At 46.8% G+C, this 142077-nt stretch overlaps 5 protein-coding genes across 23 annotated transcripts in view; all 5 read right to left on the bottom strand.

The window, feature by feature from the left end:
- Window positions 1-4445, bottom strand: part of DNAAF3 (dynein axonemal assembly factor 3) — a 16459-nt gene extending 12014 nt beyond the window's left edge. For 4 of the 7 annotated variants that reach the window (XM_028703311.2, XM_028703309.2, XM_028703313.2 and 1 more), the window contains exons 1-2: window positions 4055-4325; window positions 1082-1165 (exon numbers count right to left, since the gene is read on the bottom strand). In XM_028703311.2, coding sequence (XP_028559144.2) covers window positions 1082-1141 — 60 coding nt within the window. In that variant the 5' untranslated portion in view covers window positions 1142-1165; window positions 4055-4325. The other 3 variants (XM_028703312.2, XM_028703315.2, XM_028703310.2) reach the window with 2 other exon arrangements.
- A 3608-nt stretch (window positions 4446-8053) lies between these two features.
- Window positions 8054-40729, bottom strand: SYT5 (synaptotagmin 5). Its single transcript, XM_028702586.2, has 9 exons — window positions 40415-40729; window positions 21045-21203; window positions 19740-19921; window positions 18771-18890; window positions 18507-18674; window positions 17300-17467; window positions 16287-16404; window positions 14565-14698; window positions 8054-13541 (listed from the first exon to the last, which is right to left on the bottom strand). The coding sequence occupies exons 2-9, from the start codon at window positions 21193-21195 to the stop codon at window positions 13332-13334; spliced, it is 1251 nt and encodes a 416-aa protein (XP_028558419.1). The 5' UTR covers window positions 21196-21203; window positions 40415-40729; the 3' UTR covers window positions 8054-13331.
- A 4989-nt stretch (window positions 40730-45718) lies between these two features.
- Window positions 45719-77826, bottom strand: PTPRH (protein tyrosine phosphatase receptor type H). Of its 2 annotated transcripts, XM_077917101.1 has the most exons (19): window positions 77109-77826; window positions 71779-71815; window positions 70072-70122; window positions 67523-67735; window positions 66112-66360; window positions 64131-64382; window positions 62855-63133; window positions 61520-61795; window positions 59720-59983; window positions 57954-58035; window positions 55708-55755; window positions 55438-55528; window positions 54551-54641; window positions 53825-53901; window positions 52560-52694; window positions 51391-51513; window positions 49515-49675; window positions 49019-49154; window positions 45719-48385 (listed from the first exon to the last, which is right to left on the bottom strand). In XM_077917101.1, exons 1-19 carry the CDS (start codon window positions 77157-77159, stop codon window positions 48248-48250), a joined length of 2754 nt encoding a protein of 917 aa, XP_077773227.1. In that variant the 5' UTR covers window positions 77160-77826; the 3' UTR covers window positions 45719-48247. The 2 variants fall into 2 exon arrangements, with proteins under 2 accessions (XP_077773227.1, XP_077773228.1); XM_077917102.1 differs by lacking the exon at window positions 55708-55755.
- Window positions 77827-79575: 1749 nt separating this feature from the next.
- Window positions 79576-84817, bottom strand: TMEM86B (transmembrane protein 86B). Of its 2 annotated transcripts, none has more exons than XM_028705173.2 (3): window positions 84697-84817; window positions 82459-82706; window positions 79576-80105 (listed from the first exon to the last, which is right to left on the bottom strand). In XM_028705173.2, exons 1-3 carry the CDS (start codon window positions 84726-84728, stop codon window positions 79705-79707), a joined length of 681 nt encoding a protein of 226 aa, XP_028561006.2. In that variant the 5' UTR covers window positions 84729-84817; the 3' UTR covers window positions 79576-79704. The 2 variants fall into 2 exon arrangements, with proteins under 2 accessions (XP_028561006.2, XP_028561005.2); XM_028705172.2 differs by having other exon boundaries at window positions 82459-82711; window positions 84697-84815.
- Window positions 84818-89166: 4349 nt separating this feature from the next.
- Window positions 89167-141681, bottom strand: PPP6R1 (protein phosphatase 6 regulatory subunit 1). 11 transcript variants are annotated; one of them, XM_028702046.2, is made up of 24 exons: window positions 141529-141681; window positions 118328-118560; window positions 116571-116757; window positions 114890-115027; window positions 113967-114032; window positions 112383-112495; window positions 111538-111651; window positions 110797-110962; window positions 110183-110335; window positions 109437-109580; window positions 108892-108956; window positions 107951-108066; window positions 105989-106074; window positions 105379-105468; window positions 104623-104720; window positions 103403-103426; window positions 102469-102526; window positions 102223-102371; window positions 98357-98508; window positions 97473-97647; window positions 96230-96312; window positions 94246-94342; window positions 92208-92354; window positions 89167-91858 (listed from the first exon to the last, which is right to left on the bottom strand). In XM_028702046.2, exons 2-24 carry the CDS (start codon window positions 118552-118554, stop codon window positions 91855-91857), a joined length of 2652 nt encoding a protein of 883 aa, XP_028557879.2. In that variant the 5' UTR covers window positions 118555-118560; window positions 141529-141681; the 3' UTR covers window positions 89167-91854. The 11 variants fall into 11 exon arrangements, with proteins under 11 accessions (XP_028557879.2, XP_028557875.2, XP_028557877.2 ...); XM_028702042.2 differs by having other exon boundaries at window positions 92208-92333; XM_028702044.2 differs by having other exon boundaries at window positions 92208-92330.
- Window positions 141682-142077: the final 396 nt, after the last annotated feature.

The following is a 142077-nucleotide window of genomic DNA, read 5'->3' as shown; positions in this document are numbered from 1 at the left end:
GGTCCATTTATATATATGTTTATTTCTACCCAATTCTATGAAGGGCTTTCAGATGTCGGACCTATCCTAGTATAGTTCATATGCGCAAAGTTTAATTGAAAATGACTGTGGGAACCAATCCTGTCGGGAAATCAGGGTATGAAGATAACGATGGGCTTTTTGGTCGTTAGGCAAGCTCTGCCCCCCCCCCAGCCTTCATTGCCCCTTTGATAAGTGACATGGTTCTGAATGCTTCAGGGACGCTGTTTGTTTTTCCATTTTTAAAGGACTTCCTACACTAAACCTCTGCTGATAAGAAACAAAGCTCTGTGGGTTCATGACTGGTGCAAGGGCCAACCAACCAGAGCTGCGCAAATTCAGCTTCAGCTGCAAAAAAGAAAAATGGCTTTTTCCTGAACTTGATCCAGTGAACAAGATGATACGTGTGTCTGAAATGTGGCAATTGCACTTCTCAGAGCAGGCTCATCACTAGAATTATGCATGTCTGAAGGCACCCGAAGCAGAAGAACAAAGCTGCAAGCTATGAGGAGAGACCCTAGAAAAGTCACAGAAAGTCCAGCTAGAGTATTTTTGTCTGCCTGAACATTTTCAAATGTAACTTTACATCCAGAAATAGAGAAACTCAGCTTTTTAAAACGTTCAGATAGAAGCTGCCATTCTCAGGAGCTCAGATTCTGCACCAAATTACAACAGAATCACAGAAGGGACACCTTGGATATATTTCAGCACCGGCTGAAAGTTTTCTGTTTAAACCAAATCTCCCCAGCAGGGAAATAATACGCCTTTTGGGTAGCTGCACAGAACTGCTGTTGAAAGCCCCCAAGCAGCCGGGAAGGTGTCACTGGATTGAGAGATGCTTCTACTCTCAGAAGGCACCTGAGTCTCAATATTGAGCCTATAACAAAACAGGGTGCATTTGATCAGCTGAAGCAGTTTCAAACTCCTCACACAACCTGTGAAATGAGAAGATCCCATTTCACAATAAAGCAGGCAAACTAAAAATAAAAATGTTGCTTAAAAAACAAAAAAAGCAGGCAAGCAAAGTTGCAGGGGTTATATTTGTGGAAGAAGTGGTACCTACATGTGGCCTGTAGGTCAAGTGCTGGAGAAAAGCCCCACCAAGCTGTGGTGCCAAAACCATTGCCGCTTCCTGCTGCTGTCATGGCTGCATAGAAAGCACAAGGAAGACATAGTAAGACACACATACACACACTATTTAAGACCATCAGGATTCAGGGGGATCCTACCAGGCCTTGCTTACTCTCTCTGCTGCTCTCTCACTTTCTTTCTCAAATCCTCATACATACTTTGTCCTCCACACCCCTTCTCTTCACATATCACTGCTGCAGTTTAATTTGGAGTGATAAAGATGCCAAAGTGTGGCAGGCTAAGAGGCTAATAGACCAGGAAGTCCCTTGGATCAAATCTTGCCTTTGCCATGGCATCAACAAAATGGCATTAGGCCAGCCCCAACGCCTCCATTAATAATACTGGCCTACTTTAAGATTACGTTATGGATTACAAGAAGTATGTGCAGCACTTTGAACAATCAAAGCACTATATTGTTACCTACGCTGCCTTACAGGGCATAATGCTAATGTCATCAAACATTAAAAGCCACGCCCCCCCCAGCCAGCCGATTGGCTGGCTGGGAGGCGTGGATGGTCGGGATTCCCCTGCTCTCGCGGGGGCTGAAACCAGCCCCCGCTCACGTGGGGAGGGCGTGATGCCCGCAACCCCACCTCTTGGGGCAGGCCCAGAAGTGGCTATATCTCATACATTCTTCTGCCCCTGCAAAATAGCCTGACCTGCTCAAAGGATGACCTTTGGAATTTTATTTCTGTCTCTTAACACCTTGGGGCCATGACAAATGTTCCAAAATGAGCGCTAAGCCTACTTTCAAAAGGCTCCCCTCTATTCCTCACCTGCTTGCCCTCCCTATATTTCACAGGATTGAGCCATGTGCTCCCAAATCTAAGCAATTCACTCCAGATGATGCATTACTGGCACAAGAAGACATACAAGAGCAGGGGGTACAGATCCGTCCTTAAGGCTACTTGGTGAGGAGCAGGGAAAAGGTAGGAAGGAATCTTAATCAAATGGAGAAGGAACTGCGCCAGGAAGCATCAAGATTAGCAGGAGGGACCGGCCTGTGATGCTGCGGAGCATTATGCCACTCAAGTAGGGTTCAGGATACTCCATGATCTGGAAGAAGGTATCAAACTCCATATGCCAGGTCCAATCCCCATCATGACTTCTGGTAAAGAAGGGATTATCCTTTCACTTTCTAACCAACTCTTTATTTGGTTCAATCCAGCAAATAAGGAAGGGGCTTAGCTAACTGAATAGGCACAATCATGGTCCAAACTGAACTCTGGCTTCCAGCATGGCATCTGGTACGTTTTATGTCCTTCTGATCTCTGCCTTTTTGTGCTTTAACCTTTGATTTTATGTAGAAGAAGTTGAGAAGATTTTTCTTGATTTAGTACTTCAGAAATTTATGTATAAATAAAAGTTAAACAAAAAACAAATCAATTCCCACACTCTCAGCTTTTGTGTTTCAAATAATGCAAGCTTCAAGGGCTAAGCTAAGGCAAGGGTGGATTACTATTGCCAAGGATCACAGATTTCGCACATGTCTGGTAAGACTCTTAATTTTTATTTAAACACCACAACTTTCTGTTCTGCATCACAAACTGTTCTTTAAACTAAGAAGCAGCTACTATGGCAGTGAGGCCATAACTGTTCAAAGATGGATGTGGAGAAGAAGCCCACTGGGCACACATGATTGTGCTGTACTGCCTTTAAAAAGTCCTGAAAGGCCCCAAATGGCCAATGAAGGGGCATATTCATAGGTCAACCCTCATTTGCAAAGCTCCTACTGAGTGATCATGCATATATTCCACAAGCCCCATTCCTGCTCCCTCTATATGACTGCACTAATTTGGACTTGAAGCAAGTTCACTTAACTCAGCATGAATGTCAACAGCTCAAATAAGCCAGCCTGCTGTGGGCTTTATTAGGTACAAACAAGGTTTGCCTGTAACAACCTAATAAACACAACTAAATTATTTATTCAGCTGAATAACTGAATAACTTTTGCATGGTTTAACCTGTTCAAGACGATCTTACAGAATTCAGCTCTCTCTTGGCAGAATCTTTATTTGGGATATGTATTTTAAAAAAAAAAACAAAACCCCACAGGGAATGAGCTATTGCAATTAAAAAACCACACATAAATGGATTGATAGATATTTCTCCAGAGTATAAGAATAAGAGACAATCCCTGCCTACATTCTTCTCTTCTCTACTGCTGTTACTAAAAAGGTATTCAGTACCCATGTGAGACTAGGTGGGGAACCATAGCTCAGTGGTATGGTTCTGAGCTTTGCATGCAAAAGGTCCCAGGTTCAATCCCCAACATTTCTAAGTAGAGCTGGGGGAAAAGGTAAGGTAAAGGGACCCCTGACCATTAGGTCCAATCGTGGCCAAGTCTGAGGTTGCGGCGCTCATCTCGCTTTATTGGCTGATGGAGCCGGCGTACAGCTTCCAGGTCATGTGGCCAGCATGACTAAGCCGCTTCTGGCGAACCAGAGCAGCGCACGGAAACGCTGTTCACCTCCCCGCCAGAGCAGTACCTATTTATCTACTTGCACTGTGTGCTTTCAAACTTCTAGGTTGGCAGGAGCAGGGACCGAGTAACGGGGGCTCACCCCGTGGCGGGGATTCGAACTGCCGACCTTCTGATCGGCAAGTCCTAGGCTCTGTGGTTTAACCCACAGCGCCACGAGCTGGGGGAAACTTCTGCCTAAAACCCTGGAAATCCAGTTGCAAATCATGAAGACTAGACAGACACCTGCAGCTCTCCTGCTGTTTTGTTGGAACCCCAACTCCCCTCAGCCTCGGCCAGCGAGACCAAAGGTCAGAGGCGATGGGAGTCCAGCAACATTTTTATTTGGGGGCGCACTGGTTTTCCCTTCTCCTTTTTCGTATAGGGATGCATCCAGTAACTCTTTAAGCTCGCGATGACTATTGCTGCCAATCTCCAACTTACTTCACACGCAAATCCTCCTCCGCCACCGCTGGGCTTGTAGCTAAACCTCGCTCGGCCCTCGCAACCTCACTTCCCGCAAACGCAACACAAACACACCCAGGGTAGCCCGATTCCCTTCGGTTCCATAAGGTTGAATTCAACCCTCTTCCCGTACATTTTTAAACTTCCCTTCCCAAAAACGGAGCCGCCGCCGCCCCGCTTGGTCTCAGCCTTCCTCCCAGCCACCCCGCTCTAGAAATGCCTCCCTCTTTCCTTCGCAGCCCCGGGGAAACTACCCCGCTTTACCTGCCCTCGAGAGGTCCCGCCCCCACTCCTCCTCGTGTTGCCGTGACGGACAAGGCCCCCGTTCAATCGGTCGTGCTGCGACCCGGCTGGCAGCCAATGAGTGCGCGAGGGAGGGGAGGTGGCGGAGGAGACCCCGGGGCGGCAGGAGACGCTGTCTCCGTGGCAACGGGGCCTGCAGCGACGCGGGCAAAATGCCAGGCCTGCATTTTCCTGGGTTTAAGTGGAAAAACCTGCCCTGGTCTGCCTCTGCGGCTTTAACGTTATTACCCACTTGAAGTTCCTGAGTCATTATGGTTCCTGGCTTAAGTCTTAAGTATAAAACTCCCGGGAGTGGGTTGCATATAGCAAAAGCAAATGTCTTGCAAATCAAGCTGCTGATGGCACATTGGCACAGGAGCGTGCTAGGCTGCAAAAGCGACCCTCAGTACAAAAACAGAGGTTTAAAATATTTATTTTAGAAGATGCTATGCCGTAACAATGCCGTTGGAAACAAATACAGCACACATCAATCCTGAAATGGAACATATGTAGGATATAAACAACAATATATGGATATTGAACCATTGCTGATAATTCAACTATTTCACTGTCCTGATGGCGACAATCTGTATTAGTGGCAATAAATACTTTTTTCAAATTTTATAAGCCTCAGAAGTACAGCAATCCACTGCCTTTCCCCATGAACCTCCCAATCCCTATTCTCCAGCTCTTTGTCTTCCACTGCCATTGGCGGCACCAGTGGCTGTTCTCCATTTTGTCCACTATTGTCTATTATCACATTCCACTAGAAGCCTCATAAACATTTATTGGGTAACATATCCAGGACTGGCAAATATCCAGAAGCTGAAGCTTCTTTCATCACAGTATCTTCAAGCTAGGAAGAGCTTCACTTGTTGGAAGCGTCCGGGCAGGAATTGAGCAAATGTCCAGGAAAATCCTGACGTATGGCAGCCCATGTTGTTTTTGCCGTTTCTCCAAAAAAATAGCTCAAATACAATTTTGTCCAAAAATCTCAACAACTTTGGCCAAAAAAAAGGAAAAGACTTGGTGGGAGTCCAACAGTATCCAGAGAGAGCCACTCCACAGCAATGGGTTGGTCTAAACATTATCTTTGTACATTTGGCATTTTACCCATTTTATCCATCTGCCCCCACTCTCCCATCACTTGCCCATCATTTGATCCTCATGCATCCCATTTCCCCTCCTTTCCAATTCTGTTTTGTTCCTCCCTCTAATTGTCTCAAACAAATTAAATCTCCAGGAATGAAAGAGCCTTTTTATCCTTGTATCATAAAGCCCCTTTTTACTCTGGGATTGGGAGGGATTTGCTGAGGCCAAAAGATATTTAATGCAGCAGCCTGGGCGGTAGGGGGTCGGCAGGTCTGTCCCTTGGGTTCCTACGCAGGCTGTTCTGGCAGGTGGCTCTAACTTGCTTTGCATGTACTTTTACCTCAGGCTGGGATTACTGTTAAATTGGGAAGTCTCTGTGCACAATAAATAACTTGACAGATTAAGTGTTCTTGCAGCCACTTTGGAAACAAAGTCTGTTGTTGCTGTGTTCCTTCTGGCAAAAGATCCAAGTCTCAGGCCCAGCAAAAAGCAGGGATGCATTTAGTCCAGTGCAACACAGGAATAACTAATGAAACCAATGAAATTAGCATACCCTCCAACATTTCTCTGATGAAAATAAGGAAGTCCTAAGAAAAAGCGCAACATTCCAGGATCAAATCAGAAAGCTTCTGTAAATCCGGGGCTGTCCATGGAAAATAAGGACACTTGGAGGGTCTGAATGAACTATTCCCAGTGCTTTTTTCCGGGGGCAGGGGCACAGGGGTACACATACTGAAGGTCCTTGAGCTTGAAAGGGGGGAATGAGGCATCTGATCAAGACCTGCATTTTAAATTGAGCTTAAAAAATATATTTGCAAATGCTTGTATGTTTCATGCCAGGTGGCAGCTGTTTATCTTCCTGTTCAAGGGCATCCCTGATTTATTGCAGGAGACACGTTTCTCAAAGTTGTAAAAGGAAATTACAGGCTAGGAGCAAAAGGTCATACTGACCATACATATTACAGAATACAATCAAGCTGCAAAAACACTAATTAAGAGTTGGTAAATAGTAAGAATTATTGTGCCTCCCATCAGACTCGAGCCACATCTTCCTAAGGTTAAAGGGCAAGAGCTAATAGGAACAGCAGCTGGCTTGAAAGGGGGGGTGTAAATTTAAGGGGTTGCTTTTGGAAACTGTTTTTACTAACTTCCTTTCCTTCTAAAAAGCTATATATGTTAATGTATGAAATATATTGGCTTAAATATAAGTATGCAAAGGATTTAGAAAGTAAGAAATGTTAGATTCTTATGTTAGATTCTTATTTCATTGATGGCATGTGAGAAGGTGAACCCAAGATCTCTGTATAAGATAAAATTTAAAACCATGCGCCATCTGTTTTGGAGTGAATAGGGCAATAGGGTAATAGGGCAATAGGGCAAAAGGTGAAATGTTAATTAAGGTGCCTTGTCAAGGTAAATGTAAGATATATGGCTACTTGTCTGCCATTTATGGATAGAAGGAAATATAGCTCTTTGTCTCCCATAAAAGGTAATAGGAAATGGGTGTATCTTTTATGATTGGTTCTAGAAAACAGCCAATAGGAATTTCAACCAGGCTGATTGGACAGAGGCAGCCAAAGGAGGAGCAAGGGGGCTGGGCTGAGGAAATATAAGTGCTGGCCATCAGGGCTGGAGTGGGCAGAGCTTTTGGTAACCATATACCACTGTGCCTATCATTTATTTGTCTGACAAATAAATTATTATTTTAATTTCTCTATTGCTGCGTTGAATATTTCATTCCAGCTAAGCGTTAACCACAAGCAGGGTGCTACAATACCCCTAAACATTTTGTGAATCTAAGTTTGGCCTCATTGAGGGGCAGTATTTCAATATGAGTAGGAAAATGAGAGTACCCCTACATTTTTTTTAGAAAAGAAAAAAAGCACTGGCTATTCCTCTTCTAACCTACATCAGGAGCCAGCCAAGAGTGGTGGTGGTCTGCAGGACCATTAAGCCTAGGGTCTCAGGCTCAAAAGGGACTAGACACTTGTGCATTTTCTGGCATTGGATCAGTTTCACAACTTGTTTTTATGCACATCAGACCAGAATGTGACACACACCCTCAGCTAGAAAAGTATTTGTGTGTGTGTGTGTGTGTGTGTGTGTGTGTGTGTGTGCATGCGCATGTCTGTGCTTGCATGTGACTCGCTCTATTTTGGGTGTCTTATTTTATTTTTGGGTGATGTCATTTCAATTTGTGTTATAGCTAAGGGTCTCAAAAGCTGGAGGTGGCCCGGGCTTCTTTGATAGTTTTTAATTCACTTATTTACCTGTGCGTTTAGTCGTTCAGGCAAAGAACCACCTAAAGCACGCATAAATTTCAGTAGATCAAATTGAAATGAGAAGTGGCCACTTTCCCCTCAACTACCAGTCTATGACTCTCACCTGAGTTTAATAAGGAATAATAATGACCTCTTGGCTTTAATGGAATGAAATGGCCTCTTATACAGCCTTGAGAACGCCGGCAGTAAGGGCGCTGGTGCCAACCAGAAGCAATTCTTCACAAATCATTACACAGCGGGATTTTTTTGTATGTTTCTCAGTCGAGCACCCCTACCTCACTGCAGCCCAAAGCAAAGACAATGAGAAGCAACACATTTGAAATATAGAGATCTCTTCTTTATTAACAGACAAAGAGTACTGTTTGGTCAAATACATCAATATTAAAACAGGCTTCAAAAGGGGGAGTGGAGGTGACTTTCAGAGGACGGCACCACTTAAATGGGTGGTTTGGAGGACTGAAGGGGATATTAGAAACAACACACACCAAAGTTACAAAGCCTTCTGCACTTTACACAATCCCTTCAATCGTTACAAATTACACAACCCCTCAAAACTTGGAGGTGGCCTGTTTTCATAGATGGGCATGTTGACCTGGGCACAGACATGCTCGCTGATGCCAGATTGTTGAAGATGGATGTTAGCAGGGACTTAGGAAAAGGTTATGTTGTTAGTGGAATACAGTGGGTGAGACACACACAGCACAGAACTCACTAACAGATCGACACTGGCCTTCCTAAAAGGCCATTGCTTTGTCCACTCATCAGTTATCATGGACCATGAGGAAAATAATGGAAAATGAGATGGTAGTTCAGCAGCCTGAAATGAACACCTTCTAGCATGACATATTAAACAGTATATATCCCCTTGGCTCTGCAACTGCCATCTCTTGTTGTTGACGAACAACTGAAAATAAAAGAGATGTAGGAGCAGGGTTGAAATCAAGGTGAACCTGAGGAGATCAACAGAGCAGTAAATACATATTCTAAACCCAAGTGGGATGGCGATGGCGGTGCAATTCCATGAACACTGCAACTACAAAAACACATTGGCTACACAACAAAATGGCCACCATGCCCCTTGGCTGGGCAACTGACCTTGGCCTAGTCTTTTTATTGGTTGGTTTTCTTTCTTTTCTTTCTTTCTTTTTTTGGTTTCATGTTTTAACTCTCTCTCCAAAGCATGGAAGGAGATTGGTTTTTGCACGTCTGCAGGAAGGTACTAGTTAAAGAGAAATAAAATCTCACTGCTTACAAATCTGGCACTGGAGCAACAGTTCTGAGATTACCCTGGGTTGCACAAATAAGTGTTAATAGGTATTTCCTGTCTTGGATGAAATGAATGTGATGCGTTTAAAAGCAGGGCCTGAAGTGCTAATACTTTACAAGAGCCTTCTTTTTAAAGACTTCAATGTACAGTGGTACTTTGAGTTACAAATGCCTCAGGTTACAAACGCTTCAGGTTACAAACTCTGGTAACCTGGAAGAGTCACCTCCAGTTGAGAGCTTTGCTTGAGTTACAAATGCCTCAGGTTACAAACGCTTCAGGTTACAAACTCCGGTAACCTGGAAGAGTTACCGGTACCTCGAGTTGAGAGCCTTGCCCCAGGATGAGAACGGAAATTGTGTGCTGGCGGCACAGCGGCAGCAAGAGGCCCCATTAGCTAAAGCACACCTCTAGTTAAGAACAGTTTCAGGTTAAGAACGGACCTCCGGAATGAATTAGGTTTGTAACGAGAGGTACCACTGTATTTGGTTGTAAAAGGGTGCTTCTGGCCGACTTTTCAATATATTCATCTTGATCTGTTTGCAGGGAGATTACACAATGCTGGCTATTTAATAAACATTCATTCTGATTGTTTGCGAAGGGGTTAGACAATGTTGCATCAAGTGTTGTCCTATAGTTCCCAGTGCATTTTCATGTCACTTTCCTTACTGCAATAAATCCAATCGTTTGGGGAATCGGTTTTGTTCCACAAGACATCCCAATCAACTATAATTGTGAAACCTGAATTTACCAGCATGTGACCAAATTCTACCCCAAAACGGTGACAGTCTGGAACTGTCTGGAATATTTTCTCTAATCTTAGAGGGAAGTCAGATTCAAATTTCACACGCAGCTCTGGGTGGTGGTGAGCCCTACATGATTTGCATTAACAGTAGAGCTAATCAAATCAAATATCTTTAATACGGTCAATGACCAGCAAGAGCTAATCAAGTTTGTTTCTTTTGGAGTGCAGATGCACAACTCCCGATGTTTTACAATCAGATGAAAAGTAACGCGAACAGTGGCTTGGAGAGTTACAAAGAGAAAGTAACTGGGGAGCTCCTAAATTCCCAAAGAATTGTGTGGACATTTTTTAGATGGTGGGCAAAGAGTTAGCAAGCTGGCCTCCTGTGCCCTTTTCCAGTCACTCTGGCAAAGGTCCAAATGGCTTGTATGCTTCTCTAGAACACCCTGTTACTCAGGAAATAAGTAATTTTGTGGACTATGGCCTGTAGACATTTGTCACTGCTCAACAGGACAGTGGCTTTCTAAGGTGGCCCAGTATTGTTACAGTATAGATGATGATGCTCTTCTTCCTCCCCTTGACTGAACATGAAATTTGTACCAATCTACAATATAAGGGAGACAACGGTGGATGACTGGGGAAGGGCCTTAGGTCTTTGGTGAGGCATCAGCTTGCATGCAGAAGATCCCAGGTACAGATCCTGGCATCTCCACATAGATCTGGAAGAGATCGTGGTCTGGAATCCCAGAGAGCCACTGTCAGTCAGCGTAGACCGGAGGTCGCCAATGTGGTATCCCTCCAGATTTTGTGCACTACAACCCTCATCATCCCTGACCATTGCCCATGCTGGCTGGGGCTGATGGGAGTTGTAGTCCAAAACATCTGGAAGGCACCACATTGGTTAGCTCTGATGTAGACAATACTGAACTAGATGGTCCAATGAGTGATCTGACTTGGCATAAAGCAGTTCATATATTAATTGGACCTTCACAGCCAAGATGTGAGGATAAAACCAGCAGGATATCTCTCTACCTCAGAGATCTTTCAAAACATCTCTTCCCCAAACAAGAAGTGAGTGACTAAAATCCTTTCCCCTCCCATTCCCCTTTCTCCTGGTTGCTCTTATTTTAAAGCAGAGAGTTCAGAAACATAATACTGATTTGCTTCCCCATTTGAGGTACATTTACTTTGACTAATTAGAGTTCGTTCTTCTGTTGCCAAGATCAAGAAGTTAAAGTCAGCCATTTTGCCTCAATTATATATTTTTTAAAAGCATAGAGGAACTACAGAACTATAATTCTATAGTTTTATAGTATATAGTCAGACAAATGTGCTGAGAAATCAAGAATGCTACAGCCTTTGTCTTTCTGCTGACATCATCAGCAAAAGTATGCTTATAGATAAGTCTAATAAAATGCTTGGTAACTTAGCCTAAAAATGTGTTCCTTTGAAACCTGGACCTCATCTGCAAATTGTCATTAGAAACAGATTTAGAACTCTTTTTGCTATCTAAGCTCATTTGCTTGTGAGTTCAGTGGGCGGTTCAACACTGATGTTTACTTGCAGGCACAAAACCTTTGGTAAAAGGGTTGTAACTGAGACCAGAAATGATGCTTTGTCAAATATTTGGGGTGGGGTGCGAGGGAAATAGAGCCTCCAAATATCAAGATCAAAAGTTCTAGTCGGATGTTTTTCTTTTTTTCTTTTTTAATTCTTAGGCTTCTTTCTTTTTTATTGTGGACTTACTTGGCCTTTGACAGATGTTTTGGCCTAAGTATTTCAGTATTGCCTTCCCTTCTTATTCTGGCTCCATGCAACATGAAAGCATTAAAAAGAAGACCAAAGCACAGAGTCATGCCCAGAATTCAGATTTCAGATTTGGACAAAAGTATTTCAATTCAGAATTTCAAGCCATTGGCTTGCTGGCAATCCCATTTTTAAAATAAAAGTAAAAATCCAGCTATTAATGTACCTGCTAAACAGTTACCCAGCATATGATTAGGTCTTAAACAATAGTTTGTAGAATTGCAGAATATTTGTTATAAAACCAATTGATTTTGTATCATTGTCATAGCAAAGGTGTTGTAAACATGTTTCGATCCATGGGAAACCACTGTAAACCAGCTGTAAATCCTATAGATAAATGCTTTTTTTCTCATTTATAAAATGCATCAAACTGGTTGCTAACAAACAGTAAACCCGTTGCAGTTTTATAATAAACCAGTCTTAAGCTTGTAGCAAAAATGTAAACATGTTGTAACATAGCAAAATTATTTTAAGTTGGTTAGTAAATCACTAGTAAATCTGTAGTTAATCTGCTTTAAGTCTACATAAAGCCTATAGCAAATTTTCTCTAATACTCATATCAAACATTTCATAAATAAGTTGTAAAGCATGTGCTGTAAAACGGATACATGGTTCTGTCAAAACTGTTATAAAACTTCAAATTAAGTCAATATAAAGTAGAATAAGCTATATACGAACAGCTTAATACATTGGCTGATGCTTAAATCTCTGTTAACATCAACATCCATAAAACTGTTGTAATTTGGGAAGGGGACACCCTATAGTAAATATATGCTAGTAAACACATCCACAGTAGTTCTCCAATGACAGCTAATTTTTATATGTCAGATAAGTATGTGAACATTTTGTAATAAAATAATTAGGATATACTACAATATGTTTTATACATGAAGCCCACACACAGCATATTTGCAACCTTATCCCGATTAAGCTGTTTTAGGCAGTTTCAACTGCAAAGGAGGACCAAATTTTAAATATTTCATAACACAGTGGCCAGAAATGGAAAGCTATTTTAAGCATCATGTAGAGCCACGGTCAAGTTGCATTTTCAAACTATGTTTTAAAAGATTTCCAGTGTTTTCACCTAAGATCTAGCTTCCTAAATCAGTATTATAATGGAGAGTCCAAAAGTTAATATTATCAGAGAACAGAGTTTGCCGCAACTCTTTTGTAAATCTATTGTAAACACATTTATAGGCATTGTTTGCAATAGATTTACGTATGAGGTCTAGATTTTAAACATGGCACCAAAGTACAATACCCAAAATGTATATGAAATGGTGTCCTTTAAAGAATTCTGTAATGAACCTATAGTATACTCAGAGGTAAAAAAAAGATAAACAGTAGGTTTATTTGAGGCTGGTTTTCCCAAAGATGGCATGGTTAATGTAAAGATCGCTTTGTCAAAAAGTTAGCCTGCCTGGCACATAAGGTTCAGCTTTCAAGTGAGAAACCAACCCAAAAATATAAACCTGTGCAAATTGTGTTGTAAGCCTCATAGTAAACCTACAGTAAATCTCTAACCTGTCTTAAGCTGCTAGGTAATCTTCCTTCTTTTTTTCACACAGTGGATAAAAAACAGAGGGGTGGTTTTTTTTCGCTCTCTTGGAGATGTTTCTTTTTTTTTCAACAGGAAATGGCTCTGAGAGAAGAGACAGGCTCACAGGCTCTCCCCCCTCCCCACACACGTGCACATTTTCAGGGGTGCCTCAACCACACACTCCCATTCGCTCTGGACGGGAGAAGCAACTGTTGCCAGATCCTTCGGCCAACAAGGAAGGGGCATCAAGAGGTCTTTATGCCAACCACCACATCCACCTCTTCTTCAGGCTGCAGGGTGTGCCACTGGGCAATGGGTCTCCGAGGATTGGCCAGCATGTCGGACCAATGGCGCAGCTCGGCCCCCGTGGCGTTGCAGCCCACAAAGATCTTCCCGATGGCTTCGTTTTTGCCCAGTTTGTCATAATCCAGGACCGTCAGAACAACCTGGACTTTCTGTGAAAGGGGGGGAAACAGGCACGATCAGCAGCAGAAGAGCAATAGGCGAGCTTAACCCTCTCCCTTCCCTCCATTTCCCACCTACAACTCTTCCCATTGTTTACTCTCTCACACAGCTTGGCTTCCAGATGTATCTTTGCCAAATTGCTAGGGGAAAGCCCTTGGGGAATGGAAGTGAACAGTTTGTCAGTTTATAGTGGCTGGTGGGTAAAGGATTAAGCATTCTCTGCTGAAAACTGCACCCTCTCCCCACTGCTTTGCCAAAACAATTGGGTCCTTATTATCAGAAGGAAACTTGGCAAGATTTAAGTATTTTTGACCTGGGGCGAGGTTGGGCCATCTAATTTTAATGAGGCTATGTCTTTCCACCTCCTTAAAGCCTGGAGCTTTTCAAAGGGTTGCAACTGAATTGGGGGGCGGTATCTAGAAAAGACTGGTACATAACCCAGAACTAGCAGATTCTATTGTGATTTGAGGACTGGGTTTCTTTCTCCTCACAGGAGCATATAAGGGATGCCGTGATTACCCCTTTTATCAATTATTCTTTTAAGAGTGAGATTGGCATAATTTGTAATAGCAAAGAAGTGTCCTGAATATGTCGAGGGTCTTTCCAAATGTTATCGTTAATCCACCCAGAGTGGGGGTGGGGGTGGGAGGATGTGCAAGTATTTTTACAGCCAGAAGGGTCAGAATGAAGAAGGATCCACAACAGCTCAGCACCCAGGCAATAATAATAGCAAGCCAGTTAGCTACCTGAACATGCAGTGGAGCAGAGACGGGAAACAGCAAACTAGTTTGCCCACCATGTCCTGACTTGGGCCCAAACAAATACACAAACTTAGATGCAAACTAACCAGACAGAAACCCCTATGCAAAATTCAGCACTTGTGCATAAGTGTAAAAAAGTAACTTTCTGGCAAGATGATTGCAAAAAATATTTGTCCACACATCTCTAGTTCAGAATTGGCTGCCTTTGGGTGAAATGGGGGTGGGGGGTGGAGAGAAGGGTGGGGGGGTTACCTGGATTTGTTCAAATGGCACCTCAAAACTGAACGACTCGTTGTAATAGGGATTCAGTGTGTTTTTCTTAATGGTTGTTTTCTTCTTCTTGATACGTTTCCCTCCTTGCATGAGATGGATTTTAACATAGGGGTCTGGGATAGGAGTAGAAAGATATTTCAGAATCACACAGGGGTTCCATTATGCAATGTATAATGGTGATCTATGTTCCCATCTCCCCCACCGCTAATGAATTGTGATTTTGATGTCTATTGAAGGGCCACAGCTAAGAGGTAGTAGAACATCTGTGCTTTGCATGCAGAAGGTCCATGGTTCAATTCCAGGCATCTCCAGGTATGGCTGGGAGAGAGCCCTGTTTGAAATCCTAGAGGGCGGCTGCTGGTGGTAATAAGAAGAAAAGTAACAGCCCATCTAGTCCAGCACTCTGTTCTCATAGGACTCAGCTATACAGCTGCAAATAAAATGTTTTAAGTGTGTTGTAAAGTGCAATATACAAATGTGACACTAGATGGCAACAGTGAGTTATAGGCAAATTCAATATATTTTTCAAAATGTTGAAAAAAAGCATTTTCACAGTATTTTTAATATGTGCCTAGATTCCATACTAAGTGGCCACCCAGATGCCCATGGGGTCATAATGATGATTATGCTTTTTATTATTTATATGCCACCCATCTGACTGGGTTGCCCCAGCCACTCTGGGTGGTTCCCAACAAAATATTAAAAACACAATAAAACATCCAACATTAAAAACTTCCCTATGCAGGGCTGCTTTTAGATGTCTTTTAAAAGTCATTTGGTCATATAGTTGTTTATCTCCTTGACATCTGACGGGAGGGCGTTCACGCCACAGCAGACAGTAAGACATACTGAGAAGGCCTAGTTTCCTGTAACTTCAATTCTCGCAATGAGGGAACCGCCAGAAGGCCCTCTGAGCTGAACCTCAGTGTCCGGGCTGAACGACGCTCCTTCAGGTATACTGGGCAGAGGTCATTTAGGCCTTTAAAGGTCAGCACCGACACTGAATCGTGCTTGGAAATGAACTGGGAGCCAATGCAGATTCTTCAGGACCAGTGCTATATGGTCTTGGCGGCCACTCCCAGTCACCAGTCAAGCTGCCGCATTTGGGATTAGTTGTAGTTTCCGAATCACCTTCAAAGATAACCCCACATAGAGTGCATTATAGTAGTCAAAGTGGGAGATAATCAGAGCATATACCACTCTGGCAAGACAATGCTCAGGCAGGCAGGGTCTCAGCTGTCGCACCATGTGGAGCTGGTAGACAGCCTCCCTGGACACAGAATTAACCTGCGTTTCCATGGACAGCTGTGAGTCCATAGCAACAACACTCTCCTCACCTGTGCCTTCCCAGCAACAGTGGAAGTTAAATATTGTCTGTCGAGGATAAGGTTATACTGAGCTGGGAGGGCCAATGCTCTAATTCGGTATACAACAACCACAACCACCAATTAGACCCACAAATATGAAAATATACTTGTAATGCACTACAAAGAAAAAACACATATTTAAAAAAGAGTAGCAAACCATAATACCACAGCACAACCGGTTATAGATCTGCTTCAGCCATTAAGTCTCTTCCACAAATGCCCCCATTAGTCATAGAAACATAGAATCATAGAGCTAAGTCTTTAGGAAAGGTTTTCAACTAAAAGAAACCCAGGCTATGTCCTGATTCAGCTTACCACAATGGCGAGTTCTTACCTGAAAGACCCCCCACGTCCATTTTTTTCAGGTTTTTCGCTTCTAGCACAATAACTGTCAGCTTCCCAGCCGTAGGGACATACCGGAGAGAAAAGCAGATGTCTCCCAGCTTCTCGTGCTACAGAGAGGAAAATAGGGCTAGTTTAGAGCGAGGATGGAAGCATCAAGAGCCAATCTCCATATTCAAGGGGTGGGTGGGTGATTAGTTGGCAACCTCCTCCCTGCCATCCACAGGATGCCAATTCTGTGGTCAGAACTCATGTGAGTCTCCTCCTCACAGCCCCAGATGTTGAATCATACAAACTCCACATGCCAGCGAGGTGTAGCGGTTGGAGCGTGGATAAATGAGAGCACAAACTCCACCACTGGCCTAAATTACCTCACAGGTTTGTTGCAAGCAAAAAAAAACCCGGAGAGTGCAGGAGAGCCATATGTGCTGCCTTGAACTCCTTGGTGGGATATTAATGTTGAATAAATTGGATATAAATGTAAATAAATACACAAGTAAAATCATCCCAGCTATCTGATGTCAGCTGTTTATGGAAAAGAAGAAGAAAAAGAAGAGTTTGGATTTGATATTCCGCTTTATCACTACCCTAAGGAGTATCAAAGTGGCTAACATTCTCCTTTCCCTTCCTTCCCCACAACAAACACTCTGTGAGGTGAATGGGGCTGGGAGACTTCAGAGAAGTGTGACTAGCCCAAGGTCACCCAGCAGCTGCATGTGGAGGAGCAGAGACGCGAACCCGGTTCACCAGATTACGAGTCTTACTCGCCCTTCACCCTAAGATCCCAGGGTGAATTGCAACAATTAAAACACAATGTTAAAAGCTGATTTAAAAAACTCACAATCACAGAAACGAGGTGGGTCCTACAAGTATCAAAAGCTGGGGTAATAAGCTGTGAGTTCAGAATTCACCGGAATAATATGTAAAGGGCCCCAACTGTGATGTTCAAACCCGCTTTCAGACTCAGGCACTTCTGAAAGAGGGTCTACCCTGATGGACCCCTACCTCTTCTTTCTCCGCTGACTGCAGGTCCCGCCACTCTTCAATGACATGGGCCAGATCCACCGTGTTCATGGGGATGCGTATCTCACCAATGGCATCGTGCTTGGAGAAGCGGTCAAAGTCATAGACGGCCATGACGAGGGTCTTGCCGCCCAGTTCCGAGTAGGGGACCTAAGGACCAAACACACAACGGGTTGATTAAATGGCAGACGTCATCGCAAGGGTGCAGAACCTCCCACCTGAGGGTCAAATGTAACTCTCTGGACCTATCAGGTTCTCAGAACTCACAGCAGGCCCTACCCCCTCTGCTCAGGCCACACCCCCTCACAGGTTCTGCTTTTTGAGTGTTTTGGCCTGGCTGGAAGGTGTCCTTCAACTGTGGTGATGCTTCTTCCTTCCCTGGACGGAGGATTCGAAGGGAGTTATTAATAATAATAATAATTTTTTTTATTTATACCCCGCCCTCCCCAGCCAAGGCCGGGCTCAGAGCGGCTAACAAGCAATAATAAAACAAGTTGAATGATTACAACTTAAAAACAAAATTAAAATACAACATTAAAATATTGAAACATTAAAATATTAAAATGTAGCCTCATCACAGGAGGAGAAAGGAAAAAAGAGAGGGGTGGGAATCAAATTGGTTCCAAGCCAAAGGCCAGGCGGAGCAACTCTGTCTTACAGGCCCTGCGGAAAGAAATCAGATCCTGCAGGGCCCTGGTCTCATGAGGCAGAGCGTTCCACCAGGCTGGAGCCAGAGTTGAAAAGGCCCTGGCTCTGTTTGAAGCCAATCTAACTTCCTTAGGGCCCAGGACCACTAGGGTGTTGCTATTTATGGACCTTGAGGCTCTCCGTGGGGCATACCGGCAGAGGCGGTCCTGTATTAGTGTCTGGGTAGGCATTGGCTACTGTCCTAAGAAAAAAACTGCATTTTGCCCTGCCCACTTTTGCTTCTGGTCCCGCCCACCACTGATATATGGCCCATGGTAGTTTGCCCTGAGGGGAATGTTGCGTCCCCCTGCCTCTGTGCTATTGGTCGATTCAGTGGTAAAACTGTGTGCGATAGGGTGGGGAGGGAGAAGAGGATCCGCAAAGTATGGGGAGAAGCCACTGGTAAAAAGGGAAGGCGATGGAGTAGATGGGGAAGAAATGCTCAGCCAAGCTCAGGAACTTTGGGCAAGATGGAAGAGGGAACATGCAGAGGACAACTTGCCTTAAACGTGAAGGACTCGTTGAATGTGGGGTTGAGGGTTTTGCGGTGCACTTTGGTCTCGTATTTCTTCTTCTTCTCTGGGAGCAGGAAGACTTTGACGTAAGGGTCCGAGGTGCCCCCGATGTCCAAGGCTGGCAGGTCAGCAGCTTGCAGAATGCCCACCACCAGCTAGGGAAAGGTTTAAGAGGAACAGAGGTAAGCTACCTTGCCTTGGATCAGACCACTGGCCTGTCCAACCCAGCTGGCAGCATTGACCACCCCTACCTGGGTGCTTTGGAAGTCATAATCAAGCGAGTACTGGAGTTTCCCCAGCTTCTCCTGGGGCTTTTCTTCCTTGGGCTCCTGCAGCAGAGATGGATCCAAATCTTCTATCTCAGGCTGGACCTGGGAGGGAGAGAGGGAAGGGTCAGAGCAGCCAACAGGGAAGTATTAGCATCAAAGACAGAGAGCAAGCCGCACCATATATCTAAAGTACTCCACGCTCTTTCCCACCCCACAAAAGAACCCTGGGAACTGTAGTTCCCCCTCACGCTGCTAATATTCTCACTGCCCTTAAGAAACTGCATGTGTATGGTGTGGATCTGCCCAGAAATGTTGATGTATGTAACACAGCACAATCTACAATTCTTAAAACGCGCATATTGATCAGGTATATAAAATGTATTTTGCAGGCACAGAAGCAAGTGCCTAATAAGGTAAAGGTAAAGGGACCCCTGACCATTAGGTCCAGTTCTGGCCGACTCTGGGGTTGCAGCGCTCATCTCTCTTTATTGGCTGAGGGAGCCAGCGTACAGCTTCCGAGTCATGTGGCCAGCATGACTAAGCTGCTTCTGGCGAACCAGAGCAGCGCACAGAAACGCCGTTTACCTTTCTGCCAGAGCGGTACCTATTTATCTACTTGCACTTTGACGTGCTTTCGAACTGCTAGGTTGGCAGGAGCAGGGACCGAGCAACGGGAGCTCACCCCATCACGGGGATTCGAACCGCCGACCTTCTGATTGGCAAGTCCTAGGCTCTGTGGTTTAACCCACAGCACCACCCGTGTCCTTCTATCAAGTGCCTAATAGGCAGTGCTAAATTGATAGCAGCTTTTGTGTAGTTCCCTAGTTAACAGTCAGTTTATGTATGGATTATGGATGCATGCATGCAAGTGTGCAAGTTCAGAAATATCTTAGGAAAGCGATGACTTCCCCTGGTGCCAAGAGAGGGAAGCAGCCGCCAGCCTTGACTCACCTTGTCGATGTAGCTCTTGCCCAGTTCCTTCACCTCCTTCATGTTGATCTGGGCCTTCACTTTATCTTTGCCTTTCTTGCCTTTCTTCCTCTTGCCACAGCATTTCTTACAGGCGCAGAAGCAGCAGCAGAGAAGCAGGAGGCCGGCCACTATGAGGATGGTGGCCAAAGCCCAGGGCGGGACTGCAGAGGGGCAGAGAAGGCGGGTGAGGTTCAACAGCCTTTCTCTCTTTTTGGATGTAATATATATACAGTGCATCTTCTAAGTTCTGAAAGCATGTGAGTTAATGCAAGAATCTTGACGACAGCCCACTAAATTATCATTCCCCACCCCCATGGCAGAAGGGGAAATAGTGGTTTGCCTTAATTACTGGAGGAGTTGAGATTTAATTGTGAAATCCTTTACTTCAGGGGTGGGGGAACTTTTTCAGCCTTCCCTTCTTGAGCAACTTCTGTAAGATATTCCACTATAGTTGCTTTTGGTCCTTGAATAAAAGAATCCTAATGTTCCCTGAGCTGAAATGGAACTTACTCCCTAATAAGCATGCTTAGGATATAAGCCCAAGCTTAGTAGTGAGGCCATTTCCCTAAATCCATCCATGAGCCTTCCAAGCTCTTCCTCCACATGACAGTATCCTCGCAGGCCCTTGCAAGCCTTCCTGCTTTTGTGTCACTGTCACGTTTGGGGGGACACCTCCCATTTCCCCCTTCAGGCCTAAGCTCTGGCTTCTTTCTCCAGAGTTACCTAATTCCACGGAGCTCTGCCTGAAGAAAAATCTCTTTGTCGATTACACATCTCAAAAGGTTCCGCTGATTAGGTTAGCGAAGAATAATACAGGCACCTGGACTGTTATAATGTTATAGCCACACGTGGAACAGATATAAAGTATAAAGCATCCATCTCTAGGCCATGGGGCGCTAATCAGGGCTATGTATACTTTGCATTAAAACTGTTAGCTAATATAACATCCACGCCACACCCTTTAGCTTCAGAGATTTGACCAATCCAAGCCCATATACTTTCAAGCAGAGCTTCACGAAGGGGTTAAACAAACTGGTATTTCAGTAGTACATTCTGCAAGCTTGCATTGCTCCACTTGTGTGGAATTAGAGGACACACAAAGTCTTTGCGCGTTCTCTGTGTGAAAATTAAAACCAAACCCTCATTTTAGGGCCAAGAAACGCCAGTGACTCAAATAGATTAGGCATTGTTTGTGTAATATCTCGATGCCCTTTCAAGCCCGTTTCGTCAGACCCATCCTCTGAGCCGAAATGTAAGCTCAGAAGGTGCTCAAGCTCCACCTACTTGGCAGGTCGCTCAGCTTGTTCATGAACTTGTCTTTCAAGTCAGAAAAAACGTTCTCTTTGGTGGGCATTTCGGTGGCATTGAGGGACGGCTCCATCTGGGACTCTGTCACCTCCGAGTCCACTTTGGCTGACCTCCGGGCTGCATTCATTGTGGAACCTGGAAGACGAGAGAGAGGGAGAAAAAGCTAATTTGTTAACTACTGACGATTGCTGCAAGTGTAATCAGTTAAAAACAACAACAACAACAAAAAAACCACCCTGTACAGTTTAACACCATTGACCCCATTCCCTAAGGTAGCGTTCCTTCCTCCCTTCTCAGATCCTTTATTTGTTTTCCCATCAAACCTTTGACTTGTCCCTTTATACCTTATACCTAGCTGTAAACAGGTCCAAGTTCTGGAGCTCTGCAATGCATCTGCAAGTCACAAAGTGGTTAGCTTGGTCTCAACTAGGGCCAGGGCCTTTTCAGTACTGGCCCCGACTTGGTGGAAAGCTCTGTCACAAGAGACTAGGGCCCTGTGGGACTTGACATCTTTCCGCAGGGCCTGCAAGACAGAGTTGTTCCGCCTGGCCTTTGGTTTGGACTCAGTCGGACTCTTAGGTTTCCCTCCCCTTATGGTTTTAATCTACGGGCTACTTTTAAAATGAGACTGCATTTTAAATTGCATTTTAACCTGTATTTTAAATTGTTTTTTGTCTTTCCCCCCATTATGTTTTTACTGTACAGTGGTACCTCGGGTTACATATGCTTCAGGTTACAGACGCTTCAGGTTACAGACTCTGCTAACCCAGAAATAGTACCTCGGGTTAAGAACTTTGCTTCAGGATGAGAATGGAAATCGTGCTCCAGCGGCAGCAGGAGGCCCCATTAGCTAAAGTGGTGCTTCAGGTTAAGAACAGTTTCAGGTTAAGAACAGACCTCTGGAACGAATTAAGTACTTAACCCGAGGTACCACTGTAATTTTACTGGTGTTAGCTGTCCTGAGCATGGCTCTGGCCGGAGTGGGTGGGGTATAAATAATAATAATAATAACTATTATTATTATTATTATTATTATTATTATTATTATTATTATTATTATTATTATTATCTCTTAATAGGCCGCACTACCATCACCTAAGATTGGGGTGGATGACCTTTTTCAGCCTGAGGTCCAGGTTCTCTTCTGGGCAACCTCCCAAGGCCCAGTGATGGGCACAGCCAGAGGCAAAAGCAGGAAGTGCAAGAAACATCACCTTTGTACTACTCATACATATACATTCACCCCTCCTTGCCCTCCACGTAGTCAAGCAAGAAGCATTATCTGAGAAGGACAAAGTAATAATCAAGCCTCAGGCTTAAAAAGGTACCACACCCCTGGGGTACAGAAATCCACATGTTCTGGAACCCCAGGGTTTCCCAGGATTTATCACAGAATCCTGCACACACAAAGGCTCCCCATATTGCTCCAGGCATTTGCACTGTATGGATAGACAGACGGATGCAAGCTGAAGTGGGGGAATCACTCGGCACAGTCCTGTTTTTGCTGCTCATGCGTTCTCCATAACTGTGAGAAGAACATCCAAAAAACATCCATGCAAAAACTTGCCTGTTTTATCCAGGCTTTTGGCCCTTAATTTGAAAGCTTTTCAAGTATTTGTGGCCTCTTTTAGTTGCGCAGGATCTGCAAGACCTATGCTTAATTTTTTTTAAAAAAGTTTGTATTGATTGTGTTTATTGTAATTGGCTTCAGTATTTCTTTTGCATCCTGGAAAGAAACTGGGAGCCAGCGCAGATCTTTAAGCTCTGGCAAGATGTGGTTGGCTCTACAAGTCTCTGTTAATAAGCTGGCTGCTGTATTCTGAGCTAGCTAGAGCTTCCAAATGATCTTTCAAGGCAGCCATCCAAGGCATTTGTCTTCTCTCTTGAATAAGCTTAGAAGTGTACAAGGTTATAATAATCCATTATTCATTTTTATTGTTTATTTTTCATTCATTTCCGTTTCCATCCATTCATAATTAGTTCATTCATTTGTTGCTTTTCCCAGTGATTTTGAAAGTAGATTCAGTCAGTCTCCTGCTGCCTATAACTTTAGTAACGGTGTCCAGGGGAGCAGTTGCATTCATCTGTTGCAGCAAAGAGTCTTGTTGCATCTGGAAGACGGACCCATTTATTCAAGTAGAAGCTTTTATGAACGAGAGTTGTGTCTGATGAAGTAGGCTGTCACTGTGAATGAAAGCTTAAAGGTAAAGGTACCCCTGCCCGTACGGGCCAGTCTTGACAGACTCTAGGGTTGTGCGCTCATCTCACTCTAGAGGCCGGGAGCCAGCGCTGTCCGCAGACACTTCTGGGTCATGTGGCCAGCATGACGAAGCCGCTTCTGGCGAGCCAGAGCAGCACACGGAAACACCGTTTACCTTCCTGCTAGTAAGCGGTCCCTATTTATCTACTTGCACTTTGACATGCTTTCGAACTGCTAGGTTGGCAGGCGCTGGGACCGAGCAACGGGAGCACACCCCGCCGCGGGGATTCGAACCGCCAACCATGCGATCGGCAAGCCCTAGGCGCTGAGGTTTTACCCACAGCGCCACCCGCGTCCCGAATGAAAGCTTACATCCTAATAAATATGTTCATCTTTAAGGCATCACAAGACTGTGCTGATTTGCTCCAGAAGAACTAAAATTACCACCCCTGTGTTACCAAACTCTTTGTTGTTTTATAACTTTGCCAAAACACAAAGGAAAACCCCCAGCTTTCCTGTGAGATAAACTGAAAAGGACTGCTTTGCTCCCTTTAGCAGAGCAAAGAGAAGGGCGAGAGGAGATGTAATGAGGATGATTTACAAATACATCAGGGGGATTAATACAGTGTTGAGATGGGGGGAACTAGGTAAAATGAGCACATGGATAAAACTATAAACGGTTTCACTCACTGGCTCTCTGGTTTTGTGGATCAGTTGCCCCAGGTTTGCCTATGCAGAATTGTGTTTTGATGTGAGATATTTGGGCAGGGGTGGGCGGGTGTGGAATGCATTAGGTCATTCTGAGCTAAAGTTTCTCAGAATGCGCTTTTTGGGGGTATAATCTCTGACACACCCCTCTCTTCTTTCTCACAGCCTTAGAAAAAGAAAGCCAAAGTACTGCAGAATTTTCTCTGAATATTCTCCATGATTTATTTTGTTATATTAATGTTTTTTGGTGAGTGGGTAGGTGGCTACCACTCCCAAGTGCACAATGCCCTGAGCTTTGCTAGTGCACTGTGGAGGGTGGAAAATGGTGGCTACATGGTTAGCACTTGCAATAGCAGCAAAAAGAAGAAGAAGAAGAAGAAGACTCTTGGCATGGAGTGGCGGGGAGGAGAAAAGCTGTGATATTGCCATGGCTAATTGTGAGCACCCATCTCTTCCTTCAATTTGAGAGGCCATCTGTGGCCAGCACTATGTGCAGCAGATTGTGGAAATTGACGTTATTGGTTTGTTTTTGTTCTTGATTTCATTATATGTTTTGTGTTTTTTATATTGCAATTTTTATGTTGTGAACCACCCTGAGATCTATGGATATAGGGGTGGTATACAAATCTTGATAATAACCATAATAATACTTTGTTTGAAAGCAGGAGCCTGGATCCTTGGGCTCTCATCCAACAGAACGGCAGTGTTGGGAAACCTTAGCCTGAGGGCTGCATTCTGGGAGGCAAAATGAAATATATATATTTGTACAGTTGGCTAGCTTCTGCACACACACCCCTTCCCACATCTCTACTCTCCAGCCAGGCAAGCATGAATCCTTATCCTATCAAGACACATCCCAGCCAGGCAAGCGGACTCGCGAGGAGAGTGCAAGCGAGGGCTGCTAAGGAGTGTGGCTTCAGAGTCCCGAGGGCCACACTGGAAGGTGTGGAGGGCCAGATCTGGCTTCCCCCTCCTTGCAAAAGGCTGTAGTGTATCTACATTGCAGAATGGGGGCGTGTTGCTTCTCCTTCACAGTCTTCTTTCTCTCAGCTTCTCTGTCACACACACACGCCCCTCACTCAAAAACAAAGATGTTCCCTTTGCTGAGAGCCATCTTGCCTCAATGAGGGTTTGGCGAGGGGAAGGAAGACGCAGCTGCCGGGGCGCACGGACTCCCGGGACAGGGAAGCCGCTGATTGGACGGGGGCATCTCCCCTGACGCTTGATGGACAGAAAGGCAACAGCTTGGCGAGGCGGGAGGGAGGGAGGGAGAGAGAGGGGGGCGGCAGCCCCTCGGGGACTTTCCTCGTAATCAGGCAGGCAAGCAGGCACGTAACGCAGGGACGCAGCGCTGGATTTCAGGACCTTGGATAGCAGCAGCGCCCCGCGGGCCTGGACAAGTGCGCTATTGATCGCCTTAGCAGAGAGCTGCCCCTCCTCCTCTTTTAAGACACTCCATGTAGAGAACCCAGGCGTCCTGAGTGCAGCCCTCCCTCCCTCCCACCCACCCCCACCCCAATCCCTGCTTTTACTACCTAGCCTTTCCAGGGGAGATCGGAGTCTGGCTCCCAGCCACTCTCCTCCCTTTTAACTCACTAGCCCTCCCGCCCCGCCTCCACCGTGCAAACCACTCAAAATGGCCTTCTCCCTAGATCCCTTTAGAGTGGTAATGATTTCCACTCTAAATAATTAAGGAGGACCGAAAAGAGCTGGGTGCGGAGGACGAGAGGGAGCCCGAGGGAGCGCCCGCCTCGGATTATCATCCCCAGCGCTTGGCCACCGTCTCTCCGCACATCAGACTGACAGGCCGTTTCTCTTGGTTGGACACTCCCGTTTATCTCCTGACAAATAGGCCGGAACGGCCTCGGGATTCGAAAGCAGCAGCCGCCACCCGAATAAATGAATAAAAGAGCACGGTTCAAGCCCAACTTGCTCCTGGAGGCAGCATTTGAACTCAAGACTCGCGGTCTGCTTTAAAAACAACATCATCAACTTCCCTCCCCCATTCTGCATGTGCCTGAAAGGAAAACATGAAAGAGGCACGGAGAGAGCTGTGATTTGACTCTTCGATTGGGGGTTTTAAGGGCGCTGTTCTGATAGCCATTCACGGGGAAATTTACTGGCCTGGTTATTATGCAGAAGCTATATGTGCTTATAGTGGTTATGAGAAAGAGCTGTGAACAAGAAAGCCTGCATTTCAGACTCCAGCTCAGCCACATAAATGGTGATCTGCTGTTAGTATTGATTGCGGATGCTGCTTCCCACCATTTTAATAATAATAATAATAATAATAATAATAATAATAATAATAATAAATACATCAAATGCTAGTCCTACTCAGAGTAGACCCCTTGAAGTTAATGACCTTGATTAACTTAGGAGTCTACTTTGAGTAGAACTGAATACAACCCATGCTGTACAAATCCTGGCTTATAGGCAGGGCTTAAAGCAGCTCCTGTTTCAGATATAATGTGTATCTGGCTTAGCAAACCTCAGGCGTGTTGCATAAAAATGTGGTGGAAAGAGCAGGGAAGGGGACCATGCAAACACAATGGTTATTCGTGGTCCAATAAACCATGGTTTATTTTACTCACTGAGATCCTTCCATCTGAACTGGGCTACTGTGTGCAGGAAGAGTTAATTACAGTTCAATGCACATGAAAGGATGGATGTTTGATAGAGAGGGGTGGATATTAGGGGGTTTTTTAAGGAAAAGAAAATGGGAGCTGCATTTAACTCTCCATAGATTCAAAAAGAAGAAGGGTTTTTAAATGTTATTACATAAATGACACTATTTATTTTTATAAGTGAAAGGGATCCAGTTATTTAAATACGCTGTGTGGGCTTGTTCTGACTGCCATGAGCAGTGATGTTCACAGTCTATCAGGCACAATTTTACTTTTAAATACTGTTTCGGTTTTGATGGAGAAACTGAACGGAAGGGAAACGGCGTCTGTGGAGCCAGGAAGACACAAAGAAATCGATGGACTGACAGATGTTCTATTTATTATTAGTAGAGAGCTCTGCGCTCTCTGCTCCTGCCCTTCCCATCTCCACCTCCTGTGTCCGCCTCGCATGACAGGCCCTGAAGTCTGTCACCCACCTGCCACACTCATTCTGCCTCCCCGCCTCTGATAGCTCACAGATGGGCTTGGCACGGCTTAGGCACTTCTCCACAGCCCAAATCCTCCAGACATTGTTTCAGAAGCAAGGATTTAACACCTTGCAGCTGCTGTGCGGAGAAAGGGATGCTTGAGTGCTGGAGATTATTCATGTCTTTACCAGGGGATGGTCTGGAGGCAAGCGATGCAGCTGCCTTGCTGTAGCTAAGCAGGTCTGGGCCTCACCTTTCCTCCATGGCAACACGGAAGCAAAGGGAGCATCGTAGTTCTTCCAGGGAATCTCTCATCCAGGCGCTGAACCGACCCAGACCTGCTAAGAAACTGCATCCTGCGTCTTCTGTGCTCCCAAACTAACACCCTCCAAGCATCCTGCCATTGCAGCTACACAGGAAGGTGTCTTCTACAGAGTCAGACTATTGATCTACCTGGCTCAGTACTGTCAACTCTGACTGGCAGCAGCTATCCAGGATTTCAGGGAGGGAGCCTCTCCCAGCCAGTGTGGTGTAGTGGTTAAGAGCAGTGGACTCATAATCTGGTGAACCAGGTTCGCTTCTCCGCTCCTCCACCTGCAGCTGCTGGGTGACCTTGGGCCAGTCACACTTCTTTGAAGTCTCTCAGCTTCACTCACCTCCCAGAGTGTTTGTTGTGGGGGAGGAAGGGAAAGGAGAATGTTAACCACTTTGAGACTCCTTCGGGTAGTGATAAAGCAGGATGTCAAATCCAATCTCCTCCTCCTATGTGGAGATGCAGGGGGCTGAACCTGAGACCTTCTGCATGCCAGGCAGATGCTCTACCACTGAGGCAGGGCTCTGCCTCCAAAGGATCACAATACCTACTGTAAATGGGTCTTGGGTAGGGCTGGGTGATATCTGGTTTTCAACTTCTTGATGCACCACCAGCTAAACATCACAATATACTGATATATCACAGTGTCTGAACTAAGGCTGGAGCTGGGTAGAGGCATTGGCTGGCTTCACATTTTCCCCACATTGTGATTTCTGCATAGCGCGCGCACACACACACCATGATTTGCAATATATTGCCAGCTCAAAATTACAGTATGACACTGATATCACAATATGGATTTCAAACCGGTTTGGGACGATATATCAATATATCACCCAGCTCTAGTCCTAGGTTAGAAACTCTGTTAATGTGATGTGTTACAAACAGTGCTCTAAGCAGAAACAAACATCTCTTGTGGGTCCTGTTGATCTTGGTTCCACAACACCATCTTTTCCCCATATGCATACTCATTTAGCACCAACCTTTCCTATCTGTGGCCAGGCCACTGCCTCTGCCTCTTCTTTTTAAGAGAAACATATGAAATACAGTGGTACCTCAGGTTGTTCTGGAGGTCCGTTCTTAACCTGAGGTACCACTTTAGCTAATGGGGCCTCCTGCTCCCGCTGCACTACTGGAGCACGATTTCTGTTCTCATCCTGAAGCAAAGTTCTTAACCCAAGGTAATATTTCTGGGTTAGTGGAGTCTGTAACCTGAAGCGTCTATAACCTGAGGTACCACTGTAATATGATATGAGAAATGAATGTACCTCTGAGCATGTACAGAGTGGTTTCCTTCCGCCACTGCATCCTGTCCCCACAAACAACAGGAACTTCCTTCCCAAGCAGATGTCAGGACTCCAAATACCGGTAAATGTCTCAAGTCCATGTTAACACAAGAAGAGATCTGCTGGATCAGGCCAGAGACCACCCAGATGCCTATGAGAAGCCTGAAAGCCGACCCTGGGTGCAACAGAGCCTTCTCCCCACTTGTGATTCCTAGCAACTGATATTCGGAGAAAAACTGCCCCCCATACTGTAAGTTATTTGGTCAACACCTGTAACTCGCTTCCACTCCCTCAGCCCCACTGCTCTCCCCACACCCATCTTGCTTTTCACGTGGCGGCGGCAGGGAGAGGATATAAAATGAGGCACGTTAAAGAAAATGAATCTAATTTGCTTAATTTATTTATTAAGCTGACTAATTGCGGAATCTCGGTCTGTATGTGTGTGTTTTAAATACAGATTTCCAGAACTCCTGTTTATGCAACAGTGTGTCCTGAGATCAACCCTCTTTTTCTCCCTCCCTCCCCCCCCCCATTTCCTGGACGAATGCGCAGTGACACCCCTCTCCCCCAAGCTCCAGCGACGCCTTCCCAACCCGGGGGCCTGTTTCCAACTTGTCCCCAGATTTCCTGTCAGCTTCAGCTTCCCTCCCCGTCCTCCAGTTTGCTCATCCATACTTCACAAGGCTGTCAGAAAGGAAGAGCCTTGCTGGGAGGGAGGGACTGGAGGTGGGGGTGGGGAAAAACTGGCCATTCCCCCCCCCCCTTCCTTCTAGGAAGAAGTCGCTTCCTCTCTTGAGCTGATTGACTTGGGTGTGCAGGGGAGGGAATCAGATTCACAAACTAAATTCTCCCCCCTCTCAAAAGCACCTTCTCTTATTTCACGCCTGGTTTAAGTGCTGGAGTTAGTATTGTTTTTAAGGCAGGCATAACAATAAAACTCTGAGTGGGTTGGGGAAAGGATGCAATTCGCGTAGCTATGGAGGGAACTCCTTTTTCTGTGGGGGTGCAGGGCTCAGCGTCTACAGCAGCGATGAATAACCTTGCTTTTTCCTGTTGAGAGCCATATTCCCTCGGGGGAGAGGGCAATGGTCAGGGAGGGGCTACATGCCTGCATTGAGAGCTTGGCAGGACCAGAAGGAAGAGTGGGCGAGGCTCCTCCTCCTTCCTCTCTCTCTCTGCCACCGCTTTTCTCTCTCTTCCTCATGCCTTCTTGGTTTCTCTGTGTGCCACTCCTTTCTCTCCCTCTGACACCTTCTCTCTGTGTCAACCCTTCTCTCTCTATCACTTTTTTCCACCACCCCTTTCTCTCACACCCTTCCTTCTCCCTGCCCAGTGGGCTGACAGATGAGAGAGTTCACTCTTGCCAGTCCTTCTTCCACCATCCCCTCCTCCTTCTCTATTTCTCTCCTTCTGGGCTCCCCTTCGCACACAAAATGAGGCTGAAGGTTTTTCCTGCAGTTAGGCTGAGGGTTTCTTGGAAGAAAAGCAATGACAAACCTAGACAGCATCTTAAAAAGCAGAGACATCACCTTGCCAACAAAGGTCCATATAGTTAAAGCTATGGTTTTCCCAGTAGTGATGTATGAAAATGAGAGCTGGACCATAAAGAAGGCTGATCGCCAAAGAATTGATGCTTTTGAATTATGGTGCTGGAGGAGACTCTTGAGAGTCCCATGGACTGCAAGAAGAACAAACCTCTCCATTCTGAAGGAAATCAGCCCTGAGTGCTCACTGGAAGGACAGATCCTGAAGCTGAGGCTCCAATACTTTGGCCACCTCATGAGAAGAGAAGACTCCCTGGAAAAGACCCTGATGTTGGGAAAGATGGAGGGCACAAGGAGAAGGGGACGACAGAGGACGAGATGGTTGGACAGTGTTCTTGAAGCTACCAACATGAGTTTGACCAAACTGCAGGAGGCAGTGGAAGACAGGAGTGCCTGGCATGCTCTGGTCTAGGGGGTCATGAAGAGTCGGACACGACTAAACAACTAAACAACAACAACAACAAGGCTGAGGGTTACATGCAGTCCTTGACCCGCAGGGTCCTTGCTTTCAATCCATAGCCTGCTCCAGTACAAACACTTTAGCTATCCCTATTTACAAGGGACAGTTCCCATTTCCTAATCACAACCCCTATTGAAATACTGTTTCTGTAATCCCCCCCCCCTTTTGGGGTAAGGACTTTTACCATTTGTTGCCAGGGCTAGTCGCAAGAGCAGTCATGCTTTGAGATTCAGCCACCTCCTTCCCAATTAACACTGAGCAAGTCAGTGAGTGTTTCTCATCTCCAGAGAACATGCATGTAAATTCCTGCGCATTAGCATTAAGGCTCCGAGCACTGATCAGCTTGCCATCTCACCCACTGCAGCTTCACGCATTGTGTGTGAAGGTAGCAGCAGCAGCACATTACTTGGGTATCTTCAGCAGGGGTGCAGAAGAACCTGCGGTCATCTGGATGTTGTTGGCCTGTCTGTTGGCCATGATGAGTAGGGCTGATGGGAGCCTGAGTCAAACAACCTCTGGAGGATCATTAGGCCCCACCCTCAATTATCAACATTGCCTGTGCTTGTTTTGTGACTCCTTGGTTTGTGAAGCCTGCCTCCTGACTCTTGTCTCAACAGCACTACTTTGAACATCTCATCCACTGAGAGGAGGAGGAAGTCGGGAACACTGTCTTCGAACAGAGGAACAAAGCATTAAGACCTTGCTCTTAATGTTGTAAACAGCGAGGAACGTAATAGCCAGAGTGGATGGCAAAGGCCCAGACTCATTTTTCCCTCTCTGCCTCTTCCCCCTCCAAGAGCAGATGTCTTACCAGATTAGCAGTTTCAGTCTCTTGCCTTGTGGGTGGCTCACACTCACTTGCATTACACGTTGTGAAGTGTCAAGGAATAGATTGGGGGGGGGTAAGACAGAGAAGAGCATTTCCTTGCTGAGCTGGTGGTTGTTCCAGCAAAGGTTCACCTTCTTTACCCCACAGATCTTTGGACTCAGTCAGTCTCGCATGGCCGGCCCTACTGAGAGACAGGGTGCACCAGCCTGTTCCTGGAGGCAGATTGTAGGGTGCCACTGAAGAAGAACAATTTATCAATTGCCTAGTAGTTCATTAGATGATCTTTTCCTCACACTAAAAAGGTAAAGGGACCCCTGACCATTAGGTCCAGTCGTGGCCGACTCTGGGGTTGCAACGCTCATCTCGCTTTATTGGCCTAGGGAGCCGGCGTACAGCTTCCGGGTCATGTGGCCAGCATGACTAAGCCACTTCTGGCGAACCAGAGCAGCACACATACTACATTTGTAATGTTTGTAGGGTCAACCCAGTCAAATGGGCAGGGTACAAATAATAAAATTATTGTTGTTGATGGTGATTAGATCAATCAGTTCAAACTACCCTGTTTCGAATAAAAATGCAACTGCATTAATTATATATATAAAAAAATAATGCACAAACTTGAAAAAAAAGCCAGCCTCTCCATTGAAGGGGATTCGTGCTCTAAGATGGCAATGGCTGTGCAACATGAGTCATGATGTCTGGGTACTACGTCCAGCACTGGAAATGGTATGACTCTAAATGCCACTTGCTCAGAATCACAGGTAGGGAGAATTGCTCAGGTCCTGCCAAAGGCCTCTGGTTGGCCACTGTGAGAACAGGATTTTGGACGTGATGGGCATATGAAGTGGGCCTTCTTATGACCTTATGAGCACAGCCAGTGAAGTATGTATCTTTCTCCCTTCAGCAATATTATTTATTCACAGGTGCATTTATACAGATGTAATAAATTGCAGTTGTCTTCAGTTCATCAGCTAGAACTCAAACAACACATCCAACATCCTGTTTTTCCGCAGTGGCTAAGCAGATGCCGCCAGGAAGCCAACAAGCAGAACCCAAAGGCAACAACCTGCCCTAGCTGCTTGTCTAATCCTCAGAGGTTATATTATCTTTGAATATGGAAGCCTACTGAGCTTTGGTGGACAAACAGGGCTTTGAAGCCACCTAAACCAGGAATCACCACCACCACATGGCAATGAATTCTGTAAGTTGATTTTTCAAAATAGGATAAAGGTAAGTGAACCACGCTTGTTTTTACTAGGGTTGTTTATATGCTGCTCTTAATTTAGACCAGGGGGTCACCAACAGTTTTTAGGGCCATTTTTTTTTTTAAGTACCATGAGCACAACCCATTCTGGTCACTTCTTGCTTGCCATTCTTCCACCCAAAGAGACAGAAAATACACATGTGTATACTCAGAAACACACTTCACTTTCCCAAGGGATCTGTGTAAAAGTTGGATCTGGCAGAATTCAACTGAGCCACCATGAAAAGCACATAGAGCTGAAACAGGAAGTGGGAAAGAGCACCACTCTTTCCACTTCCTCCTTCATCTCTGTGTGTTTTTCAAGGGAGAAAAAGGTATCCATCCTTGCGGGAGCCAAGCGAAGACCTCAAGGGTGCCATGCCACTAACAGGTACCACATTGGCAACTCCTTATTTAGGAAATCCCTGAGCAGGTTCACAAATCAGGATGTTCAGTCTACATCACAAAATCAGCCTGTTAGTTTGTCGAACTCGTGGACAGGCTGCTTTGAAGGCTTATTTTGGCGACATTTTCCCTCTGGGGGCAGCAAGTAGGGCAGACTCAGACAAGGTCTCAGCATCCCAACAAAGACTGTGCCATAACTTTACAAGTAAGGCAATATTGTGTGGCGTCAGCACAGAGCTCATCCAAGCGGAGACAGCAGAGAGAGTGCCATAATTGCATCACAATGGCCGTGCCAGCCATTCTATTCAAAGAAATTAACACAGAGACAAACATTTCAGGCTGCCAAATAAACCCCCCAAACAACTGGTAGCCAGTTGAGTAATGAGTTAGAACATTGCTGAGGCCTTTCTGCTGAGCCCTGGCCTACAGATGTGAGATGGGAAAGGAAAATAAGTGGCGGGAATACTCAAGATCCGTATTATAAAACAAATCAGTAATTAGACCTTCTGCCTGTATGCAACAGATCAGAAAGATGGCATCCAAATGGCTGCAAATAAGCTAACGGTTCAAAATGTTCCAGGAAAGCTCTTGGAATTCAAGAACAATTTATGCAGTGTTCTATGGTGGGATCCATCCTTGGAAATTTTATTTTGTGAGCAGAGCCAAAGCTAATGACATTGCTGGGTTCAGTGCAGGACTGGCTTCCCAAACCACACGGCACAGCAAGGATCTTATACAGGTCTACAAAGAAGTCATTCCTCCTGGATGGAATGGAGCTTACTTTGCAGTCTTTCTGCAGGAGGCACAGAATCCAGAGGCAGATTTAGCGCAGTGCAAGCTGTTCCATCGCACCGGGCGCTGAGCCTAGGGGACAGCGCAGGGCATCACAACTATGGCGGAGTGATTTGAGCAGCACAGAAGGTGAGAGGTGGGAGGGCACCAAATTGTGGCTCTCACACAGGACATCACTGAAATTTGAAAGACCAGAGTCTGCCCCTGCTGAATCCCACCCCTGCCTGAAATCTGCACCCCAGGCTTGGTCAGCAGGCATCTTGCTGAAGCTAAGGAGGTCTGGATCTTGTAAGTGCCTGCTTGGGCAATTATCCAGGCAAAGACATCCATGCTGTTTTCAGTTTCATCATGAAAGAGAGATGGAATATAGATGGGATGGAATGGAAACATATCCCGGAAAATGCAGAAGGTTCCAATGCACAGTCATGATTTTTGAGGGACGGATTCAGGAACATAACAAAACTTTGCGTTTGCATTCAAAGTGGATTAAAGCACCCAGTTGTTGTCCCAGTGAGACAGATCCAATTATAAGTCAACAACGGACCTTTTGCAATTTGGAAAGCGATGGGGAAATGCATTGAAATGTGTGGGGTGGGTGAATCACCAATGAGAAACATGTGTAAAATCAGGAGGAATGCAGGATGGAGGTTCACAGTTGCATCATGACAGCCCTGTAAACAGATCTGAACAAATGCTCCACAAAGACTGGATGTAGCCACAGCCTAAGCTTTGTGCAAGCAAATCAGAATGAGTGCTCAATAATAAATAGGTCACCTGAAGAAGCCCAGAGTTCCTGTCAACTGAATTGAGCCTGCAGGAACATTCTGGAGCTCCAGCTACGAAGGGATAGGTAGGCTGACTTCAAACTATTCTCTTGTGATATTAAAACCAGTGTTTTGAACTCCCTGGCTCATAACTCTACGTCTCACAGGGCAATCCTCTTTTTGTCTGCTCAGAAGGAAGTCCTATTGACTTTAATGCAGGCATGCCAACTCTAGGGGGTGTTAGCCCCCCAGTATTATTTAGCAGGCAGCTCAGGACACACACACCCAATATTGAGGGGGTGGAGAAGGCCAAAATGCCCAGCTGAATGTGGTGTAGCATCAAAGGCAGGTTCCTCCTAAGAACATGAGAGGAGGTGCCGCCACTATTGAAGCCGCGTGGCACTGGGCAAGGCCTACTCCCAACGGCACACACACATACAGTGGCTCTGCTCCAACGGGCTCTAGTCACAAATAAGTGTTCATAAGGTTGCTCTGTGAGTCACTGAGCTGCTTTAGGAGTTTGTAACAACTTCCCAAGGGGTAGCAGCCTTCTTGCAGCAAAAAACAGGAGAACAAGGTGAGCTTATGCCACAATAATGTGTCCCATCTCGGCTATACAGTGTGGTGTAGTGGTTAAGAGTAGTAGTCTCATAATCTGGGGAACCGGGTTCGCGTCTCCGCTCCTCCACCTGCACCTGCTGGGTGACCTTGGGCCAGTCACACTTCTCTGAAGCCTCTCAGCCCCACTCACCTCACAGAGTGTTTGTTGTGGGGGAGGAAGGGAAAGGAGAATGTTAGCTGCTTTGAGACTCCTTTGGGTAGTGATAAAGCGGGATATCAAATCCAAACTCTTCTCCTCTTCTTCTATACATTCAAAGCAGTATCGTATCACTTAAAATGGTCATATGGCTTCCCCCAAAGAATCCTGGGAACTGTAGTTTGTTAAGGGTTGCTGAGAGTTCTTAGGATACTCCTATTCTCCTCACAGAGCTACCGTTCACAAAGCGATCTAATTGTCAATTCTTCTCGGCACCCTTAACAAACTGCAGTTCCCAGGGTTCAATTTCTTGAGGGAAGGGGAGCCACTGAGGTTTAAAGAGGAATCACGGTGCTTCAAATGTATCATGCCAGAGAGGCCTAAGTTTGCCAGTCTCTAAGAAGAAGAAGAAGAGTTTGGATTTGATATCCCGCCTTTCACTCCCCTTCAGGAGTCTCAAAGCGGCTAACATTCTCCTTTCCCTTCCTCCCCCACAACAAACACTCTGTGAGGTGAGTGGGGCTGAGAGACTTCAAAGAAGTGTGACTGGCCCAAGGTCACCCAGCAGCTGCATGTGGAGGAGCGGAGACGCGAACCCGGTTCCCCAGATTACGAGACTACCGCTCTTAACCACTACACCACACTGGCTCTAAGGCAGGGAGAACCTTCTGGATGTTGTTGGACTACAACTTCCATCAGTCATGACCACTGACCATGCTGCCTGGGACTGATGGGAGCTGGAGTCTAGTAACATTTGGGGAGAACAGGTTTTCCCATTCCTGCTTTAAGGCACCACATGCCTCTGATGATTTTAAGTGTTTGTGTTCAAAGTGTGTGTGTGTGTGTGTGTGTGTGTGTGTGTCAGAGAGAGAGAGGGAGAGAGAGACTATACCACTATACATAATACATATGATTAGGTTTGGAACATGATTAAATATGTAATCCCAAAAGATGTCCAGCTTGAGAATAACAGCGTTGTTGGTCGCTAAGCTCTTTCCAGTTAACCCTCAGCCCATCTCCCCCCCCCACTCCCTGCATCACAAAATGACACTGGAGGTGTGTTCGACCTTAACTCTCTTTCCAGCTCTAACTTGCTCCCTCACCTCTCAGAAGACTCAAGAGACCTGGCTTCCTCCCAAACCTCTCACCCACTGGATTTATTTATGTATTTTAAATCAAAGGACGATGGGACATCACCAGAGGCCTTCCTTTGAATCACAGGCGCAATGTATCTGGCTGTTCGTTTACTGGCAAGACACTGAGGGGGGAGCACTCTGCACATGGCTCGGAATGCTCTTTCTCGCCACTCCAACCTTGCTAGGCACGGAAAGCGAGTTCTGGCCAGGTGTCCACTACAAAGCCCAGATCAATTGCCTCAGGAGATACTGGACTGGTGGCATGAGCTTAAAGTCCTAAAAGCTGGCTCAAATTAAGCCCAATAAAACCAACTGGATCCTTCCAGTCTTCCAGAGGAATCAGGACAGTGGTGGACACTGCCCTTTGGGAGTGGCAGGGTAGAAGGCAGGAGGTCCAAACAGTAGGTGGAGCTAGAGAGCCAATGAGAGGAAGGACCAATAAAGTTTAGCTTTGTGTCCCCCTCTCCCCTGCTGACTTCTCTTCCTAAGGAAGTGGTGGAAGCTGACAGCCAGCTCCTGCCTCCCCACCTTTAAGTAAGAAGGCAGGCAGGTGGAGACAGACTGAGGGCAAACTGAGATTGGTGGGCAATGCCCCATTTGTCCTAATAGAGCAGCCTCCACTGAATTAGGAAGCTGAGTGCCCCTCTTCACCTCACCTGCTCTAATTCACTCCTGTTGAAGCTAGTTTCAGGGGCTCACTCCTCAGATTTTACTGCAAGCTCTGAGCTCAAAGAAAACCATTGCACAGTGGAGACCTGCTGAGAGTGAGTCGCCAAAGGAGCAGAGATGCAGTTTCATTCATGCACACACACAATGTACCGTATTTTCTGTGTATAAGACACCCCCATGTATAAGACTCCAAATTAAGAAAACACCCCTCAGCACTAACCATGTATAAGACGAGCCCCAATTTTAAACCTAATTTTTGGGTTAAAAATAATAATCTTATACACGGAAAAATATGGTAAATGCCTGGCAGAGGACTGGGGTGGCTGGCTTGGTGATATGGGAGCATTCACAGCAACTCTCTCCATCTTCTTAGGAAAACTATGGCAACCAAATGCAAGCCTCCTCTTGGAGCCATCTGCAGGGACACACACGCACACCAAGCGCAAGGTCTGCATCCCTCCCTTCCACCTGCTTCCAAGAGTAGAGCATGCACAGAGTGCTTAAGAGTGAAAAGAAAGAGGTGTGGTGGGGGCATCTCCCATCCTTTCAGAAGCCGCATGTCACAAATCTAGGAGCCCTTGGCTCACAGCCCTACGGGAATAGAAGCATGCTGAAATGTTATCCATGTTAATGGGTCAGACAGTTAATAATTTTTGAAGCACTGTGTGGCCTTAAAGCTTAGCTGTGCCATGGCAGAATGTTCCCATTTTACAGATGAGGGACTAAGTGACTTGTCCAAAGACTCAATAGCTGGTTCCCCGCCTCCCTATTTTCTACCCATTGTGTCACTCCAGTTTTTACACCCAAAAATGAAGTCCTGACTGCAATTGCTGTCCTCAAAAGCCAACTCACCTCCTAATAAGTGGGAGGGACGATAGCCCATCCCTTGGTTAAAAGGCTCTCCAGATCTTTCTCTGCCTGAGAGGCTTTATCTCAATGCCTGGAAGAGCTCTGTCTGCTTAATTTCTGCATATCATGCTATCAAAGAACCAAGCCAGTTGTTTTGCTTGTTTCAAAGCAGCAATCCTAACGGGCGTGAGGTTTGTTGTATTGTGTTGCCTTCTTTTTGATGGCTGGATTGCTGTGCTTCTAACAGTTGAACCACAGACACAAAGTTAATGCGTGGCCCCACACCCAGCTAACATAAGGATGCAATGAGGAGAAAGCTTCACCTGTTGAATTCCTTGCCTGTCAAAGAGGGGTTAAACAGCCCTGCCATGAACAAAGGTGAGAAGCCAAAGCAGACGTTGAAATTTAGCACTCTTCGAAGAATTTATTTCCCTTGCTAATTACAGGTTGGGCGGGGGAGCGGGGGGGGGGTTGATTGGTACTCAACAGCTACTCTGGCAACATGTTTCCAATTAATCCTGGTGAGCCCAAATCGAAATTAATCCCTTTTAATCACTGTCACTGAGCTGAGCTAACAGCAGTCGGTAGAACATGATACTCTTAATCTCTGGGTCGTGGGTTCGAGCCCCACGTTGGGCAAAAGATTCCTGCATTGCAGGGGGTTGGACTAGATGACCCTCGGGGTCCCTTCCAACTCTACCATTCTATGATACAGTGTGATATTGACCTTCCCCGTACAGTGCATGCATGTGTATGGGTAGGAGAGGGAGAAGATGGCAAAGCAGGAGATTTAGTGTTTCTTAACAGGGGCCGATCCTGCCTGGACACCCTGAAACGCCCTCTCCACCCTCAGCCAGTCTAGCATAGTGGTTAGGGTGCCAGAGTGCCTTGGGGATGCCTGGGTTTAAATCTCTGCGTTTGGCCATGGATTTAGCTGGGTGGCTTTTACGCTCCATCCTAAACCTACCTGACGAGGTAGCTCCCAGCATAAATTAAGAAGGAAGCCACAATGGACAACGCTTCGAGATCTTTAGGGAAAGAATGGAAGACTAATGCACGCCTGCCCCCACTTGCCTCAATTCACTCAGAGATGAGATGCTCTCTTAACGTGCTCAGAAGCACTCTTAGCATTACTTCCTATGCTACAAAGCCAAGGCCTATTACTGAGAGGAGGGCTTAGCCTGCCCTGACGCGTGTCGAGCTGGACGACGCCTCCGTTCACCTCCGCGAGCTGTGTTAAAGTTCCGCCCCGCCCTGGAGACAACAGAGCGCAGCTTGCCTCGCCGTGAATTGTGGATGGTACTATAGCAACTCCCATCGGCTCAGACGCCAGACTGAGGACGTTATTGCCAAATGAGCCTCTTTCGCCTCCTGCCTTCCCGGAGGATAGCCGAGCCACCGGGGATCCCAAATCCTGCCCCCTACCCAGGCTCCCTGTCGAAGTCTATCTCCCCAAGGAGAGGGCAGTTGGATGAGTCCCGCTTTCCCCCAAGCAGTGGCTGTTTCCTTTAAACGCCCCCTCCCTCTCTCCAGCCAAGCCATCCACACACCTCCCTTCCATCTCCTGTACGGTTGGGGGTCGGGAGACCCACATCTTCCCCTCGACACGCACCCTCCCTCTCCCATCCCCGTCAGGGGTTGCTGGCTCCCTGTGCGCTCAAGCCTTATAGATGGAGTTCACTTATTTAGATGGGTTTAAAAGGGGTGGGGTGTCATATTTGCAGCCACGCGAGTGTGTGTGTTGGTGGGGGTCAACTGGCCATGCCCCATTGAGCTGCCGTGGGAAGGTGGCGGAGGATGCCATGATTCTTTTAAGTTCGTACTCAGCACTCAGTTCTTCAAAATCACGATTGCGCTTTCTGTTGACCATGTCTCCACCCGCTCACCCTTTTCGATGCCAAGCGGGTCTTGCCTGGGCACTAACGCCCCCCTGGGCCTCAGTCTCCACCTGGCATCGCTTGGGTAGGAAAAACAAGCGAGCGTCCTCCTCTGCTTCCACCTCCCACCTGGTTCCATCCCTGTGCAAAGCTCACCGGTCACGTCTCCCTGGTCGCCCTGGACACAGGTAAGCCACCTGCCTTTGTTCCCCAGGCTCTGGGGGAAGGGGTTCCTCCCCCTCTGTTCTCAAGAGCCCACCCTGCCCACCCTTGATGGCTTGAGAGAGAAAGATATATCCTCTCAGGCAAAGGGAAGAAAGAGAAATTCAGCACAACTCATAATCTCTTGGGTGCGGAGCCTCCCTCTCTCGCACAGCACTTCTGGCTAGAAAACCGAAGTCCCAAAGGGGCGCATCTTACCCTTTTCTCTTCCCGCTTTCTCGGCAGAAGAAGTGAGGTTTGCTGGGCAGATCAAAGGCAAAGATCGGACGGAGGCAAATCAAAACAGTTCTCTTTTGAAAAGGAGCAGCGCGAGAGAGGAAGAGCGCAGGCTGGTAGCGTTTTGTGCTTGTGTGTTTGGGGAGAGCGAGAGCGCAAAGGAGCTGCCCGCTTTCCGTGGTGCTGAAACGTTGCTGGCTGCGGGGTGGGGCCGGGAAGGAAGAGGTGGGGTTAACTAGAAAAGTGAAGAAAGGAGGGGTCGAGGGGTGTGTGTGTGTGTGTGTGTGTGTGTGTGTGTGTGTGTGTGTGTGTGGCGGGGGGCGGGGCGGAGAAGAGATCTTCGAAATGGCGAATTGAAAACAAAGCCAGATCAGTTCTTAGAAGCGTTCAGGTGTTTGTGGGTCTAACGCCGGGGGGAATCTTTTGAAAGTGATGATAGGAAGATGGCGGGGGCGGGGGCGGAACTAGCATTAGCAGGTGGAGACCCACCCCACTGTTTAGGTCTTTGTGAGAAAAGGACCGAGCCGGAGTGAGCTGTCAGTCTGCCATGGGGGGAAAGCAAACCCAGAGATTTATAGATATAGCCATATTATACCCGCAAACTTCAACCAGTTTCAAACAAGAGAAAATATGGCTTCCTCCTTCCACTTTGCGCCGCCCTTCAACAAATGCAACAGGGATCTGCTTAAAAATCCACTGGATACTCTCCTAAACACACAGATAAAGGGGATCTTTGCGAGGAACATGCAAGCGATTTAAGTTGCAGGAGGTGCAGATACGGCCACTATACGGTCCGTATGCGAGAGGTGTGTTTGTGTGCATCTCGGCATGTGGGGAGGGCCCTAGTTCGATGCGAGAGCATCTGCCTTGCATGCAGAAGGTCTTGGGTTCAAGGTAGGGATGGGGAAAACTCCCTGCCTGAAACCCGGCAGAGCCGCTGCAAGTCACTGTGACGGATACTCGCGCTGGATGAACCAGTGGATCTCAGTATAAGGCAGTTTTCCTATGTGTGCATGAGACAGAGAGCTATAAGATCGCCTATAAGCCACCCTTTACCCACCATGCCATAGCAACCACCAGGTAGGTTAAAAAGACAGGCTAGTTGTGGAAGGGGGTCGGTCTATGCCCACCCCCTTCACCAAATGGTGGAGATTTTGAGCTGCTAAGCACTGCACGGCGAAAGTCACCTAATCGGGGAAGATTCAGCAACACCCAGAGGGTGATTGCCTCCGGAAATTGTTTATATTGTAGGCTGGAATCTAATCTGTGGAGCCAGGGGAAGGTTAGGATTCTGTTTGGGACGCATCAGATACACAGGTGAATTAATGTCCGGTGAAATAATGTCCGGAGAATTGTGAATTAATGTCAGTTAACGAGGATGTGTATGTGTGTGTAGAAAGAGAAATATTGAGGTGCGTGTGTGTTGTAGAATGATGGGCTTATGGTGGGGGTCAGTGTTGCGGGTGCGCGGAGCTCTCGGCAAAGTGAAGAGGTTTGTCATTCACATCTGCGAGGGAGAAAGGAGCATATTTCTTAATGTGACTATAGCACAGGGTATACAGAAAAGCACCTTACGAGACCTGGTTGGGAAAGGCAGGAGGAGACGGAGAGGAAGGACGGCGTTGCTCTTGGCGACAGAAGGAGGGGCGCGCCGCTTGTATGAAGGAGAGGAAGATGGAAGAGGCGTGTGCATGGTTTGGAGGGTGGACACAGTGTGGGAGGTTGTGTGAGATTGTGCGTGTGAGAGAGGAGAGACATGAGTGCCCTCCTGTGGAGAGAGCGAGTTCTGCTACTTACTGTGCCACCAGCGCGACGCGCGCGTCCCTGGTGGCGAAGAGTCCCCTGCTGGGAAGCAGCCACCAGACTCTGTGCGCTCTGGGGGAATCCAAAGCGAGGACGCCTCCAAGCTTCTAGGCTGCCAGGTAATCACTCTCCGTCTGGATCCCCGCACCGAAAACCCATCTGCACATTCCCCCTGTCCCTCGTGCAAGGCATCCTCGGATCCTTCACGCTTGAAGCAAGGTTTTCCTTTCGGGAGGTCTTGCCACACCATTGACCTCTGCGAAAGCTTCAGGGCAAACGTCCTGGATCATTTCCAGTCAGTGAACACCCCATAGCTTCATTCTAAAAACATGCAACTTTTCATACCACAAATGTGTTGCAGTTCATTTTATATCCCACTTTTGTTTGTGTGTCTGTCTGTGTGTGTGTGTGCACGCGCGTGCATATATATATATATATATATATATATATATATATATATAGAGAGAGAGAGAGAGAGAGAGAGAGAGAGAGAGAGAGAGCGCCCCTTGATGGCCATGATGCCATCATGGTAAAATTGGGGAAGCATTGCAGAAGAAATGTTTCCCCAATGCTAACAAAGCAGAATAGTGTGTGGATGGTCCAGTGTCAATCCACCACTAAGGCGCAGTTATTGTGTCAAAGACATTTTGGTATATAAACAGTATACATTAAAAAAAACAAAAGTATAATGTTGCAGAGTACAACCACAAAAACCACACCACCACACCAGTGTAGAGGGGCCTAGTGTCTCCTCCTAAGAATTCAGGATTCATGCTTCCAGCACCCCCCTCTCCTGTCTAAGAACCCTGACTTCCAGCACCTTCTGGGGCCTAATTGCATCTATGAGTTCTAACCCTCACCACCACTCTAGGTTCTCACCCTCAGCATCCCAAGTCATCAGGGTCCCTAGACCTCACCCTCCATCCCAAAGGAACTCAGCATCCTTGGCCGGGCACCACCGTACTTCATTCAGCAACCAATCTAGAGAGAGCCCCTTGGACACCTGGCTGGCCTCCCCCCCATATCCCTTTAGCCGTGCTACAGCCCAGAGTCAGATGTGGTCGTTTGCAAAGAGCCATGACCTGATGTGTAAAAAATAAAATAAAAAAATAGTGAGGAAAGATCTGACAGCACCATGGCAACATTTGGGAGCTGACACTTAGGTTGCCTCAGCAACCAAATAATTCTCTGTCCTTTCCATGAAAGGGGAGGGGGATGATTCAACCAATTTATCTTTCGGTAAGAGAGATGTTTTTAAAATGCCCACAGTCTAACTGGGTGAAGAGGGGCTTTAGGAGCGTGGGGGGGGGGGGCAGAGAGCAGGGAGAGGAGTGTTTGGGGAGAGAAATGAAGACCAGCTTTCTGTATACCTCAAGCACCTGGGCTTGCTGGCAGCATGGGAAATTATGTTTTCACTGCTTCTCGCGCAACCCACTGAAAGTAAGTAATTCATGGCCCAGCCGTCATTGACTCACATGCTGCCTAATGTGTTTGTTTAAACTCTGTAACTTGTTGTGTCTTAATATATGCGGGAAGGGTAAAGGTGCTAGTCTGCTGCAGCACAAAACAGCTATCTATGTGCACACAAACACACACACATAAACACACACAAATGTACCAGCATGTTTTCTATTTTAGAGCTGTGTCATCTAATGGGTTAGATTAATAAAAATATTATAATAGACTAAAACAGATTCGCTGGTTAATTGGATTGCATGTGATTTTTTAAAAAAATAAAATCAATGAAGAAGAAGAAGAGTTTGGATTTGATATCCCGCTTTATCACTACCCGAAGGAGTCTCAAAGTGGCTAACAATCTCCTTCCCCTTCCTTCCCCACAACAAACACTCTGTGAGGTGAGTGGGGCTGAGAGACTTCAGAGAAGTGTGACTAGCCAAGGTCACCCAGCAGCTGCATGTGGAGGAGCGGAGACGCGAACCCGGTTCCCCAGATTACGAGTCCACCGCTCTTAACCACTACACCACACTGGCATAACAGGAATAGTAGGTGGAAGTCATTGTTTCAGAACAGGAGTGGGAACCCTTAGCCCACCTGGCCTGAAAGGGGATCCAGATTTGTCTCTGGGGCTATTTCCCCCAAACTGCAGTTGCTTGCCCACCATCTTGTGGCAGTTCAAGGTTCCTTTCTGTGCCGGCTGGGGGGCTGCTTGCTTTGGACGCAGCTGTTTGTTGCCTACAGGGAACAGGCACATGTAGTTGAAGCAGCAGGACTTAACCCTAGCTCTCTCTCATTGCTTGACAGTTGATGATCGAGGTGGGAGATTAAATCTGGCTCAGTTTGGCTGTGTGTGCCTGTTCCCTGCAGGCAACAAAGAGTTGCAGTCGAAGCAAGCAGCTCCAATCAATGAATCAATCAATAATAAAAAGACATCGACTGAGCAAAGGATATCTACGACTTCTCCTTCACCTAGCCCTGCCTGTAAAATGTAGCCTCCTGTCCCTTATTTCCCCACATGGGAAGGGGAAAAAAGAAGTGCTTTGCCAGCCCTATGCTCAGCATTTCCCATAGCACCAGCCATAGGGCTGGCAATGCCCCTTGTGCTGGCAATGCCCCTACCTAGCTGGCTGTTGGGTGCCTGGGAACCCTGTGCAATGAATTTTGACAGGTGGGCATCATGGCCCGCCTATCCATCACGCAACGTCATGCCGGTTGCACCTGTCTGCCTAAGCTGGCCCAAGGGATGGGGCCTGAGAATGATCTGCCCCCCAGGACCAAAAAGGTTCTCCAGCTGTTTTAGGATAAGAGCTGCCCTTTCTCTCTCACATTCACAAAGGTAGTCTATGGGGAGCAGCCCAGCAGAACTGGGCTTCTAGCTTGGTGGTACCCACCCTTTGGAAGTCCCTCCCATGAAGCACCAGGCAGGCACGCTGCCCCTATTGCCCTTTTGGCACCCGTTGAAGGCCTTCCTTTCCCAACAGGCCTTTTACAGCCCTTCCCTTGTAATGATGGAGAGATAGAGACCACAGACCATGTCCTTTTATGATTCCCCATCGCCAAAGAATTGATGCTTTTGAATTATGGTGCTGGAGGAGACTCTTAAGAGTCCCATGGACTGCAAGAAGATCAGACCTATCCATTCTGAAGGAAATCAGCCCTGAGCGCTCACTGGAAGGACAGGTCCTGAAGCTGAGGCTCCAATACTTTGACCACCTCTTGAGAAGAGAAGACTCTCTGTAAAAGACCATGATGTTGGGAAAGAAGGGGACTTTCTCACACAAGGACTTTCGCACAAGGAGAAGGGGATGACAGAGGACGAGATGGTTGGACAGTGTTCTTGAAGCTACCAGCATGAGTTTGACCAAACTGCGGGAGGCAGTGGAAGTCAGGAGTGCCTGGCGTGCTCTGGTCCATGGGGTCACAAAGAGTCGGACACGACTAAACGACTAAACAACAACAAAAATTACCAAGATGCTCGTACAAGACCATTGCCCCATTTCTTAGAAGAATGCCCAGAAGTTCTAGTTTGGAGCTGTCCAGTTTACTTCTAGAAGATGGAAAACCAAAGATTACAGCATGAGTTGCAAAATTTTACACGACAACGTACGAAATACATCAGTCATTCTTGCCTACTGGGTCTACATAGACTTTCTATCTCTTTTTCAAGTTATTAAATCTTCAGTTTTGTTTACATACCATTTTATTTCTCTCTATTTTATCCACATTAGTATTTGTTGTATTAAATAGAGTATGCTCATTTTTAACCGTATAATAAATTATACTCCATCCATCCATCCATCCATCCATCCATCCATCCATCCATCCATCCTTTTTGTTTTTACATATGGAATTGTTTTTCATTGCAGATTGTTTTTGCTGTGAAATTGTTTTGAGATCTTTTATGGGAAGTGATTCATAAGTGGATTCAGATAAACCATCTAAAAACCCCAAAATAAATCAGAATTACGCTCCCCCTGTGGTATTGGCTTACTCATACGCAAATCAATGTAGATTTAATCAACTGATTAGCTGACCCAAATGCACACAGTGATCCAGCTGTGGCTGCAATCCTACACCTCCAGCAAAGTCTACAATCAGTGGGGTGTCCATTTGTAAAATTTCTTCGGTTTGGCAACAGCCCTAATTTGTATAAACAATGACTTGTAAGTCCAGGAAGAGAGAGGCTGTTGACATTTGTGATGGGAGGGAAACTGACAGGGCTTCAAGGCATGAGCTTGAGAAGACGAGGCATCTGGAATACCAGAAGCCATGAGGTTTTATCTACTGAGGATTTTCATACTGAATTTGCACCAACACCCTTTGTATGACCTGTCCTTGGAAATCATGTGGGCGAGCTGTTGCCATCCTCATCTTGGCTCGGGTTGTTGTGGGGATTTCTGCACAGGGCTTGTGTGAATCTGCACTCCTACGGCAAATGAGAATTGCCTCTCTGGGATGATACAAGAAATCTTTTGAAAACAGGGAAAGAATTTCATCCTCTCCAATTCCTTCTGCTTTTGTTTCATTACTTTGTGAATGGCATTCCCACCCCCCTACTCAATATATCTTCACAACAACCCTGGGAGGTACGTAGGTTCAGCTTGGACAAAACAGTGGGCGTGAGATGGCGCAGGCCCAGTGAGATTCATGGCTGAACCAAAGGCTCCTGAACCAAAGATTCTTCCTGTAAACACTACAGTGGATTTCATCACCATACCGTCAATATGCAACAAACATGCAGGCCACTTAATCTGCTTGTGGTTTAGTCAATTTTATCTTTTATTTATTTATTGCATTCATTTTTCGCTTTTCCTCCAAGGAGCTCAAGGTGGAGTACATGGTTTCCTTCCTCCTCATTTCATCCTCACAACAACCATGTGAGGCAGGTTAGGCTGAGAGGCAGTGGACAGCCCAAGGCCACCCAGTGAGTGGAGATTTGAAGCCTGGTTTCCCAGGTCATAGTCCGACACACTAACCCCTCCACCACACTGGCTCTCAAGTCCAATGCTGTGGACTTATAGACAAAGTTGAATTTGTTTCTTCTTGGGGTGAATAATAGAATTTGAAGGGACCCTAGGGATCATCTAGTCCACACACACACCCCTGCAACGCAGGAATATGCAGCTGGCCCTTACAGGGATTGAACCTGCAACCTTGGCATTATCAGCGCCATGCTCTAACCAACTGAGCTAAGTGGGTTTGCCTTCCTATAGATAAGACAAGTGGTTGCCAATCACCGCCCATTGTTTGCTCTCTACGCTGCTGGAGGCTTCCCTGCTTTTGATTAAGCTCATTATAAGTTTCTTCATGATAGATCCTGCTAATTTCATTTGCTAGATGCATCTTCTTTCGCTCTCCCCCACCCACTTTAACCCCTGGTCAATCCAGAGGTGACATTAAGCACACCTTTGAATCCTCCTCTACTTCTCCTTACCTTGGGAAGCCTGAGATGGGCTGTTAGAGCGGTGCAGTGGGGAAAAGGGGGGCTTGTCCCAGTCCCCCATTATGTTCCCCCACCAAAAATCACCCCCCACACACTTGAAGCTACCATTTGCCTCCAGAGCGGCTACAGAAGAGCTAGCACAGTTGTATCATCAGATATATGCGTGCTGATCGGTTATTTCATTTTATTTGTAAAATTCCGTACCTGCCTTTCACCCATAAAGCCAAAGGACAGGTCGCTCACTGCAAGAGCAAATCTGTCCATTTAGGCTCCTCTCAGCTTCTCAATCCTAAGATCCACATTTCCATTTCGTATGTTCCCGACAGATACAACGCGTGCAATTTAACTTCCAACCCACAAAGAGAGAAGGGGGTGGGGAGACACACACACACACACACACACACACACACACCCCTCATCACTTCCTCAGCTGGCTGGCACAATCATGTCAAAACTGGGCTGGGGAAGGGATCGCAAGTGAGTCTGCATCTCCTCTAGGAACCAGCCTCTCCCTCCCTAGGGAAGCCCATCCCAAAGTCTGCTGTGGTTTCCCCTTGGGCACATGGACCTCCTGGGCGCTTGCCGGGACGATGGCCAAAGAAGACAGGCTGTCACACCCGGGAGACCTCATAGCTTTGCAGGGCCCAGGTGTTTTCATACACTGCCGTGTGCTCTGTCTTCTCACTGTCGCTCTGAGCAGGAGGCTGGAGGGCGTCCAGGAGACATTGGTGAAGAAAGACGAACTGGGACTACGGAGAAAAGAGGTGTTAAGGGTCTGTGGGATTAGAGCACTGCCAGAAGGACAGAATTTCAACTTGCTTTGTCACATATATAGCTCAGGAAGATTCAGCGCTGTCAGGGCAGCTTTAAGCACTTCTTATGTCAAAAAGAGCCCTGCTGGATGAGGCCCATGGCCCATCTAGTCCAACATCCTGCCCTCACAGGGGTCAACCAGAGGCCCCCAATCAATAGGTCGTGCTCCTTCTTTCAGATGTGATGGATGGCCTAGATGTTTGCCTGCCTCCTCTTAAGTCATTTAACAGAGAACTGAAGTCTCCAAAGAGAGCCAGAGGGAAGCTGTTTAGTAACTAAAGGTAAAAGGTTAAGTCTAGTCAAAGGTGACTATGGGGTTGCGGCGCTCATCTCGCTTTTCAGGCCAAGGGAGCTGGCATTGTCCACAGACAGCTTTCCGGGTAATGCGGCCAACATGACTAAACCACTTCTGGCACAACGGGAAACCGTGATGGAAACCAGAGCGCATGGAAACGCTGTTTACCTTCCCACCGCAGTGGTACCTATTTATTTACTTGCACTGGTGTGCTTTTGAACTGCTTGTTCAGGACAGATCTGCTTCACGTAACAACATATTCCAAGCCTCTCACCTCAGTCTGAATCATGAGCGGACGATTCATCCTCAGCTTCCGAACGAAGGAGAAGACTCCAAGCTCCCCCGTGACCTGGGCTTGGCACAGCAGGGAGTCCAGGGAGATGAACGTCCCCGTCCGGCCAACACCTGCGCTGGAGAGGTGGGAGAGGGAAGGAGAGGACAGAGTCAACCAAGACCAAGGCCACATTCACACGACACATTTATAGCGCTATGATGCCACTTCAAAGAGTCACAGCTGCCCCCAAAGAATTCTGGGAGCTGTAGTTCGTTAAGGGTGCTGGGAGTTGCTAGGAGACTCCCTATTCCCCTCCCAGAGCCACAATTCCCAGAATTCCCTGGGAAGAGGCGTTATGGATAGTTAAGCCACTTTGGGTTGAAGTGGCTCTGCCGTTTGTGGTCCCTCCGCAGCCTCAGTCCACAGAACCTGTGGGTTACACTTCTCCCTGGCTCTCCCCTGCCCCGATCCTCTCTTCCCCTCCTCTTGGGTTTACCTGCAGTGTACCAGAGCTGGCCCAGCGCCTCTGTGCTCCTCTATGTGGGCCCTCACGAGGTCTCGGAAGTGAAGGATGGTGCTTGTGATTTTGGGCACCCCATGGTCCGGCCACGACGTGTAGTGGTAATGCCTGGCCAGGTGGACCTCGGATAGGTTCACCTGTTGGGACACACACACAATTCAAGCGCTTTCTTCAGAGCCACCCCTGGGTTTCACCTCCGTTTCTTTCCAATTGGCACCTCAACATCCTGAAAGCTGTGGAAGCTCTCAGGTCCTTGTCACACCATGTGGTGATGGGGGGGAGGGGGAAGAGTTTTCGTTTGTTTTTATTTCCAAACTTCTAGGATTCTGTATACCGAGGGCGTTTGTAGTTTATTTTGAAGTGGCTCTGTTCCGCTCCCAAACCCAACCACTTGAGCATAGTGTCTGAGATAACAAAGTGGGACCTGCAACAAAATGTTGCAGCGTACCTTCCTCGCCCGCTGTCAGGGCTGGGCCAGGAGGTGGGAATCAGGTTCTGTGGGACGAGCCAGCAGTTGAGATAGAAGAGTAAACTACAACCGGAGGATGAACTTCAGGAAGCAGGATCTAGGATCAAGCTGGGATCAGGGCCAAAAACAACCCAATATACAGGACTGCACAACAGAATTCAGGAAGATCTTGTGGCTCAAGATCAGGAAGCCTCTCTCATATCCTGCCCAGAAACACCATATAACCCATCTAGGTGGGCAGAGTCAGCCTGGGGTCCCTGAGGGTACAGAACCTGCCACCTGCACCACACAAGGTAACAGTTGTCCACACATCCCAGTGGCTCGTGACACTTCCTAATAGTAGTGCTCTCACTCAGGGTTCCAGCAAGTCAGTCATGGGTTCCTTGCAAGGTGCTCAAACGCCCCTTCTTCTCCCACTTGCCCTCAATTTCCGGCTTTTTTCTGTATTTTTATCTTGTAAACCACCCTGAGATCTTTGGATGTAGGTTGGTATATTATTATCATCATCATCATCATTATTATTATTACTATTACTGTTTTTCAACTAGAAATTGTTTGGGTTTTATAAGGCTGCCCATCCCCCAGTGTTTTAAAGGGTATTTTTGGCTTATGCATGCCTTGGGATTACTTCCACTGGCGGAGGAACAGGAGTGCGGGGGGAGCACACGACGGCACAATCCCAGTGGGGTGCTATTGTGGCTGCCCCCTCCAGCCCTGGGTGCCATGCCCCCGCAGGCGGCGCCCTACGCCCCTGTGGGTGTTGCGCCACGCCCCCGGGACACGCACCACACCCCTGCAAGCAGTGTGCTATGCCCACAGGACACGCGCCATGCCCCCCAGGACACACGCCAGCCTCGCCCCTGCCTACTCTCTGCCCCCCCCATCGGAGCTTGGAGCTCCGCCACTGATTACTTCCCTCTTGTCTCTCAGTGACTCCCTTTTATTTTGTTGAGTTCACAATTAGAAGGATTATTTCATTATTATCATTTCTAAAGGGATATCTTTAATTAAAATTATGACAACCAGTACCATTATCATCATCACGATTATCGTCACCATTATTATTTATCATCATCACCGTTATTATTAAACAATAACAATTTGATTCACTTCCCAATCGTCACCCTAAGGTCCCAGGATGTGCCCCAGCAATTTAAAATACAACACTAAAGATCAGAAAACTAAGAAAACAAGAACAGAGTGGGTCTCAAAAATCTACCACTCAGGTGTCAAAAGCTGGAGAAAAGAGACTGCGGAATTGGCAACAGCCTCAGTTGCAATGATAAAGCAGTTGGATAAATATCGCTTCACAGGGCAGTTATTCTGGCAGAAACCATTTGGATGGAACGCCGGGGGAGGAAGTCCTGATCCCCGCTCTGTCACCTGCTTGATAGTGAAATCCCGGATGGTCCAATCAGGGAGGATTGTCTCTGTGACGACGGACACTGTGATGTTGTCGTAGGTGCAGGGTGTGTAGTCCAGAGGCCAGTAGCGTTCACATTTCACCTGACCAGAAGAAGGTTGGGGAAGAGGCAAGGGGAGAGCCAAGAACGTTAGTGGAAGGACTGGCCTTGTGGAAGAGCGGAGCAACTGTCAAACTTTGGTCAGGTTTTGGTTGGGCTGTTGCAGATCAAGGGTCCTGAAGACCAGGTCTACATCTACACCCTCCTCACAGCAGCTGGGGAGTCGCAAGTTCTTTGGAATGAGCTCCACACTTCTGCTCCCTGCCTGATACTATCTGCTGCATTTTACAAACATTGAAAAATATCCATCACTTCTAGGGAGGAGAAAAGAAAGATTTGCTTATTTCTGTAAGTTGCCCTCAAAAGACAACCTACCATCGAATTGGCTGCTTAGCATCATGGCCTCATCCTGAAGGGGTGGGATCACTCAAGCAACTAATTCATAAAGGAGAAAAGAAAGAGGGGAAACGATGGCACTGAAGAGGATTAAGGAAGAAGAAGCCATCAATCTCACAGGTATTGTGGAGGGGGGATTTCTATCCCACTGAAAAAACTAGTTTTGAACCCCCCCCCAAAGTAGATAATATTTTGTTCAGCCCTAGATGGCTTGCCCCTTTTGAATGGGCAAGTAAAGGTAAAAGGTAAAGGACCCCTGGACGGTTAAGTCCAGTCAAAGGTGACTATGGGGTGCGGCACTCATCTCGCTTTCAGGCCAATAGAGCTGGTGTTTGTCCACAGACAGTTTTCTGGATCATGTGGCCAGCATGACTAAACCGCTTCTGGCGCAACGGGACACCGTGACAGAAACCAGAGTGCACGGAAACGCTGTCTACCTTCCTGCTGCAGCAGTACCTATTTCTCTACTTGCACTGGTGTGCTTTCAAACTGCTAGGTTGGCAGGAGCTGGGACAGAGCAATGGGAGCTCACCCCATTGTGGGGATTCAAACCACCAACCTTCTGATCGGCAAGCCCAAGAGGCTCAGTGCTTTACACCACAGCGCCACACACATCCCCCAATGGGCACCCCCAAGAGGCAGAACATTGTTCAAGGGGTTTCCTGACTCCCAGCCAAACGGCACAATTCTCACCCGTCCGTTCTCGGCGCAGTTAGTGAGCATGACCACGGTCACGATCTGCTGCTCCCATATCATGCGCCAGAAGTCGTACAGTGTCCCAGGCAGTGGGCCTTGGGCTGCTATGAACTCCTTTTCCCTCTCAAAGCCCTGGAGCGAGTAGTGAGGAAGGAGAGAGAGAGAGCGAGATTTGCCTTAGTACGGAATCAATGGGAAATCCAATGAAGTCACAACGAAGAGTGGCAAAACTTGTTTAGACTGAGAGCCACTTTATGTGGTGGAAAGCTGAAGGAGGCCACATTTCAACGGTAGCTGTGGTTCACACACACACATTCACATACTATTAATAGTCACCAGTTATCACATACGCGGGGATACCACCCCTTCCAGCTCCTGCTCAGTCTGCCCTCAGCTGTTCTAATAGAAGTGTTGCCCAGATTTTTGTCATTTGTATGCCTTGCCTTTCCGTATATTTATTCAAGGTGGCTGCTAAGCAAAAAGTAAAGCAGTATCTGTACATATAATAACAATTCAAGAATGTCGTCACGCTGCACTTTGCTTTGCCACAGACAAGAGAAACTGGGTTCCCAGAGCTGTTGGGCCTTACAGCAATGTCAGATGGTGAAGAGGAGAGAACCAGAACCAGAACCAGAGACAGGCAGGTAGACAGCCCTGACAAGTGAGAGGGCAGCTCAGGCAGGACACAGAGGTTTGGTGAGCTTTAGGGGAGGAGGGGGTGCTGTTTTTGGTGAATGGTGGGTGCTGGGTGGCTTTGGCAAAGGGTGGTTGGGGTTGGGTGGGGATAGATGGGACTGGCTGGCAAAGAAAGCAAGTGTGCAGCCCCTAGTATAACAGCAATAACATGTCATTAAAAAATGAAACCAGCTCTTAAAATGACAGAGAAAGCACTAAGAGCCAAAACAAGGATGGCAACCCATAAAAGCTAGCTGAAATAAAAAAGTTTCCATTGCTTGTCTAAAAGCAAGCTACAAAAAGTGAGAATAAGTGTACTCAAAGTTACTCTGTAGTGAGATGTGCAAAGTCAAAGCAGACTCTCTCTAACCATGAGATTGTTGCTCATTAATGGGAGGTTAATGAACCCTGGGAGAAAACTAGAGACTAGTTGGCATTATATATTGGGGGCTGAGAATATACCGTGCTAAAGTAGAATCCCAAATCTATGCCAAGCTTAACCTAAGTTATAAAGTTTTTGTCAAGGGTGAATCACAAAGGGTCCCAAACCACATCTCACACAAAAATGCAGCCGGGGTGGGACTCACAGGCATGTAGCTTGCATTGATGTAATCTGAGTTGGGGTCTCCGGATTTGACGGTGAGCTGAACTCGCGAGTGGTCATCTGCAGAGAAGGAACCAAAGGGGTTAAAAGTAAAAGCAGAGATGGTGAGCTGATAAATGGATAAAACTGAAATTAAAGCAGCACCAAATATGGATTTACATAACTGAAAAGTGGCAGGAATAAAGTTGAGCAGCAGAGGCAGTGTGTTGTGGTGGTCAGAGCGTCAGACTAGGGTTCAAATCCCCACTCAGTCAAAAAGCTCCCTTTCTCTGGGCCTAGCCTACCTCACAGGGTTGTTGTGAAGGAAAAAATGGGGGGACGGACTATGTATGCCAAATAATTTTTATATCAAATGGGGGTCAGAAAGTGGCAGACGCAGGAAGAAATCCAGCCCTCAAGGGTCAATGCGCATCCCTCCCATTGCCAGAAAACATTATCTGAAGTAGTGGGGAATGAGGCTAGAAGTTTTCCAAATAAGTTCATTGATCTGAGCCAAAGCCTGCCTTACCCAAGAATTCTGGGTCAAGGGTCAGGTGACTCTCAAGCACCAATGACAGACCCCTCCCACCTCCTCCTGCTTGAATCTCTGGTCTTTTGAGGTTATATCTGAAACCACCGCTCCGTAGTGAGATGTTCAAAATTAAAGCAGACTCCTTTTGCTAAGCGCAACCGACAAAGGAAAAAACAGGGCAGGGGGAACAAAACTGACATGGCAGAACGTTGCTGTAGCGATTCTTGACTTGATTTTCAGGCCGCTCTGCCACGCTCTGGGGCTGTCCTGTCCCCACGTCCTGCAGCTGCTGTTGTGGGGGCAAGGAAAAGAGAAATGGTGAAACAAGAGGTGCAGAGAGCTACGAAACAAGGCGACTCCTTCAGCAAAGCACGAACCCAAAGGTTCTTCTCTGTTTCTCAAAATGTATATAAGCAGTATATAAAAATTCTGACAAAAAAAGAATGCAGCTGAAGCATTTAAAATAGTGGATATTTAAAGTATTTAAATAGTGGATATGTAAAGTATTTAAAACAGAACGACGGCTGAAATATTTAAAAGAGTGGCTGAATAGGGTCCGGGATCTCTTATATCTGGCAACAGCTCTCATTTAATTAGTAAAAGAAACAAGAGGGAAAGGACACACAAGAGTAATGTTTGTTGTGAAAGCTGGGATTTATATTCAGTTTTTAAAGATCTTCTTGAAGCAAATCAACAAATAGATTCAATAAAAATAATAGAAATACAAAAAAAGCACTGTCTGGAAGACGCTTAATGCTACGTTGGTAGGGTACTTTAAAATCGGCTTTATTCTTAATTTCTGGAATACCCTTTTCAATCTAAAACAAGGATGGCAGAGTATTTTCGCTGCGATTTAATTTTAAATAAGCGTATCATAGGAATGTAAATGGCTTATACTCAATCAGACCACTGGTCCACCTAGCTCAATAATGTCTACACTGGCTGGCAGCAGCTCTTCAGGGCTTGGGACAAGAGCCTTTCTTCCCCAGCCCTGCCTGGCGACGCCGGGGATCGAACCCAGGACCTTGTGCGTGCAAAGCGGGTGCTCTGCCCACCGAGCTACAGACGCCACGGCAACCTTGTACCTGGTATTCCTCTGCAAAACCAAAGCCACTGTTGGAGAAGCGCTCGTGGCAGTAAGCTGGGAAAGCCAACACAGGCACAGAGTCCAGGGCTCTACAGGGGAGGAAAAGATGGAACGGTTCTCTCTTTAAATCTCAAAGTTTAAGCAGGCAATACGTAAATAACTGAGCAATTGTGTTGCAGATAACTCGGTTCTGCCCCCCAATAAAGCCTGCCCCCCCAAAAAATAAATCCTGGCTACATCCATGCACCCCATACCCCTTCATCCTCACCCAGGCAGTCCCATATCTGCTTTCTGTTTCTCCAAGACATTCTTCGTCCTGCAAAGGAGACAGAAAACTAAGCAACGTCTGTCAGTGGCAGGGTTGCCATCTGTCCTCTTTTCCCAGGACACGTCCTCTTTTTCAGAGGTAAAATTTCGGTCCGGGTGGATTTTTGTAAAGTTTGCCAAAATGTCTTTCTGGATGAGACATAGACTGGTGGCTGAAGATTTGCTTACCTCTTCTCTTCTCCGCCCCCCCCCCCCCCCGGTGCAAGATTTATGTACTGTATAAGCTAAACAAGCTGTAGCTTAGGGCCCCACTCTCTTGGGGGCCCCCAAAAAATGTAAAGGAAAAAAACCTGGATGTAGATTTCGAAAATATAAGATAAAAAACAAATAAAATAAAACCTACATACAGCAACAGTGTTTTGTTTTGTGTAGGCTCCTGTGATGTACATATTTTGTTATGTGCAAAAGGCTTTAGATACCTATTAGGTCCATAAATTACCATATAGTGTATATTCAACACACAAAACAGCGACACATTGTTGTTGACAAAGGACAGTTGGACATATAAAGGGCCCCATTACCTTCAGTAGCTTAGGGCCTCATCAAACCAAAATCTGGCCCGTCCCTCTCAGCAATATATCACAGCTTCTATAGCCTACATTTAGTATTTAAAATGAGAGTCGTCATAGCGTCCACGTTTTTGTTCTTCAAAATATGGCGACCCTAGTGGTCTCCCCCCTTCCAAAAATAATAATCTCTAATCAGAACGCCTGACAGGGCACTATAGAACTGAAGCCTGCAGTACCCGAACCTCCCACTGGGGGAGCCACGGTGCTAGACCAAAGGCCCTTTGTCCATAAGCAGAGCTGTGGTGATTTGGAAATTACTGCGTCACCCAAGGGCCTGTGAGAAATCCACACACAGAGAAATTTGTCTCTTCTCTCATGACACTAGAACTCGTGACCATCCAAGGAAGCTAAATGTTGGAAGATTCAGGACATATAAAAGAAAAGTACTTCTTCATGCAGGGCACTGTCAAACTATGGAACTCCCTGCCACCGGAGGCAGTGATGACCACCAAAATGGTAAACTTTAAAAGAGGATTGGATTAACTCATGGAGGACGGGGCTAACATGGTTCCTATATAAATGACGGCTACGCTTTGCCTCCACGGTTGGAGACTTCTGAATACCAGGAGGGGAGAGGGCTCTTACGTTCGGGTCCTACTTATTGGTTTCCAATAGGCATTTGATTGGCCACTGTGGTGAAATAAAAAATTTAAGGTCTTATATACTGTATTTTTCGCTTAATTTTTGGAGGGGGAAAAGTGCGTCCTATAGAGCGAAAAATACGGTATATAATAAATGTTCATGAATGTACCAACCAAGCACATAAATAGATATGTGGACCACATGTCTGGAGCAGCACAGGAAGACTGCCCTGAAACCATTTTGACTCCCAAACTGACCAAATGTTTTCTCTGCAAGGAGGGAGGGGGGTGAGGGAACCTTCTCATTGTCTCAGGAATTGGGAAATCACCATCTCAAAGGAATGGCCAGACTACCGGGAAAGGCAATCAGATAAGGCATTATCAGATAACCTGGCACACAGGAAAAACAGCAACGTTCAAATTTCTGTTGTAGACCACCTTTTCTGTGATGTAGGTATGATGTTTGTGGGGGGTGGTCTTGAGCTCCAGGGCAGGGAATTTAAAATGTCTATATAAGGGCAGGCACACCTTGGTTCTGGGTCGTCCTCCGGCCTCCTGCGTGTGAGGGGAGCACCCTGTTGCAACAGTTCAATAAAGATCAGGCTTACGAGCTGCTTTGCTTCTCAATATTCTCTGGTTGGCCTCTGTTATTTTCTCCTACCGATGGAGAACCTACAAAGGACTCTATAAGGGCTCTTGTGTCCCCCATAAGGGAATAAGGGCAGGTTTTGTTTATTACAGTGGGAACAGAATGCTGGACTAGATGGGCCACTGGCCGGATCCAGGAGGATTCTTCTTGCACTCTTACGATTTTCTGTAGCTGGAGAGAAGACTTCAGTGCACTGCCTGGCCCTTTGCCCCCCACCCTGCAGAGGAAATGCGTCAGGGGGAAAATACAAGCCGATAAACGCAGCTTGTTTTCTTTTCCTTTGTGCCTCCGGATTCAGGTTACTGCGGCCCTGATGCTCTCCCCCCCCCCCCCCCGCTGGGGTCAATAATGCTGTGCAGCGGAAGCCTGCGATACTGAGCTTGCTCACCTTTTCCTCCAGAAATAGAACAGCAGCAGGCTGAGGAGGACTGAGAAAAGCAGCACAGGGAGCAGAGTTTCAAGGATGACCCCTAAAGACAAAGAAAGAAAATGCTGCTACAAAGTCTGTGTGTGTGTCTACGTCAGGGATGGGAAACTCGTGGTCCTCCCTGCGTTGGAAGTTGGAAGTGACCAGTGCAGGAATCAGTTACCCTGTGGTGCCTTCTCACTCTTAAAATCTATTATTCTAAGCAGAGTATAGTGTTGCGGGTGGCGCTGTGGGTTAAACCACAGAGCCTAGGACTTGCCGATCAGAAGGTCAGCGGTTCGAATCCCCGCGACGGGGTAAGCTCCCGTTGCTCGGTCCCTGCTCCTGCCCACCTAGCAGTTCGAAAGCACGTCAAAGTGCAAGTAGATAAATAGGTACCACTCCAGTGGGAAGGTAAATGGCGTTTCCATGTGCTGCTCTGGTTCGCCAGAAGCGGCTTAGTCATGCTGTCCACATGACCCGGAAGCTGTACGCCGGCTCCCTCGGCCAATAAAGCGAGATGAGCGCTGCAACCCCAGAGTCGGTCACGACTGGACCTAATGGTCAGGGGTCCCTTTACCTTTACCTTAAGCAGAGTATAAATGAAGGAAGGTGCACAGGAAAGGAAAGGAGCACAGCTTAGTGGTGTGCTGAGTGCCTGCTTGGCATGCAGAACTCCGCAGGTTCAATCCCTGGTAACTCCAATACAGTGGTACCTCGGGTTACAGACACTTCAGGTTACAGACGCTTCAGGTTACAGACTCTGCTAACCCAGAAATAGTACCTCGGATTAAGAACTTTGCATCAGGATGAGAACAGAAATTGTGTGGCGGCAGCGGGAGGCCCCATTTGCTAAAGTGGTGCTTCAGGTTAAGAACAGTTTCAGGTTAAGAACAGACCTCCAGAACAAATTAAGTTCTTAACCCAAGGTACCACTGTATTATTTTAAAAGGATCAAGTCGCAGGCAATGGGACAGACCTCTGGCTGAGACCCGGAAAAGGCTCTGCTGGTAGGACTGATGTTGTTGGCCCATCTGGTCCAGTGCCCCATTCTCACAGGGGCAAGCCAGTTGGCTGTGGGAACCTGCAGGCAGAATCTGAGCACAAGAACAGCCTCCCCTCCTGTGGGGCTTTCAGGAGCATTGCTGCCTCTGGCCACAGAGACAGAGCATCATCGCTTCTGTGGCTGGTAGTGACTGCTGGGGCTGATGGGAACTGGAGTCCACAGCATTCGGAACCCTGACAATGCCAGACTAGACAAGTCGCTGGTCCCTGGTGTTAAGATGGCTTTGAGCCCTCCCAAGTCTTTTCATGCATTTTGCACAGAACAGCCCACACCCCTCACCCCAGGGTGCTCTGTGCCTGTTCGCCAAGGGTCAGTAATATCCAAGGCAACACGATGACCAAGTACAACAATGCAATGGTTCTATGTTTTCAAGAGAATGCACATTTTGTGACTTTCAGAGATTTATAAGATTTCTGCTTATTTGGTTTTGCAGAGAGTTTCATATATTTCATATTGTTCAATGTTCTGTACAGATTTTATAAAGTGTGTATATTGATATTGCATTGTTGTACTTGGTCATCGTGTTGCCTTGGATATTACTGTTAATTGTTTGCAACACAGAGGTTTAATTGTTTGGTTACTTGTTCGCCAAGGGTGCCGTCCTTCAGAAAGAGAAGCGTCTTTAAACAGCACGCTTCGCCCCCAGCCCGGCCACTGAAAGGCTTGCTCAAATGTGTCTCACCTGCGTTGCTGGTGGTGCACATTTTCTGGGCGGACGCTGCCTCCTGCTCATACCAGAACGTCTGCACTTGGACCAAGTAGCTCCAGGCAGGTTGCAGGTTGTCAATCTCCGTCTCCTCTTTGCAGATGGTCCATTCCTGGACAAGCTGGTCTGACAGACAGACCTGCAATTTACTGACTTCGCTGGCTGGGCACGTCCAGGACAATACCAGACGGTCGCCCCACATGGAGGAATCACACTTCAAATTATTCACGTGGTCTGGCTCTGTGCAGGTGGGAAGCAGAGAGTACTGTGGGTATATATATATATTGCATGCCCACAAACATGTGAATCCCATCCTTTTTTCAATACGACCTCTCAGTGAAATGGATGAAGTTCCCAATTTTATTCTTTATAAACTGCCCATCTGGCTAGGTTTCCCCGGGCACATCTGCCAAAGACAGGGCAGGCCACCCATGAGACAAAATGAGGCAACCACCTTGGCAGGGGCAGACTTTGATAATATGGTGCCCTGGGCTGGTGAAAATAAGGAATATCTCTTGTTTTCACAGTAATTCTTTTTGGTACAGTTGCTTTTTTATGGATCTTCTCAGTAGGTACCCATTTAAATATAGGGTGATAATTGTTGTTGATGTTGTTATGCTGACCCTGGACAGCAGGATCTGCAGAGGCAGCAGATCCAGACGCCAAGGAATGCATCACCTGCTTACAACCAGTCTAGGGGATGGCAGTGCCTGTTAGCTTCCTCTACTTCAGGTGTCAGGGACTGGATGCCCTTCTCCTGAACCTTCCCATGGGCAGGAGGACAGCATAGATTTAGAACAGTGGTTGGCAGAGGGGCATGGTCCAGAGGGAGAAAGCTGGGAAACGCTGGGTGAGGCACAACTAGAAGAGGAAACACCAGGAGAGAGAGAGAGAGCTGGCCGATTCAGTGTCCTTGGAAAGCATTCCTGCCCCCCCCCCTTCGCCTAAGACTAGATGGGATTTGAGAGTGATAGAACAGAGAGCTCAGCGGCAAGAAGCTCAGATTACCCGACGTAGGAGTGATGTCAATTAACGGGGATGGAAGGAGTGACTCCTTACTGGGAGCGTGGCCATATTTTTAGAGAGATATGCATTCCTTTGTCTCTCGCTGTGATTATTAAAGAAACTAATTGGTAAGGCGCTCTTTCTTTTGATCTTGGGGATCCTATTCCCCAAAGCCTGACATCAGGTGACATTCACACAACTGGATGGAGGTAGTGATTGCTAAACTGCTCTAGGAACTGTATGTCACGGACTGGCTGGATGCAGAGGAATAGTGGCAGGTGCAGAAGCAGAGGCAGAAGCCAGAGAGCCAGAGAGAGGTAGAGGCAATGAATCCTAGTTTGGTCCCCCTTGGCAAACCCTCCACCTCCTCTCTGGCGCCCCCTGGTGTTGGGCTCCCTGCCTTCTGCCCACTAGTGAGCACCAGCCACCATTATTGGGTAAGATGGGCCAATAGCCTGATTCAGCAACAAGCGACCGGGGGTGGGGGGGGGGAGGTGAGGCTCAACATCTATGTGTGGCTGGGTTAGACCTTCCCTCTACTAATTTGTAGCATAGGCCACTGAATCACTTCACAGTGTGTGTGTGTTTCTGTGCTTGTGTGTGTGTATGTGTTTGTGTGTGTGTTTGTGTGTGTAGCTCCCCGTTGAGCCTCGCTGCCTGTGGAACTCCTGCCATGAAAGTCGATGCTTCCTTGCATGCCAAGCCCCCCTTTTGAGAGAGGATGGGACCACCTCATTCTCTCCCCCCCCCCCCGAAGAAAACTGTAAGTACTTGTAGCCCCTTCTTGCAGAACGCCAACGCTGTACGCGGTCTTGTTTTCTCCTTCTGCTACGCTCAGCAAAGTGAAGGTGTAGTTGGAGCTTGGAGTGAGACCTCTCAAAGTCATCTCCGTGGAAGTGCCAAGGCGCATTTCTTTGTCGTTGGACTCGTTCAGGTTCTTCCACCGGAGCAGGAAGCTGCTGAAAGCTGAGCTCGGCTTCCTCCAGGATAATTCAATTTCTGTCTGGCTGCTATTGCGGACCCTGAAATCTGTAGGGGGCAAGGGGCCTGAAAGGAGGAGGCAAGATTTGTCAAGAGAGCCAAGTCACAAAGAAAGCAGAGGTTGTCGTGTTAGTCTACAAGAGGGGAGAACTGCCCCCCACCCACAGTTAGGCAATGCCGCCCCTGCATCCTCCAGCCTGATGAAGAGTTCTGTTGAACTCAGAAGCTTACACTGTTTTCTGACATTTGGGTTGGACCTTATAAAGACATTGCCCAACAGCAGCCACCCCACGCCCCCCATTTACAGAGGTGTCTTTCGAAGACTAGACGCAGCTTCTCCCTTAATGTGTGCTCATAAAATGCCACTCTCCTCTCTGTGGACCTGGGACTTCTTTTCTCCAGCTGCTTCTACACTAAGTGTAGAATTTCTTAAATTTTTTAAGAAAAAAAGCACTGACAACAACCTTGTAAGCCATGGCAGACTGAACTGCCATGGGGGCCCCTTCGCAACAACGTCTAGGTAACCACTGTTATTCTCTTCAATGGGGTTCTTCCACAGCAGACTGCCACACCACAACATCTGTGCTACCGACTCTTGATCTTTGGGATTGTTGAAATATATTCAACAACAAAAATAATCAAATTGAGTCATGCAACTCAAACTGGGTGTTCTAGACCCCAAAAAGTTTTAAGCACTGTGAACTACAGTCGCTTCTGGGGCGCCTCTAGGAGTACGGGTCCTGAAGCTTAAGCTTTGCTAGTTTCATAGGAGATCACAGAATTGTAGCATTGGAAGGGAGCCTGAGGGTCATCTAGTCCAACCCCCTGCAATGCAGGAATATGCAGCTGTCCCATACAGGGATCGAACCTGCAACCTTGGCCTTATCACCACCAGGCTCTAAGCAACTGAGCCGATCCACTCTTGCCTGAAAGGTAAAGCTAGGTGGAGTGGCCATGCCTAGCTCAACGTCTCCCAGTGAGTTTCATGGCTGAGTGGAGATCTGAACCTGGTTCTCCCCACCCCTAGTCCAAGCCTCCAACCACTACACCACACTGCCCAAAGTCCAAGCCACATTGCCATTCCTCCCCCCCCCCCCCCCGCCGGACCATGACAGTTGTACTCACATGTCAGAGCCCATTTGCTGGCTTCTTTGCTCTTAACCCTGCCGATCTTGGAGGCCAGCTTCACTGAGTACAGGATCCCTGGCTGGAGTTGTGTGATGTTGTAGCTGAGGCAATTGACTCCAACCGATTTGTTCCCCGACAGGTTTGCGCCTTTTCCGCCGTCCCAGCTCACCCTGTACGAATAGTGTGTGGCATAGGGGTCTTTGGGCCGATCCCAGGAAACAGGGATGCTGTTGGTCTCGCACTGCGATATGCTTATATTCTCGGGAGCATTTGGAGCTGAGGGAAAGAGCAGGCTCACTTAACACACCACTGCAACCCCTGCTGGCCTTGCGGATGTTGGGAGTCCAGCGTCCTTAATCCGAGCAGCACATCCCTCCAAGCCAAAGCCTACGATACTCACACCTCGTCTCAAAATGGGGGCACCCTCAGGTAGCTGCCAGGGCTCTGGCACCCCGGCTGGGCCGAATCCTGATCCCTGCCCCTTTGACTGGTGCTTTGACCACTGAATGACTGAGTCTAGGAGCTGCCGTCTAGAGTTCTCGCAACATCCTATTGCTGCGGTGGGAAATTTGAACGGCGGCCATTTTAATTCCCCACTGTGACTCTGACATAGCGTTGCTGTGGGAAATTAGAGAGTTGGGGGGCCCACAGATCCCCCTCAGGCCTGGAGCTGGTCCTGATGACAGACCCTCCAAGTATCCCCATTTCCCAGGATTAAGTGGGACAGTTTCTGATTTGATCCCAGAATGTCCCACATTTCCTTAGGACGTCCCTGTTGGAGAGGTGTTGGAGGGCAATGGAGTTATGCGACCCCCCCCAAGCCAAGGAGATAAGTAATGATACAACCTTTAGAAGACACCTGAAGGCACCCTTCTATAGGGAAGTTTTTTTAAAAATAAAAATGTTTAATTATGCTTTTATATAAGTTGGAAGCCACCCAGAGTGGCTGAGGCAACCCAGTCAGATGGGTGCGGTAATAATAATAATAATAATAATAATAATAATAATAATAATAATAGAATAGGATGTCCCTATTTTCATTGGAGAAATGTTGGAGGGTATGGGACGATGTGCTCGTGCTGATGGGAGTTGGAGTCTTGAGGAGCTACAGGTTTCCCCTCCCTGTTCCGCAAGCCACCGCATGCTCGCTGAGGTCTGTGGTGCTGATATGGGAGCTTGGGAGCGTTTTCTATGTGACTCAATCTACTAGGAGCAGGGGAAAGTTCTCAGGGTCCTGGCTGCTGCTTCCCTTTCTCCCCTGGCCTCAGCCTACCTGTGGTGGCCTGTTTGGTGCTCCCGATGCTGGAGACGTTGTTGGCAGAAACGGCAAAGACCTCAACGTTGTACGTTTTGCCTGGTGTCAGGCCGCGCACCCAAAGCAATTTTCCGGAGGTGTTGCAGCACCCCAGCAAGCAGACCTTGTATCTATAGAGGCTGGCATGAGGGTCCTGGGGCGCCGCCCACTCAATCTGCAGCGCATCCACCGTGCGATTCTGTATATTGATGTACGGGACAGGTGAAGGGCCTGGATTGGAGAAACAGAAGGACCCTCTAGGCTCTTTGATACGAGCAGACCTACAGGCATAAGCTGGTCCTGTAAGAAAATGACACAGTGTGGAGAGCTCCTGTCCAGGATACCACACACACACACACACACACACACACACACACACACACCCTACCTTCCAGTTTCCCAACTCCTTGCCTCCACACCTGTGAATCATCTGCCCTTGGCTACTGAAATGGCAGTAGCATCATTCCATGGCTACCTGAGCAGAGCCTCTGCTATTTGTTGTGTTATGCGACACTGGCTATATACAACAGGGGCACCCTGGCAACAGTGCCTACCTAGTTTCTGGACTTTGTTCTGAAGGAGGCTCACAGTTCTTTCCGCTGCTGGAGTTCAGGTAGCAAGTAAAGCTTGGGATGAGAGCTCAACTACAGTAGTACCTCGGATTACAGACACTTCAGGTTGCAGACTGCTAACCCAGAAATATTACCTCGGGTTAAGAACTTTGCTTCAGGATGAGAACAGAAATTGTGCTCCGGCGGTGTGGTAGCAGCAGGAGGCCCCATTAGCTAAAGTAGTGCTTCAGGTTAAGAACAGTTTCAGGTTAAGTGCAGACCTCCGGAACGAATTACGTTTTTATCCTGAGGTACCACTGTACTTACCTTCAATTAACCAACTCTGCTGGTTTACTGCTGCTGTGCTGAAATACTGACTGCCGTTTAATTACATTTAAAAGCTTGCTTTTATACTGCTGCTAAGTTGCCCTGTGGATCCTGATGTGGCAGGGCATAGCTTAAATAAGATGAAATATGCTGCATAGCTAACCACACACACACACACACACACACACACACACACACACACACTCAGTCATTTATGGATCAATATGAGCATGCACACAACCAAGCTAGTTAGGAGAAAATTTAAGCAGGCTACACTATCAGAACACAAGATAACAACTTGTTCTCTATTCCTCAATGCTCCAGACATCGCCGCACACACCTCGGCTAACATACAGTGCCTTGCAGAGAAGGGAGGGGAAACCCATAGCCCATCAAGACTCCAGCACCCATCAGCCCCAGCCAGCATGCCCACCCTGCTGTCCAAAGACCTGGTTTCAGCTGCTGCTCACAGAGTGGGGGGGAAATAGATATAGATCACCTGTGTGGGGTAATTAATAAAAGAATTGGCTAGATCCCTAGATCCAAAGTGCAGAGCTAAACACACTCTCCAGCAAGAGAGAGCCCCCAGCAGTGTTTTAGAAAGTCACAAAAGCAAGCAGCAGTGTAGCATGGGGATTTAGGCTGTTAAACCTTTGAATATCCTGTTTAGTCTGCTTCCAGAGCTTCCCATTTCTACCCCTCTTAACACTGAACCGACCTCATACCTTAGTAAGTTTATAAATGCTTTACTTACAAAGTTCCAAATGTTCATGCATTTATCCATGCAGCATCAAAAGTAAACACAGGCAGAAATCTTGGGATACAAAATATAGCGAAATGGCTCTAAGCATGTGGTCTGAGCTTGTAGCGAGCAAGCTCAGGTGCCTCGTATCTCACATGATGAAAAAGACAGAAGAAAGGAGGAAACTTAACTTTCTTCTAAGAGCTGAGGGGGCGTGACCTGGCTGAGTCTAGGAGTACAATTCTGTGGTTTTAACCCCTTCATGCATTAACTAGCCCTAAGCTTGCTTGCTGTGTCTGACTGCAATTTCCCACAAGTAGAAGGTAATGGCAAGACTCACAGGTGAAGGCAGTGATGGATGATTCCTTGCTGCACCGTCCATCCAGTTTTCTGAACACTGTCATGTTGTAGTTCTGCCCAGGCGACAGTTTTGGGATGTTGGCTGTGCAGTTACTGATGCTGGCTTTAGGGACTGTCGTAGCGCTGCCTCTGTGCGCCTTGTAGCAGCAGTCGTTGGAGATTTGCCAGTGAAGAGTTACAGAATGGTTGGTCTGGTCCCTTTGGGTGAGTTTTTGCACAGGGCATGGCTCTGTTCAGAAGCAGAAGCAGAGAATGAGCAATCAATGAGCACTTCAGCCCCACAGACCACTCCTTATAGGGAGACCAGGCCCAAATTCATTGCACCTAACACTGGGGCCCGCTCTAGGGGGCCTTTGGACTGCTGCTATTTTGCAGGAGGGACACAAACGCAGCCTCAAACTTTTGGTTTGCAGAAAGAAAGTAGATCGAAGCACTCCGTTGCCCTAGCACAACAAATCCACTTAAAAGAAAAAAGAAGAAATGGGGTGTCTGCAGTTTGGAAAGTGATGGATGTGGAGAAAGAAGAAATGGCGGGGCCAGGGGATTCTAAGTCAAGTGGCTCTCAAACTCTTCCCACCCCCCACCCCCAGCCCACACTTTGAGAATATATATTTGCTCATGCCATACAGATTTTTTTGTTGACAAAAAATACACTGGAAAACAAAAGGAAACAACTTGCAGCAGTGCTTGATTTATGACTTAAGATGGAATAGCTCAGGTGGTAGAGCATTAGACTCTTAATCAAGTCTAAGTTGGGCAAAAACATTCCTGCATTGCAGGGGGGTTGGACTAGAATGATGATCCTATGATTCTATGATTTTACTTCGTAATATGAACATAGGACAGTGACGCGGGTGGCGCTGTGGGTTAAACCACAGAGCCTAGGACTTGCCGATCAGAAGGTCAGCGGTTCAAATCCCCGAGACAGGGTGAGCTCCCGTTGCTCGGTCCCTGCTCCTGCCAACCTAGCAGTTCGAAAGCACGTCAAAGTGCAAGTTGATAAATAGGTACCGCTCCGGCGGGAAGGTAAATGGCGTTTCCGTGCGCTGCTCTGGTTCGCCAGAAGCTGTACGCCAGCTCCCTTGGTCAATAAAGCGAGATGAGTGCCACAACCCCAGAGTCGGCCACAACTGGACCTAATGGTCAGGGGTCCCTTTACCTTTTTATGAACATAGGACACCCAGAAAGTATAAAACAATGCAGCTACATATTCTTCAAGTGAAAGAAAATATTTTGATACTATACTACACTGATATGTTTAAATGTATTTTTAAAAATTTTTTAAAGGAGGGTCCTTTCATCAGTCTCATTTGCTTTGCAAAGGGCCTTCGGCATGCAGAACCCGGGTTCCGTCTTGACGCAGACTGTGGAGTGTGTATTTCTGCCCTTACCTCCGCACTCAAGGCAGTCAGCGAGTGAGGAACAGTTTTTATCCAAGATCACATGCTGTTGGCACCGAGTGGGAAGGCTGGTGCTGTTGACGCAGCCTGGATCCTGGTCCATCACCTCTGGTCTTCTGAAAACTTCTGTGACATTTGCATTATCCAAGGGACAGTACACAATGACAAAGTTTCCACCGACTTCCCCATGGTATTTGCAGGGATCTGTGGTGGCAACGAAATGAAGGCAGGGGTTAGAGAAGCCTTTCCCCAGTGTGGTGTCTACCAGAGGAGGCAGCAAAGCGAGGCAGGAAGGAGAGCGCGGCTTGGCTGGGTGAGCTTTGGCAGGGGCAGGGAATGAGAGCCGCGAGGCGGGCGCTGCGGGCGGAAGCGCTGCCCGCCGAGCTCGCAGGCAGCCAGGCAGGCAGACGGCGAGAGCCCCGCGCTGGGCGGCCTCTCCTCGCCGCCGCCCCGCCTCTCGCCGCCCGACTCGCCCGCCTCCCTCCCACGGAGGTAGGCTGGTGTGCCGTGGGAGGGAGGCGGGCGAGTCGGGCGGCGAGCACACGCGGGGCGGCGAGCGAGCTCCCTCCCACATCCCATCGCCGCTCGCTTCGGCCGGCCTACGGGGCTGTCGCAGGCGGAAGGCCTGCGCATGCGCGAGGTTTTCGCGCCTTCCTCCAGTAGGCCGGCCGAAGCGAGCGGCGATGGGATGTGGGAGGGAGCTCGCTCGCCGCCCCGCATGTGCTCGCCGCCGCCGCCCCGCCTCTTGCCGCCCGACTCGCCCGCCTCCCTCCCACGGAACACAAGGCAACGTTCCACGGCACACTAGTGTGCCGCGGAACACCGGTTGGGAAACACTGGACTAGAGGTGGGTATTACCTTACTTGTCCAGGTAACAAAAGGACAAGTCACGCAGTGTGCCCTCTCTCTTTGACTTCCTCCGTCGTTGGAGCAGCTTTTAGCTAGAATTGCTCTGTTGGCTATCAGCCAACAGAGGACACTGGGACTGTCTCCATATGGGATAGATCCACATGTATATACTTTGTAACTAAGTCTGCCTTCAGGGATCCAACTGTGAACTGATGATGTGAGTAAACTTCTTTTATATACTTTACACAAGATTGTGGCATGTTTATTCTTTGAAGAGGGATATAAGGGAAATTACCAGGAATCTGATATTGAGAGGCTTAAACAAGCCTGCAACCAGCTATCCGCTGTGCATTTAAAAGGGGAATGTAAAACTCTGCTAAGTTATAGAACTTGCTAGCGCAAGTGAGGAAGGATATTAATAAACAATATATCCTCTCCTGGCTCCCTGAACATTCCCACACTTCTCTCTTGTCTCCAAGGGCATGGAGGGCTTTGCAGGTTGCAGAGCAAAGAGCACAAGGAGGCCCTCCCCGATGGAGCTTAAGACTGCTGGGGAAACAGCTGGCTAGGGAGGAGACTTAGGGGAAAGTGAGAGACCTATGTCGTCAGTTCTGGCATCTGCTTTACTGGGGACAGTCTTGCCCATAGGTTTCTGTTTGTATTCTGATTCCACGAATAAAGAATCAACTTTACTGCTCATCTTTGAGTCTCTATTCTGACCTGCAGCAGAACCAGCTCCGACACTGAGCTTCTAATGTTTGTGGCAGATCCACTCCTCAATTCAGGCCAGTATTTAGGGGAAATGTCATAGCTCATTGGTAGAGCACCTGCTAGGCGTGCAGAAGGACTCAGGTTCAATCCCTGAGTCTGTCTAAAGCCCTGGAGAGCTGCCAGTCCCTGTAAACAAAGTGCTGGGAACCTTTGGTCCTCCAGATGTTGGTGAACTACAGCTCCCATCAGCCCCAGCAAGCATAGCCAATGGCCAGGGATGATGCGAGCAATAGTTTCGCAATATCTGGAGGGCCACAGGTTTCTCTCCTGTTCTGTACAGAGGAAGTACATTGCGTGAAACCCCAGAACAGAGCGGCTGCCAACCAGTTTCAATACTAATGAGCTAGAAATTTCAGGGGTCAGCAAACATTTTCAGCAGGGGGGTTGGTCCATAGCTGTCAACGTTTCCCTTTTTTAAAGGGAAATTCCCTTATTCTGAATAGGATCCCTGGCAAGAAAAGGGAAAAGTTGACAGCTATGGGCGGATCCACTGTCCCTCAGACCTTGTGGGAGGCCGGACTATATTTTGAAAAAAAATATGAACGAATCCCTATGCCCCACAAATAATCCAGAGATGCATTTTAAATAAAAGCACACATTCTACTCATGTAAAACACCAGGCAGGCTCCACAAATAGCCCAGGGATGCATTTTAAATCAAAGGACATGTTCTACTCATGTAAAAACATGCTGATTCCTAGACCGTCTGCGAGCCGGATTTAGAAGGCAATTGGGCCGGATCCAGCCCCTGGGTCTTAGTTTGCCTACCCATGAGCTAGAGCTAGATGGATCAATAATCTGATTCGGCATTAACCAGCTCCTCGTCTTCCTGCTTCAGAAGATATTGAGTTAATCTCAGATTAATCCACGCCAGGAAGAGGCAACATCAGAAGCCCAGAGAAAGGTTGTTATTCTACTTACCTGCACTTGTTGTGGACGGCTTTGTAGTAGTTGTGGATTCTTTATTTTTGCCTGTTTTGGAGAGGCGAGGCAGAGGGGGAAGAGGCAAGTATGCAGAAAGTTGAATCTCCATTATGGATTATTCAGTTTGTGAATTAAATATGCAGAATTGCATCTGAAACTAAAAGACCCTCATGCACACAAGGACACAGATTCTCCAGAAAGTGCAAGAGACAACACCAAGCAGGCATAGAAACAAATTGGTAGCAAGCGGTGCCAAAATGACTCTCTCTCAACCCAAGGAAGGAGGCCGTTCCTTCAAAATCAAAAAACTTTTAATAAAGCAAGAAGAGCCCTGCTGGATTGGATTAGTCTCCCAGAATCCTATTTATAGCTGGGGCCAGCTGGAAACCTCAAGGAAACCCACACCGTCCAGGCACGAAGGCAACAGCAGCCTTCTTTATGTTTGTTCCCCGAAACTGGTATTAGTCAACAGCACACTGCCTTTAAACGTGCAGGCTCTATTCTGTCTATCCTGGCTGGTGGGCTTTGATATACTGATCCTCTGCTTGCAAATGAGGCTGCAGTTCAGCAGGAAGGTTCAGTTCCAGGCATCTCCAAGTAAGCCTGTGAAAGTCTGAAATCTTAAGAGAGTCACTGCTGGTCACTGAAGACAATTCTAACCAAGATGGACCGGTGGTTTGATTCAATATAAGGCAAAATTCCTATATTCCTCTGTGAATTTATCTGATCCTTTCCAAAAGCCATCTTTGCTAATGGCCATTGTGTAGTTTAGTCACTAGGATGCTGGGACTAACTTGCCCTTACTTCTTTTGTTTCCCCACTTGTCCCTTCTCACACTGGGTTCTTATTCCTCCAAACAGTCTGGAAACCCTATGGTGGGAAACCATGGGTTAGGGGCATATTGGAGCTGGGGGACAACTGGTGGTGAAAGGGTTAAGTGCCCTCTCAAATTGCCCCCCTCTCAAATCGGGGTTCTCAACCTGGGAAATGGTTGTTGAGCTACCTTTACATAAACTTCTACGTAAGGCACTGTTTGCTCTTCAGGGTTCATCTTTGACCTTGAGTCCACAGGTGTTGTTGGACTACAACTCCCATCATCCTTGGCCTGTTTAGTCAGGGATGATGGGAGTTGTAGTCCGAAAAAAATATACCATATTTTTCGCTCTATAGGACGCACCAGACCACAAGACGCACCTAGTTTTTGGAGGAGGAAAATAAGAAAAAAAAATCTGAATCTCAGAAGCCAGAACAGCAAGAGGGATCGCTGCGCAGTGAAAGCAGCAATTCCTCTTGCTGTTCTGGCTTCTGGGATAGCTGTGCAGCCTGCATTCGCTCCATAAGACGCGCACACATTTCCCCTTACTTTTTAGGAGGGAAAAAGTGAGTCTTATAGAGCAAAAAATACGGTAATTAGGGCTGGTTGAACACTGACCTCTGATGAGTTCAGAGGTAGCTACTCTTCCGTATCGCCCTGCCTTGCAGTGAAGAGGATTTTAGCACTGCCTAAAATGCTTTCCTGTAATCACCTAAGCTTCAGTACCTTTACATCAGCTTTCAGGCAGGCAGCATTTCAACAGGTGCACCCCTCCCCATTGCTGCATCTCCACCTTGGTGAAAATTGCACCTGCTGAATTTCCTTGCAAAGCTAAAGCCACACACAAAACCGACATAAAAATGTTGGCTATCATCATAGAAGCAACTCACTGTGTTGTCCAGGCTGAAGGAGCAGCAGCAGCAGCACCTGGGAGGGGGAAAGGCGTAATGTGAAAGAGGTAAGGCTTTTTTAAATTCCCAGAAGGCCTTGCTCACAGATGTTGGCACTGTGATTCCCACGAACACCGTTTAACCTGGCTCATGTTATCGGTAGGATGCCTGTACGAGTCGTTCCTCGTGCATTTCAGAGCAACGTCATCAAAACCCCCATCAGGCTGGACTTTCATAGAATCATCAGAGATGGAAGGGACCATGAGGGTCATCTAGTCCAACCCCCCCCCCCCACGATGCAAGAATCTTTTGCCCAACGTGGGGCTCAAACCCACAACTCTGAGATTCAGAGCCTCATGCTTTACTGACTGAGCTATGTTGCGGCTTCGGCTACCCTGGTTCCCTGTCTCCACCTCGTGGGTTTTCAACACTATCTCCAGCTTTCTAAGGCGACGTGTATTTAAGGCACATCCGTCGCCACCCCAACCTGGAACCCTGAGAACAGTTGTTTGTTAAGGGTGCTGGGAGTTGTAGTTCTGTGAGAAGTAAACTACATTTCCCAGCATTCTCTGGGGGAAGCCATGTGCTTTAAATGCATGGTGTGTACACAGCCTCAGATTCTAGTGTTTTCCTTTTTTATATATAATTAATTTTTATTAAATTTTCAATATACATTCCGCCAAAATTTAACATCGATTGCTAACATCTACATCTTTTAGACTTCCCTCAGCTTGTCTGACAATTTCCCATGTTATCACTATTACTCACATTTCTTAAATTTATATTGCACTTTAACAATCTTAATCTTATCATATCCTTTTAAGCAATATTTCTACCAATTATTTTCACAGAGCTTCTTGAAAACCAACAAACGTTAACTGCTCCTCACATATATTTTTGATATACTCTGTAAATTTGTTCCAGTCCTCGGTGAATCTCTGGTCTCGTCGGTTCCGAATTCTCCCTGTTAGTTTATCCATCTCTGCGTATTCCATCAATTTCATTCTCCATTCTTCCCTCGTCGGAATTTCTTCCTGTTTCCACTTCTGGGCCACCAAAATTCTAGCTGCTGTTACTGCATACATAAATAACTTCTCGTCTCTAATGTTTTCCTATAGTTGGAATTGCCAACATGCCACCCACGGGTGCAATGGTGTCCTGGGGAGGGGGGGGTCTTACCCCGGTACCCACAAGCATTCTAGGCCCCTGCCTCACTGCCCCCTTGGTCATGACGATGTTCGGTTCCTTCTTTTTTGAAAAGCCCATAGAACTGGAGGAGGAAGTTGGAAGAGTTGTGCTCTTTCCCCTCTTCCTCTTTCAGCTCTGTCTGTTTAACTTTTCAAGGCTCAGATCCATTCTGCGGGATCCAACCTTTACCCAGAGCCATTGGGAAAAGGGAAATCTTGATGTGCAGGCTTTCTGTCTCTCGGAGAGCGAGCGGGGACTGATCCAGGGGAGGAAATTTACCCAGATAGAGTGGCACCTTCTGCACTCAGTCAAAAATTCAAACGTGCCAGTGGAGGACCTAAAATATTTGTCACTCCCTGATCCTAACTGATAACACACACACTGCACCTTCCACGTGATCTGTGAAGCCCAGGTTGCGCTAAACACACTAGGGTTTGTTTAAAAACTGTTTTGCATTTCCAGAGGGAATATTTGCATTTACTGCTTTGTCCAGGGGCCCTGTCGCCATATGGCGACAGAGAAGTCTGGGTAAAGATTATATTGCTATAGTTGAGTAAACACTGGACTGTTTTCATTCCCTTTCACTCTTCCCCACCCTAAATATCCATCCCGTGGAAGAATCCTGTGTAGCACAAAAGCTTGCATTATCTTTTCCCAAGCAAAGGTAATGTGTAGCTCGCTGTGTACTTTGAATGGGATTAGATGTCAAAACCAGTGTGTTATGGTGGTTAGAATGTTGGACTGTGACCTGGGAGCTCAAGATTCAAATCCCCACCCAGACCCAAAGTTCGCTGGGAGACCTTTAGCCAGTCACTGTCTCTCAGCCTAACCTACCTCGCAGGGTTGTTGTGAGGAGAAAATGGGGGGGGGGAGACGTACAGCACCTTGAGGTCCTTGGAGGAAAAGGGGGGATAGAAATCTAATAAATAAATAGATCCTGTGAAATATACTCAGAGTCGAGTGATGATTTCATGCTCTTTTTTCAGCTCATAGTAGTGAGGAATGCCAGTTCCCCCAGAATGTCTGCTTTATATACATTATTTACACCAAGGGCCCCACATGATTGGCTAATTCCTATAGGCCAATCAGGTTGCGGATTCACTTCCACCTGGAGTTGGATTGGGTGGCTCCTGCGGACCAATCAGACTGCTGCATTCTGGATCCTATTGTTCTAGGACCAATCAGACTGCTGCATTTTGGATCCTATTCAACTCAGTACATAACACCCTGCAAAGTCTGGCACCCGGAATATGTTTACTCAGGAGCATGCCCCACTGGTTCAATGGGACTTACTTCCAAGTAATGGTGTTTAGGATTGCAGCTTTAAGTCTGCAATAAAGACCGTCCACCAGCGCTTTAGCTGGTTTCTGCTTAAAGGAGAGAGCAAAAAGCCAGCTCAGCATTTCCTCCTGTGCTGGAATATATCCCAAAGCGTGCAAGTTGGAGGGCATGAGCAGCTGGTGGTGACCTGGGTGCCTTTCACAAAACCCAAATCTTGTGGTCTGGGTCAGGATCAGCAGCCCAGCAATGGCTGCTTTCTAAACTCCAGCCTGTGAGCTGAGACTGTGGGCATTCCTGCGTAAGGGGAAAGGGCACAGCTTGGTGATACAGCGGGAGTTCAATCTTGCCTTCTGCAGGGATGAACTGCATCTCTGATTGCCCCACACCTGACATCACAAATGGTGTGGGGCAGGTGACTTGGGGGGGGGTGACCTTCTGGGCCATGGGGGAGGCCTGGCAGGCCAGATCTGGCACATCGATCAGAGGTTCTCCATCATCCCTGGTGTGGCACAAGAGTAAATTAATTGGGCGCATCATCATCTGCCAGGCAGCCCTTCCAATATGCAAAGGTGCCAATTATATCACTTCTTTGCTGCCTTCAGCCTTTAGGTTTTTTTTAGCAGGAATGCCAAATACATGCCTCTAGCAACTGTTCAGCCTGCAGCAACCTTTCACCTCTAACTGAAGCTGCCCAGGGACTTTTGCTGAATGGCCCTTGTTTTCTTTTTAAGAAAATGTTATAGATAGGTATTGGTCACAGAGCATTGCTGAATAATATCACGGTACATGATATGCTTTCTGGAAAATTTCCATTTTCATTCCAGTTTCCACTAACTGCAGAAAAGTAACACCTCAGCAGGGCTAAAGAGCTTGAATGTGGCTTTTGGAGGCGCACTGTGTCTGCTGAAAACAAAACACAGGTTTCTAGCCCTCATTGATCAATGTTAATCAATACGATGTGCTCCTCAGGGCTGAGCAACGTAACAACTCCTTTAGAGTCCCCTTCCGCCATTCCTGTCACGTAACATACACCTCACAGCCAGTACACAGATGCACACCTGTAACCTGCTGTACAGGTGTATTTGAGCATCTGGTGGTTTGGTGAATAGGTGGTGTTTGCAATAAAAACAATTAAATCCCAAATGACACTGTGAAGGTTGGTAGTACAAAGTCATACGTGCAATACAATCAGAAATCTTCAATGTCCCTCAGTCTCCCCCCGTCTGTTTCACCAACAAACTCACGCAAATACTCTTAGCCCATAGAAGGATAATGTAAAGTCAAACATTTCGCCAGAAATACAACCTCTGTCTTGGATTAACTAACACAACTGGTTCCCCAACCAATCTAAAATATATCTACAGTAATAGTATAGTGGTCTATGCAATAATTCATCAGATTTAGATTAAAAAGTAAAACCTTGGCTGGGTTAAATAATAATAATAATGAAACATGCCCTTTAAAACATCTTGCCATTTTTACACAAACAGCTGTGTGGAAAATGCTTCTCTCTTAGTTTTTCTATGCAAGGATTGAATCTAAGGATATTACTGTATTTGAAATTCCTTCTGACGAACAGATACCTTTGAAACACACTGGAACTTGGAATGCTGCAAGATTTTAAAATCCCATATATTTTATTGTGTATATATTTGTGAAAATGACATACAAAAATGCATTTTTGAAAATGGTTTTGGAAAAATGTGGATATTTGTATATGTGCATCAGTCAATCACTTTGCGGTGCTAATGGACTCTGTTATTTGTCTGTTATTTTTTTGAATTGCAAATAATGACTTTCCCATTATGTTAGTTTTCCTCTAACATACCCACTCCTCTTTGTGTGCCATCCCCAACTGCCTCCTGCCCCTGCCCTGCCAATATTCCAGTTCTGTTCTCAGCTACAGAACAGAAGTTAACATGTTGAGAGTCTAGGGATAGGGAAGAAATGAGATTCAGTTTGCGTTTAAAGGCACAAACTACCGAATTTGTGCTTTCCAGAACAATACATGAACCGAAACGCAGCCATCCTCCAAAATTCACATCACTCCATTTTTACAATCCAGTTCTCCAGCCAAGTAACTGCATTCACAGCATTTACACAATCAAATGTCACATCTAGTTTGGCTCTTAAACTAGCTGCTTCGGTGACCCCACATTCAAAAACAAGACTAAGAACTAGTGGCTGAGTATTTCCTCCTCCCTCCCAAATGCATTTTCCTTTTGTGCTGTGTCTTGCTGGGTGTGGGCAAGATGATGCCTACGCCAGCTTTAGATTGGGGTAGAGCCATAGCTCAGCTGTACAGCACCTGCTTTGCATGCAAAGGGTCCCAGGTTCAGCATCTGCACTGATAAGGCCACCAGAGAACCCTGTCTGAAACCTGAGAAAGGTGCTGTTATCTGGTGTGCACACTACTTAGATGAACAATGGTCTGACCCAGTATAAGCCAGATTCCTGTGTTTGTTTGTTTGTTGCATTAATATCCCACCTTTTCCTCCAAGGAGGAGGTGGTGTATATGGTTATCCCCCTCCTCATTTAGTCTCCACAACAACCCTGTGAGGTAGGTTAGGCTGAGAGGCAGTGACTGGCTCAGGGCCACCCAGTGAGTTTCACTGCTGAGTGGGAATTTGAATCTGGTCTCCCAGATACTAGCCTTTCGCTCTAACCACTACACCACACTGCTGCAGCCACTTCTGGTATGCAGTGGGTCTATATCCAGGGATCCTTCCTTTACCGGAGAGGCACAACCAACCCTAGGGATGAGGGAACAGCTCTTTATGCCAAAGAAACAGCTGAGTAGGGGGAGTGGGTTTGGGTTTGGGTTTGTTTTTATTTTTATTTTTATTTTAAATCCACTTACCAGCAGCAAGGGCAGCCAACCTCCTCTTGGGCGTAGCATGCAAGATGCCATCAGCCAACAGGCCCCAGGGTTGAAAAGGATCCCCAGCTCCCCCAGAAGGGAGTTAGCATCCCGACACCATGCGCCTTTGGCCACTCTCTTCCTGATCTTCCTTTCTACCTGCTGTGGCACCTGTTCCCTTTTGGCTGGGCAGACGGCTTTGTCCCCTCCTCCTTCCACGCCCGCAACTCAGGAGGAAGTGAATCAGCCAGTGGCAAAACAACCAGCAGCAACCCACTGGGCAAACAGCTCCCCATTATTTTGCCCAGACTTGAAGAGAGTTGGTGGGGTTTTTTTTGGGGGGGGGGGGTTAAAGTCTCTCTGTGTGTGTGTTTCATAGCTTAGTGGCAGAGTATCTGGTTTGCACAGAGAAGGCTGCCAGTTCAAATCCCTGACATCTTTAGACTCCCTGCCAGAAACCCTGGAGTTCAACATTATCTGTGATGGGCTAGCTCAATTGGTAAGAGTACGAGACTCTTCATCTCAAGGTTGTGGGTTCGAGCCCCACGTTGGGCAAAAAGATTCCTCGCATGGGGTTGGCCTAGATGATCCCCATGGTCCCTTCCAAGTCTACAGTTCTATGATCTGGAGCACCACAGGCTCCCCTTAAAATAATGTGGATAAATATATTGGTTTTAAAAGTAGCCCAGGTTGCTGTTTCAACACCTAAACCGGGGGGTGGGGGTGGGCTGACCTGTGGCTCTCCAGATGTTGTGGATGGCAACTTCCATCAGACCTAGCCAGCATGGGCAAGCATTGGGGAGGATGGGGGTTGTAGTCCAATAACATCTGGGTGGCTGCTGGTTAGGCAGACGTGGAGTCTGTTCGCATTAGAGGCCGAAAACACAGCAAGGTCAGTTCCCCCCTGCTGCATTTCAAGCGGCATTTGCATGTTATTGCTCACATCAGAGAAGGGGCAGAGGTGTCTTCATCCTCCACACGTGACCTTTTTGGTTTCCCTGCCCCATAACCGCACAACCCCCATAACTTGTATTCATGAAGCTGGCATGATAGAAGAAGAAGAAGAAGAGTTTTGATTTGATATCCCGCTTTATCACTACCCGAAGGAGTCTCAAAGCGGCTAACATTCTCCTTTCCCTTCCTCCCCCACAACAAACACTCTGTGAGGTGAGTGGGGCTGAGAGGCTTCAGAGAAGTGTGACTGGCCCAAGGTCACCCAGCAGCTGCATGTGGAGGAGCGGAGACGCCAACCCGGTTCCCCAGATTGCAAGACTACGGCTCTTAATCACTACACCACACTGGCTCTCCCCGATAGGGTACATTCACTGCTTACTCCACATCCAGTTTTGTAGTTGAATTGAAACTGGTTTGAAGGAGGAAATATGCATCAAACAGCAGTAATTTTTTTATAAAGTACAGGATCAATATGGCGAACGTCATGTGAATATGACTTCAAAATCTAGCAGTAGGAACTCACTGGATGCAGAGTAAAAGGTCATGTGAACACAGCCCTGATCTACATTAAGACACAGTAGGTAGGGTAATGCCTTTATTAGAATCGTCTGAAAGAGTGAGCAAGCTGCTGTGTAACTCTTCTACACACTAAAAAGGAGGCCGCAGGGTGTTGGTGGAGAAGCAAAGCTGGACAGAGAAGTCTTCAGTATGGCTTTCAGAATCATGACAAGTTCTGTCCGTTTCCCTTAACCTTCCCCCAAATTGTTGTTTTGCTCGTCATCTAAAGTGAAGATGAGACAAGAGAACTGAGAAGCTTGCACACTGTTTTGTGACATTCCAGTTGGTCCTAAAAGGTATTATCCTAGTGTGGTTTTTTGGTTGTTGTAAGCCAAGGGTTGTATCTGGGATTAGTTCTACTCAGTACAGACCCATTGAAATTAGCGGACCTAACTGATTTCCATGGGTCTGCGAATTGCCAAATGACACCGCCCCTCATACATGATTTTTGGCCCTGAGAGTAGCAGATTGTGAGATGGAGAGAGCAGGTATTATCTGGGTTCATTTCCCTTTACAGTGGTACCTCGGGTTACAGACGCTTCAGGTTACAGCGCTAACCCAGAAATAGTACCTTGGGTTAAGAACTTTACCTCAGGAAGAGAACAGAAATTGTGCGGTGGCAGCGTGGCAGTAGCGGGAAGCCCCATTAGCTAAAGTGGTACCTCAGGTTAAGAACAGTTTCAGGTTAAGAATGGACCTCCAGAACGAATTAAGTTCTTAACCTGAGGTACCACTGTATTCCTGCCCCCCCCCCCCAATCTTGCTTTTGCTTTTCATGCTAAGCTGTCGCTATTGAATGTACTTGTAGATCTGCAAACACCCTGCATTATAGTGTGAAAGCTTATTGCTTTGCCATAAACAAACTACTTTCCACTGCTTTGGAGAAAGTGCATGAAGGGAAGAGATGAGAAAGCAAAATTGATTTGGGGAAAGGGGAGAGAGAGCTCCCCTTGAGCTCCTGAGAGGAAGGACAGAGCCTAGAAAGTTATAGCTGAACTCGGGAGGAGTCAGGAGGTCGGATGCCTGCAGTCCTTTCTCCTGCACACAAAATGGTTGAAACTCGACAGCAGTCCAAGTCCTGCGCTCAGTTCTCCTTCTGAGAAACCTTCCGGGAGGACACAGACACCGCAATCAAAGCCTGGGCTGTGAAGTAGGTGCTCATTATCAGGAAGCGGGCATGAGGCAGCGAGGAGGAGCAGAAGTGATGGAGGGCGACAAACAGGTCGGACACGATGAAGATCACGCTGCCAAGCGAGGTGCTCAGCTGGGCTTCCGTGCGGGACAGAGCACGCCAGCACATGGTGCCGATGATGGCCGCGTAGGCTGGCCCGGCGTAGGCAAAGACACCCTCAAGGCAGGGAAAGATGAGGATGACGTACGACGTGGCCACCAACCCCAGAACCACCAGGAAGGTGAGGGGCCGAAAGGGGCCCAGGCCAAAGGCTAAGATGTAGGAGACGTGGCATGCGGCAAAAGCAGCCGTCCCTGCGATGAGAGAAAATGGAGAAAAACACACACAGAGAGAAATTCAAATCAGTTTGCACTTAAAGGTTAATCTAGCTCTCATTTTCCGAAACAAATACACAGACCAAAACGCAGCCATCCTTCAAAATTTCCACAAAATTTTGCAGTAAATTCAGTGTGCATAAAAACGCCTACACTGGTGGAAACACACACACACAAATATGTACAGTCGTACCTTGGAAGTCGAACGGAATCCAGCTCCTGCAGCCAATCAGAAGCCACGGAAGCCCTGTCGAACATTCAGGTTCCAAAAGAATGTTCGCAAACCAGAACACTTCCGGGTTTGAGGCGTTCGGGAGCCAAAACGTACGAGTTCCAGGACGTTCAACAGCCAAGGTACGACTGTATTAGATTCTGGGGGAAACCACTTTGCAGAACCCGTAAACAAAGCAGAGCTGTGTATTAGGAGACATTTGCACTAAAATGATGGGGAGTTTTTGTGAGGACTTAAAAAGAAAAAAATCACAAACCAACATAGAAATGGGGAACTGGATTACGATTGGAAAAACGAGAAACAAAGGCCTTACCTACATTATACGACAGAGGTGCGATTCCCTGAATAGAGGGATTGTCATTTAAACCACCCTGGGAATTATAGCTCTGGGAGGGGAATAGGGGTCTCCTAGCAACTCTCAGGACCCTTAACAAACGAAGCCATGACCACCTGAAGTGGCATGAGACTTTAAATGGCTTTAAATGGCCAAGGCAGGCCCTGTGGCAAACACAGTCTTGCTGCTGCCTCATCTCTCCTCGCCCTGGCATGGGGCAGCCCTTTGGCCAGAGGGAAGCAAGTAAGAGGCTCAGCCCCATCATGTCATCCATGACCGACTCCCCCCTTCTTCACATTAATCCTTATATTTCTCTAAGATCTGATGCACCTGTTTATCTAGGATGTGAATTAGATTTTAACATCCGTTGGATGGATGTTGCCATCAGCCAGTGCAGGTCTCAGAGGAAAAATATCCCCAGATCTTTGCAATGGGGATGTTCTTCCTGACCTTTGAGGAAATTATCCCGTCAGTCATTATATGTGTATTGCTGGTGCCCCCATGTGGCGAGAGATAGTATTTGTGGACGGATGAATTCAGATTTGCAGACTGGACAAGTCTCATTTTTAATTAATTAATAATAATAATTTTATTTATACCCTGCCCATCTGGCTAGGTTTCCCCAGCCACTCTGGGCAGCTTACAGCATATCTAAAAGCATAATAAAAACATCAGAAGAAGAAGAAGAAGAAGAGTTTGGATTTGATATCCCGCCTTTCACTCCCCTTCAGGAGTCTCAAAGCGGCTAACAATCTCCTTTCCATTCCTCCCCCACAACAAACACTCTGTGAGGTGAGTGGGGCTGAGAGACTTCAGAGAAATGTGACTGGCCCAAGGTCACCCAGCAGCTGCATGTGGAGGAGCGGAGACGCGAACCCGGTTACCCAGATTACGTGACTACCGCTCTTAACCACTACACCACACTGGCTCTCAAGCTCTTAACCACTACACCACACTGGCTCTCAAGCATTTGCACACATCTGCTGTGGCTAACATACAAAGTGCTGATAAACATTCATTTTTTTGGACTTATTTGGGCCCTGTTTTACTAGGTTGCCTAGATTCCTGCTGTGGTCTTGATATCTGCTGGTGTTGTTTTGGGCACTTTTTTGCTGCATTTAGCTGCTATTATTTATTTATTTATTTATTTATTTATTTATTTAATATTCCGCCCTATACCCGGAGGTCTCAGGGCAGTTCACAGAACAAAACCAGAATATAAAAACCACAAAATATATAATCAAAATAAAAACAGCAACCCAATAACTCCTCCCTCCAAAAACAAAAAACAAAACAAAACAAAAAAGGGCATAGGTCGTCAATCAAAGCAAAGGCCTGATTAAAAAGGAACGTTTTTGCCTGGTGCCTAAAGGCGTATAATGAAGGTACCAGACGAACTTCCCTGGGGAGAGCATTCCACAGATGGGGAGCCACTGCAGAGAAGGCCCATTCTCGTGTTGCCACTCTCTGGACCTCTTGAGGAGGAGGCACATGAAGGAGGGCCTCAGAAGATGATCTCAGGGTCTGGGTAGGTTCATATGGAAAAAGGCGGTCCTTGAGGTACTGCGGTCCTGAGATGTTTAAGGCTTTATAGGTCAAAACCGGCACTGCATTTCTATCCCATCTTTTCTGCAGGGAGCTCAAGGCAGTGGACACAGTTCTCCCCCTCCTCACTGAATCCCCACAGCGCAAACCTCGTAAAGTGCAAACTGGTGGTTAACAGAATACAGCAGGGCTCCTCCCCACAGGTCCCTCTAACCTCATACCTGGAAGGAAAAGTTCTGACCACACCAAACAGATGTCCCCTACCGCTGAGAACAGCAGGCCTCGGAAAATGTGGCGGGCATATGGTGTGAAAACAGCCACACTGTAGGCGTGGGAAGCCACGAAGAACGCCAAGGAAAGGACGGGGAGGCATTTGACGATGGCGCTCTGCACACTGTTCTCAGGAAGCCAGAGGATGAAGTACGACGTGCAGGAGATGGCGAAAGGCAGCAGCTTATACAGCAAACTCCTTTTCTAAGGATGTAACATGAAAAGAGAGTTCTTCAGTGATTCCCCCCTCCTTTTAGCCCCCCCCCCATCTCACAGGGCTTTTTCTGTGGTAGCCCCTTCCTTGTAGAATCCCGCCTCCTCTGCAGGGTGTGTTTTGTTCCTCCATTGGTTGTTTTCCAAAGCTCCTTACAGACTTGACTATTCCAATCTGCTTTCAGCTGAATAGGGTTGGTGGTTTATCATTTTAACTGTGTATTATGTTAGATGGCGGCTGTTTTAAGTTGTTTTTATGCTTTTAACAGTAGGATTCCTCACTCAGGCAATCTGGCCAGGCACCACCACCATTATTATTTCTTAAGGATGCCAGGCTAGCTTGCCCGGGCAGCGGCAGCAATTAACACTGATCAGTCTGTTTTTATAGTGTTGGTTCTTTTCTGTGTCTTTTAATTACTTCTGCTAGTGGGGAGGTGGATGGAGGCTGTGAGCAAGGAGTCTGTTGGAGGCGGGCTCTGTTCACCCTTCTTGAGTGCCTTCCTGGCGCACCCCCACCCCACTCCAGCTGCCCAATCCACCAGGGGGGCAAAACGCTTGCCCTACCCTGGGTGCCGGCAACCCACGCAATGTTGCTGCTTCCGGTTTCCCCATTTGATTTCAAACAGCATTGTGTGCTGTGCTTGGGCCGAACTGACAAGCAGGTTATATCAGGTTTCTTCAACACCTAGTCAAATATCCAAGAACTGTAATATGCAAACACATGAACTTGTACACTCTGAAGCCAAAGTTTGACAGAGAATGCAAATTCCTTGTCCTCACTCTTTCATCTTACAGCGGGGAACACAAATTGTGGATGCAGCCTTTGCCAACCCCAAAGCTTCTGCTGTTCATTATTTTGATGATTGGCCACGTAATATAGATGGAAGTTTCCCATTACAATAGTTAAAAGGTAAAGGGACCCCTGACCGTTAGGTCCAGTCGTGGCCGACTCTGGGGTTGCGGCGCTCATCTTGCTTTACTGGCCGAGGGAGCTGGCATACAACTTCCGGGTCATGTGGCCAGCATGACTAAGCCGCTTCTGGTAAACCAGAGCAGTGCACAGAAACGCCGTTTACCTTCCCGCCAGAGTGGTGCCTATTTATCTACTTGCACTTTGACATGCTTTTGAACTGCTAGGTTGGCAGGAGCAGGAAATGAGCAACGGGAGCTCACCCTGTCGCAGGGATTCAAACCGCCGACCTTCTGATCGGCAAGTGCTAGGCTCTGTGGTTTAACCCACAGCGCCACCCAGTTACCCAGACCAAAAAAGAGAGCTCTGGATCCATTACAAAGCTTGTCCTCTACCTCCCACCAAGTAAGTGTGTGTGTGAGTGTAAGAGAGAGAGGAAGGAGAGGCGTGCAGCAAAAGAAAGCAAAAATCCAGGCGTCTTATTTGAGGCATCAACAGGTTTCTCAGAGGAAGACATGGCCTTAACCTGCTTCCGACAGTTAGTAGGTTGGGCTTAGCGGTTCCCAAACTTTTTGAGACCAGCACCCCCTTGGTTCCATAAACTCACCCCCAGTGACCCCTGACCTATATAAAAAGCATTATTCAGAATGTTCGCATGATGGTGACACAATGAAATTAAAAACAGCAACAATTAATTGCACATTTATTTAAAATCCAAAAAAAGCTATCTAGCTGACTTCAACAAAAAGGATGACCTTGATCCAGTGATATGAAAAAAAGTCATTTTCAACTCCAGTACCCCCCACCCCCATAAATCCCACTGCCTGCCAGGGAGCCACTGATCTATCTCAGCATTGTCCACCCTGACAGCAGCTCTTTCCAGGCAAGGTTGTTCTCCAGCCCGACCAGACAATGCCAAGAATTGAGCCTTGGCTCGTCGACAAGCAAAGCACTGAGCTATGGACCCCTCCCCAGGTCAAGAAATCTCCCAGGGAGCCCCATCTCCCACCAGTGCCCCTCCTGTCTCCTTCCATCCACCCTTTGTAGCAGATATACAGACTCTTACGTTGGCCACTGCCTTTTTCCTGTAGTGGGCATCTAGCTCCAGGATATCCATGGCCACTCCTGGCGCTGGCGGTAACAGATGCTGCCTGATCTTGAAGCGGGTGCCAGTTATGCTTGCACCTTGTAGCAAAGTGGACTTTCAACTCCCTCAGGGTACAAGGGGGCAACTGATAAGATGGCAATCCATACCCGTCACACTGTCTCTGCTTGGTACCAGAGTAGTAATAGTAATAATAATAATAATTTACTATTTATACCCCACCCATCTGGCTGGGTTTTCCCAGCCACTCTGGGCGGCTTACAACAAAATATTAAAAATACAGTAAAACATCAGACATTAAAAACTTACCTAAACAGAGAATAAGGGATGCGGATGGCGCTGTGGGTAAAAGCCTCAGCGCCTAGGGCTTGCCGATCGAAAGGTTGGCGGTTTGAATCCCCGCGGCGGGGTGTGCTCCCGTTGCTCACTCCCAGCGCCTGCCAACCTAGCAGTTCGAAAGCACCCCCAGGTGCAAGTAGATAAATAGGGACTGCTTACTAGCGGGAAGGTAAACAGCGTTTCCGTGTGCTGCGCTGGCTCGCCAGATGCAGCTTTGTCACGCTGGCCACGTGACCCGGAAGTGTCTCCGGACAGCGCTGGCCCCTGCCTCTTAAGTGAGATGGGCGCACAACCCCAGAGTCTGTCAAGACTGGCCCGTACGGGCAGGGGTACCTTTACCTTTACCTTTTAAACAGAGAATAATAATAAAGGCTTTGCCCAACCCCTGCTCTAGACCCTCAATTTCTGTTTAAAAGAAACCATTACCAAGCACAAGCTGATCAATACTCCCCTGCTCACATAGGCAGGCCAGGAGGAACAAAAGCACTGGCAGCATCTTTCTTCTCCTTAACGCTCTGAAGGGCTGCAGCCATTTATTAAATAGCTGGCATGAGGGGCTGCAGAGGTGGGTCATGAAAGATCCTGGCTAATCACATGTGCACACAGGGCCGTCTTACCCATAGGCCCTAGGAGTGTGGGGCACCTGGGCGCCAGGCTCTCAGGGGCGCCAGGCCAAGAGTACGGGGCCCGAGAGTTGAGTCCCATCGGTTGGAGCGCCGCGGCACGAGGCTCTGTGCAGTGAGTTCAACTGTGGCCGAGCCAGCAAGATGCTGAGGCAGCCGGCCGGCTATGCCCTCCTGCACACCTGGGACTGGGCAACTGGGGGGGGGGGAGCACCAGGCGGATCTTTGCACCCCAGCACTGCATAAGCTTAACACAGCCCTGTGTGCAGATAACACACAGGGTCTTGTGGATCTTGATGGGCAGCATTTCATAGCTGCTTTCCAGATCATAAGCATAAAGTATGCACAATTTTATTGGAAGAGGGCAGGTGAACAGGACCCTCTTATAGCAAGCATACCTCTGTTTAAGGCCAAGCTGGAATGCTGAGATTAGCCTCCCACAAAGTATTCATGGGGATGTAGCCGATAACTTGGTCCGTGACTGTGGAGGCCAATTCTGGATCCACACGTCCTTCCACAGTGGGGACATAAGTTTCCGGGAGGGAGTTGATCATAGTGAGGGTTTGCCAAGCGTGCCTTCCTCTTAGCATGTTTCTCCCTTTCGTCCTGTGTTTGAGTGTCTCCAAGCGTATGGAAACTTATTCATGTATGCGACTACAGTAGCAAGAATGTTACTCACCCCAAAACGGAAAGAAGCAGAAGTCCAAGCAAAGGAAGAATGGAAACAAAAACTTATGGAATATGCAGAAATGGTGAAACTTACTGGAAGGATAAAAAATCAAGATAACAAATTTTTGTCTATAAAAGAATGGAAATGGTTTATTGAATATTGACAGATAAATTATAAACAGAAAATAACATTGGCAGGGTTATTGTAATAACCTGCAGTTTTATAAGAGTATATATTTAAAGAAGATGAATAAAGGAGTGAATTAAATTAATTTGGATATTCAGAAGATATTAAAAGAAATTGAAGGAACCGCAGAAAAAGGGCGAAGAAAGTCAATTTTTGAAATGTCTAAATGATTGTAAACTTGGTGAAATGTATAAAATTAGTGAAATGTATAAACTTGAAAAGTAAAAAAAAATGGGGGGGGGAATGTAGCTGACTCCAGTGCAGCTAACAGAGAGCAAGGAACTTACCATCCAGCACCCAGGATGTGCTACTAGGAAATAGCAGCAAACCAGCAAAACCCAATGCCTAATTGTGTAATCCAAAGAGAGTGAGTGTTATATCTCTTTGGATGACCTCCAAAGACTTACTCCAGTTTAAGAGGACTGCTCCACCCAATCCTCTGTCAAAGTAAAGAGCAATGGAATTTTGTTTCTTTGACTTTGGTTCCTCGGAGAAGGCGTTGCTTGCTCCTTTGCGATGTGGCACGTATGCACAGCACCCCCATTGGTGCGAACTGAGTTTAGGGCTGCGGAGTTCAGACTTGAAAAGTCTATGTAGCCGTGAAGATCACCAGGTAACTTTGGACCACTGGTGATGTGTTTAACTTACCTCACAAGGTTGTTCTGAGGACAGGGGGAAGACAATCATGTTTGCCACCTTGAGCTCCTTTCCAGATAGAATTTTAATGGGGTGTGTGTATGTCTATTGTTCAAAGCACAGAAATGTACAGATCAGAGACAAGGCCTTTCCTGTGGTGGCACCCCATTTACTGAATGCCCCTGGCTGCTTGCCTACTGGGACACTCAATTATGTTTTAGTTTGTCCGCTCAAATCAATTATTCTGTGGTTCTTATGCTAATCTCCAGCGGATGGCATCACCTCCCATGGGATGTCCTCTCCATCCAAAGGGATTTTGGGAAAGGTGGCAGGCTCTTGGCTTTAAGCCTCCAGTATCCAAGCTACAATCCCTACCCAGACCCCTTTTCTTCCGGGCAAAGCCACCACCTGCACCTGCCTCAAAGACCACGGGCTCTTGCAGCAGAGAACAAATCATTTCAGCTATGTGTTCGTAGTGTAAACCTGACCATTTCAGGATGAAAAAAGGGGGAGCTATTTTTTAAAAAATGTTCCTTTGCTGCAAAACAAACAAACAAACAAACAAACAAACAAACAAGCAAGCAAACAAACAAACCCCTCTGATAAAAAGCTAGCACATTAGGGAAGATGTTCCTAGCCCAGCCTACTCCTTGCACTGCTTGATGTCTACCAGCAATGAGTTATTTGCATAATAAAACCATTCAAAACTGGAATCCTCCACCTGGACTCCGAAGAAAGGCCATAACTCAGTAGTGGAGCATTTGCTCTGCTTGCAGTAGGCCTCCGGTTTAATCCCCAGCATATCCAGGTAGGATTTATTACTATTTATATTAAACAAATGCAGATATTGCTTCACAGCAGAGCCTTCAAAGCAGTGTACATGGCAAAAGCAGGACGGAACACACAAACGCAAGCTCCAAGAACAGTAAAACCAACTCAACTGGAAAACTTCGCTTCGTATCTCCTAATAACCGCTCCACATGCCTTTGTATAGTTGTTAAATAGCACTGGGGGGGAAACTGTGCCCTGTGGCAGCCCACAACAGAAATGCCAAGGGGGCAAGGGGCATTCCCTGGAACCAACCTTGCAGGTAGGACTGGAAGCACTTAAAACAGTGCCTCTCCCAACACGCATCTCACAGAGCCCATCTAGGATTCCATGGTTGATAGTGTCAAAAGCCAGAGAGAGAGAGAGAGAGAGAGAGAGAGAGAGAGCGCAGCAAGGCTGCTCTCCCCTTGTCCTTCTCCCTATGGGGATAATTCACCAGGGCAAACAAGGCTGATTCAGACCCCAAACCAGACTGAAATGGATCTAAATAAAGTTTCATCTAAGAATGCCTGCAGTTGCTCGGCCGCCATCGTCTCCATCACCTTCCCCCAAAAGGCCTATTAATAACTGGCATAGAGGGTCCAGTGTGTGTGTGTGTGTGTGTGTGTGTGTTTTAAAGGAGTGGACACACCACTGCCTCTTTTGAAGTGGCAGGTTCATTTCTGAAACCACGGGAAGCCACTGCCAGCCAGTGCAGACCAGGCGTCTTCAGCCTGCTGCCTTCCAGATGTTTTGGACTACAGATGTTTAGGAAAGGCTGGTGTAGACAATACTGAGCTTTAATGACCAGTGTTCCAGTGTGTTGGACTAGGACCTGGGCAAACAGGGTTCAAAATCCCCACTCAGCCATGAAGCTTCCTGGGTGACCTTGGGCCAGTCAGCATCTCTGAGCCTAACCTACCTCGCAAGATTGTTGTGAGAATGAAATGAGTAGGAGTACCACATACACCACTTTGAGCACCTTGGTAATAAGGTGGTAATAAGTAAAATAACTCCTTCCAAGGTGTCTTCCTATTTTGGTAATATAGTCCATTCTGTAACATCAGGACTCTAACACTGGTGGGTTTTTTTGTGGGGGGTGACACACAGAGTGGGAGGAGGCAGCTAAGGAACTATTGTTTCGTAGAAAAACGCAGAGAGCCAAGTCTATTACGGCCATAGAATCTCTTTATTCAAACAGAACACACACATACACACACACAGGGAAAAAGAAAAAAAGAAATTACTGACATGGCATGAACATGGCATGACGCAGACGACGCGAAAGGCCACTTCTGTCCTTTGTGGTTTAAGAGCTTCAAGAAATATTGCCACTTAAATGGGGGTGGGAGAAAGAGGAAAGGGAGAGATGGGGAAGGGGTACAAGTTTACTGACCACCTGGAAGTAAAGAGGTGGGGTGAAGGGTGCTTAGTGCTTGCGCAAGGGAAAGGTCCCTCCACCGTGACTTCGCTTCCTACCATGCTCAATGTCCTGAATCAGACCTCTACAAACCTTGATATTAGATCTTCTTGCCACCTCCACACATACACCAAGCCCCACGGGCACTGGCGTTACGTACCCTTCCAAATCTCAAGGTGTACTTGGCTGAACTTTTTTGCAATGCTCTTGGCCCAATTCTGTAGTCAGAGGCAAGGGTGAGGCAGTGAGATTTCATTTTCCTTTAAACACTATAAAAAGGAGCTACAGAAAAGTCCAAAGCACGTCAACAGCTGGATGGGAGGCCAGAAGAGAAGAGGGAAAAAGCAGTAATTCTGAGGCCTTTGGTGGAAAATCCTGTTTCTAGGAGCCCCAAGAGAAGAGGAGCAGGATTTGGTTGGGGTAAGAATAAGAGCTCCTTGGCCTTCAAGGGAGTGTAACTGGGAAGCAAGGGGGCACTTCTCTTTGGAACAAGGATTATGGAGAAGGGGAGGCTGCAGGATAGGTCCCTAGGGCATTCTACCAGGGTCATTTTGGTCTTTTGTGTTGTTAAGTGCAGGACTTTGAGCCAGAACTCTCAAAGAGGCAGGAGAATTTGGTTTTAAGTAGGTGGAGGGGGGCAGAAAACCCCACCCACACAACCCAAACAGTTTCAGGGATGCAGGGGGAATAAACTGGGGGTCTAAAGTTACTTTTCTACAATGCACTTACTGCAGTTCTGCAAGGTGAATCCCACCACATAACCCCAGAGAAAGAAACCCTCTCTGTTTCTGATGACTCCAGAGGGAAAAGATTGCAATATTTGGATCCAGTGGCTGCTGCAGTTAGGAGCAGCGAGGACGTGGGCCAAAATGCAGCCACCAACTCTTTTATCTGTTAATGTGCAGTTGGTGTCTGTCAATCAGCCACAATGAAGCTGAAGGACAAGCCAATATTCACGGACAAACTCCCTGTTGGAGACTGGTGGGGTTTCTGAAATCACAATGGGGCTGCTTAGGGCTAAGGATCATTTCCAAAACCAACTATAGAACATGTGCTGCTGGCATGGGTATCACCCCTCCGCCCCACGTGTCTTTTTTCAACAACCACTGCCATGGGAGGGAAGATGCTATGACAGGGTATTGTGCTCCCCCCCCCCCCCCCCATGCTGCTGCTTGGATATGCGGGAGAGACTGTGGACTTCCTGTGGAGCTCTTTAATAGTGATAAGGAAACAAACCAATGCTGGAAGGAAAGTGAGTGGGGAAGGCAAAATCCACTGGGAGGAGGTCCAGCTTAAATTGCAGTGAGCCGGTGGACGTATGCTGACAGCGGGAGAATCAAAATGATGGAAACTTTAGGGTCAATCCAGATTTCACATGGTTGTACGCACACATCTCTCCTAAAAATTCTTTTCACTGAGTACACTGGTTGAAGAACCCCAAATGATGGTGATGTTTGGGGAGGCAGGCGGGGAACGGAAGCAACTATTTTCAGTCAGGAGACAGGGAAGGCTGGCTCCGCCTCCCTCTCCTTGGCCACCCATTGCTTCCTCTTGGATATTAGCTTCAAACAAGCGTCACGAGGGCAGAAATATCATGATTTCATCCCAGCGTGGAAAGGACAGACGCAGCAGCTCTCACATGACCACACCCCCCTCACTGCCCTTCCTAGCCCTACTTGAGGCAGTGGTCTTCAGAGAAGCCGCTTTAGGCAACCTCCTGATCCTTCTTTACCCTGTGAGATAATTCTGCCGTGCTAATCCGACTTGCCACCCTGTGGGCAAATTTGGAGACAGGGGGGCTGGGGAGAGAGGAGCTGTGGCAGACTTGTGCTTGCAGGTGTGGCTGTCAGGTAGAGGAAGAGTCCTCAAAACAGTGGCGAGATTGTTGCTTGACGGGGTGTTTTTCTCCCCGCCCTGTTCAGTGTTACCCCCCCTCCCCCATCAGAAGACCTCTGGTATGATATAAGCATAAAATTTAATTGCATCAAAACAGACAGGTTTTGCTCAGTGCAGCAGTGTGTATGTATGCATACTGGGAGGGTGGGGGGGGGTGTGGATGTCGTAAGGGAAAGAGGCCAAAGAAGGAGAGACGGATCCCCCCCGCCCTGCAGAATTCCTGGGGGAGAGGCACTCTTGTTGGGCTGTGCCAACCAACGGGCCAGGAGGAGGAAGATGCTTTTGCGCTTGGGACGCACATCCGTTTCTCTCGCAGGTGCTCGCCGGTACCAGGTCCTGGTTTCTTCAGTGATTGCTCGGGGTGGGATAGGGGGAGAGGCTGGGCTCTTTCGCTGCCCCTTGCTGCTTTCTCTTCTGCCCCCTCCCCCACCTGCCCACAGGGGTGAAGGCACCGGAAGGACTGGGGACAGTCTCTGGCAAAATGGACTTGTTCGAGCAAGCAGCTGTGGGCCTTCCCCAGTGACGAGACCCATGGAGAGGCTTTATCTGGGGAAAGACAAGGACGGGGTGTGAGTGCATATTAACTATTTCGTCTACAACTTACACATGTCACGCAGGAGGCAAGGAGCAGCTAGCTGCGCAATCCAGGAGTTTTACATCACGTGCGGAATTCAGCATCTCCTTTCGGTATTAAAAAGCAAGAACGAGCTTCTCGTTCTCACGACGTCCGAAGCAGAAGAGAGGTTCTGTAGGGGAATCCCACCCTCTTCCGTGAGCCAAGGACTCCCAACCCATATCCTGGTTCCCAGATGCCATCCTTCCTACATCCTGGCAGGCAGAGCAATGAGCAGTTCGCAGGCTCATCTCCTCTTACCTACATGCAGTCCCTCCTCACCTGGCTGCCGGCTGCTGCTGCTCTTCTGTCTGTTGGGAGCTGCTGTGCTGGGGTTGTGGAGTCTCTGTTGTCCCCTGGAGCGGCTGGGCGGAATCAGAGGTAGTTGGGGGAGGCTCTACTGTGCTGCTGAGGAAAGACAAGAGGGAACTGGTGGCAGAGTAGGAGTGAAGCATTCCCACCCACCCCCCTTAGCCGTGGCCTGGTCACACCACACAAATGTTGGAAAGGAGTGTCAAATTTCACATGACACACACTGTTCTCACAGATTAGAAAAGGAGGTCAGATCTAACCAGTGATACAATCCAGGCCTTGAAATCTCCCCCTTTCCCAGATACTGAAGATCACATAAATGTAGAGTGTGTGTGTGTGAGAGAGATAATCACACAAGGAATACGGCCTCTATATCTGTTTCATTGCTGTGTTTTTCTTGCAGAAATTAATGGTTTCCAGCAGGGTGGATAAAAATCAATGATTTTTTGATTTTTAAAAAATTGATTTAAAAAGAATATTAAATCAAATGTTTTTGATTTAAATTGGATTTTTAAAATAAAATGCTTTTGGAGGAAAAATCTTCCTTAAGATAGCTTTCTATTTAAGTTACATTATAGTCCAAAGGCTATTCATCAGGAAATAAGGATTTGTTTTAAGTTTTTCAAGTGTGCTAAAACTCAGTCTGTTTAAAAAATAAATCAGTTAACAAACATGGATCCATATGCTATAATGTTATTGTTTTAGTTAAATTGTTACTAAGGAAATGATTATTTTCCTCCTTCCTATAAAGTACAGAAGAAAAGTTGTCCAAATATAAACCGTTCTTATTAAATCTCACAATAATTTCATAATTATCTATGTATTTCTATTAGTATAACCAAACCAGTAATTTTTGATATAACTGTAAAAACTACTCTGAAAATTTATTATTCCAAAAATAAAACCTTCACCTGGTTGTAAATATTAAGATTATACCAGCAAAAATGAGTCTTTCTGTAAATAAATGATTTAAATCAAGTCTTACAGACTAGTGATTTAAATTATGATTTTAATCAATTTAATTTAAATCAAATCCACCCTGGTTCCCAGGGAATACTACTGAAAGGGAATAAAGAACTACAAAAGGATACTGACAATGTGTCAATAACCTCCACCCCTCAAGCCAGATTAAGAGGCAAATTTTTCTTCACACCAGTCTTTCAAGGTTGCAGCCCTCTAACATGTGATGTATTTATTCTCTAGGTCCATCTTAACCTGCTTTTTCAAATCACAAATAATTCTCCCAGTGGAATACAGTTCAAATTCAACAGTGTAGATAATGCAATAAAAAAGGACCAGATAAAAATCAGAGCCAGCATAACAAGACAGTTCCTTCTCTTGTCTTCCCTAAGTCCTTGTCACAAAAAGCCTGACTGAAAAGGAAAGCTTCAAAATCACCCGCTTTAAAAGGGCCAAGCTCCTAGATCTGTAACAGTCTGGTGGTTCACATGTTACAGCAATCTATGGTTTAATGTGAATGAGCAGCAGGCTGGTGCCTGTTGCTGAAATCCCCTGCCCCTGCCATGCTGCTGGGAAACAAGCAGTGGCCTGGTTTGCCGTGCCACCCAAGCCTGGGGTTGTGGTTCCTTTCTCTTTTGTTTTTCAGAAGTAGGATCATTACGAGATCCATGTGCCCTGCTTGCTAGAGCGCAGAGTAACATTTACCACGGTGACCATCAATGTCAAAGGTTGGTTATTTTTTAGAAAAATTAACTCCACCGACACTCACTCACTCACTCACTCACTCACTCACTCACTCACACTCTCTCTCTCTCTCTCTCTCTCTCTCTCTCTCTCTCTCTCTGTGTGTGTGTGTGTGTGTGTTTACACACGTGTCTACACACAGAGATATATATTTTAATACTCTTCCAATATACCTGGCGACTTTTGGAGCATTTTGTTGATATTAGTGCACTTATTCATCTTTAAAATCAGGTGCCTATCCCTTAGCAACTTTTCAGGGGAACCAAGAGCCATCTGTGTCACGGATCACACCTAACCATCTTACCTGGCTACTGTTGTCATGGTGACGGGATTTGGTGGGTCACCCCCTTCTGGGGGGCCTGTGTCTGGAGTGGGAGGTTCCTGTTGAACACTAGAGGTTTCTGCAGGGGTGGGGTTGGGGAGAAAAAGAGGGAAAGAAGTTCAATAGTAAGTGGGTAAATGGTGATGGGTGTATCACGTCGAGAGGCAGCAGACAGGCTCAGAAAGGGTGATGTATGAAAGCCAAGCCCCTCTCAGCTGCTGTGAACCTCATCTCTACGGAGCTGCTATTTCTGAGCTTCCAGGCATAAGCTGCCTACATTCCCCCCCCCCCCCCGGGTTCTTGCATTCATATGTACTAAAGACACACAGTAGGGAAGCAGAAGGCACCATAGTCATGGGGTGTTTAAGGAAGCTCATACAACTAAAGGTAAAGGGACCCCTGACCATTAGGTCCAGTTGTGACTGACTCTGGGGTTGCGGCGCTCATCTCGCTCTATAGGCCGAGGGAGCCGGCGTACAGCTTCCGGGTCATGTGGCCAGCATGACTAAGCCGATTCTGGCGAACCAGAGCAGCGCACGGAAACGCCGTTTACCTTCCCGCCGGAGCGGTACCTATTTATCTACTCGCACTTTGACGTGCTTTCGAACTGCTAGGTTGGCAGGAGCTGGGACCGAGTAACGGGAGCTCGTCCCGTTGAGGGGATTCGAACCGCCAACCTTCTGCTCGGCAAGCCCTAGGCCCTGTGGTTTAACCCACAGCGTCACACGACTAGGTGGCAGCAAACTTCCACAGCTGCACAAAAGAATGTGCTGTAGAAACTCCTGGACTCCCAGTGGGCTGGTCATCAGAGGAAGTGGCTTAGGGTGGAGAGAGAGTGGCGCAAAGGTTAGAAAGATGGGCTGTGATGTGGGAAGCCCAGGTCCAAAACCCTCCCTGCTCAAGGTATGAAGCTCACTGGAAAGACACGGGCAAGTTGCTTTCTCATCCTAAGCAACCGCTGAGATGCTAAGGGAAGGGTCCATTACTCCATATTGCACCCTCTCTACTGCTGGGCTATTCTATGTTTATATTGCTACTGTCGCCTTATAGTCATTTGTGGAGAAGGACAGAAGTCCCTCGCTGACAAAGGGGAGGGGAAAAGAGAGGAAGGAGAACCCTGAAGGAATGGGTGGTTGGTTGCCTAACAAGGACCATGGGAGCTACGCCTCCTCCAGGACCCCTGCTCTCCCATCCCTGAAGTTTTCCAGCCAATTGGGGTCCTATAGCACTAACTATAGGACGCGGGTGGCGCTGTGGGTAAAAGCCTCAGCGCCTAGGGCTTGCCAATCGAAAGGTCGGCGGTTTGAATCCCCGCGGCGGGATGCGGGTTAGGAAGTGTCGACCTGGAAGTGTCTCCGGACAGCGCTGGCCCCTGGCCTCTTGAGTGAGATGGGCGCACAACCCCAGAGTCTGGCAAGACTGGCCCGTACGGGCAGGGGTACCTTTACCTTTTTTAGCACTAACCAGGCACAAGGTGGCTGCTGTGGTCACCAGAACTTTATTTTTTCATTTGGAGGAAATGTATTTTAGGTTAATGGCATCATCTGGGCCATGCCCTAGGTTAGAGCAGCCACTTCTATTAAGGCACAGCAAGAGCAGCTAACTACAGATTTTATTTAGGTCACAGAAGTCCAACTGCCAGCAGCCGGGTCCCAGTGCTACCAACCTATGGAAGGGACCGGCTGGCCAACTGTTTGCCTAAAGCACAATCCAAATGTCTTTCCCCTCCAAAAGGGGCAGATCACTTGGCAGAGGGGAGAGACTGAGACGTTTGGGCGAGCAACTTAGAAAACGTGTCGCTCGAGTGCTCGCATGTTTGCAACAGTAAGGGAAACCATTTCACAGTACGCAAACCAGCAGGTGCCAAGGAGTGTGGAGAAGAATAGCTGTGTGGGAGGGGAGAGGAGAAGCAACGCCTCACATTCTGGATGCCATCCCGTTTCAGAAGATGTAGGTCGCCACTCACCTCCTGCTGTGGATACATTGCTTTGCGTCACTTCCTGAGGGGGGGCTGCAGGGGAAGCAGGGTCCACAAGTGCTTTGGGGGGCCTGGAGGCCAAAAGGATAAAATCAGAAGGTGGGGTCGGGTCTTTAATTTCAATTTAGTTGTATGCCTCCAACTCGTAAAATATCAAGGCTGTGCACAATATACGCAAGAAAACAAAATAACATAGAAAAAATGCAAAACAACCACTAAAATGACTGTCTAACCAAGGAAGCTGAAATAGCTGTGTACCTGAAAATTCAACAAGGTGAATGCCTACCTAATCTCTGCTGGAAGAGGGTCCCACAGCATGGGGCTGGAAACATTAATGAACTGGTTCCTGGTTCCCATTTTTTTCCTCCCACGGACCATTTGAAAATGGCCACTTAATGATTTTTCTGCCTGTTGTAGCAACTGTAATGTGCTATGCTAGATGTCGGCTGATTTTTCACTGTATTTTCGTAGTTTCTTTTATTTCTTACAGATTATATTTTATTGTATTAATGATTTAAATTCCACAGAATTCAAATTGTAATGCAATGTAAGGACTAAAAGAAAGCAATAAAAATACAATGAAAAATCAATATGAATATGTAATGCAATGAATGTGCCATCTCCTGTCTTCAACCACAAATTCACAGCCATGCTGCAGACCACCCGAATGAGGCTCGCAGGACGCTAGTGGATCATGGAGCAGAGTTTGGGAACTCAAGTTCCAACTGAAGCCAGTTAGGCCTCTGTAATGCAGGGTCAACTAACAGTGCTCCTTCTGATGATCTTGATGAACAAGCTGGCCTACAAGGGCTCAGACAGCCCTTAAGGCAGTGTTCCCCAACCTTGGGCCTCCAGCTGTTTTTGGACTACAACTCCCATCATCCCTCGCTAGCAAGACCAGTGGTCAAGGATGATGGGAATTGTAGTCCAAAAACAGCTGGAGGCCCAAGGTTGGGGAACACTGCCTTAAGGTATCCTGAACCCAACTTGTCCAGGGCTTTGTATATTCACACAAGAAGCTTCAACTTGGCCAAGTAACATATGGGCAGTCAGAGATGCTTTAGCAAGAGTTGTTCAGGTGTTGATGCCTCAAACCCATCTCCCTCAGTACCAGCCTCCCCAGTGACTTCCAACGGCTCGGCCGGTTCATTATCTCCCTCCGACGCCCAAATAGTCTCCTGCTCTGAACTTCCAGCTGGTCTTAAACCGGTTAAGCCTTCCAAGGCCTCACCTCTCTTGCTGTATATGGGGTTCTGCAAATGAGGCCCAATTCTTATCTGTGGTGGGGCAGGAAGCATCTGAGTTAGGACGATCCCACAGCGCTGCTCCTGTGTCAGCTGCCACAGGCTGCGAGGACACCATAGATTCCGAGGAAGGATCAGAGGAGCTATCTGCCCAGTCAGGATCTGGGAAGAACAGATTAGAAAAGGAGGTCAGATCTAACCAGTGATACAATCCAGGCCCTGAAATCTCTACCTTTCCCAGATACTGATGATCACATAAATGTGGGGTGTGTGTGTGTGTGTGTGTGTGTGTGTGTGTGTGAGAGAGAGAGAGAGAGAGAGAGAGAGAGAGATCACAAGGAAAATGGCAGGAAGACCAAGGCAAAATCTATCACTCTCCTGCTTGAATTTCAAAATCCTCCAGTTTCAGATAAATTACCGTATTTTTCGCTCTATAAAATGCACCAGACCATAAGACACACCTAGTTTTTGGAGGAGGAAAACAAGAAAAAAAATATTCTGAATCCCAGAAGCCAGAACAGCAAGAGGGATCGCTGCGTAGTGAAAGCAGCAATCCCTCTTGCTGTTCTGGCTTCTGGGATACCTGCATAGCCTGCATTCTCTCCATAAGACGCACACACATTTCCCCTTACCTTTTAGGAGGAAAAAGTGAGTCTTATAGGGCAAAAAATATGGTATTTTCCCATGTGGCTAGAAATTGGTATGCTGCTCGCTCGCTCCCTCCCACTCCCAAAGCTTGCCTGTGTTGGATTCTGCTGTTCCTTATTTGTAGCAGAGCATCTCCAAGTCAATAAGCAGATGTGACAAGCCTCCCTTTCACCCTCCACCAAATCCCTCCCTTGGACCACATGGGTCTCTCTGGAGCCCTGACCTCCTGACGTTCTCTCCACCTCCGTCTGTTCACCGCAACCGTTGCTGACATGTGTGGCATCTCCATCTCCCCCACCGGGATCTTCCTCCTCGCCTCCTTCTCCCTCTTCTGAGTCTTCGCTGTCCTCACTATCTGTGCTGCCAAGGCTCCTGCTTAAAACGAAAAGGGGAGGAGGGGAAGAAAGGAAGAGAGATATTTCAGATCATGCGCACAGCAGGCAAGTTTCTCCATCCCAACCCTGTTGGACAAATGGGAGATACTACCCGTCTCTCCACACCAGAAACACATGAAGCTGCCTCATATGAAGATGGACCACTGAGTCCCTCTAAGCCAGTATTCACCTACTCTGGCTGGCAGCAGGTCCTGGGCTCCAACCCCTGCTACGCAAGGTACTTTCCCCTGGAGCAGCCTTTCTCAACCTGTGAGTCCCCTTAGCTAGCGAGCTAGGGATGATGGGAGTTGTAGTCCAACAACATCTGGGGACCCACAGGTTGAGAACCGCTGCCCTGGAGGTTCTGAGGATTCAGCCTGGGTCCTCGCTATGCAACCTGTATGCTGCCAGACACCCTTCAAGCACTAACTGAAATGCCAGGAGGAGAGAGGAATGAAAGAGACCAGGGCTGTGAAGGAGAACAGTTCTTTTCTTCACAAGTGAATGGAAAGAAAACAATCCGATAGGGTAAAGTAATTTGGGGGGCGGGCTATTAAGAGAAATTCCTAGATGGAGCTATGAAAAGGAAAATTCCTAATCTAGCTAGCAAAATCCCAATGAACTGGCAATGGTAGAAAATTCAAGAATATAAAATTCAGGAAGTTAATTTCTGGCAATGCCAAGACTGGCCTCAAAAAGGCCACTGCATTTGGAAATGCTAATGGAGAAAGTGTGTAAAGAAGTGGTTGGCCCAGCAGCTCCCATCATCCATTATACCATTGGCCATGCTAGCTGGCGCTGGTGGCAGTTATAGTTTACCACATCTGAAGGAAAATCCGTTGCCTACCCCTCCAATAGGTTCCCAACAAGCTAAAGTACAGAGAGAGAGAAAACAAAACAAAATTCCTTCCAGTAGCACCTTAAAGACCAACTAAGTTAGTTCTTGGTATGAGCTTTCGTGTGCATGCACACTTCTTCAGATACAACTAAGACCAACTAAGACCAACTAAGTTAGTTCTTGGTATGAGCACACGAAAGCTCATACCAAGAACTAACTTAGTTGGTCTTTAAGGTGCTACTGGAAGGAATTTTGTTTTGTTTTGACTATGGCAGACCAACACGGCTACCTATCTGTACAAACAGAGAGAGAGAGAGAGAGAGAGAGAGAGAGAGAGAGAGAGAGAGAGAGAGCAGGAGCTCCACAGGGCTTTTGTAAGATGTAGGCAACAAAACAGGGTCTCTCATTCAGTGAGAAAATTCCCACTTGTTGCAAAAAAGAGGGGGGGAAACGAAACCAAAAGAGCAGAGACTGTAAAACCCAGCCTTCAGTATTAGAGTTATTAGACTAGGTAAGCAGGGGAAAACAACAGATCCCCCCAAGGAACATATAATTGGCATAAAACAGAGACCATCTTCAGGGGGACAAATAACGGCTGGGAAATAGGAGTGGGGAGAAGCAGACTTAAAAGACTGGCCATGTACGTTTAGAAGAGAGAGGCAGATACTGTACACCAATTCATCGCAGTACAGGATTTCATTACTACTAATAATAGCGCTATAAATTATTAAGCAATTTAGGCTGTGCTGAGTACTGTACAAATTACAAATTAGAAACCAGCTAGGCCCTGGCAGAAGGAGAAAAGGCTTTGTAGAAATGAAGCCCTTGTGGGCTTAGGAAAGCCACAAAGTTGCCACCTTATTCCTTGACCGAACAACTTAAAACTAGGTAATAAAGCAGACCTGCGAAAGAAAGAGAAAGCAGCTTCTAGAAGTCCTGCCTAGGCAAGCGGGTGGGAGAGGATGCCCTCTTCCCTATGAGCAGAAAGCCCTATCGCAGCAAGTCTAAAGAGTCCAACTAAAGCAGTCTTCACCAACCTGGTGCCCCCTAGATGTTTGGGGACTACAACTCCCATCAGTCCCAGCCAGCATGGCCGAAGGCTGATTTAAAGAGACAGGACACAAAAAGGGAGGGGAAAGAACAGGATGACAACAACTGAGAAAAGTGCACTTTACACAGGACGTAACAAGACAATGAAAGCTAATTTTATAGGAGTCAAAGCAGGAGAAATATGACTTCATTGATATTAGTTCATTGACAAGGATGGGCCTTCTCTGCAGCGGCTCCCCGTCTGTGGAATGCTGTCCCCAGGGCCTTCCTTATACACCTTTAGGCCAGGCAAAAACGTTCCTTTTTAACCATGCCTTTGGTTGATCTGATTGACATCCTATGCCCTTTTAAAATGTGGTTTTTTTGGGGGGGGGGCTATTGGGTTGTTGTTTTTAATTTTTATTATGCATTTTGTGGTTTTATATCTTGATTTTATTCTGTGAACTGCCCTGAGATCCCCGGGTATAGGGCGGCATATAAATTCAATAAATGAATAAATAAAATTAGAGGACAGAAAAAGGCCTGTACTCTGGTATTTACTGCTGGGGAGTCAGTCAATGTTGCACTTCACCAGCTGCATCTTATTCACTGTTCTGATTGTTTTAACACACTTTAAATTCATGTACACCACCTTAAGGCAGATTGTACCAGGTGGAATATACCGTATTTTTCGCACCATAGGGCGCACCTGACCATAGGGTGCACCTAGTTTTTAGAGGAGGAAAACACACACAAAAATATTCTGAATCAAATGTTGCACTAAACTATTTAAAGCAGCAAAGCGGGAGGCTCCTGTCCGCTTTGCTGCTTTAAATTGAGCCTCAGAGGAGGGTAGGAAGTGGAACCATGGCTTATCTAAGTCCAGTTAATAATGCTGAGCCTGACCTATGGCCATCGAGATTAGCCTAGCCGTCTCAGTGGAAATCTGGGGAGGCTGAGGTGGAATTTCCAGTGGTCAAAGTGTGGTTGTGTCTTCCTGCCCGGCATCTATTTCCTGCCCTCTTTCCCCCCTGCACCCCCGCACCCTGCTTCAAGGGAAGGAAGCGGAGCCATGGATCCTCTGCTCGCAACTGCAGTGGATTCCCTCCACTTTGAAGCAGGAAAGTGGGAGAGGAGCTGCTTACACGAGTGTAAGCTGCTCCCCTCCCACTTTCCTGCTTCAAAGGGAGCCCAGGAGGAGGGAATCCTCTGCAGCCGCAAGCAGAGGATCCATGGTCCCCTTCCTTCCCTCCTCCGTAGTTGCTTTGAAGCAGGAAAGTGGGAGAGGAGCTGCTTACACAAGTGTAAGCTGCTCCCCTCCCACTTTCCTGCTTCAAAGGGAGCCGGGGAGGAGGGAATCCGCTGCAGCTTCCCCCACCTCCCGGAGAGCCCGCAGAAGCCGTGAGCTCTTTAAAGGGGCTGTGCGGCTTCTCCTGGCTTTTCTGGGAGGTGGGAGAAGGGACTGATGCAGCCAGTCAGTCCCTTCTCCCTCCTGGGGAAAAGCCCGCAAGAGCGCACGAAGCTTGTGTGCGGCTCTTGGGGGCTTTCCCCGCCTGCCTCCCCCCTGCATTCGCTCCATAGGACGCACACACATTTTCCCTTGCTTTTTAGGAGGGAAAAAGTGCATCCTATGGTGCGAAAAATACGGTAAATATTTTTTACAAATATTAAATGCATAAAGTGTGCTTGGAAGAAGTTTATGAAAATCAAAGTGATCACGATGAACATGAAGGAAAATTCTTCTGTGTGAAGGAGGAAAGTAAGAGCGAAAGGAACCAATCGGCACCCTTAGTCCAAAGCCAATTTGGGGAGCGCTAGGAGGTATTTGGGCAGGGCATTGTCTCCTACCTGACTGTGGCAGGCTGTGCCATACCAGAAGAGACAGCAGCCTCCTTCTCCTGCCAGATGTCCTCCCCGTCGGAACCGTCAGCCTCGTCGTCATCGTCAAACTGCTGGATGCGCTCTTTGTAGCAGATGTCGAAGAGGTTGGAGTTGGGCTGTGAGAAAAGGGTGGAGGAGATAGATGGATCAGAGCCCAGGCCGGGTGCAGAGGGGAGGCAAAGAGGAGTAAAGCTCTAGAGGAGCGGCTCTTACGCTGTCGTCGTCAGCATTCAAGGAGAAGGTGATGTTGGCCGTCTTGTCAAAGGGAGCGCTGGAAGAAAACAAGAAGACCGAGATGAAGGTCGGAACGTGACTGCGCGTAGGCACAGGAAAGGACCAAGGCCTAGTTTGGGAAAAAACATAGCACTGAACCTACCGCGAAGCTTTGTTTTCTTGTAGGAGAAGGGATTGCCCCTCCCACTTGCTCCACTAGGCGGGGCCATGCAAATTAAGTTGCTCTTACCTCAAGAGATTGGAGATTGGGGGTGGTGGCATGAGACAGAGACAGCAGATTGCCTAAGGACATCTTAGTTCATATAGAGAGGCGACTTCTCCCCACATGAGCATTTTCACAGATCCGCCTCTCCCACCTGGACAGGGTCCCCAAGCTAGCGTGCGCTTTGCCTCTGAACACTTCCCATAAGAAGAACTAGCTTCAGATCCCTTTTCTGTTCCCGGTATTATCTACGTAATGGCAGGGACAGCCATAGCGGCAGCCAGAACTAAAACACCTGTGAGTTGCTGTCAGGAGAGGAGAAGCCACCCAGGCCATCTACCAGCCATAGAATTGTAGAACCTAGGAACCTTTTGCACAATGTGGGGATCAAACCCATGACCTAGAGATTAGGAGTCTCACGCTCTACCAACCGAGCTACCAGTGTTTCTTCCATGCCCTTGTTGTTCTGTCCATCTTATTTCCAAAGGGTTCAGGGCACAAAGCTATACTTTAAAACACACATACAAGAGGGAAGCTCAATATGTGTGCATGCAGAATACACCTGGGCTTTCACTTCTAGTCTGATCTGCTTGGGTGGTGCACCCTTAACCGGGGAAGAGGCAGGTGGCATGGCACAGATGCGGGGGACGGATGTAGCCCAACACCCCCGCCTGTGGCTGGAGAGGAGCATAGCAGCGTGTTAGGCATTACCTTTTCAGCTGTCGGAAGTGAGCACTGCAGGGCAGATAGGCAGAGAGAGGGAGAGAGGGAGAGAAAGAGAGAGAGAGGCAGACACATGAAATCAGGGGGGCTGGGAAAAGAAAGACTGCCCTGGGGTGGGGTGAGCGAATTCTCCATGTCACCCTAGACTCCCTCCATTGTGCTATTTCAGCCCTTTGGAAAGATGGGATTCATGCTGAAGCTGTTGCCAAAAGGGGGGGGAGGGGAGGCAGAGGACAAACTCTTGGGCAATCTTTGCTGAGAACATTAAATATTTAGATGGTAACAGGACCCAGGAATCCAAGGCACCTTCCTCCTCACCAGGCAAGATGATCTAGTTAGTGAATTGAGCAAAGCACGTTTGGAGCCAGAGACTCAGGTGGTAGCTGGGTCTGGAAGAAACCTCATTCTTCCTCCCCAAGAACCTAGTCACCCTTCCATTCCAAATGGCTGACGGAACCTATCCTGCGCTGCTTGTGGGCTTCTCGGTAGCATCTCAATGGCCAGAAAGGGATGCAGGATGCTGGACAAGAACAGCCTTTGGTCTGACCCACTAGGGCTCTTTTTCATGATCCATTTTCCCCCCCAATGATCAAAAGAACGGAGGCTCAAGACTAGGCTGGAAATGTCTCCCCTTGCTTCCTGGGCCCTTCACCTGCCTTCTCAAGAGAAGACAAGCAACACTGGCTTACGGACCTCAGCCCCTTGCTCAGGATGAGGCTCTAACATCTCCTATAGGCAGAACTTCAGGACAAGAGGCCACAGACCACATGTCCCTTCCCAGGTCTACGTTGTGCATCTTTCTTACTCCAGGACAAAACGCCCAGCACCAAGTACCGTGTGCAAGTGCATGCAAATTACATGGGCCCCAGATTTTGCGGCAGGCCAATGAATAATCTCCTTCTTGTTGGCAAGTACAAATGAGGCCAGGTGTCTCCACGCACTGCCAGCCCAAGCAGGTGCAATCCCATGTGGGGTTATGGACACGTCACCCCATCCAGAGTTCTGACTGTGAGCCCCTCAGGACAAGCATGCTTCCTTGCTGGAACTACGCAGAACCCCCCCCCCCCTGATGCTGCGTGCTATTGTTCCCACTGGAGGCTATGCTTATTCTCAGCCAAAAGAGCACAGAGCAAGTAAAAAACAAGACGATGACACACAAGCACGTCAAAGGGGAGAGGAAAGGGGAGGCCGTGAACCATGTCACTAACTTGACGTTCTCTTCTTGCTCGCCAAATTCCTCATCGTTAAAGCCAAAGTGGTCAATGAACGCCGAAGTCATCTGCTGCAGCTGGTAATCTACAAAGGCCTATAAAGTGGAGGAGGAAAAGGAAATGAGGGTAAATGTGAATTACAGTTCAAATGGAAATATGGGGGGGAGGAGGGTATAGGAAGAGAGAGGAAGAGAAACTTACTAGGCCCAATGGATCTACCTAAATGCTGTATGAGAACACATGAATACAATAGTCATTCCCACCCCCAGAACAGCTCCTAATCCAAATCTGCCAAGTGAACCCTATTTGAACTCAGCTTACAGGAAGGAGCTCATCCCAAATATCATTTGCTTGATGACAAGCGGCATCTGACCAGCATTTCGTTTAGCTGTTTCATATTGTATCGCTTTGTAACCCACTTTTTTGGGTAAGAGATACAAAGCTGTGTACAAAGCAACTCATGAAGACAACAAAAAGGTACTGAAAAGTGGCAACTAGGAGAACAGAATGCCAGGAATCCACATACAGTGGTGGTGAAGGGGGTGAGGAATGGGGCTGGCAGGATACAATTTAAAGTTTGTGGAGAAGAAAGAAGAAAAGCAGGGGAAGCGACCAAAGCAGGCCTAAGAATTTCAGACCCTGCGCCTGCTTAGGGATGGGGAAATTGTTCTAGGTTTCTAAGCAAGCACACAGGTGGGAGTGGTGCCAGCCCTGGCAAGACAAGGGGGCACAACTGGAAGGTGCCGCACTTGCCTGCTGCAGGACAGCCTCCTGAGGGAAGCTGAACTCCTTGAGGTCGTTCTCATCATCATCACTTGACGAGTGGAGATTGTGCATGTTAACCTGAAGGAAAGGAAGATGAAGGAATCCATTAGGTGAGTCTTCCGACGGGGATAAAACATAATAAAACACAAGGATTGAGTGGCCCAGCCCCAGAGAATCAGCTAATAGAACCTACTATTCCCCACAGAAATGGTGGGGAACCTGTGACCCTCCAGATGTTGACGGACCAACTCCCATCATCTCTGACCATTGGCCGTAGGGCTGATGGGAGTTGTAGTTGTTCTATCAATTCCACCGCCGTCAGCCAAGCTAAGCATTTTGGCAGACTCTGGCCAGCTGGAAAAGCAGCCATTTAACCAAAAACCAAGTGCTTAACTCTGGAGCCACAAAGCTCATTTTTCCAATGGCAGTGGTAAGACCTAGTACATGTGGCATGTGACAGTAACAGAGAGCGCTCCGATGGATGCAGAAAGAAAGGGGACCGTTTTCCCATTCTCTTGTAGTACCTTTTCCAGAACCCTGCCAACCATTTTATAATCAGGAGTGGCTGGAGCGTAAGACACAAATAGAGGGGACTCACAAGATCCACAGTGTTCTTCTTGTTAGTCTCTGACAAGGGCCCTGAGACAAACTTCTCCCACTGCTCCTGTTCCTCCTCAGGCAGCTCTGCAAAGTGGAACATGTCAGCTCAGGTGGGTGAGATGGCAGAAGGACCTTACTTTATGATACACATTGTGGTAGCAAGTGGAGATGGCAAAATACAAGAGGGAGCGGCCACACATGAATGATAGCTTTGAGTCAAGGAACACCTCCCATCAACCAGAAGAAATCTCCATTCCCTTTCCCCAGCTGTCACCCACCAGTTCCCTTTCTCTCTTCTTACCAAGACCAAGATCAGCAGCGGACCTAAGCTACCCTAGTTTGGGGGAATTGGGGATGAAAAGCAGTATAAAAATAAACCACCCTCTGGATCCAATAAGTTAATAAATCATTATGAAAGCTCACAGCAAGTGGAATTATGCAAGCAGTTAAACATTACTTTAGCCAATTACATTTACTTCATTTGACAAATTCTATTCAGGATGCTCACTTGAATGTTCCCCCACAGGTTGGCTTGACCTCTTCCAAATGTGTGCAAAGCAGTAGCTGTCACTGAGTGAGGTCAAGCTCATTCACCATGTGTGAGCTGCCCGAATCCATTCCAAGCACATGAAATTTTGTTTAACATTACTTCCTGTTCCAAGAGAAGGTATAAGGGGAGAGGAACAGGATTTCATGTCTTTGAAATGGAAGCTCAACCCCACTCCTGAAATAATAGGGTCAGGTTGTGCTGGCCGGGGCTGATGGGGGCATCAGATTGAAGAAGGCTGCAACAGTTTATGAAATGATTTACGAGATGTTTTTCCAGAAAGCCCCCCTCCCCCAAACTGCTACTGCCTTTGAACATAAAGTTTCTATATATAAGCTACCATGGCTAGCAGCCATTGACAGAGCTCTACTTCATGGATCAGTCTAACAATTCCCTTTTAAAGTCATCTAGGATCAGACCAAATATCCGTCTAGAAGAAATGTATACTGCAACAGATGAAGTGGACTCTGATGCAGAAAAGCTTATGGCATGATAGATTTGTTTAGTCTTCAAAATGCCACAAGCCTCTTTTATAAGTATGGATGGTATGAGATCAGCAATTGCATACTAGGAACTATGGGGGGTGGATTTTACATTCTTCCATGAGGTAAAAATAACAGAGCAAGTCATCAGGCCTTCTATCTGCCCTTCCCATCTTCCCAATACAGACACAATCAAGTGGTGTCAACAGAAAAAGGAGAGCCCATCAGTTTTTCATGATTTTGATACGAATGCCTCTTATGGGCCCAAAATGATAAAAGCACTTTGTTACAACTACTGAGCCATGAAGACAGTATCAGGTAGCGTGTTGAGCACTGGACTCTAATTTGCAGAGATTCAGGTTCAAGTTCCCTTTCAGCCATGAAGCTTGTTGGCAGAACTTAGACCAGCCACACTCTCTCAGTCTAACCTACCGCCCAGGGATGCTGTAAGGATAACATGGGGCTGGGGGCAGGCACCACATACACTGCCTTCAACTCCTTGGATAAAAATCTCCCTGCCTCCCCCAAAAACCCTAATTTCCCAGTCTCCAATGAATATAAATGCAGATTTCCAAACCTAAACAAATACACACCCATGGTATGCACATTTGCAGAATTATATAAATCCAGTTTTCTTTAACTTGGGTTCTTAAGGCTGAAGAATAGACCTAGAAAGGCAGTGATCTCCAGCTCCTACTCAGATGGAAACTCCCTATATAAACAGCACATCCTACCCCAGACTCAGTGGCATTCCAGCACAGAGATGAGCCCCCTATTTCTCCCACCGGAAAAGGCGAGGAGTGGAATTCCCAGAATGCTTCCATGAGCCAAAGAGCTTACGCTTCAGGAACAAAGCCCTTCAAGAATCATTTGAGCAGACCCTATGCAGGGCACATGGCCCTGACCCCCCTGGAGCTGCCAAACCCATTACCTTTCAAGAGCTGCTTGATAAGGGTGGAGTGGGGCCACTTCTCTGAGGCTTGAGCTAAGGCATTGGCAATGCGGGTAAGGTGCCCCATGTAGCCCTTGCGTCTTCCCCCATCAGACCTGCAACAGAAGATGGGAGAGGATGGAGACTCAGGGTTCCTGCAGGCCATGTCCCTTAGGAAATGAAAGGCACAGGTGGAATGACAGAGGAATGGGAGGCTTTAGAATCTGTATGGCCTTTGTAAGTTGATGCTGGACAAACTGGCTTGATTATGCATAAGGGATGACCAGAAGGAACAGTCAGACTATTGCCCTGAACTGTAGAATGGATTGATATCAGCACACTCCCACAGAAGACTAGAGGTTGTTGGAAGGAGTTGCAGCAGCATGCACACACACACACACACACACACACACACACACACACACACTTCTTTAAACAAGCAGTAGCAGGAATATTCCAGGTGCATGGAGGAGTATAAGTATCCTGAGCAGGAGGTCAGGACCTTAAGGAATGGAAGGCACTAGCAAGCACCTCATGAAACACTATGAGCCAAAAGAGCCTTGAAGGACAGACTACCCGAACCAGATATTTTGAACTACAATTCCCATCACCCCTTACCACTGGCCAGGCTGGCTTGGGCTGATAGGGTGTGGGGTTGGAGGGTACCAGGCTGAGGAAGGCTGCATTAGGGAATGAGCAGAAAGAACTCCAGGAAAAAGGGGGCACAGAAAGAGTGGGTCCGCCCACCCCAGTGTTATGTGACATTATAATGCACTCCTAAAATTGCTGAATGCCATGGTTTGGAGATGCTGTATTCCTGAATCTTAGATTGCCATTGACGTCTGGGTCTGCCCAGGGCACTGGGTTTGTTCCAGGGGAGAGGGTTCAAGACCAGGGAAGATGGGGAGAGGAAAATCCAACCAAGACACCCCAGTACTCACTGTGATAGATCATTTTCTTCCCAGGCAGACAAGATTCTTTGGATTAAGCGACACTTCTGCAGCAACTGCAGGGAGGAGCACAAAGGGGCTCATCACATAAGGGATGCCGGAACAGCAACACCACATTTCACTAAGAAGGATTCCAGTTTCTTAACAAGAACCCAAAAGGTTTCAAGCTTGCAGTTTAAAAGCTTTCTGGTCCTCACTGGCGTACAGTAAAATCTAGACAAGTGTTGGTGGTTTCTGCTAAAACTGAAGAAAACTGCAGACAGAAGATCCTGGATGCCAAACAGTGGGAGCCTCTCCCAACTAGTCCATTCCCAAGGTGGGTTGCAATCCAGTGATTGTCAACTAAGCCCAGACAACCACTTTCAACCCTATTCTACTCACTGTAGTTTTCTTAGCCCTGAAAACTGCTTTGATCCTCAATTCTCATCTCCCACTTTGCACATGGGATCACAACCTTCTGCTCCTTTCTTCAACAATTCATGCCCCAACCCATACAAAGAGCTTGAAACCATAGGTACCCCACAACTAAAACCTACATGTTGGATGACAGGGTTCTCTGGGAGGGGCTCCGAGTGGTTCTCAATGGTCTCATCCCCAGCATGGGAACTGAAGACATTGCTAAGGCAGGCCTCCACCTGAGCGTGCAAGAAGTTGTTATATGTGTACTTGAAGTAGAGGTCCTGGCAGAAAGAGAGAGAAGGAGAATGAATGAATGATTAAATAAATATAGTCAATCAGCACTTTATAGTGTCTAAATTGTACAACTGATTACATTCACCCAAATTAAGAATTGGCCACTCTTTGAAATACCACTGTCACACAAAAAAAACAGTGTTGTAAACTTGAAAATGTTAAACCACCAGCAACATTAAATCAGTTAAAAATATTTTCATCAGTAAGAAAAGAAACCCCCTCCCACAATTAAATGGGCAGATTTGTTTTTATTTCTTGTACTATGACTTTGAATCTGTTAAGTCAGAATACTTAAATTAGGCAAGCTCTCTAGAATTTTTTGCAGCAGCTTCTTTCTAAAATACAACTTTGTTGTTATTTACACGGTCATTTCAGGACAAGTCTCTTTTTTTAATGCTAGGGCTTGGTATTGTCCGTCAAACAAATACCGCAAAGACAACAAGCTTTCCAGAAGTATTGTTCTTCCTCCCCACCCCTGAAAAACAAAAGAGCCTAACAAACTTTTCAAGCTCCTAGAAACATATGCATATATTAGCCTGGGAGAGCAGGGTCTGAGGCAACAGCCAACGGGTGCCGTGCTGCTACTCACCAACATTGTGTCAAGGGCCCCGAGCTCTATAATCTCATCCTGCAGTGCTGCATTGTTGGTGCCCAATGAGCTGGCCAGCAGCTTCACCACGTGCAGGCGTGTGTTGCCCAACGGAGGGTCCAAGATCCCCCACGTCGTCTGCAGGGACTCTTTCTGCCAGAGGGAGAGGGCAAGAAGAGAGAACATTCCAGGTCCATCACAAGTGCCTATTACACCTCAACATTCCCTTCCCACCTCACTGCTGGGCTGTGCCAGAGAAGGGACTCCAACCACCGAGAGAGGATAAATTCAGGATAAACTATAACCATGGAATTTTTAGATTCTGCCCCCTTGCCTATAATGAGCCCAACCTGGTGCCCTTCATGGGTTGCAAACCCCCCAGCTGTGCTGGCTGGAGCTGATGGGAGTTTTCGTACATAACCATCTGGGGGGCATCAGGTTGGGGGAGGCTGTTTGAGGACACTGTCTTGAGGATCCCACACCAGACAGAGGGGTTTGGACCCTTTGCACCCATAGAATACTATTAACTCTTGAAGTGGCCTCAAGGCCAAGCATGCTGCTGGAATCCCCCCAGCGTTTCCATGCCATCGAAGCAAGTGCACACACAAACCAACCTTTGGTGGGTCAAGCAGCAGCTGGTGAAGCTCCCTGAGACGCTGTTTGATGGCAAGCAGAGTGCCCAGACTGGCTTGGCTTGAAGCCACTTCACAGTTGGGCCCGGTCATCTCCATCTGCCCCTCCAGGTTGCAGTAAAAGCCCCCCATGCCGCCCAGCTCTGTCCTGCAAAGGAAGAACAAGAGCAATCAGCATGTCTCAACATCCAGATCTAAGGGCTTCCGCAAAGGACAAACCTTAGCTACCTCAATTCTATGCCAAGGAAATTCAAACTGTTTGAATAAATTATGCCAATCAAGTCAGGTGTCGTGCATTAAGCTTTGAATCCTTTTCTCCTCCTTTGGCGCAATCCATTTTGCTTCCTGGATTCATGTTGTTGGAGGGGGCTGGGACTACTTGGGGGGAAAAGGTTGCGTTTATTTTAAGACTTGGGAGAAGCAAAAGGGAAAACGCATTTAGTGAAATATATGGATGCTGGAGCCCGATGGCCAACAGGATCAGGAAATCATTTCCAAAGCCAAAAGCTAGGCGACAGATCCTGAAGCCCTGACCTCCCTACACAGCTGCATCCAGATTTACTGGAGATTTTTTAAAAGACCTGGCATATCTGTTTTGACCACAACCTTCAGGGGCTTAGGTGTTTTTGTTTTTAAAGGGGAAAACATTGCTGTACTGCAAACAGGATGCACATGTTGCATTACAACCTCTGCCTGTGCGTGTATAAGACCCACCCCACACACCTGGGTCTGCGCGGCTCCAACAGGGTCAGCAAGACCTGGATCCCATTGACAATGACAGACTCACTCCGTTCTCCATCCAGCATATTGCTTAGCAGCTGCTCAATCGTCTCCTGCCTTGACACGAACAAGAATTGAAACTGGTTATTAAAATGGCCTGACACTCTCAGACGCTGCTTCTGCATCTTTTTTTAAAACTTAGCAACGGCACAAGTATATGATAAAAAAGAAAGATGTAATAGCAACTAACAATAACTTGGAGGGAGGTGAGACCCATCTGATATTTACAGCCACATCTTTGTCAGAGGCAGGGGCCCCTCAGTTTGTGATAAGCGGAGACTGCTGCACCTCAGCACCAGGTGAGGCATTGCTGTATAGCAAGCAGGGTCTAGAAGCAAGGCTGGTAAATTATTGAATGCTGACTGTAATAGTCTTGCTGAATAAATTTAACAACATTCCATTAATTATTATTTTTTATTTAAAAAAAACTACACCCCACTTTTCACCATCTAGGCGTCAAAGTGGTTTCCAAAGATAAAAATACACATTATACAAAATCTAAATAATAAAACCAACCTCAAAAATTAAAAACCTCCGAAATACAAAGGTTTTACTCCAAGTGGGTTAGTTTCAGTCCACATGCCCACCAAAATAAATATAAAAAACATTTCTAACTGGAAATGCAGTCGGGAATTCAATATCAGAAGGATCTTGACAAGCAGATGAGAATTACATTCCCCCCCCCCTTTTCTAAATTTTTATCAGCGTTAGTTGAGACAACCCTTATGCCTGGCCTAAGGGTCTCTCTTATTCCCTACTGCCAGTGCTGCTACTGGCTTGGTACTCACTTCTCCAGTGTAGCCAGTAGCTGGTCGGGCTCAGGACTGTCCTGGATTGGGATCATCTGCTCACGGCTCAGCCGGATAATGTCACACAAGGACTGTGAAGCATTGGAATGCTGCTGTGTAGCAGGGATAAGGAGAGAAAACGAATTAAGACCTGCTCTAGAGGAAGCAATACTTTGACACACTTGGAGACTATGAGTTGTATCAAATGCTCGACCTACTCAGAGTAGACCCATTAAACCTGACTAACTAAGGTTCATTAACATCAGTTGGTTTACACTGAGTACACCCTAATTGGATACAACCCCATATTTAACCGTTCACACTTTCCCTTTGGATGCTGTCCTCCTGAAGGATTACCCTTGAAACTAAAGACAGGTATGCAGTCTATTTAGCTGCCCTCCATCGCCTTAAAGCCCAGGGTTACATGCCACCTTGTCTTACTTGCAATCTGAGGATAATCATTGGAAGGTGCTCAAACTTCAGTAATTTTATTTGCTGAAAACATTTCCTATCCCGCCTTACAGTTCCAATACAGCTCACAATATAAACCACAAGGCAAATGTATTAAGGACAGCAAACAACAGAAACCTAATCAAAACCAGACACCTCAAAACAAAGAGCAAGCCTAGCAAGGAACTGTGATCAGCAGGAAGGTCTTGAGAGAATAAAATAGTTCTTGCCTGGCACCGAAAAGTGAAGCGTATAGGAGCCAAATGAACCTTTCTGGGAAGAGCACTCCAAAGATAGGGTGCCAGCACGGAAAAGACTCTGCATCTTTGTTGATACCTGTCTAAGCTCTGATGGAGGGGCCCTCCCACTATAAGCTAAATCTAATGAGCACATTCTACAGATAATCTGGTGCCAAGCTGTTTATGGCATTATAGGCCAAAGCTTGTACCTTATTTCCCAGTGTGCTTCCAAATAGAATTTAGATTTTTTTTTTTTAAAAAAAAACAAACTGTGGAAGGCTCACGTTAGTCACCTTGCTACTGTATTATGGACCAGCTTATGTTTCTGAGCAGTTTATTTACATAGCAAAAGGACATTTGAAGGTTTATAGCATGATTGCAGACCATCCTTCTCCCATCTGCAGAAGGGATGCTTCACCTTTCTGCACAACTGGACAGACTGCTCCTGAATCCTCACAGAGGATGGCATCATGCTCCTTCTTTAATAGCTTAAATGCTATAAAATCTCCAGATACCATGTTTAGAATACGATACGACCAAGGCATGCGTAAGTGGCACTGGTCTGCTTGATTCTGAATGCCAGTCGGGGTTGGTTTCACTAAGCTCGACTTTGAAATAATCATCATCACAACGCAAGACACTAAGGCTGCAATCTTAGACACATTTGTTTGGGAGAAAAATCCCATTGAATGCAATGGGAGGAAATATGCATGGGATTAGGCTGCATGAAATACACCTGTTTAATTCCACCACAGGCAGTCTAGCATGTTTGGCTCCTACTGCGATCAGCTAAGAGAAAGAAGTTCAAAGCCCTGACCACCCACCTACCCCACACAAAAGCATACATCCTTTCTAATGGAGGGCAGAAGAGCCCCAGGACACATTTAATACTTACATTGTCATCTTTTGAAGGGTCGATCATCCCAATGAGCCTCTGCACAATCTTCTCCTCATTAAGCCACTTTTGATTGAGGGGAGGGGGTGAAATGAACATGGATGGAAAGGTTAAGCAAGTATATTTCACTCCTGTTCCAGTTACCAACCAAAACCTCCCAGGGACAGAAGACTGCACTCATATGCATTCAATTTTATCTTACAGTGCTGATCTCTGTGCCCCATTGTTTCTCTAAAGGTTCTACCAGTATCCTTGGAATCTTATTGGTAAATGCCATGCAATTTGGACTTTGGAAGCCCTCAAAACACAAGACCTTCAAATGAGGATGCTGTGAGAGACAAGCTTCCCAACTTAGGGTTGGCTATTCTACAGAAGAGGAGTATTCTGAAATCAGGTATGTATCCACATAGCCGCTATGAGAACACCAGAGGTCAGTGCAGAGGTATAGAGCAGGGATTCATTTTGAAGGGTGGCACCTTGAATTCCAGAACAGATGGCTGGTTGTTCAATAAGGAAACATGGACTAAATTTGCTTTATTACCTTTCAACAAAAAAGGGCAAACCTCTATTTGGGTAGCTGATTCTGCTGTTTCTCTTACACTGCTTCTCCAGATAAGCAAACTAGAACCTACAAGAACAATAAACTGAATGCGCCACAAACACCAGCATTTCTAAGATTCACATCAGGGGCACTTGGGGAAATAATGAAGATATTCTCTAGCTAAGCCTACTGAACTGCAGATCTTTCCCTTCTGATTGTTCCAGTGAATAGGGCAAATATGTTTCCAAAACCTTTCATTCTGTGAATGATGAAAGGTTCAAACACAACAATTGAGGACTGAATGTGAAATTGTGCTGCTTGCCATTTCAAGAAAGAGGAAGGAAGGTGAGACAGTTAGGAGTGCCTGCAGGAGGACCCTTACATTGAACACATCTTGTCTGAGCTGTGGCTGCTCCACACAGGTGAGGAGCCGCAACAGGAGGTCCATGATGGCCGAGGTACCGATGTGGCATAGCAGCAGGTTGACAAAATCGTCCTTCTTGCGCAGGAAGGCAACTATCTGGAAGACAGCAGAGCAAGTGAGTGGGGTGGAAGGGATGAGACGTGAAGGAAAGGAAAGGAAAGGAGAGTCATCTCAAGTAAGCTTGCACAGTGTTGTGGTGACACTGGAATCAAACCTTGGAACAGAAAGGAGCTATGGTATACATTTCTTATGAGCCAGTCTACAATTGGGTTCAAGTTCCTTAAATAGGTAAAGGCCGTATTGGACATCTGTCTCATCATTAGGTTTTGAATTTTTGCAAGATTGTCGTGGTACAACGGTTAGAGTAGGGGTAGGCAACATGGTGCATTCCAGATTTTGTTAGACTACAACTCCTATCAGCCCCAGTCAACAAAGCCAGACAGTCAAAGATGATGGGAGTTGTAGTCCAGGTGTTGCTGGATGGCATGGTTATTAGCTATCCCTGAGTTAGGCTGTTCCTGGGTCAAAGCGTCTGACTAGGACTGGGGAGGGAGTTCAAGTTCCCACTCAGCAGTAAAGCTCACTAGAGGATCTTGGGTCACTCACTGTCAGCCTGACTTAACTTACAGGGTTGTATTGAGAACAAATGGGGGGAGGGGAAGACAGAAAAAGTACATGTGCAATCTTAAACTCCTTGTAAGAAGAGCAAGATACAAAAACAATAAATACAGAAATACTGTCAGCCAATTTGAGTTTCTTCAGAAAGAGAAAGGAAGGTCAAGTCTGTTTATTTTTTAAAAATAAAACAATCTGAGCACATACTTTTGGCATCATAAGGATTAAAAAAAAACTTGCTTGGCTACAGAACTTGGTGGGTGACCATGGGATAGTAACTCACCCAACATAAATCACGAGAAGGCCATGAAGATAGAAAGGAACACACACCATGTATGCTACCCTGAGATTCTCTGAGGAAGGCAGCATAGAGTATATAAATGGCTTTTAATGAATGTATACCAGAACTATTAAGAACAAAGGAGCAGCCCAGCTGAATCAGACTGAAGGCCCATGCAGTCCAGGATCCTATTTCACAAGCTGATCAACCAGATGCATCTCGAAATTCACTAGCTTGAAAAGCCCAATATTGATACTTATTTCTGACATGCTTCAAGTCACCATGAGATTATTTTGTGGAATCGTTTTCACATGGTCAATACTAATTCAGGGTGCATCTTTGTATGGCGACAGCTAGTATTTAGCACATCAGGGATTCCGAATAAATGCTTGAGAGTCAATAGGCTCCCCCATGTGGACTACATCAAGTGTTGCCACATGAGGATGTAGCAGTTAGAAAATATTTACCACCTAAATATTTACCTAATGAGCTCACTTGCTAGGGCTTCTGTAAGTTGTTCGGGAGGACCTAATGAGCATTCTCAGGAGTAAGTTCCCTGAGCCACATGAAGCCATTTAGGGGACAGGGACATTTAATCAAAATATTTAAAGGCTGCCTTTTGCTAGAGCATCATTTAAAAATTCACACTGCAAATTTAAGGCAGTAGTATTAGCAATCTTTTAAAAACATGGAAGAGTTAAAACTGGCATAGCGCCCAACTGAGATGAGCACGTGCAAAGATACCTGATCAGTCTTGCGGTTGATAAGGATCCCCATGACCTTGCTGAAGAAGCTAGCCAGCAGCGGGTTGAGGATACCGCCAGTCTGCAGGAAGCCGTAGAGGCGCCGCAAGAGAGACTCGTCCTCCCCCAATGCGTCGTTTATCTGGGTGACGTCTGATGTCAGGATCTCACAGGACACACTTGGATACCTATAAGAGAGAGACTTTTAAAAAAGCAAATACACAACCAGACCTGCTGCATAATCATCTCCACCAGCCTCTTCCTTTTGAGTGAACGTTGTGTGGCTGTGCTGGCTCACCTGCCTGGCAAGATCTATCAGTATCTCCAAAACAAGAGATACCTACCATATTTGTGTTTTAGTTTAGGGCAAAATAATGTTCTACAGCAAGAAAATCCCAAATTCAGCCCCATGAAAAGCCAGGTCTTACAATCTGTATGCAATATGTCAGGAGGTCAGGAAGATTTCCTTATTCCACATACTTTATTCTATTTATTCAAGTCAGAGAGAGAGGACCAGGGTGAACACAGGGCTTTGGCCCATCAATCACTGAAAAGGTGTCAATTCCCTTCTTTGGTTACTGAAATTTTAGCAGGCACTGACCATGTACTTTCAATATTATTTTCATTCTGCTTCATTTTTTTTTTTTTAATTGAAGCAGGTTTTCAAACTACCAAATTCTGCACACATCATCAAAATTCAGAGCTCGTACAGCAATCATGGAATATATGCACAGCTTTGTTATCAGATCAACAGGCCTACCTACCCTCCCTCTCTAACTCCTACTCAAAGACTTAGTTGACTACAACCCTAGAAGATTTATGATGCAGTGACATCTATGGCTTAATGCACAAATACACTAGAGAACTTTTCAAGTTTAAGTTATTAAGTTTCCTTTCAGTTGATGCATAACGCTTTCTTCTGACAGCAACCAGGTTTCATTCATTCCCAAGATGGTCTAAATATAGAACAACTATATTGCTATTAGTGAAGGTACTGGGCCAGCTTGGAGGCAACATTCCAGGCTTTATAAGCAATGGTTTATTAATCTAGGAACAAACATAAAGTCTGCACACTCCTCGCTTGCCAGTCGCCTTGTAGGTCAGCTTCAGTGCAAAGAGCCCAATTTGTTTTAAAACAGAATTCTCCCTCATGTTCAGAACAGGAACTGTGGCTCAACGCTAAGCAGGAACTCCAAGCCAGAGCTAGTGCCCAGGCCCAATGCTTGCTTCTGGCATGAGAAACCATGGTTTATGAAGCCTGGAATTATATGCCCACCCAATGCCAAACCATAGTTTGTGCTTCAGAATGTACAAGCAACCCATCATTCAGAGCTGCTCCTCTGCTCCAATTTCCCATATGCTCACAACTCAACATGCCATGGCCTTTGGAGATGGAGCAGCAACTTGTAACTACAGTTTGTTAAATCACACCAAACCACAGTTAGCAGAAACTATGGTTTCCAATCATGGTTTCCCAACTTGCTGCAAATCATGGTTTGTCAATTCAGATATCACTTGGATTTATAGTTTAGCATGGTGTCTCAATAAAGCTGATGCCTTGACTTTTCCCATTTAAAAAAAATTAAAAAGCAGCAACCATGCAGTTTTTTACCACCCTGCCCCCATAGGCAGCTGAACTACTAAAGAACCAAACGAGGAAAATGAACATGGCACATTTCTTCTTTGTTCTGGACATATCAAACAAACAAATAAGAGAAGCTCCATTTTCATCCAGTTCCCCCTTCCAAAACAACTTACTTGTAGCGTACTCTCTCATCCACGTCCCCAGGGGGCTCCTCTGTCACGCAGGTGACCAGTGCTTCCATGTGCTCAGGCTGAACCAGGAAGTCCACCAGCTTGCGGTTGACCACCTTGCATTCCTGTAGCACATCCTCTTCATCCAGAAGTTCAAAAAGGGTCACGTTGCCACGCTCCAAGAGGGTGTCAATATGAGAGGTCGTGTGGAGGTCAAACTTCCAGAACATGGCTTGCTGGGGAGGATGAAAAATGAACAGAGGGGCCAATTGAAAACCAACCAACAACGGGATAGGAGATAAGCACATGCATCACAAGCTAGCAAGTGCAAGTCTCCTAAAGTAATCATGCATACAACTGTCCTGTACTATTTTTCTAGAAAAAGTGGTGCTGGAACTCACCACGGACACCTCCCTTTTTCTCTTATAATGACAATGGTGCCCACCTGAGTTTCAGCAAGTTCCTGCTGGGAAAAAAGCCCTGCAACTGCACCTTCTTAATTCGAAACAATCCTTGCACAAAAGGTGTGGATCAGAGCCTAGCATAAAACTGTTTCCAACTGAAAACTCAATGGCACAGAGACAGCCATTATTCCCAGGAAGGGAACAGCAATAACTGAGAGGATAAGGACATCATGGGGAAATCAATGGGACAGGTATAAACAGAACAAGGTAGACTGGGTGGCTCAGTGATAAAGGCTGTGGACTTGACTTGTGCTAGATACAAGAGAAACCAGGAAGAAGGGGGACTGGGGTGGAGCCAGCACATCCTGAGGTTCAGCCAGGTTGAGCATGTCAGCGTAGTAGTGCCATCCATGCTTTTGGGAGTCCAACTCCTAGCAGCTCAAGTCAGCATGGCCAATTGCCAAGGATAGTGGGAGCATCTGGGGGGCACCATGTTGGCCACCGCCAATTTAGGGGTGAGAACATTTGGCTCAAACTAGCACACCTCACTACAAAAGGAAAAGCAGATGTTGAAATAAGTACGAATAGAAATGAGTTCAGAGGAAGGTAAAGCAAAACGGCCAAGATCGAAGAGCTGATAAGCCATCCAACAGAATTCATTAAAGGCAAGCCGAGCAGGAATGGAGGAATGTAGAGGACTCCATTGAGGCCACAAATTGAGCTGGAGCTTTGTGTGACTGTGGGTGTGCCAGTGAGAAGCAAAAAAGGAATAGCAGATGCAGAGGGAGGTGTAACCTGAGCATTTCCCAGCTAAGATGCTAAGTGTCCAGTAAGGCCAAGTCTGGTGGGAAGGGTGGTGATCTGGAAAACAATTAGCAAAATAACAAAACAAGGGGGAAGAACTTGAGTGTGGCTGGTGTTGGTCATTCAGAGCAGACTAACTATTCCTTAACTATGAGCTTTCTGGACACCCCTTCTAAATTTATGCAAACTTCCCTCCCCCAGGAAATCATCTCTTCTACAGGTGAATGTGACAAATGTATTCATGCAAGTAGCATAATACTGTAAATATGTCAGGCAATTCACTGTTCACCAGGAGACCCAAAGAAAAAGAAATAACTCATGCCTATTGCCATTTCTTAGCGGACCAGCTCTAAAAAGAGCCAATGATCTTCTGAGTCCAACTACCAGTGGCGTAGCGTGGGTTGTCAGCACCCGGGGCAAGGCAAGTAATTTGCGCCCCCTAACCTGTGGATTTGCGCCCCCTAACCCCCAGATGTTACGGCCGGGCCCCCCTGCACCCCCCACGCTACGCCACTGCTGGTGAAGGCGCTGCAATTGTGCGGCGAGGTAAAACCAGAGTCCCAAGAACAATAAGCAAGGCTGCCACAACCCCCCGAGGGGTATTTAGCTGGAGGGTCACCGCCGCCCGAAAGAGAAGCAGCCGGAGGGCCCCGGAAGAACCCGGCTCGGAAGAATCCTCGCCACAGAAGGGCGACTGGCGATTAGGAACTGCGCTAGAGGGAGCGTGACTATCTCTCCAGAGGGAAAGGCTGCAAAGGGCGCCCCACATGCTGGTCAAGGAAGGCTCCCCTCCTCCAAAGCAGACCCGATCCAGGCGGCTCCATAAAGCTCCTGGAGAGAGGCGGGGTGGGGTGGGGTGCAGAGAGACAATGCCAAAACTCAGGGGGCTCCTTGAGCAGAGACACTTGCGGCAGTTTAAGACAATTGCCAGAGATGAGCCCCGCAGGGGGAGGCAGGGTCCTCTATCGCCCACCCCAGCTGCCCTTCTTGTATCTACAGCCAGTTTGGCAGGGGGCGGTGGAAGGGTCTGGAAGGAGTGGGGACCACCGCGGAGCACACATACCGGGAGCTGGAGAGGCGAGGCCCAGCGTGATAAGCCGAGAAGGGGCCAGCCCAGAAGGCGCAGCTTCACAGCCGAAGCTGTCCTCGGCTTGGGGAGCCGGAGAAGCTGTCGGGTCAGGGCCCTGGCGCAGGCCTAGCCGCTCCCGCGACGCCTCTTTGGTCCCGGGATCGGGGCCACCAGCTCAGCGCTGGAGCCGAGGGAGCCCCCAGGCAGGCCTGCGAGCAAAGGCAGAGCCGCCGGGCGGTGGCCGCTTCTGCAAGACGGCCGGAGAAGCGGGGACCCCCTCCCCGCGTCCCCCCCCACTCGCTCCCCCCTCTGAAACTTTGCTAACACTTCCGCGCTGAGCCTCTCACAATAGGGGCGGGCCGAGGGCACGACGCGGCTGGGCCCTCTGGACTCGCCCCCCCCAGATGTTGCGCCCGGCACCCCTGGCACCCCCCACGCTACGCCACTGCCAACTACAGCTGACCAGTTGGTGGCTCCTGAGAGCCTAACACCTCAGAAGCTCCAAGAAATAAGAGGTATTCCTTTTATTTTTTCAATCTCCCGTTGAAGACTAATTGAATCAGAATTTATACTAGGACTAACAAACTGGTCTCTTGCATCTGCTGCATTCCTTATTGTTTTTGCTTTGGGTATGCTCTACAAGTGAACATGCAGAAATCAGTAGATTGGGGTAGCTAGCTCTTTGCTGGCAGTGGAAGAAAAATATAACAGGCTCTCTCAGACTCTTTCTGGAGTCTGATGAAGAAAGCAGAAACTCTTTCTGAAACCCATTCTTAACCAGCCATCACGGGATTTTACAGGTGCCACAAATCTACCAAGGTCTTGACTGATAAGGAGGAAGGCACTACCTTCCTCAACATCCTAGCTCTGACTGGAACTTCAACCTGTCCTGTAGTTGGAGAATTTCTGCTTCAAACCCATGATGACTGGGAGCATGACAGAGTGACTGAAGAGAAGCAGATGGGCTGGTTTCACCACCCCTTTTCAATACATGCTTTCGGCCAAATATGGATTACTAACCACAAGCAAAAGCCAAAAGGGTAGTAGTCATATTGTGAAGTAACTAACATACAAGAACAGCAGTAATGATCTCATGAGCGCACAAATGACACTATCTTCCGTGCCATCGTTTCTCGTGCATGTTTTGCAGGTTTCCCTAACTACAGCTGCAATCCAAAGCGGCAAAAAGATTCTCTGTATCATCAGCGAGGGAGGGGAAAAACCAGAGAGAAACAAATAGTAACTTGGAGACGCCCCGCTTCCCTTTTCAACCCTGTTGCCACCACAACTGCAAAGGCCAAAAGTTTTCAGTCGGTTTCCAAGCAACCTTGACACAAGGCTTTTGCAATATAGCAGCACAGGCAGCCTGGCTCTGACCGCAGTCCTCAGATCAACTCAGAGAGACTGGTGTTCAGCACAAGCTGCCAACACACATGGGTGGAGAGGGAGGGGGCAAAGAGAAGAGAAAGGTGGAGGCAGGCGTTGTGAAGTTCAGCACTTTATTTTACAAAACCTAGGCTCAGAAGGAGGTCACAAAAAAGTCTGTGAATTGACTTAACTACCCACAACTCATTTACCCTTGCAACAAGCATGTGAGGTAGGTTGGTTATTTGTTTAACACATTTATGTAACCCCTTGTATCAGAATTCCAAGGCAGATTGTGCGCATATATGCACACAATCTCCAACAGAATATAAAAACACTTGGGAGATTTTAGATGTTTTTATAAATATACACAAGACACAATAACACAAGACTCAATTAAGTTCCCAAAGCAACCCACCAACCATTAAACCAGAGTTCAGTCCCCATGGTTCGCTCCACACCATTTGTGTTATCAGTTACATTCAAGTCACAGCGCTGTACAGCATGTGGCATTTCAAACAAGACCCAGTCTCTGGTTCCAGCTCTCTTCTTCAAAAAAGCAAATTCCTACTTCTCACAGTGTCTGAGGAGGACAAACCCCCACAAGGGATACCACCTTGCCTTGCTTGTGAGCTTACCAGCTAAGAGAGTGCTAGAGCTGACAGAACTTTAGCACTTCTTATTCAAACCTATCAGATCCCAGCCATTCTTTGACAAATGCCACCTTTAGCCCAGGTGTCAGGTGTGCATGCAGGAGCCAGGCCCTGAGACAAATAGGACTTTGCAGGACCGGGGCCTTCTTAAGTTTGTTCTGAAGAGGCAAGGCGCGGCCATACAGGTGAGGCCGATTAGTAATTCACAACACCTGGTGGCAAGAGCCAGGAAGGGATAGAAGGACAGCATTTTCCCTTTGGCTCTTTGCCACAGCAACACGTTCCTTGCCTTGCTTCTTGATCCTCGGACCCCTGGCTTCTTGACTCCTGGACCCCCATTCCTGCTCCCACCCCACCATCTTGCCCCCGGTCCTGACATCCCCTGCCGGTACTTTGATTGCCCATGAACCGGACCGAGACACCAGGAAAGGATTAGGCCAGGGGTCTGCAACCTAAGGCCCATGGGCCACAAGCGGCTCACGGAGGTCGTTTAACAGGCCCCCGAGCCGAGCCGCCTGCTTGGCGAGTCCCCACGTGCTCCACTAAACCGGCGCAGCGCTGTTACTCGCTTCTGCAGCACCAGAAATCGCAGGCGCATATGCTTGCGCAATGTAGCCCACAGAGGGATCTCCACTGGAGTGAACCGGCCCAGGTGAGGTAAACCTTGCTGACCCCCTGGATTAGGCCACTGATGTCAAACATTTTAAGGGACCTGCACCAACCAAAGCAGGCGCATCCCCCTCACAACTGCCATACGCATTTGTGAAGCGTAGCCCTCAGCTTAACTATATGCCTGTTGTCCATATAGCAAGGCTGGCTGTGAAGGGCATGGGTGGGCAAGCCCTGCCGCATATTTTAAGCATCTGTCCCAACATGTAAGCACCTGGAATTTTCCCAATCCTGTTTAGAGTGGAAGTCAAGAATGGAGGAGGGGGGGGAATCATTTCAGGTTCTTGGCATTCAGCACTGAATTTGAAGAAACTAGCCCTGTCTCAAGTGGGAGGCACGCACCACATGCAAGTATTTTCAATAACTAGGCACCAGCATCGAGTTTTTAGGACCCCAGGCTTCGATACATTAGCTATTTTCTTTCTTATTATTATCAAAGGCGGGGGAGATGCACATACACAAACCATGACACCCAGGAGGCTGGAACAAGTTAGGCCTTTGGTCTGATTCAACAGTGCTCTTTATGTTGCCAAGCAGCTCTTTGCTCCAGCGGTGCCTAATCAGGCAGTTTGAGAAGGGCCTTTAATGCAATTGCTCAGGGCCTTGAATGAAAGGGAATCTCCCACTATCTGTCATGCAATAGCTCCAGAAGGCGCAGCCTGACTCCACTCGCTCAGGGAAATGGCAAAGAGGCTCCCCTAAGCACAAGGGGAAAGCAGCTTGTACGTCAGCCTTGTTGTAATTTAACAAACAGGAGATTTGCCCTCTTAATTCCTCTCTTCATCAGACTTGCTTGAAAACTGAATAAAAAGTAAAAAACACAAACAAAACCCCGCATCTTTGTGCAAAAGAAAGAAAGAAAGAAAAAAGATTTAACTATTTTGGAAAATCCCTAGTGATTTGCAAGAGAAATCTCCTCTGAGCCAAGCCAAGAGAGAAGATTAAAAGCATGTGCTTAACAGAAGAGCAAAAGATTAAGCTACATTTTATGCAATTCAGGTCTCAAGCGATTATGAGAGAGAAAACTTCCCCACCCCCGGACACCTGTTGCAGAATCACTTTTGCTACTTTACTAGGGTACTAGGGTACTAGTAAAGTACTAACATAATTGGGTCTACCCACGGAACCATCAACCTTGACCCAAATTGACTTTTTAACTTTGAAAACTTGCTAGGTATCTCCAAGCTCTGCTAATGTTGCATTGCCTCCTCTAATAGGTTCTGCAAAGATGTTATTAAAGATGGCATGGCTCCTTCCAATCTACCTTCCTTTATATCTCCAGGCTGAAAATATTCTTACATCTTAATGATTTCCCCCTCTTACTTTGGCTGCTTGCCATAGCTGTCAACTTTTCCCTTTTCTTGCGAGGAATCCTATTTGGAATAAGGGAATATCCATTAAAAATCAGGAAACGTTGATGGCTATGCTGCTTGCACATTTATAGGCCCATTCCTCCAATAAGGTCAGTCAATTTGTAATCCAATTAACACAGTACCTGTTTAACAAGGCATGAAAAAGACTTTGCTACTTGTGAGCAGCATTTAAGGTCCTGCGTTTAGAAGTTCAGGTTGGTGGGGAGGTTCTCTCGTCTTCCTCTCAGCTGTGGCAAATGAGGGAAGGAGAACAAAAATCTGGAAGACTGGGGGCAGTTTTCTTCCACTATTCTTAAACACACACACAAGTGTAGCAAGGAAGACCTCTGCAGCAGCATGAATAGAAGAAAGAAATCGGCCAGAGAAAAGATTTTGCTTTAAGAAAAAAACCTGCACTTTTCTGGGTTATCTTAGACTTGCATATTTGTCTTTACTGGCCAAATATATTACTGTCTTAGATGGACCTCTGGAAACAAAGGGATGGTCTGTCCAGAAAATTCCCAGCAGGAGAGGACACAGCTGGGATTATTTGCAGGAGAACTTGATCAGGTACAAAAGTCAGGGTTGTGTGTGTGTTTTTTAAGACAACAATGAGCCAGTTCTCATGTAACACCAAGCCACGGCTTGGCCGTCCTTAGGATTGTAAACTGCTTCCTCCCCTTATGCACTCTGATTTGGCACCATGTCTGAATTGAGCCAGAAGCAAGGAGAAGACATGCTTAAACCCTGTTCCTACCAGCTTGTTTCTCACACTGGGATGGTTCAGAGGTAGAAACAAAGTCAGTTTAGCTACCAGTTCTCAGCCTTGGGGCCAGATGCCTCCTTTATCCTGTCCTCCTCACACATTCTGATTCTCCCCACTCACCACAAAATCCTGGTTCATATTTGTGGTCTGAAGGGGAAAAGTGAACCATAGTTTGCCCATTCAGTGGAAATGTTTTGCAAGCTACCATCTGCATGAACCAAGTAGTCGGGGAAAGAACCCACACATATGGTGGGTGGCAGTGAAGGCAAAAGGGGACCATGTAAATGCAAAGCTCATATGGAATGATGTGGCCATTCAGTCATTACACCTGAGAAATCCCAATATCAGAAGCCAGCTATTAAGAATAGGAATTAGGTGTGCATGATCCACGCTTCTTACTGAATTCAGACATCTTGACAAACTATAGTTAAGGAAGCTGAACCATAGCTGAATGCTGAGAGGACAAAGCAAAAGCCAATAAGCAATTCAGAACTATGCTGGGATATATAAGGATATATAGCAATGTCGTGGGACGCGGGTGGCGCTGTGGGTTAAAGCCTCAGTGCCTAGGACTTGCCGATCGAAAGGTCGGCGGTTCGAATCCCCGCGGCGGGGTGCGCTCCCGCTGCTCGGTCCCAGCGCCTGCCAACCTAGCAGTTCGAAAGCACCCCCGGGTGCAAGTAGATAAATAGGGACTGCTTACTGGCGGGAAGGTAAACGGCGTTCCGTGTGCTGCGCTGGCTCGCCAGATGCAGCTTGTCACGCTGGCCACGTGACCCGGAAGTGTCTGCGGACAGCGCTGGCCCCCGGCCTATAGAGTGAGATGGGCGCACAACCCTAGAGTCTGTCAAGACTGGCCCGTATGGGCAGGGGTACCTTTACCTTTATAGCAATGTCTTCCAGCCCACTACTATCTACTAAGACTGGCAGCAGAGAAATGTCTTCCAATACCAGAGATAGCACAGCCCTATATAACCAACATGCTTAAGTCTAATTCATGCATGAAGGGATTGACCATAGAGTAAGCTGGCCTGTCAGGCTTAGCTCACCTTGGGAGGAACTAAGTAATCAAGCCTTTGCTCCCCTTCAGTCCAACTGATGAACTCAGCATATGAGGTCTGAGCTGGTTGTTCCAGTTCAGACCGCATGGCTCTCACAAACCACTTTTGAGTTACTATACCAATAATTAAGGAACTTTAACCACTTTGGAATGAAATCAAGCTTTACGGTAAGTGTAATTTTTCTGAATGCTGTATGGAGAAGCACATTAATCTGTCCTTTAGAGAATTTGTAAGTAAACAATTTTTAACTTATCAAATGTGTGGTCTTTTTCTATGCTGGGGAAGAAGGAAGTTTTGGAACACACAAGATCATATTTTAAAGGTCTAACAGGCTATATTTCCATGCTTTGCTGCTGCATATTTTGTGATTTTAAATCTCAGCTGGGGTTCTTTCACCAAAAAGTACCTACTCCAAACCTGGATCTTGGAGTCCAGGAATTCTCCTTATATACCTATACTTTTTCCTTGCAACCAACATTTTTATAGTTCATGGCAAATCAGTAGCCTGAAATATATGTGAGACGGTGCATTGGCTAACATTATTATGGACTTGTAAACCTGTGCTCTTACTTTGACTACTGCTTTATTATGGGGGTGTATCCCAACTAAAGCAAGTCATACTTAGGTCCCTTTTGAATCAATCTGAAAAAATTAGCCATGTGTAATTTGGTTCCTACTGACCTCAATGGGATCCAGCTGCAACTAGCAGTCTGGATCCAACCCACTATCTACCTTGTTTAGATTATGACATACTGCAATGGGAAGTGATGGGAGGAAGGGCTTATCCCCCCCCCCCCCTCCGCACACAAACATTGAAAGTTCGTAACGAATACAGGGAAGCAATTCAGTCCTTTTCTGCATTTGTTTTCTGGTTTTAAAATCTCCCTGAAGCAGTCCATTTAATCCTGCATTCGCTCGTGCTGAAAAATGGAAAAACAATCCCACCCTCAGGGTATGGAAACACACTTCAGCTTGTCATGCTCAGGAATAGAGTAGCAAGAACCAGACAGTGCTGCAAGATTAAGGAATAACTGGCTCTATACCTTTAGTAGCTGTGCCAAACCTTGAGAAACCAAATCAGGTCAGGCATGCAAGGTTAGATTCAGCAACTGTACCTTTTTGTGAGAGACCAATAAAAGAGGAATGGAACTCTTGAGACAGCCATCCCAGTAACTTTACCAAATTTCAAATTAAAACAAGCTAACAGCCATCTTCTTGGTGGACTGGAACAAGTCAATTCCAAGGCTGTATCCAGTGGGCTGTAGCCAAAGAGATTTTGGGGTGGTGGTTTTTTTTTATTTGTTTTGTTTTGGCTGACTATTAAAGCTTTATTTCAAAAACTGATCCTTATCTTTTAATGTCTCTACGCTTTTTTTATACAACCCTGGACATTTTGTTTTATTTTAGTAATGGTGGTCTTTTAAATAAAAATCTCTTAACCATGATGACTGCAAAATACTATTTAACTTATCAGTATAATAAAACAAATCAGCAGCAGTAAGATAAGGAACAGTATGTGTACCTTTTACAACAGGGGTGGGGAACTATCCCCCTCATGGCTAGCCTTCCAGGGGCCAGTGATGGGCAGGGCCAATGCAAAACACTCAGGGAGGGGGCACCCAAATATTCTCAACCCCCCCCAAAGTTTTGAAGATCACTTCCTGATTTGGTACTTAGGTCTGAAAACAGCCTCCTGCTGGAGCTAATGGGACTCAGCACACAGGAAGGGTTGTTCCTTCCCTCCCTAGATGTAACTCCCACATATATTGCAATTAGGCTTGAAAACAGCTTTCCGTTGGAACTGATGGGAGAGACTGTTTTCAGGCCTAACTGTTGTGGGGCATATGAGCAAGTTGCATGTGGCTCAGGGCCAGAGCTTCAGAATTCCCCTGAGCTGCAGAATTCAGAATACTGAATCAAGAAGCTTTCCCTTTCAAATTTATAAGAACGGTATAAACTATTCTTTGTATATCGTACCACAGTTTACCAGATTAAAACCACAGCAATCCCACCCCCCCACCCCAAAGTTCTGAGTGGCCACTGCAAATATGTGCAGCTCTGTCAGAACTTCAGCTTGGTTGAACAACAGAAATACGATTTTAACTTGATCCTTGAAATTGGACGTGCCTTGGAACAGGTTAAAAATTATCCCCCCCCCCCCCCCACTTTGGTTCTGACAACAAAGAAAAATGCGGTGAACTACGACACAAAGTCTTCTCCCGTAGTGGCACAGAAGCACTGTTTGTTCTACTGGCATTTTTCAGTTAAGTAATACCTAAGCTGTGCTCTGTATGATTCTAAATAAAGGCTCAGTCACTCCACATTCATGCCCCTGTTCCAAGTGCTACATTTTTTTGCAGGCTAGAGAGTTCGTAAAGATAAACATTAAGGACTAGATTTCAACAGGAGGAACTATTCTTGACAGGCATTTTCATAGCCCTGCTTTTTTTTTTGAGCTTCTGATGATAATTAAACAGGTAATGACACTTGCCTAAAGATGTTTATATGTCCACAATTCATCCCTGTCCTTATTCAGCTTACCAATATCAAGGTAAGAGAAAACTGGCTATTTAAAATATTTTACATTTCACCTTGCAATGCATAATTTCTGAGATGACTTGCAAACGTGTTACAATCACCACAAAACCATTAATAAAAACGAAGGTGGCATCTCTTCCTCTCCAGAAGGTTGCTGCGATTCCACAAAATACACTTGCTTCTTGAGACCAAGTTTGGCAGAAGGCCCGTATGGTACTGATATAAGTAGATTACAGTTAACAAACAGGTCTTTGTGGCATTTGGTAGCAATACTTCAAACAAAGGTTTTAGACAAAACAAAGACACTTGGCTAAAGATTTGGTTGCCAAGAACAACCTGCTGCTAATTTTCCAGGCAACTTATTGGGGAGCAAACTCAGGGTTTGATCAAAAGGGATTCTAACCCCACATGATAGGTTCCTGGGCCAAGTGATGAGATTTGTCAAACCCACATTCTAACTTCCCATTTTTAAAAAGAAAACCACCACATTACAGCATGTGTTTAGATTTAGCTACCTGGCTATATCATTAAAAGGCAGGGCAAGGGCATTCCTTATAGTTCTCTTCTCAGCAGTACAACCACCCGAAGAGTGTGATTGCTGCTGTTAGGACTGCTCATACCAGGTACACAACTATCCCAACTGATAGTATGGTCCGCAAATAATAATATCTTGGAGGTCCCGGGCCTCAAGGAGGTTAAACTGGCCTCAGCCAGGGCCAAGGCCTTTTCGGCTTTGGCCCCAGCCTGGTGGAACACGCTATCGCAGGAGACCAGGGCCCTGCGGGACATCTTTCCGCAGGGCCTGCAAGACGGAGTTGTTCTGCCTGGCCTTCTATCCGGGCCCTGTAAGTTACCTCTTTGGCCCTTTTATTGGCTCATGTGGGACCAACCTAGATAGCTGGCCCTGATGAATACTTGAAGTTCCCGACCCCTATGGTTGTAATTCATGGGCAATCATTTAATTTTATCCTGATTCTAATTTTTAAGCTATATTTTAATCAATTGTTTGATTGTGTTTTAATGTATTTGATGTTAGCCCGGTCTTGGCTGGGGAGGGCGGGGTATAAATAAAAAATTACTTACTTACTTACTTACTTACTTACTTACTTACTTACTTACTTACTAACTAGAATCAAAAGTAAGTTGCACACACAATTTTTTTAAAAAATAACTTCTTTGCCAAGTTAGCTCACAGTGCTCCATTTGTATGCTTTATTCTGAACCTAATATTTTGTTTTTAAATGAAGAGCAGTAGTAAGTGGTATGAGGAGTGGCATGGGTGGGGGAATCTGACTGGAGGCCATGGGAGGGGACACAGCCACACAGGAATAAAGTATCTGCCAAACAACAAAGAGGATCACATCCCCTGCGTGTTGTCAAAAGTCTTCCCTGGCCATTAGGACTAGAAACCGCTTTATTAAAACAAAAAGGCTGAAATTGCCAGGAATCGCTACCAAAATCAGGTTATATGAATACCAGAAGACAAAGAGCCCCATTTTACTGATGGGAAACAAGAAGATTATGGCTTTCAGCAAGGAACTATTTGTTATACAGGTTTTAATTTAGCGCACTCACACTACACATATACACACCCACAGCTCAGTGATTCAAATTTCTTAATTTTTTTCTTCCGTTATACTCCAAAACTGTTTCTTGCATTTCTCATTTGTGCACTGGCACATGCCCTATGATGTACACAAAAATGGCATTAATATTTCCAGGACACTTATTTACTTTCTCATTCTCAAACTTGCTCACTGCGCCAGAGTTCAGCCTAGATGATTTTCTGGCCCCACCCTCAGTTAGCGGGATCAGCCAAGGTCACTTGCACAACTCCACTAACGCTTGGCCAACTGGTCACAATTCCTTAATGAGCCCTTTGTAAACCTTTGTAAGTGGCAGGCTAAAAAGCCAGCTTGAATGGCCATAGAAGCAGAGTCACCAGGGTTCAGCTGAGGTGGAAGAGAGGCTTGTGTTGGGTCTCAAATTCACCAGAAACTCAAGCAAGCATCAGCCACGGTGTCACAAGCAGTTAACGATCATCGCTAAAGCATGCCAAGAATTAGGGCTTGCGCAGAATGAATAGGGACAGTAGATAGGTGTGCTAGGAAATTGAAAAAGACAACACAGAATTGGGCAAATTGCAAGGCTTAGTCACTGTCTAATGCCTAACCATGGATAGAGGGGCTAGAGCACAAGTGGGGAATACGTGGTTCTCCAGATCACTCCCATCATCTCTGATCATTGGTCATGCTGCCTGGAGCTGATGGGACAGGTGGGGGGGGTGTGTTGTTGTCTGGTGGGCCAGAGATCCCACAGCCCTGGATTACAGCTTGGGCCTGTGATTTAAAAGACACAGGAGATGCTGACCAGAACTTCAGGGGAAATGGGAGGAAGGGCAAATACTAAAGAAAGTATTCAGCCTAAAGGAGCCAAAAGGGATAACCTGTGCATGCAGAGACTACTCTCTACTAATGGATTGAGAGGGAAGTAAAAACTTATGAGAACCAAGAATATTTCAAATAGGCAGAACTCCACTGGTTATGAAAGAGTAAGCTGGCCCAATCATGCCACACAATGTGGCAACTGAAAGAAGGCCTTCTCAGTAGCAAATTATGGAACTCCCTCCCTAAGAATATTCACCTAGCTCCTTCTTTACCACCTCTTTGGGGCCAAGCGAAGTCCTCCCTATTCTCCCAGGCTTTTAATTGTATTTGATTGCTGTTTAAGATAATTGAGCCTCCTTTGGTTGCTTGACTGTTTTAAATAAATTATTGCTTTTATTATTATCTTTCTCTAATCTTCCATTTCTGTTATTATGCTTTATCTTTATTTTGTTAGCCTTATTGAGGCATTTGCAAACAAGGCAGAATTTAAATACTCACAAAAAAGTAAGGTTGGGCAGGACTGCCTGTTAAAAGTATGCAGGGCAACATTTTTCAACACACATGACCCGTGTCACAGTATAGCAGAAGGTGGTCTCTTTTACAAGCCTCCAGTTTCACTATTGGCAAAGCGTTTAAGGCCATGTGCTTCCTCTACTAGGATCAAGAGGTCTTGCTCTCTGCTAGCAGTCACCTCACATATACCTCAGATCATTTCCACAGTCATGGAGACTATTTTGCTCATCATCGTTCACTAGCCGAGAGATGACCCTCAATCCCTGGTTGAACCCCACCCGCCTGTTATTACATTACCCTTCCTAAACCCACTCTATTACCTAGTCTTGATTTATGAACTTCAGTATGAACAAACGCCTGTCAACTCCAGAGAACCTACACTCTGGAGTGTGATAGATATAGCCACCCCCAGCAGGAATTCTTGCCCCCCAGCAGTTATAGTTAAGGCTTTCCTAGAGGCAAGGATACCCAGAGCCAATGGGAAACTTGCTGAGAGAGGGGATGGGTGTGTTTTTGAAAGACTGCATTGAACACCCACGCAGGAGACCCAAGACAGCTTTATCATGCCACTACAGTCGTACCTTGGATCTCAAACACCTTGGCTCCCGAACAAATCAACTCCTGGAAGTGAGTGTTTTGGTTTTTGAACAATTTTTGGAAGCCAAACATCCAGTGTGGCCTCCAATTGGCTGCAGGAGCTTCCTGCAGCCAATCTGAAGCCGCGCTTTGGTTTCGGAAATGTTTTGGAAGTCAAACAGACTTCCGGAACGGATTCCGTTTGACTTCCAAGGTACAACTGTATAGCCATTGTCAGTCAGGAACTCTGAAATGCTGCAGTGTTTTTTTTACAATGTGTCCTCCCCAGCACACCCTATCCGTTTCAGTCCGGCTATGCCACACACTCTTACTCAAACTGTATGCATGCACAAGCATGTTGAAATATGTATACAGCACTAGGCCCAAGACCACAAACTGCCTTAAAAAACCCGATAAAAACTCAATACGCTTGCCAAATTCTATAATCAGAAAACCTGAATTCCACATTCTAAATTTATGACTAGGTGAGTAGGGGAGAGATCCAGGTTAGATTTTCTGATTCAGATTGTCAAGTAAATGGGTTTGGCAATAATTGGAGTGTCTCACAGCAACAGTGAAAAGAGAAGTGCAATTTCTGTATGTGGGGCAGGGGGAAGAAAAGTAATTAAGGTTACAGAGACATGCCCTACCTCCTGGACAAAAGGAAGCAAACACAAATTATTTCTTTCTGTTTTCCAAGTCATTTGGTAGACCTACCTCTTACATTTTTAGGCTTTTCTTCATTTGCAGTGATGGCACATATATATAAAATAAGTGAATGAGTAAGAATAAATGCTTCCTTCAGATTCTGACATTGCAGGGGTTTGGACTGGATTACCTTTTGGCTCCCTTCCAACTCTACATTTCTATGATTCTATGTTGGGATCCCTTCTGAGAACCAGTAAGCTATAAAGGAATGTTGGCATGGGCTGGTGAGCACAAGATGGCATGATGGGTTGGGAAGGACAGGTTGGATTTGGAGCTCCATGTGAGAAGGAAACAAGAGTAGGGCCATTTTTTAATAAAGAGCCTAACTAAAAATATATCTTGAGGACATAAGAGAAGCGATGCTGTATCAGATCCGGTATCCATCCAGGTCCAGGACAACAGTAGCAAACTAGATCCTTTCAAGAGATCCAAAAGCAGAACATGTAGGCACCAAATTATCCCTGTCTACATGCTTACTGACACTCAAAGAACTCCAGAAAGTTGACACGGCAGAACTTTCCTTTGCAGAAATCCCTCAGCATGTCTTGTTCTTTTACATGTTTAATAATTCCAGCTTTAATCATGATTTCTACCAATTTATCCAGGCCAGAAACTTTTTAAAAAAAAAAAGATCTTAAGAGTCCAAAGTGATATAAGGGAGCTGTTAAGGCAAAATCCACAAAAAGAAGAGGCTTCTGAAATGATAAGGCCCACACCAAGAAATGGTGTTGCACTGAAACCATTTAATCACAAGGTCTAAAAATCTGCTAGCCAACTGAAGCTAGTCAAAACTGAAGCCAAGGTTCTTTTGATTCCATAAGCAACTGGCTCACTGAACCCAAGTCAGGATCCCCTACTTAGGGAAACACTAGGTTCAGCTAACTACTGCCGTATTGTAAAACTCCATTTGGAAGAGCTACTTTCACAGAACCTGTTCTGGTCTCAGGGTGTCTCTGGCCTTGCTAGCTAGGGGTGATGGGAGTTGTAGTTCAACAGCATCTGGGGACCCACAAGTTGAGAAAGGCTGCCATAGAGGCTAGTGGTGTGGGGCACCAGGGCGCCAAGTTCTGGAGGGCACCAGGGAAGAGACGGAGGCTGGACGCGGCGCCTCCCTGCATCAGCTCACTGCCCTCGCCCACCTCTGCCATGGTGCGATGAAGCAGCGCCGTGCCCGGAGCCTCCGTCTACCGTGACCACCGCGGCACAAAGCAGCCAGCTGAGCTGGGAGGTGCCGTGTCCAGCCTCTGCCCGCCTCCTCCAGCCCTGCCAGCAGCGCCGTCCTCCCTATAAAACTCTGGGAAATGGCCGGAGGGAGCTTTGCACCATGGTGCCAGATATGCTTAAGACAGCCCTGTCTGGTCTCTGCCCCACTTTTCCACCTACAGAGCTGTCCACAGTACCCAGCAGATGCAGAGGATAGTCGATGTGGTACCCTCCAGATGCTGATGTCTCCAAACCCTATCACCTCTTATCATTGTCCATACTGACTGGGGCTGATGAAACATTCAAAGAGCACCACACTGGCTACTCCTGTGCTAGAGCAGCAGCTTTCAAACTTCCTATCTTTGAGAAACCTTTCCACATCAACTAGCCTTCCAAGAAATTCTTGTGCATTTTCCACAAAATCATCGGCCTGGTGCGGAGCACGCTAGGATCTGTTCTAAGACACCTACTTGATGGGAGTCACCTCTGAATTAACCAAGAATATGCAACACATACTATGCAATGCATGCTGTCAGGAACAACCAATGGTGCTGAGAAAGCTAACTACAGAAATTTATTGACCATTACTTGCCCCCTAACTAGCAATCAAGAAACCTGAAAACTACAGCTCAGGAGGAAGCAAGATAGCCTTTGAAACATGGTTAAAGTGTCTAGCCCACAAATTTATACTGCATACACATGCCTATGTTAACCTTTTGTGCATGTGGGTGGCCTCAAAATATGAGAACTGGTTCTACACCAATTTTTAAAATATTCCCCTGCCTGGTTGTATGGAGGCAGTTCTTAAGCTTCCCCCGGGTTGCTGTGATTATTTGCAATTGGAGTATTTAAAGGTAAAGGTAAAGGTACCCCTGCCCGTACGGGCCAGTCTTGACGGACTCTAGGGTTGTGCGCCCATCTCACTCAAGAGGCCGGGGGCCAGCGCTGTCCGGAGACACTTCCGGGTCACGTGGCCAGCGTGACAAAGCTGCATCTGGCGAGCCAGCGCAGCACACGGAACGCCGTTTACCTTCCCGCAGGTAAGTGGTCACTATTTATCTACTTGCACCCGGAGGGTGCTTTCGAACTGCTAGGTTGGCAGGCGCTGGGACCGAGCAGCGGGAGCGCACTCCGCCGCGGGGATTCGAACCGCCGACCTTTCGATCAGCAAGCCCTAGGCGCTGAGGCTTTTACCCACAGCGCCACCCTCTCCAGTTATTGTGAACCTCAGCTATTACATTTTAGCACAGTATATTTCTGGTAAAATGCAAGTATTGACATCTGTTCAATTACAGGCTGTACATATACATGCACAAACACTCATTCTCAACACATCAAGGCCTTCTGATCATTTAAAATTATGTAGATTCTTTCATTGCCCATTTTGAAGTCATCCTCCAAGTTCTTTCCAAATTCCTAATTCTTATGCAACCTGAAGAGAGGTTTCTCATTTAATAGGATCATCTCTTAAGTTTTTGTTTGCTTTGTTTTTTATGGCTTTATGCATTTCTCTATTCATTTCTATTTAGTTTTTTAATGTGTTGTACATCAGCTGGAGACACTGGAGTAGCAAGCAACTGACCAGTCTAATAAATATCATGATTATATTTGTAGTACAGTAGTAGTATCGGCAACAGTGATAGTAGTAAAACTGTTGACCATTTTACCTTGGGCAACTAGATGAAACGCAAAACGGAATGGCCCACCTCTCAATCCCTGCCTTCCCTTCCTTCCTCCTACAATCCTATCCTTTACAGCAGGGCTGGGAAACCTGTGGCAATCCAGATGTTGCTGGACTACAACTCCTATTGTTCTTGACCATTGGGCCATGTTGGCTGGGGTTGGTGGGTATTTGACTGTTTTCAGCAATGTCTGGAGGGCCACAGGCATAACAACCCATGCTTTATAGCCAGATCTGTACTGCATTCCCACCACCAATGAAATGAAGTGTAGTGCTACTGCTGCCAGAAGTCAGACAGAGAAGCAAGAATTCTAGCTGCCACAGCACAGTGGTTCTTTGGCAGGGAAGAGCTAATTGCATCATCTGTGGCAGCCCCTAAGTTGTAGAACTCCCTTCCCACATAGGTGGCACCTTCATTACAGAGTTTCCAGTGATGGCTGAAGATACACCTCTATACCCTAGCTTTTGACACTTGAGGTGTATAGTTTCAGGACTCACCTTATTTTTGTGGTTGTTAAGTTGTTCTTAATTTTATAAATGTTGTAATCCACTCTGGGACCTTAGGGTGAAGGGCGGGTCACCGTCGTACAAGTGAACTACACTGTTGTTTCATTGTGGGAAGATACCAAAATTAAGCAGGGCAAACCCTGCTTTTCCAGCAAGCAAAACAACTGTGGCTTCTCATTGAGTGCTCCTGTATGACACACATTTGTCACGTCACAGTTATCCGTCACTTTTTAAGGTGACCATAAAAAAAATGTCAAAGAGGACATTGCCCCATGGGTGGTCCAAAATTTTTAGTGAAGGTATGTTCCTGAAAGACCCAAGATCCCTTACTTGTGTAGGCAGGGTATATATCTCAGGAGAACCACCCTAGGATAACATCCATGGTATATTGATTGTATAAACAAGACCCAAGTCAACCCATTCCCACTGTCCTAAAGAGATCCACAGAACTTTTCTCGCAATCATCGGGGGAGGGTTGTATATTGAATGGGCACCTCCTTGCACCACAACTCCATCAAAGCTTAGCAAAAGGTGGCATTTGTCAAAACAACAGCTAATTTACTGTGGCACAATCTCTCATATCTGGCCTGTGTGCAACAAGCCTTGGTCCCTACTGCTGACTGAGCATAGAAGTATACATTACTCCTGCCCCAGATCAGTCCTGCTGTGGGAAATAAATAAGGATTTCAAATCCCAGGCTGTCTGTCAAAAGGTACTAAAAGAAACGCTTTGTTCGAATTTGAAGTCTCTTATTTCAATTACTTCCTTATGTGCTGATTGTAGCAGCAGGAATAGCTTTATGTCTCTTCTGCCAAAGCTGTCAAGGCAAGCTGCAGCTGTACATCTCCTACATTTAACCATGCCTAGCTGTGGATTTTGATCTCTTGTGGTAGGCTTAAAAAACAACCACCAGCAGCTCTGAGATATTGAACTCCCCCAGGTAAAGTAAGAAAAAGGTTGACGTGTTCCCAAGTTTAACCAAGGCACAGAGACAGATGGGTGGAATCCCCTTTTGCCTTTAATAGCAGACAGATCAATGGAAAGGGGACACCGCTGTCATAGACCTTCTGCATATTTTGATCTCACGAATGGACAGCAGCCAAATAAAAACAGAGAAATGAAACAAAACACAAATACATACACACCTGACCAATCCTTCTAGACTCTGCCCTAAAGTAGGGAAACAGCCAGAGGATGAGAGCAAGGTACAAGGTGAAAGCAAAATATTATTATTCACCCAACACTTCATAGTGTAACTTTTAGTTGAAGTCAGATCCAAACACTATACAAGCTATAAAGGTTCCCCTTGCTTCACAACACCCCCCACCAGACTCCTTGGATGCACTTCCCAATGAAGTGATCCTGTTCTGTGCATTAGAAATGCAAACTTTCAGCTCAGGAGTATCCCAAAATAGGTGCAATCATTAAGTCAGTTAAACATATGTATTTTAACAAAAAAGAAAATCCAACATAATGACAATGTGCAAATTCATGTGAAAGGCTATACTCTATATCCAATGGGTAGTATCCAGGCTAATTTAACAATACTTCAGTTCCATTTATTTATTTTTGTGGAACTTAAATTATTACTGACTTGACCACTGATTTCAAGGACAGCTAAGTTCAACTAATTTATGCTGAAATCCTACATGCAGGAAAACACCACTGAACACAATTAGATTCACTTCTGAGTAAACATGTACAGGGTTGTACTGTAAGACTAGATTCAACAATGCATGCACATCACGTAACACAGTAGGCAAAAGTCACACGTCTCCCCAATACCTGGAGTTGATTCTACGCATGCTTAACCTGCTTACCATTTCAGCTCTATATTGCCACAAGATTAAACTAGCATCTCTACTTTTCGGATTATGCGCTGCTGCAATGACTTACTACAATAGCAATTTTTATTATTATAATAATAACTATTATAACTACATTTATATGCCAACTCCCCCCAAGCTCATGGTGGCATACATCTTCCCAGTTTATCCTCATAACAACCCTGTGAGATAGGTTAGGCCAGGCATAGGCAAACTAAGCCCTCCAGAGGTTTTGGAACTACAACTCCCATCATCCCTAGCTAACAGAACCAATGGTCAGAGATGATGCGAACTGTAGTCCCAAAACATCTGGAGGGCCAAGTTTGCCTATGCCTGAGTTAGGCTGAGAGACAGTGACTCGCCACCCAGTGAGCTTCATGGCTGAGTGCTCTCCCAGGTCTTAGTCCAACACTTTAACCACTACACCACATTGGTTCTCAGTAACAGAGTTTCTGACAGCTGGTGCATTTGCTTGACTAAGAAACTGATGGGGCTACCACTGGTGGGGTTATGGCAAAAATGCCATTTGATCAGAATCCTTTTCTCCACCACCACCCAAAAGTCAAGGTAAGATAAGCACATAACAATGCCATCACATTTCCTTGCTATTTAATCCTGTTATGCCACAGTAACAGTGGAAATGGCTGTAGGTTCTGAAGCATTCTGTCCCAGTTCTTACTTGCCTGAGCTGCATCTCCAACAATTCAAACCAATATTCACTATTCACAAACTATGAGGCCTTTTCTACAGTTACCCAAGTAGAACTCCTCCTCTCTCCACAATTCTAACTTCACATCATTTCCCAGTGAGCAACCACCCCATTCCAGAACCAAGCTGAGTGTCTTTCATTTACTTTAGGATATGGACAGATGCACACACATGATGCTGCAATGACTGTAATTCACTTAGCAGTCTTTCCTTGGTCAATACACCAGCAGTCTTGCAAGCTCACTTTCATGAATCAGCACTTTATAGTTTCATTTATTTTATTGACAGAATGAACAGAGACCAAGAGAAAATCAGGTCCACAGAAACTGTGACAAGGACCATGAATTAAAAGACAAAAATAAGTCAGAAGAGAAAGTGGAGCCCATTCCAGTTTCCTGTTTAGAAAGGTCCCAAGAAGTAGGCACCTGCCCACATTTAAAGTAACCAAAAATATATGGATTCTCCTCCAAATAAATAGGGAACCTTTCTAAACAGGATTCACATATCCAGAAGGCTCAACAAGGAAAACAGCTATGTGAAAGGAAAGCCAGAATCGAATTTCTTGATCCCCCAAATGCCACTCAGCCAGTATTTTAACATAAAATAAAGTTCATCTGCTTTTTCAACTTGTTAACATGCTCCACATCTCCATCTAAAGGTTAATGCAGTAAATTAAACCAACAATGCATTTTCTCCACAGACCTGAAAAACATGAGGCAACTCCCACCTAAGGTAGCAAACATATTCAAAGACAGCCAGTTCCCTATCCTGCACAAAATGAAAGTTACTGTGAAGGGAGTCACAGAATCCCAAGACCATCAGAGAGGTCAGCTCCTGCCTTCAAGAGAGATGTGGAACCATTATTCCTCTGACTCACCAAATACAGCACCAGATTACAAACCACAGAAACACAGCAAAAATGACAAGCCATGTTTTTACAGCTTACCAGGAAAATAAAAGCTTGGCAAAGAAGGGAATACAGTGTGGGGAAACAACCAGGAGCCCTCAGTGAACAGTACGAAACAGTCACACAATTGTGGATGGAAAGAGGTTGAGAGATCAAGCTTTTCCAGGACATCTCTGTAAAAGGGAACCTAGGGTCATAGCCCTTAGGGTCATTCAATGTCAGCAGGGAGGCGTTAGTGGTCCATGTGTACTCAGTTATCAGAACTAAGTTTATCCATTAACACACTTTAACCACCCTTCTGTACACAGCAGGAAGGTTACAGAGTGTTATATAACAAGGGTGAAGCTTCTGTTTGCAATTTAAGAACATGTAGCATTTCTAATTCATGTCAGCAATCATGAGGAGTGAAGTACAGAGTAGCAATTATTTTGTATAGCATTAGAAGAAATAAACAAACATGGTACCTGTGGGCATTTCAGTATTAAATAAAAGACATGGTTTACAGCTAGTGGGGTGACGAGGGAGAAGTGGATAGAAGGAGTTAGGTATTGTGAGAAAAGCACACCTAGGGTTAGGACTGAATACCTAGGGCCCTGAATTCTTTCCCTCCAAGCTAATCAAACCCTGAATAGCAAGAAAGAATAGCAAGTCAAAATAAAGAAAACTGCGTGTGCATCTGTGCACCATCACTAACACGCCTTACCGCATACAATTCTCTGTCCTCAAGAAAGGCAAGAAAAACCAGGGCCTGCACCTTTCAAGAAGGAGATCAAACACCTGTTTATCAGTCTGACCAGCTAGCAAACATGACTCAAGTTTTTACAAAAGAAAAGCACTTCCACTTCAGTTTTCTGGGTTCCCAGTTCCCATCAAACGGGTTTTGAATGGTTGGCTTCTCTGAACTTTTGCAGGTTGCAACAAAACGTGTTTGTTATGTTTTTTGGGGGGGCAGCTGAGAGAGAGCCTTCTCTCCTCTTGAATAGCAACTATAGCAGATAAACTGTCTCGCTGCTGCTGTTTCCAAAGACAGTAAATAGACTTTTAAGAGGATGGGAGTGTAGAGAAGAGGCGGCTACGGGGGAGACGGGGGGAGACAGAGATGAAGCCGCCGAGTCGGAGAGAGGGAGGCGGGGTGGGAAGGAAGGAAGGAGGGAGGGAGGGAAGGAAGGAGGCTCGTTACCTGACACGGAGAAAGAGGTGGGCCTCGGGAGGAAATACGAGGGGCAGAGGAAAGGATTAAAAAATCAACTATGGGCGTGCGAGGGGGAACACGGAGTGGGTGTGAAGTATAACAGGGGGAGGGTCTCCCTTAGGGAGCTCTAAAATGGCGGCAGCTTCCTTCCCACAGCGCTCCCTTCCCCCTCACACACAGACAGTACAGACACACACATATTTATGTATATGTATATACATACCTATATATATAGCACACTCCCGCCCCCGCCTTCTCTCTCCGGCTCCCCCCCCCCCGTTTTCCTCCCCCGCCCCCTCCGTCAACCGCTCTTACCGGGCTCGAGCCCCCTCCTTCCTGCTCCTTATTCGCCCGCGGGAGAGGAGCCTCTTTCGCTCGCTTCAGCCGCTCTTCACTTTCTTTTCTTTTCTTTTTTTTCTTTCTGTGTGTTTTTTTTTTTTTTTTTTTTTTGCCTTCACCGCCGCAATCCCACAATCCCCCGCGCGCGCCTCCAGCGGCCGACCTGCTGTTTCCTCCTCCTTCCGCTTAGCCCCTCCCCTCTCCTCAACTCGGCGTTCTCTTGCGGATCCTCCTCCTCCTCCGCGAGCTTTGCAGCCCCGCCCCTGTCCTCCAACTTAAGCTCCTCCTCCTCCTCCTTCGGGCTCCCCCGCCCCTCCCGTTTGTCAATGAAGGGAAGAGGGAGGTGCACCTGCGCATGCGTTACGCTCCCTCGCCTCCTTCTGAGCTTCATTTACTTGAGAGTTGTCCTGCTCCTTTCGATACTTCTGTTCCCCAAGTGAAATTGCCACCTTACTCTTGCTGGCCTCTGTTTTACTTCCTGCCCCCTCTGTGTATCCCCCCCCCCCGTTCATTTTGTTTCTTCTC

This window comes from Podarcis muralis, chromosome 13 (assembly GCF_964188315.1).
Source record: "Podarcis muralis chromosome 13, rPodMur119.hap1.1, whole genome shotgun sequence".
Lineage (NCBI taxonomy): Eukaryota > Metazoa > Chordata > Lepidosauria > Squamata > Lacertidae > Podarcis > Podarcis muralis.
This window is presented reverse-complemented; position numbering and strand designations above follow the sequence as displayed.

Coding starts and splice junctions, on each gene's coding strand:
- SYT5 (XM_028702586.2), bottom strand. CDS start 21,195: ATGAATGCAGCCCGGAGGTCAGCCAAAGTGGACTCGGAGGTGACAGAG. Junction 18,675..18,770: donor ATGACTTCCAAAGCACCCAG/GTAGGGGTGGTC, acceptor ACCTTTCCCTAG/CTGGTGGTGGGCATTCTGCA. Junction 16,405..17,299: donor AGTCAGCGGAGAAAGAAGAG/GTAGGGGTCCAT, acceptor TCCTCTCTGTAG/CACGAGAAGCTGGGAGACAT.
- PTPRH (XM_077917101.1), bottom strand. CDS start 77,159: ATGGCATCTTGCATGCTACGCCCAAGAGGAGGTTGGCTGCCCTTGCTG. Junction 66,361..67,522: donor TGACTGCCTTGAGTGCGGAG/GTAAGGGCAGAA, acceptor GCTTCTGAACAG/AGCCATGCCCTGTGCAAAAA. Junction 54,642..55,437: donor GTTTTGCAGAGGAATACCAG/GTACAAGGTTGC, acceptor CCCCCACAACAG/CAGCTGCAGGACGTGGGGAC.
- TMEM86B (XM_028705172.2), bottom strand. CDS start 84,747: ATGGATATCCTGGAGCTAGATGCCCACTACAGGAAAAAGGCAGTGGCC. Junction 82,712..84,696: donor GGAAAAAGGCAGTGGCCAAC/GTAAGAGTCTGT, acceptor TTACATCCTTAG/AAAAGGAGTTTGCTGTATAA. Junction 80,106..82,458: donor GTCAGAACTTTTCCTTCCAG/GTATGAGGTTAG, acceptor CTCTCATCGCAG/GGACGGCTGCTTTTGCCGCA.
- PPP6R1 (XM_028702046.2), bottom strand. CDS start 118,554: ATGTTCTGGAAGTTTGACCTCCACACGACCTCTCATATTGACACCCTC. Junction 110,963..111,537: donor TTGGAGCCGCGCAGACCCAG/GTGTGTGGGGTG, acceptor CTTCCTTTGCAG/GACAGAGCTGGGCGGCATGG. Junction 102,372..102,468: donor TGAATGCTGACGACGACAGC/GTAAGAGCCGCT, acceptor CTTTTCTCACAG/CCCAACTCCAACCTCTTCGA.